General features: G+C 48.6%; 3 protein-coding genes across 3 annotated transcripts; 1 reads left to right on the plus strand and 2 right to left on the minus strand.

The window, feature by feature from the left end:
- The first annotated feature begins 5,205 nt into the window (after positions 1-5,205).
- cd44b (CD44 molecule (IN blood group) b) lies at positions 5,206-99,917 on the plus strand. The gene is made up of 9 exons (XM_067994308.1): positions 5,206-5,212; positions 8,665-8,830; positions 11,025-11,164; positions 29,525-29,656; positions 33,513-34,340; positions 34,680-35,471; positions 89,431-89,544; positions 94,850-94,928; positions 99,562-99,917. The coding sequence occupies exons 1-9, from the start codon at positions 5,206-5,208 to the stop codon at positions 99,848-99,850; spliced, it is 2,547 nt and encodes an 848-aa protein (XP_067850409.1). The 3' UTR covers positions 99,851-99,917.
- A 786-nt stretch (positions 99,918-100,703) lies between these two features.
- Positions 100,704-101,258, minus strand: LOC137328130 (golgin subfamily A member 6-like protein 22). Its single transcript, XM_067994310.1, has one exon. The coding sequence runs from the start codon at positions 101,256-101,258 to the stop codon at positions 100,704-100,706; it is 555 nt and encodes a 184-aa protein (XP_067850411.1).
- A 1,667-nt stretch (positions 101,259-102,925) lies between these two features.
- LOC137328131 (golgin subfamily A member 6-like protein 22) lies at positions 102,926-103,648 on the minus strand. The gene has a single exon (XM_067994311.1). It carries the CDS (start codon positions 103,646-103,648, stop codon positions 102,926-102,928), a length of 723 nt encoding a protein of 240 aa, XP_067850412.1.
- Positions 103,649-138,889: the final 35,241 nt, after the last annotated feature.

The raw sequence follows: 138,889 nt of genomic DNA on the forward strand, positions 1-138,889 counted from the left end.
CATTCAGTTAATAGACCGACACACTCCATTCAGTTAATAGACCGACACACTCCATTCAGTTAATAGACCGACACACTCCATTCAGTTAATAGACCGACACACTCCATTCAGTTAATAGACCGACACACTCCATTCAGTGAATAGACCGACACACTCCATTCAGTTAATAGACCGACACACTCCATTCAGTTAATAGACCGACACACTCCATTCAGTTAATAGACCGACACACTCCATTCAGTTAATAGACCGACACACTCCAATCACTTAATAGACCGACACACTCCATTCAGTGAATAGACCGACACACTCCAATCACTTAATAGACCGACACACTCCATTCAGTTAATAGACCTGCACACTCCAATCACTTAATAGACCGACACACTCCATTCAGTTAATAGACCGACACACTCCATTCAGTTAATAGACCGACACACTCCATTCAGTTAATAGACCGACACACTCCATTCAGTTAATAGACCGACACACTCCATTCAGTTAATAGACCGACACACTCCATTCAGTTAATGGACCAGCACACTCCATTCAGTTAATAGACCGGCACACTCCATTCAGTTCATGGACCGACACACTCCAATCAGTTAATAGACCGACACACTCCATTCAGTTAATAGACCGACACACTCCATTCAGTTAATAGACCGACACACTCCATTCAGTTAATAGACCGACACACTCCATTCAGTTAATAGACCAGCACACTCCATTCAGTTAATAGACCGACACACTCCATTCAGTTAATAGACCGACACACTCCATTCAGTTAATAGACCGACACACTCCATTCAGTTAATAGACCAGCACACTCCATTCAGTTAATAGACCGACACACTCCATTCAGTTAATAGACCGACACACTCCATTCAGTTAATAGACCGGCACACTCCATTCAGTTAATGGACCGACACACTCCATTAAGTTAATAGACCGACACAATCCATTCAGTTCATAGAATAGCACACTCCATTCAGTTAATAGACCGGCACACTCCATTCAGTTCATAGAATAGCACACTCCATTCAGTTAATAGACCGACACACTCCAATCAGTTAATAGACCGACACACTCCAATCAGTTAATAGACCAGCACACTCCATTCAGTTAATAGACCAGCACACTCCATTTAGTTAATAGACCGACACACTCCATTCAGTGAATAGACCAGCACACTCCATTTAGTTAATAGACCGACACACTCCATTCAGTTAATAGACCAGCACACTCCATTCAGTTAATAGACCGACACACTCCATTCAGTTAATAGACCTGCACACTCCATTCAGTGAATAGACCGACACACTCCATTCAGTTAATAGACCGACACACTCCATTCAGTTAATAGACCGACACACTCCATTCAGTTAATAGACCGACACACTCCATTCAGTTAATAGACCGACACACTCCATTCAGTTAATAGACCGACACACTCCATTCAGTGAATAGACCGACACACTCCATTCAGTTAATAGACCGACACACTCCATTCAGTTAATAGACCGACACACTCCATTCAGTTAATGGACCGACACACTCCAATCACTTAATAGACCGACACACTCCATTCAGTTAATAGACCGACACACTCCATTCAGTGAATAGACCGACACACTCCATTCAGTTAATAGACCGACACACTCCATTCAGGTAATAGACCGACACACTCCATTCAGTTAATAGACCGACACACTCCAATCACTTAATAGACCGACACACTCCATTCAGTTAATAGACCTGCTCACTCCAATCACTTAATAGACCGACACACTCCATTCAGTTAATAGACCGACACACTCCATTCAGTTAATAGACCGACAGACTCCATTCAGTTAATAGACCGACACACTCCATTCAGTTAATAGACCGACACACTCCATTCAGTTAATAGACCGACACACTCCATTCAGTTAATAGACCGACACACTCCATTCAGTTAATGGACCGACACACTCCATTCAATTATTGGACCAGCACACTCCATTCAGTTAATGGACCAGCACACTCCATTCAGTTAATAGACCGACACACTCCATTCAGTTAATAGACCGACACACTCCATTCAGTTAATAGACCGACACACTCCATTCAGTTAATAGACCGACACACTCCATTCAGTTAATAGACCGACACACTCCATTCAGTTAATAGACCAGCACACTCCATTCAGTTAATAGACCGGCACACTCCATTCAGTTAATAGACCGACACACTCCATTCAGTTAATAAACCAGCACACTCCATTCAGTTAATAGACCGACACACTCCAATCAGTTCATAGACCGGCACACTCCATTCAGTTAATAGACCGACACACTCCATTCAGTTAATAGACCGACACACTCCATTCAGTTAATAGACCAGCACACACCATTCAGTTAATAGACCGACACACTCCATTCAGTTAATAGACCGACACACTCCATTCAGTTAATAGACCTGCACACTCCATTCAGTTAATAGACCTGCACACTCCATTCAGTTAATAGACCGACACACTCCATTCAGTTAATATACCGACACACTCCATTCAGTTAATAGACCAGCACACTCCATTCAGTTAATAGACCGACGCACTCCATTCAGTTAATAGACCAGCACACTCCATTCAGTTCATAGACCGACACACTCCATTCATTTAATAGACCGACACACTCCATTCAGTTAATAGACCGACACACTCCATTCAGTTAATAGACCGACACACTCCATTCAGTTAATAGACCGACACACTCCATTCAGTTAATAGACCAGCACACTCCATTCAGTTAATAGACCAGCACACTCCATTCAGTTTATAGACCGACACACTCCATTCAGTTAATAGACCGACACACTCAATTCAGTTAATAGACCGACACACTCCATTCAGTTAATAGACCGACACACTCCATTCAGTTAATAGACCTGCACACTCCATTCAGTTAATAGACCGACACACTCCATTCAGTTAATGGACCGACACACTCCATTCAGTTAATAGACCGACACACTCCATTCAGTTAATAGACCGACACACTCCATTCAGTTAATAGACCGACACACTCCATTCAGTTAATAGACCTGCACACTCCATTCAGTTAATAGACCGACACACTCCATTCAGTTAATAGACCTGCACACTCCATTCAGTTAATAGACCGACACACTCCATTCAGTTAATAGACCGACACACTCCATTCAGTTAATAGACCAGCACACTACATTCAGTTAATAGACCATCACACTCCATTCAGTTAATAGACCGACACACTCCATTCAGTTAATAGACCGACACACTCCATTCTGTTAATAGACCAGCACACTACATTCAGTTAATAGACCGACACACTCCATTCAGTTAATAGACCAGCACACTCCATTCAGTTAATAGACCAACCAGCACACTCCATTCAGTTGGTAGTTTGACGATATCATCACAGCAAGGTTATATTTGTGACGTAATCATTGCAAAACGTCTGGCATTTGACCTGCGACTGATTCCTGGGACGGTGCACTGCTCTGTATTTTTTCGAAAATCCCATGTAACATTTCTTTGAAAGAAATGACTTGCATTTATTTAGCACCTTTCATGACCTCAGGACACCCCAAAGCGCTTTACAAGCAATGAAGTACTTTTGAAGAGTAGTCACTGTTGTAATGTAGGAAACACGGCAGCCAATTTGCGAACATCAAGGTTCCACAAACAGCGATGAGATATTGACCAGATAATCTGTTTTCGTGATGTTGGTTGAGGGATAAATGATAATTATTGGCCAGGACACCGGGGAGAACTCTCCTGCTCTTCTTTGAATGGTGCCATGGGATTTATTACGTCCACCTGAGAGGGCAGATAGAGCCTCTGTTTAACATCTTATCCGAAACATGGCACCTCTGTCAGTGCAGCACTCCCTCAGTACTGCACTGGAGCGTCAGCTTAGATGTTGTGCTCAAGTATGTGGAGTGAGGCTTGAAACCACAACCTTCTGACTCAGACGAGAGTTTAACCAACCGAGCCACGGCTGACACCAAGTGGGTTGGGCAGAAGGTACATCTGCCCTACTGGGTTGGAATTTGTGAGGCAAATTAGATGGGGTAAAAATCCAGCAGCTCCATTTCCGCTGCTGATTCTGACCTCCCCTCGCCACTAGATCCGAATTCCACCCTCCCAAAGGGCCTGGAATTTCTCGGTTGATATTCTTGCCCATGGCCGTGACTGTTAACTGAAGGCAAATGCTGCAGTCTGAATATGGGGAGTGCGCACATTATCCTCCACTGTATCAGTCGCACTTTTCCAGTCCAACTGGAAAACTACTTCTCTTCAGCCTCCAACAATATCAGTTTGTTTTTCAAAATTAATTGAAGCAAATCTGTAGGACAAATTTCAAATGATTTATGGAGGTAAAGTTTCTTTTTTTTTTAAACAGAGAGGCTATGTTGGTGTGTATGTGTGAAAGTGTGAGAGAGGGAAAGAAGCAGACCCATTTCAATCATTTTAACCTAACCCGACGGGCAGGAAACGGACAGGTTTGGATCAAACACTCCTTTTACACTGTGTCCCATTTTACTCTCCGTTGAAGTTAGTGGAGTGTAAATTAGTTGAGGTGTAAGTCAGAGTCTGACCCAAAATCACCCTGTTTTCTCCCCAGCAGGTTATATAAGAAATATAAGAAATAGGAGCAGGAGTAGGCCACACAGCGCCTCGAACCTGCTCCGCCATTCAATCAGATCATGGCTGATCTTCGACCTCAACTCCACTTTCCCGCCCAATCCCCATATCCCTTGATTCTCTTAGAGTCCAAAAATCTATCGATCTCAGCCTTGAATATACTCAACGACTGAGCATCCACAGCCCTCTGGGGTAGAGAATTCCAAAGATTCACAACCCTCTGAGTGAAGAAATTTCTCCTCATCTCAATCTTAAATGGCCGACCCCTTATCCTGCGACTATGTCCTCTAGTTCTAGACTCTCCAGCCAGGGGGAACAACCTCTCAGCCTCCACCCTATCAAGCCCCCTAGAATCTTATATATTTCAACAGGTTAAATGACCCACTAATACGACAGTGCTCATTATACATCCATGGCACTTTTCTGTAAAGTAAAATTTTGAACAATCTGTTATTGACCCCTCACAATGTGAAAGTCAGGTTGTCTCTCAGTCCAGAGGCAGTCCAGTCCCCATCGCGATTTGCCCGCTATACGAGATGGACGGTATAACAGCTGAACAGAAGCAAGAACTGCCTCCCCAATAATACAAGTCAACTCCATATCACAATCATCACCGAACTTTACCAAAGTCCTTTCAATTCATTTCTTGTCAAAGGCATCCGCCCAAAAAATGAACAAAAACAGCAGACAGTAACATTATCAAAACATGTTCCCGTATTCAGATCACATTTCAAATATGCCCTCAGAGCATTTAATATTTAATTTTAAAACGGAGCCAGAAAGTATCCAGCTCAACAAGCCAACAAGAAGGGCTCGCAGCAATGGCAGGAATTCTAGAGACATTTTAAAGTAATTTTCTCTTGTTAAACTTCAAGAAACATTGCTCATACTGAGCCAGCACCAAGGGGACATCTATAATTGCTCATACCATACCATTACAATCCCAGTATCAAGGGGACATCTATAATTGCTCATACCATACCATTACAATCCCAGTATCAAGGGGACATCTATAATTGCTCATACCATACCATTACAATCCCAGTATCAAGGGGACATCTATAATTGCTCATACCATACCATTACAATCCCAGTATCAAGGGGACATCTATAATTGCTCATACCATACCATTACAATCCCAGTATCAAGGGGACATCTATAATTGCTCATACCATACCATTACAATCCCAGTACCAAGGGGACATCTATAATTGCTCATACCATACCATTACAATCCCAGTACCAAGGGGACATCTATAATTGCTCATACCGTATCATTACAATCCCAGTACCAAGGGAATGTCAATAGTTGCTCATACTGTACCATTACAATCCCAAAACTAATAGAATGTCTATAATTGTTTATACTGTACCATTATAATCCCAGTACTAAGGGAATATCTATAATTGTTTATATTGTACCATTACAATCCCAGTACTAAGGGAACATCTATAATTGTTTATACTATACCATTACAATCCCAATACTAAAGGAATCCCAGTACTCAAGGGCAATTAGGGATGGGCAATAAATGCCGGCCTCGCCAGCGACGCCCACATCCCATGAACGAATAAAAAAAATTGTTTATACTGTACCATTACAATCCCAATACTAAGGGAACATCTATAAATGTTTATACTGTACCATTACAATCCCAGTACTAAGGGAACATCTATAATCGTTTATACTGTACCATCACAATTGCAATACTAAGGGAACATCTATAATTGTTCATATTGTACTATTATAATTCCAGAACCAAGGGAACATTTTTTTTATTCATTCATGGGATGTGGGCGTCGCTGGCAAGGTATGAGCAATTATAGATGTCCCCTTGGTACTGGGATTGTAATGGTATGGTATGAGCAATTATAGATGTCCCCTTGATACTGGGATTGTAATGGTATGGTATGAGCAATTATAGATGTCCCCTTGGTACTGGGATTGTAATGGTATGGTATGAGCAATTATAGATGTCCCCATGATACTGGGATTGTAATGGTATGGTATGAGCAATTATAGATGTCCCCTTGGTACTGGGATTGTAATGGTATGGTATGAGCAATTATAGATGTCCCCTTGGTACTGGGATTGTAATGGTATGGTATGAGCAATTATAGATGTCCCCTTGATACTGGGATTGTAATGGTATGGTATGAGCAATTATAGATGTCCCCTTGGTGCTGGCTCAGTATGAGCAATGTTTCTTGAAGTTTAACAAGAGAAAATTACTTTAAAAAGTCTCTAGAATTCCTGACACTGCTGCGAGCCCTTCCATCACTCCCTCCACCTTCGATGAGGGCTGCTTTGTCCTGGATGGTGTTGAGCTTCTTCAGTGTTGTTGGAGCTGCACTCATCCAGGCAATTGGAGAGTATTCTATCACACTCCTGACTTGTGCCTTGTAGCTAGTGGAAAGGCTTTGGGGAGTCAGGAGGTGAGTCACTCGCCACAGAATACCCAGCCTCTGACATGATCTTGTAGCCACAGTATTTATATGACTGGTCCAGTTAAGTTTCTGGTCAATGGTGACCCCCAGGATGTTGATGGTGGGGGATTCGGTGATGGTAATGCTGTTGAATGTCAAGGGGAGGTGGTCATTGCCTGGCACTTATCTGGCGCGAATGTTACTTGCCACTTATCAGCCCAAGCCTGGATATTGTCCAGGTCTTGCTGCATGCCGGCACGGACTGCTTCATTATTTGAGGGGTTGTGAAAGGAACTGAACACTGTGCAATCATCAGCGAACATCCCCATTTCTGACCTTATGATGGAGGGAAGGTCATTGATGAAGCAGCTGAAGATGGTTGGGCCTCGGACACTGCCCTGAGGAACTCCTGCAGCAATGTCCTGGGGCTGAGATGATTGGCCTCCAACAACCACTACCATCTTCCTTTGTGCTAGGTATGACTCCAGCCACTGGAGAGATTTCCCCCTGATTCCCATTGACTTCAATTTTACTAGGGCTCCTTGGTGCCACACTCGGTCAAATGCTGCCTTGATGTCAAGGGCAGTCACTCTCACCTCACCTCTGGAATTCAGCTCTTTTGTCCATGTTTGGACCAAGGCTGTAATGAGGTCTGGAGCCGAGTGGTCCTGGCGGAACCCAAACTGAGTATCGGTGAGCAGGTTATTGGTGAGTAAGTGCCGCTTGATAGCACTGTCGACGACACCGTCCATCACTTTGCTGATGATTGAGAGTAGACTGATGGGGCGGTAATTGGTCGGATTGGATTTGTCCTGCTTTTCGTGAACAGGACGTACCTGGGCAATTTTCCACTATAATTGTTTTTACTGTACCATTACAATCCCAGTACTAAGGGAACATCTATAATTGTTTTTACCGTACCATTACAATCCCAGTACTAAGGGAAATCTATAATTTCTCATACTGTATCACTGCAATCGCAGTACCCAACTTTGATACTCTACATATTGACGTCATCTTGCTGCATATCGTGAGCTTTTGAAAAGGTGATCTAGATACTGAGTACATCAATAAGGGAAAATGTACGAAGTGCAGAAACTTGGAATCATACAAGAGGGAAAGGAGAGAGAGAGAGAAGGAATGAGAAAAAGTAGTGGATACAGAGAAATACAGAAACCGTAATAAGGAAAGTGTTTAAAAGCCATATCGCGTGGAAAAGATAGGAATACAAACAAAAATATAGAGAGAGGGATACAGAGAGAATTAAAGGGAGGGAAAGAAACAGTGAAATGGTTACAGGAAGGGGGAGACAATTTCCTTTTATCTATGAGCTGTATTACAGGCGATGCACTGGTATACAAAAACAGCAGCCTGGATTGCATTAAACAATACGTATCTGACATAGTGTTCAGCAAGAACACAGTCTGAAAGCAGAGCACAGAGAGCCTGAATAACAAGACCCTAGAGAACGGTATGCCTCAGTTGCCTACGTTAAGAGCGAGTGTAGGTGTGACATGAGAGTGATCAGAAGCAGTAAGGCTGTGGGGGTTCCACTTTGTGTTCCCAGATGTGAAGACTGAGTGCGGGCACCATGGAGTCTTTCAGAGGGAGTCAGGTGGGCGCTACCAACTGGACTTCCGGGCTGCAGCAGATCTGTGCCAGTCCCTTGGGACCACCCTAGCAACCCTGGGACAATTGGAGCGGGCCCAGGCAGCAGGCTATGAAACCTGCAGGTAAGGACATTTTAAAATGAAAGCCCATCACAGTTGGACACAGCTTCAGGGAGGAAGTGGGATGGCCTTTATTCGGGACAGCGGAATGCCCTGTGGTGGTGGAGAAAGGCACTGTTACCAACTGGATATCTTCCCATTGCATAAGCACCAGGGCCCATCAGACTGAGCCAATGACTTGATGACTGGAGTTGCCAACTCCGGTTAGGTGTAATCCTGGAGGTTTCATCACATGACCTCCTGCCTCGAACTGTCCCCCCCCCCCACACTCTCCCCATTGGTCCATCCTCTGGGCACACTGCCTTCCCATGGCCAATTGGAAAGCAAACATACTCTGTGTTACCCACTTCGATGAATCTTAACTGGTGGTCAAACAGCCTTTTTTCCCCCATCTCCAATATTTTCAACAACTAATAAATAAAATGTTCAAAGAAGATGATAAAAACATTTTTTTTTGAATGCCCCTATGATTTTTCTCCCGGACTGCTCGCAGCAGTGCCTTGGAGATTAATCTTCAATTCCTGGAGACTTCCTGGAGGGTTGGCAACCCTATTGACGACGTATGCAGCACACGGCCTCTGAGGGGAAGCAGAAATGTGAGCGTCAGGCAAGGCAAGGATTCAAACCCAAGCTTCCTAACTGCAACCCTTATGGCTATATTTAATTGAAATAATCAGGATACCTGGCTCACTACACCGCACTATAAGAATTTGAGGCAGCTTCATGCAAGAATCCCAAATTCAAATGATGCAGGAACAGGTCAGATATCAAGTAAAAGAGAAAATGGGTTTTATTTACAAAAGTACAACTTCTCCTCAACCTACACTATCAGAAGCCCCCCTCTCCCCCCTCTCGTTGGCCTAGCCTGCCTCTATACCAGCGACACCCTCATACATGGGAAGATTTCCTCTGAGCATTATGTGCAACAAAACCGTCAGCCTGTTCTTCGTAAATGGTTTACCATTCACTACGCACAGTGCACAGAGGGAACCTTCTCTCAGTGGAGCCTTCGGCCTAACCTCCAGGCTTTGACCTTTAGCCCTTTGGTGCTGCAAAAAAACAACCTCAGGCCAGTGGAAAGTCCCAGCTGACTTCCTGCATCCCACCGCACTTGGAGGGAACTCTGAGGCCTGCCTGGAGCCCCGCTCTGCCCCCCCCGAGAGTCCACTCTGTCTCGGATTGAGCTTGCCTGTTGGGTCCGAGCCTCATCGATGTCTTCAATGCATTACTCTCGCCCTCATTACAGCTCCTGTCTTTTGAGAATTCCTTTTGGAGAAATACATCCCGATACAAAAAAAACGAAGGCACTCCCTCACCCTCCAGAACAGCGCAACAGGCTTCTGAACTGCAGTAACCCAACTGTGTACAAGTCAGGGGATGGTGCACAAACCTCATGTGGAAGGGATAATCAGCAGAATAGTTCGAAAGGTTACAAAATCATAGAAAGGTTACAGCACGGAAGGAGGCCATTCGGCCCGTTGAGTCCGTGCTGAGATGCTGCTTTTTATATCCCTCCATGCGATCCCCCGCTGCGGCTTTCTCCAGCTGTGAAAGATCTCAATGGCCTTCCCACGACTGGTAGATTCATCCAATCAAACAAATGCAAACTACTTTTTGTCAGGAGCCCTTTATAATGGTGGAGTCTCCTCATCCAGACCCGTTAGAAAAGAGGAAAGTTCCCACCGGGACCCTTTTAAAAAGGGAGTCTTCCATCGGGACCCTTTGAAGTCACTTCCCTCAGCAGAAGGGGGGAATTATTTTGCTGCTATCCCTTTGGTTTAGAGCTATGTATGCACATAATACACCTTAAAGTAACAGGAATTCCAAAGTCTGAGTGGAATGCTGGGACCCCTTGCATTGCTTGGGAGGAGTAAAAGATAGGAGCACTAAAAGGAGAGAGAGACAGAGAGAGAGTGAGAGAGACTTCAGACTGGTTCTGGGTGAAAGCAGACGGTTCACAGATGTGTCCCCTCAGAGCAAGGGTCAAACTACCTCAAACTCATTTCACTTATAGTCAACAGACAGAGGAGACGTTTACCACATCTGGGACAAGCTTATTTCTCCTCAGACCCTCAGCCGTCACAGAGAGTAGGCTTTTACCACATCTGTTTAGGTTTCACTAATCTGAATATTTGAGGACTGACCTGCTGCCCTCATTCATGCTTTCCTCTTTGCTCTGCTTTGCCTTGCTCCACAGATATGGGTGGATCCAGGATGGTCAGATTGCCATTCCTCGAGTGCACCATCACCCCGTTTGTGGAAATAATTTCATAGGCGTCTACATAATTCAAAAGCCATTGACCAAAAAGTCTGATGTGTTCTGCTTCAATGTGACAGGTATGTGACATTGCCTTCTCCCATTCCTCTATATCCAATTCACACCCCTTCTACCATTCCTCTATATCCAATTCACACCCCTTCTACCATTCCTCTATATCCAGCTCACTCCCCTTCTACCATTCCTCTATATCCAGCTCACTCCCCTTCTACCATTCCTCTATATCCAGCTCACACCCCTTCTACCATTCCTCTATATCCAGCTCACTCCCCTTCTACCATTCCTCTATATCCAGCTCACTCCCCTTCTCCCATTCCTCTATATCCAGCACACTCCCCTTCTACCATTCCTCTATATCCAGCTCACACCCCTTCTACCATTCCTCTATATCCAACACACACCCCTTCTACCATTCCTCTATATCCAGCTCACTCCCCTTCTACCATTCCTCTATATCCAGCTCACTCCCCTTCTCCCATTCCTCTATATCCAGCTCACTCCCCTTCTACCATTCCTCTATATCCAGCTCACTCCCCTTCTCCCACTCCTCTATATCCAACACACTCCCCTTCTCCCATTCCTCTATATCCAGCTCACACCCCTTCTACCATTCCTCTATATCCAACACACTCCCCTTCTCCCATTCCTCTATATCCAGCTCACTCCCCTTCTCCCATTCCTCTATATCCAGCTCACTCCCCTTCTACCATTCCTCTATATCCAATTCACACCCCTTCTACCATTCCTCTATATCCAGCTCACACCCCTTCTACCATTCCTCTATATCCAATTCACACCCCTTCTACCATTCCTCTATATCCAGCTCACACCCCTTCTCCCATTCCTCTATATCCAGCTCACACCCCTTCTCCCATTCCTCTATATCCAGCTCACACCCCTTCTACCATTCCTCTATATCCAGCTCACTCCCCTTCTACCATTCCTCTATATCCAGCTCACACCCCTTCTACCATTCCTCTATATCCAGCTCACACCCCTTCTACCATTCCTCTATATCCAGCTCACTCCCCTTCTACCATTCCTCTATATCCAGCTCACACCCCTTCTACCATTCCTCTATATCCAGCTCACACCCCTTCTACCATTCCTCTATATCCAATTCACACCCCTTCTACCATTCCTCTATATCCAGCTCACACCCCTTCTACCATTCCTCTATATCCAGCTCACTCCCCTTCTACCATTCCTCTATATCCAAATCACTCCCCTTCTACCATTCCTCGATATCCAGCTCACACCCCTTCTACCATTCCTCTATATCCAATTCACACCCCTTCTACCATTCCTCTATATCCAGCTCACACCCCTTCTACCATTCCTCTATATCCAGCTCACACCCCTTCTACCATTCCTCTATATCCAACTCACACCCCTTCTACCATTCCTCTATATCCAACTCACACCCCTTCTACCATTCCTCTATATCCAACTCACACCCCTTCTACCATTCCTCTATATCCAACTCACACCCCTTCTACCATTCCTCTATATCCAACTCACACCCCTTCTACCATTCCTCTATATCCAACTCACACCCCTTCTACCATTCCTCTATATCAAACTCACACCCCTTCTACCATTCCTCTATATCCAGCTCACACCCCTTCTACCATTCCTCGATATCCAGCTCACTCCCCTTCTACCATTCCTCTATATCCAATTCACACCCCTTCTACCATTCCTCTATATCCAGCTCACTCCCCTTCTCCCATTCCTCTATATCCAACTCACTCCCCTTCTACCATTCCTCTATATCCAACTCACACCCCTTCTACCATTCCTCTATATCCAGCAAACACCCCTTCTACCATTCCTCTATATCCAGCTCACTCCCCTTCTACCATTCCTCTATATCCAGCTCACACCCCTTCTACCATTCCTCTATATCCAGCTCACACCCCTTCTACCATTCCTCTATATCCAGCTCACACCCCTTCTCCCATTCCTCTATATCCAGCTCACACCCCTTCTACCATTCCTCTATATCCAGCTCACACCCCTTCTCCCATTCCTCTATATCCAGCTCACACCCCTTCTACCATTCCTCTATATCCAGCTCACTCCCCTTCTACCATTCCTCTATATCCAGCTCACTCCCCTTCTACCATTCCTCTATATCCAGCTCACACCCCTTCTACCATTCCTCTATATCCAGCTCACACCCCTTCTACCATTCCTCTATATCCAACTCACACCCCTTCTACCATTCCTCTATATCCAGCAAACACCCCTTCTACCATTCCTCTATATCCAGCTCACTCCCCTTCTACCATTCCTCTATATCCAACACTCACTCCCCTTCTACCATTCCTCTATATCCAACACTCACTCCCCTTCTACCATTCCTCTATATCCAGCTCACACCCCTTCTACCATTCCTCTATATCCAGCTCACACCCCTTCTACCATTCCTCTATATCCAACTCACTCCCCTTCTACCATTCCTCTATATCCAGCTCACACCCCTTCTACCATTCCTCTATATCCAGCTCACACCCCTTCTACCATTCCTCTATATCCAGCTCACACCCCTTCTACCATTCCTCTATATCCAACTCACACCCCTTCTACCATTCCTCTATATCCAACTCACACCCCTTCTACCATTCCTCTATATCCAGCTCACACCCCTTCTACCATTCCTCTATATCCAACTCACACCCCTTCTACCATTCCTCTATATCCAGCTCACTCCCCTTCTACCATTCCTCTATATCCAGCTCACTCCCCTTCTACCATTCCTCTATATCCAGCTCACTCCCCTTCTACCATTCCTCTATATCCAGCTCACACCCCTTCTACCATTCCTCGATATCCAGCTCACACCCCTTCTCCCATTCCTCTATATCCAGCTCACACCCCTTCTACCATTCCTCTATATCCAGCTCACACCCCTTCTCCCATTCCTCTATATCCAGCTCACACCCCTTCTACCATTCCTCTATATCCAGCTCACTCCCCTTCTACCATTCCTCTATATCCAGCTCACACCCCTTCTACCATTCCTCTATATCCAACTCACACCCCTTCTACCATTCCTCTATATCCAGCTCACACCCCTTCTACCATTCCTCTATATCCAGCTCACACCCCTTCTCCCATTCCTCTATATCCAGCTCACACCCCTTCTACCATTCCTCTATATCCAGCTCACTCCCCTTCTACCATTCCTCTATATCCAGCTCACTCCCCTTCTACCATTCCTCTATATCCAACTCACTCCCCTTCTACCATTCCTCCATATCCAGCTCACTCCCCTTCTACCATTCCTCTATATCCAGCTCACTCCCCTTCTACCATTCCTCTATATCCAATTCACACCCCTTCTCCCATTCCTCTATATCCAGCTCACACCCCTTCTACCATTCCTCTATATCCAACTCACACCCCTTCTACCATTCCTCTATATCCAGCTCACTCCCCTTCTACCATTCCTCTATATCCAGCAAACACCCCTTCTACCATTCCTCTATATCCAGCTCACACCCCTTCTAACATTCCTCTATATCCAACTCACACCCCTTCTACCATTCCTCTATATCCAGCAAACACCCCTTCTACCATTCCTCTATATCCAGCTCACTCCCCTTCTACCATTCCTCTATATCCAACTCACACCCCTTCTACCATTCCTCTATATCCAACTCACACCCCTTCTACCATTCCTCTATATCCAGCTCACTCCCCTTCTACCATTCCTCTATATCCAGCAAACACCCCTTCTACCATTCCTCTATATCCAGCTCACACCCCTTCTACCATTCCTCTATATCCAACTCACACCCCTTCTACCATTCCTCTATATCCAGCAAACACCCCTTCTACCATTCCTCTATATCCAGCTCACACCCCTTCTACCATTCCTCTATATCCAGCAAACACCCCTTCTACCATTCCTCTATATCCAGCTCACTCCCCTTCTACCATTCCTCTATATCCAACACTCACTCCCCTTCTACCATTCCTCTATATCCAGCTCACACCCCTTCTACCATTCCTCTATATCCAACTCACACCCCTTCTACCATTCCTCTATATCCAGCAAACACCCCTTCTACCATTCCTCTATATCCAGCTCACTCCCCTTCTACCATTCCTCTATATCCAACACTCACTCCCCTTCTACCATTCCTCTATATCCAACACTCACTCCCCTTCTACCATTCCTCGATATCCAACTCACACCCCTTCTACCATTCCTCTATATCCAGCTCACACCCCTTCTACCATTCCTCTATATCCAGCTCACTCCCCTTCTACCATTCCTCTATATCCAACTCACTCCCCTTCTACCATTCCTCTATATCCAGCTCACACCCCTTCTACCATTCCTCTATATCCAACTCACACCCCTTCTACCATTCCTCTGTATCCAGCTCACTCCCCTTCTACCATTCCTCTATATCCAACTCACACCCCTTCTACCATTCCTCTATATCCAGCTCACTCCCCTTCTACCATTCCTCTATATCCAACTCACACCCCTTCTACCATTCCTCTATATCCAGCAAACACCCCTTCTACCATTCCTCTATATCCAGCTCACACCCCTTCTACCATTCCTCTATATCCAACTCACACCCCTTCTACCATTCCTCTATATCCAGCAAACACCCCTTCTACCATTCCTCTATATCCAGCTCACTCCCCTTCTACCATTCCTCTATATCCAACACTCACTCCCCTTCTACCATTCCTCTATATCCAACACTCACTCCCCTTCTACCATTCCTCTATATCCAGCTCACACCCCTTCTACCATTCCTCTATATCCAGCTCACACCCCTTCTACCATTCCTCTATATCCAACTCACTCCCCTTCTACCATTCCTCTATATCCAGCTCACACCCCTTCTACCATTCCTCTATATCCAGCACACACCCCTTCTACCATTCCTCTATATCCAGCTCACACCCCTTCTACCATTCCTCTATATCCAACTCACTCCCCTTCTCCCATTCCTCTATATCCAGCTCACTCCCCTTCTACCATTCCTCTATATCCAGCTCACACCCCTTCTACCATTCCTCTATATCCAGCTCACTCCCCTTCTACCATTCCTCTATATCCAGCTCACTCCCCTTCTACCATTCCTCTATATCCAGCTCACACCCCTTCTACCATTCCTCGATATCCAGCTCACACCCCTTCTCCCATTCCTCTATATCCAGCTCACACCCCTTCTACCATTCCTCTATATCCAGCTCACACCCCTTCTACCATTCCTCTATATCCAGCTCACTCCCCTTCTACCATTCCTCTATATCCAGCTCACTCCCCTTCCACCATTCCTCTATATCCAGCTCACTCCCCTTCTACCATTCCTCTATATCCAGCTCACACCCCTTCTACCATTCCTCGATATCCAGCTCACACCCCTTCTCCCATTCCTCTATATCCAGCTCACACCCCTTCTACCATTCCTCTATATCCAGCTCACACCCCTTCTCCCATTCCTCTATATCCAGCTCACACCCCTTCTACCATTCCTCTATATCCAGCTCACTCCCCTTCTACCATTCCTCTATATCCAGCTCACACCCCTTCTACCATTCCTCGATATCCAGCTCACACCCCTTCTCCCATTCCTCTATATCCAGCTCACACCCCTTCTACCATTCCTCTATATCCAGCTCACACCCCTTCTACCATTCCTCTATATCCAGCTCACACCCCTTCTCCCATTCCTCTATATCCAGCTCACACCCCTTCTACCATTCCTCTATATCCAGCTCACTCCCCTTCTACCATTCCTCTCTATCCAGCTCACTCCCCTTCTACCATTCCTCTATATCCAACTCACTCCCCTTCTACCATTCCTCTATATCCAGCTCACTCCCCTTCTACCATTCCTCTATATCCAGCTCACTCCCCTTCTACCATTCCTCTATATCCAATTCACACCCCTTCTCCCATTCCTCTATATCCAGCTCACACCCCTTCTACCATTCCTCTCTATCCAACTCACACCCCTTCTACCATTCCTCTATATCCAGCTCACTCCCCTTCTACCATTCCTCTATATCCAGCAAACACCCCTTCTACCATTCCTCTATATCCAGCTCACACCCCTTCTACCATTCCTCTATATCCAACTCACACCCCTTCTACCATTCCTCTATATCCAGCAAACACCCCTTCTACCATTCCTCTATATCCAGCTCACTCCCCTTCTACCATTCCTCTATATCCAACTCACACCCCTTCTACCATTCCTCTATATCCAACTCACACCCCTTCTACCATTCCTCTATATCCAGCTCACTCCCCTTCTACCATTCCTCTATATCCAGCAAACACCCCTTCTACCATTCCTCTATATCCAGCTCACACCCCTTCTACCATTCCTCTATATCCAACTCACACCCCTTCTACCATTCCTCTATATCCAGCAAACACCCCTTCTACCATTCCTCTATATCCAGCTCACACCCCTTCTACCATTCCTCTATATCCAGCAAACACCCCTTCTACCATTCCTCTATATCCAGCTCACTCCCCTTCTACCATTCCTCTATATCCAACACTCACTCCCCTTCTACCATTCCTCTATATCCAGCTCACACCCCTTCTACCATTCCTCTATATCCAACTCACACCCCTTCTACCATTCCTCTATATCCAGCAAACACCCCTTCTACCATTCCTCTATATCCAGCTCACTCCCCTTCTACCATTCCTCTATATCCAACACTCACTCCCCTTCTACCATTCCTCTATATCCAACACTCACTCCCCTTCTACCATTCCTCTATATCCAGCTCACACCCCTTCTACCATTCCTCTATATCCAACACTCACACCCCTTCTACCATTCCTCTATATCCAACTCACACCCCTTCTACCATTCCTCGATATCCAACTCACACCCCTTCTACCATTCCTCTATATCCAACTCACACCCCTTCTACCATTCCTCTATATCCAGCTCACACCCCTTCTACCATTCCTCTATATCCAGCTCACTCCCCTTCTACCATTCCTCTATATCCAGCTCACACCCCTTCTACCATTCCTCTATATCCAGCTCACTCCCCTTCTACCATTCCTCTATATCCAGCTCACTCCCCTTCTACCATTCCTCTATATCCAGCTCACTCCCCTTCTACCATTCCTCTATATCCAACTCACACCCCTTCTACCATTCCTCTATATCCAACTCACACCCCTTCTACCATTCCTCTATATCCAGCTCACTCCCCTTCTACCATTCCTCTATATCCAGCTCACTCCCCTTCTACCATTCCTCTATATCCAGCTCACACCCCTTCTCCCATTCCTCTATATCCAGCTCACTCCCCTTCTACCATTCCTCTATATCCAGCTCACTCCCCTTCTACCATTCCTCTATATCCAGATCACACCCCTTCTACCATTCCTCGATATCCAGCTCACACCCCTTCTACCATTCCTCTATATCCAGCTCACACCCCTTCTACCATTCCTCTATATCCAGCTCACACCCCTTCTACCATTCCTCGATATCCAGCTCACACCCCTTCTACCATTCCTCTATATCCAGCTCACTCCCCTTCTACCATTCCTCTATATCCAGCTCACACCCCTTCTACCATTCCTCGATATCCAGCTCACACCCCTTCTACCATTCCTCTATATCCAGCTCACACCCCTTCTACCATTCCTCTATATCCAGCTCACACCCCTTCTACCATTCCTCTATATCCAGCTCACTCCCCTTCTCCCATTCCTCTATATCCAGCTCACACCCCTTCTACCATTCCTCTATATCCAGCTCACTCCCCTTCTACCATTCCTCTATATCCAGCTCACTCCCCTTCTACCATTCCTCTATATCCAGCTCACTCCCCTTCTACCATTCCTCTATATCCAGCTCACTCCCCTTCTACCATTCCTCTATATCCAGCTCACTCCCCTTCTACCATTCCTCTATATCCAACTCACTCCCCTTCTACCATTCCTCTATATCCAGCTCACACCCCTTCTACCATTCCTCTATATCCAACTCACACCCCTTCTACCATTCCTCTATATCCAACTCACTCCCCTTCTACCATTCCTCTATATCCAACTCACACCCCTTCTACCATTCCTCTATATCCAACTCACTCCCCTTCTACCATTCCTCTATATCCAACTCACACCCCTTCTACCATTCCTCTATATCCAGCTCACACCCCTTCTACCATTCCTCTATATCCAGCACACACCCCTTCTACCATTCCTCTATATCCAGCTCACACCCCTTCTACCATTCCTCTATATCCAATTCACACCCCTTCTCCCATTCCTCTATATCCAGCACACACCCCTTCTACCATTCCTCTTTCCCTCTTTAAAGGGGATCTTGATGGAACACTGTTCCTTTACAAAAGGGTCCTGGTGGGAACTTGTCTCCTTATAAAGGGTCTTAATGGGGACTCTCCCTCTTTAAATGGAATCCTGGTGGGGAGCCTCCCTCTTTAAAAGGATTTCCAATGGGAAACTCCCTTGTTATAAAGGGATCTGATGGGGATACTCCCTTTTTTTAAAGGGGTCCTAACTTGGTGCCATCTGCTGGAGTTCACGGTGCCATGTCATGGAGTGGTGGGACGATATTCTCACCTGTGATTTCCCATGCGTGAATTTCCTGATGTGTGGTGCTATCACAGGTACACCAGGTACTTGCCCAGAGGGAGGAGGGAAAATCACAGCAACGGCCTGTTTACTCAGAGACTGGTTGGAATGTGGAACTTGCTGCCACAAGGAGTAGTTGAGGCAACTAGCATAGATGAATTTAAGGGGAAGCTGGATCAGCGCATGAGGGAGAAAGGAATAGAAGGATTTTGCTGATCGTGTTCGATGAAGTAGGGAGGGAGGAGGCTCGTGTGGAGCATAAACACCAGCATGAACCTGTTGGGCCGAATGGCCTGTTTCTCTGCTTTACATTCTATGTAATATGTCAATCTTCGGCATTCCTTAGATAGAGCAGCACCGGCAGAAGCGTAGGAGCTGGTCCAACAGCTGCCCCCTGATAGGTGGCACAGACTGACCAAAAGAGGAAGGGGGAAGGAAATTTCCAATGTGTTCAGGGTAACCATGGTGTACACGGTTTGCTGAAAAGTGCTATCTGTGTAAAATTAAAACCGAAGTCTCAATTCACTCACATGTAGGAATGTTGTTTCTATTTGTCATTTGGATTAATAATATTAAAAAAAAATTCAGATGGTTAGAATTCTGTGGGTGATGGCAGTTGGTGGGGAGTCGTATCTGCTCGGAATAAGATTAAATCTGCCCAACCACACTTCACATGGGGCCTTTATAACCAACAGATAGAGGAGACTCTCATCAGTCTGAACTGGGTCATGCTCATTCCCACAGAAACTATTCAACCAACAGACAGAGAAGAGTTTCACTAATCTTCCCACCATCTCATCACATGGGCTAGAAAAAGTGTGTGTGTGCATATGTGTGCACGAGTGTGTGTGCTCATATGTGTGCACGAGTGTGTGTGCTCATATGTGTGCACGAGTGTGTGTGCTCGTATGTGTGCACGAGTGTGTGTGTGCTCATATGTGTGCATGAGTGTGTGTGCACGAGTGTGTGTGTGCTCATATGTGTGCACGGATATGTGTGTCTGCACGTATGTCTGCGCATGTGTGTGATGCACGAGTGTATGAACGTGTGTGTGTGCGCATGTGAGAATGTGTGTATGCGTGTGTGATGCACGCATGTGTCAGCGTGATGTATGTTTGCGGGTGCGTGTGTATGTGCATATGTGTGTGTGTGTGTGTGTGTGAAACATAAGAAATAGGAGCAGGAGTAGGCCATACGGCCCCTCGAGCCTGCTCCACCATTCAGTAAGATCATGGCTGATCTTCGACCTTAACTCCATTTTCCCGCCCAATCCCCATATCCCTTGATTCCCATAATGTTCGAATATCCATCGATTTCAGTCTTGAATATACTCAATGACTGAGCATCCACAGCCCTCTGTGGTAGAGAATTCCAAACATTCACAACCCTCTGAGTGAAGAAATTTTTTCATCTATACCCAAATGGCTGACCTCTTATCCTAAGACTACGACCATTAGTTCTAGACTCTCCAGCCAGGGGAAACAGCCTCTCAGCATCTAACCTGTAAAGCTCTAAGGATTTTATATATTTCAATGAGATCACCTCTCATTTTTCTCAACTCCAGAGAATATAAGCCCATTCTACTCAATCTTTCCTCATAGGACAACCCTCTCATTGAAACATAGAAAATAAGAGCAAGAGTAGGCCATTCGGCCCTTCGGGCCTGCTCCTCCATTCAAAATGATCATGGCTGATTGTCTAACTCAGTACCCTGTTCCCGCTTTTTCCCCAAATCCCTCGATCTCTTTAGCATTAAGAAATATATCTATCTCCTTCTTGAATACATCTAATGACTTGGCCTCCACTGCCTTCTGTGGTAGGGAATTCCACAGGTTCACCACCCTCTGAGTGAAGAAATTTCTCCTCATCTCGGTTCTAAATGGCATACCCCGTATCCTGAGACTGTGACCCCTGGTTCTGGACTCCCCAGCCATCGGGAACATCCTCCCTGCATCTAGTCTGTCTTGTCCTGTTAGAATTTTATATGTTTCGATGAGATCACCTCTCATTCTTCTAAACTCTAGTGAATATAGGCCTAGTCGACCCAATCTCTCCTCATACGTCAGTCCTGCCATCCCAGGAATCAGTCTGGTAAACCTTTGTTGCACTCCCTCCATGGCAAGGGCATCCTTCCTCAGATAAGGAGATCAAAACTGCACACAATACTCCAGATGTGGTCTCACCAAGGCCCTGTATAACTGCAGTAAGACATCCCTGTTCCTGTACTCAAATCCTCTTGCAATGAAGGCCAACATACCATTCGCCTTCCTAACTGCTTGCTGCACCTGAATGCTCGCTTTCAGCGACTGGTGTACAAGGACACCCAGGTCTCGTTGCGCCTCCCCTTTTCCCAATCTATCACCATTCAGATAATAATCTGCCTTTCTGTTTTTATAACCAAAGTGGATAACCTCACATTTATCCACGTTATACTGCATCTGCCATGTTCTTGCCCACTCACCCAACTTGTCTAAATCACATTGGAGCCTCTTTGCATCCTCCTCACAGCTCACATTCCACCCCAGCTTTGTGTCATCTGCAAACTTGGAAATGTTACATTCCGTTCCCTCATCCAAATCATTGATATATATTGTGAATAGCTGGGGCCCAAGCACTGATCCCTGCGGTACCCCACTAGTCACTGCCTGCCACCTGGAAAAAGACACGTTTATTCCTACTCTCTGTTTCCTGTCTGTTTACCAATTCTCAATCCATGCCAGTATATTCCCCCCAATCCCATGTGCTTTAATTTTGCACACTAACCTCTTGTGTGGGACCTTATCAAAAGCCTTCTGAAAATCCAAGTACACCACATCCACTGGTTCTCCCCTATCTATTCTACTAGTTACATCCTCAAAAAACTCCAGTAGATTTGTTAAGCATGATTTCCCTTTCATAAACCCATGCTGACTTTGTCCAATCCCATTAATGCCTTCCAAGTGTTCTGTTATCACATCTTTTATAATAGACTCTAGCATTTTCCCCACTACTGATGTTAGGCTAACTGGTCTGTAATTCCCTGTTTTTTCCCTCCCTCCTTTTTTAAATAGTGGGGTTACATTTGCCACTCTCCAATCTGTAGGAACTGTTCCAGAGTCTATAGAGTTTTGGAAGATGATCACCAATGCATCCATTATTTCCAGGGCCACTTCCTTTAGTACTCTGGGATGTAGATTATCAGGCCCTTGGGATTTGTCAGCCTTTAGCCCCATTAATTTCCCTAGCACTATTCTTTTTACTAATACTGGTTTCCTTCAGTTCCTCCCTCTCACTAGACCCTTGGTTCCCTAACATTTCTGGCAGGTTATTTGTGTCCTCCTTTGTGAAGACAGAACCAAAGTATGTGTTTAATTGTTCTCCCATTTCTTTGTTCCCCATTATAATTTCCCCCATCTCTGACTGTAAGGGACCTACATTTGTCTTCACTAATCTTTTTCTCTTGACATATTTATAGAAGCTTTTACAGTCAGTTTTTTATGTTCCCTGCTGGTTTACTCTCATACTCTATTTTTCCCCTCTTAATCAATCTCTTTGTCCTCCTTTGCTGAATTATAAACTGTTCCCAATCCTCAGGCTTGTCGCTTTTTCTGGCAATAACGGACACAAAACAGAGAGTAGGAATAAACGGGACATTATCAGGTTGGCAGGCTGTAACTAGTGGAGCGCCGCAAGGATCAGTGCTTGGGCCTCAGCTATTTACAATGACTTTGGTGAGGGAACCGAGTGTAATGTATCCAAGTTTGCTGATGATACAAAGCTAGGTGGGAAAGTAAGCTGTGAGGAGGACACAAAGAGCCTGCAAAGGGATATAAACAGGTTGAGTGAATGGGCAGACGGTGGCAGATGGAGTATAATGTGGGGAAATATGAAATTATCCACTTTGGTAGGAAGAATAGACAAGCAGAATATTTTTTAAAAGGTGAGAGACTAAGAAATGTTGATATTCAGAGGGATTTGGGTGTCCCGGTACATGAATCACAGAAAGCTAACATGCAGATACAGCAAGCAATTAGGAAGGCAAATGATATGTTAGCCTTTATTCCAAGGGGGTTGGAGTATAAGACTAAGGAGATCTTGCTGCAATTGTACAGGGCTTTGGTGAGGTCACACCTGGAGTACTGTGTACAGTTTTGGTCTCCTTACCTAAGGAAGGATATACTTGCCTTAGAGACGGTGCAATGAAGGTTCACTAGATTGACTCCTGGGATGAAATTACGAAGGAAATAAAGGAAATTACGAAAGTATGAGGTGTGAGTTGGCTAGGATAGATTGGGGAACTTTACTAAAAGGGATGACGGTGGATAGGCAATGGCTAATATTTAAAGAATATGTGCAGGAATTACAACAATTATTCATCCCTGTCTGGCACAAAAATTAAACAGGAAAGGTGGCTCAACCATGGCTTACAAAAGAAATTAGGGATAGTATCAGATCCAAAGAGGAGACATATAAAATTGCCAGAAAAAACGGCAAGCCTGAGGATTGGGAGCAGTTTATAATTCAGCAAAGGAGGACAAAGAGATTGATTAAGAGAGGAACAATAGAGTATGAGAGTAAACGAGCAGGGAACATAAAAACTAACTGTAAAAGCTTCTATAAATATGTCAAGGGAAAAAGATTAGTGAAGACAAATGTAGGTCCCTTACAGTCAGAAATGGGGGAAATTATAATGGGGAACAAAGAAATGGGAGAACAATTAAACACATACTTTGGTTCTGTCTTCACAAAGGAGGACACAAATAACCTGCCAGAAATGTTAAGGAACCAAGGGTCTAGTGAGAGGGAGGAACTGAAGGAAATCAGTATTAGTAAAAAGAATAGTGCTAGGGAAATTAATGGGGCTAAAGGCTGACAAATCCCAAGGGCCTGATAATCTACATCCCAGAGTACTAAAGGAAGTGGCCCTGGAAATAATGGATGCATTGGTGATCATCTTCCAAAATTCTATAGACTCTGGAACAGTTCCTACAGATTGGAGGGTGGCAAATGTAACCCCACTATTTAAAAAAGGAGGGAGGGAAAAAACGGATAAAAGACCAGTTAGCCTAACATCAGTAGTGGGGAAAATGCTAGAGTCTATTATAAAAGATGTGATAACAGAACACTTGGAGGGCATTAACGGGATTGGACAAAGTCAGCATGGGTTTATGAAAGGGAAATCATGCTTAACAAATCTACTGGAGTTTTTTGAGGATGTAACTAGTAGAATAGATAGGGGAGAACCAGTGGATGTGGTGTATTTGGATTTTCAGAAGGCTTTTGATAAGGTCCCGCACAAGAGGTTAGTGTGCAAAATTAAAACACATGGAATTGGGGGGAATATACTGGCATGGATTGAAAATTGGTTAACAGACAGGAAACAGAGTAGGATAAACGGATCTTTTTCCGGGTGGCAGGCAGTGACTAGTGGGGTACCGCAGGGATCAGTGCTTGGGCCCCAGCTATTCACAATATATATCAATGATTTGGATGAGAGAACGGAATGTAACATTTCCAAGTTTGCAGACAATACAAAACTGGGGTGGAATGTGAGCTGTGAGGAGGATGCAAAGAGGCTCCAATGTGATTTAGACAAGTTGGGTGAGTGGGCAAGAACATGACAGATGCAGTATAACGTGGATAAATGTGAGGTTATCCACTTTGGTTATAAAAACAGAAAGGCAGATTATTATCTGAATGGTGATAGATTGGGAAAAGGGGAGGTGCAACGAGACCTGGGTGTCCTTGTACACCAGTCGCTGAAAGCGAGCATTCAGGTGCAGCAAGCAGTTCGGAAGGCGAATGGTATGTTGGTCTTCATTGCAAGAGGATTTCAGTACAGGAGCAGCTATGTCTGACTGCAGTTATACAGGGCCTTGGTGAGACCACATCTGGAGTATTGTGTGCAGTTTTGGTCTCCTTATCTGAGGAAGAATGTCCTTGCCATGGAGGGAGTGCAACGAAAGTTTACCAGACTGATTCCTGGGATGGCAGGACTGACGTATGAGGAGAGATTGGGTCGACTAGGCCTATATTCACTAGAGTTTAGAAGAATGAGAGGTGATCTCATCGAAACATATAAAATTCTAACAGGACTAGACAGACTAGATGCAGGGAGGATGTTCCCGATGACTGGGGAGTCCAGAACCAGGGGTCACAGTCTCAGGATATGGGGTATGCCATTTAGAACCGAGATGAGGAGAAATTTCTTCACTCAGAGGAGGGTGAACCTGTGGAATTCTCTACCACAGAAGGCAGTGGAGGCCAAGTCATTAGAAGTATTCAAGAAGGTGATAGATATATTTCTTAATGCTAAAGGGATCATGGGATATGGGGAAAAAGCGGGCACAGGGTACTGAGTTAGACAATCAGCCATGATCATTTTGAATGGAGGAGCAGGCCCGAAGGGCCGAATGGCCTACTCTTGCTCCTGTTTTCTATGTTTCTATGTTTCTATGTTAAATAATCCTCAATCCATGCTAATATATTACTCCCAATCCCATGAGCCTACAACCTCTTGTGCAGCACCTCATCGAATGCCTTTTTAAAATCCAAATATACTTCATCCACTAGTTCCCCTTTATCTACCCTGCTAGTTGCACCCTCAAAAAATTCTAATAGATTTGTCAAACACAATTTTCCTTCCATTAAACCGTGTTGACTCTGCATAATTATATGATTTTCTAAGTGTCCTGTTACTATGTCCTTAATAATAGATTCTAGCATTTTCCCGACAACTGATGTCAGGCTACTTGGACTTTAGTTCCCTGTTTTCTCTCTCCCTCCTTTCTTGAATAGCGGGGTCACATTTGCTACCTTCCAATCCACGGGGACGGTTCTAGAATCTAAGGAATTCTAGAAGATCAAAACCAATGCCTCCACTATCTCTGCAGCCACCTCTTTTAGAACCTTGGGATATAGGCCATCAGGTCCAGGGGATTTGTTGGCTTTTAGTCCCATTAATTTCTCCAATACTTTTTCTTTACTAATCTTAATTACTTTAAGTTCCTCACTCCCATTAGACCCTTGGTTCCCCACTATTTCCAGTATGTTTTTTGTGTCTTCATCTGTGAAGACAGATACAAAATATTTAATGTCTCTGCCATTTCCTTATTCCCGATTATAATTTCTCCTGTCTCTGTCTCTAAGGGACCCACGTTTACTTTCGCTAATCTCTTCCTTTTTACATACTTTGTAAAGGCTCTTGCAATCTGTTTTTATATTTCTTGCTAATTTATTCTCATATTCAATTTTCTCCCCCTTTATCAATTTCTTGGTCATCCTTTGCTGATTTCTAAAACTCTCCCAATCCTCAGGCTTACTACTCTTTTTGGCAACATTGTGAGCCTCTACTTTTAATCTAACACTATCCTTAACCTCTCTAGTTAGCCACGGTTGGATCATTTTTCCCGTGGAGTTTTTATTCTTCAAGGGAATGTATATTCGTTGAGAATTATGATTTATTTCTTTAAATATTTGCTATTGCTTATCGACCATCATATCTTTTAATCTAATTTCCCAGTCTACCTTAGTCAACTCGTCCCTCATACCTATGTAATTGGCATTGTTTAAATTTAAGACCCTAGTTTCGGACTTAACTACATCACTCTCAAACTCAATATGAAATTCTATCATATTATGATCACTCTGCCCAAGAGGATCCTTAACCATAAGATTACTAATTAACCCAGTCTCATTACACAATACTAGATCTAAAATAATCTGTTCCCTAGTTGGTTCCTCGACATATTGTTCTAGGAAACTGCCTCAAATCCATTCCATGAACTCGTCCTCCAAACTACTTTTGCCAATTTGGTTTGCCCAGTCTATATGAAGAGTAAAATCCCCCACGATTATTGCATTACCCTTGTTACCTGCTCCTCTAATTTCCTGATTAATACTCTGTCCAACACTATAACTACTATTAAGGGGTCTATAAACTACTCCCACCAATGTTTTCTGCCCCTTGTTATTTCTTAACTCCACCCAGACTGATTCGACATCCTGATTTTCTGATCTAAGATCCTTTCTCACTACTGCCTTTATCTCATCCTTTATTATCAGGGCTACAACCACCATCCCCACCCCCACCCTCCTCTTTTTCCATTCTGCCTATTTTGTTCCCAACTTTGGTCACCCTGCAACCACATTTCAGTAATGGCGACTGGATCAGACCCATTTATCTCTATTTATGCCATTAATTCATCGATCATGTTACGAATGTTTCGTACATTCAGATAAAGCGCCTTTAATTTTAACTTTTTACTATTTTTCCCTGATGTGACCTTAGTCACTAATGCCCTATTACCTTTGTTAAACTCTCTGTCCCTTCCTGACACACTCTGCTTGTTTTTACCCAAATCACTACTCTGCTCTACAGCCTTAACTTTTCTCTTTAGACTTATAAATTTACCCCTACCTGAACCCTCTTATTAGTTTAAATCCCTATCTACTGCCCTAGTTATTCGATTCACCAGGACACTGGTCCCAGCCTGGTTTAAGTGGAGCCCGTCCCAATGGAACAGCTCCCTCTTTCCCCAGTACTGGGGCCAGTGCCCCATGAATGGAAACCCCTGTCTCCCACACCACTCTTTCAGCCACATATCTGACCATCTGATCTGTTTGTCCCAATGCCAATTTACACATGGCTCAGGTAGTAATCCAGAGATTATTACCTTGGAGGTTCTGCTTTTGAATTTAGACCCTGGCTCCTCAAACTCCCTCAGCAGAACCTCATTCCTAGTTCTACCAATGTCATTGGTTCCTGCATGGATCACGACAACTGGATCCTCCCCTTCCTGCTTCAAGTTCTTCTCCAACTGCGAGGAGATGTCCTTAACCCTGGCACTGGGCAGGCAACATGGCCGTCAGGACCCCCGTTCGCAGAGAACAGTATCTATCCCCCTGACTATACCATCCCCGAACACCACCACCTTCCTTTTTACTCCCCCCACTTGAATGGCCTCCTGTACCATGGTGCCATGGTCAGTTTGCCCATCCTCCCTGCAGTCTTTGTTCTCATCCACACAGGTATCAAGTACCTCGTACCTGTTGGACACGGTCAAAGGCTGAGTCTCCTCCATCACTGCATCTGGGGTCCCCTTACCTCCCTGACTCTCAGTCACATCCTCCTGTCCCTGATCACTAACCAAATCTAAACCACTACCTATTCTAAGGGGTGTGACTGCCTCCTGGCTCAAAGTCTCCAGATAACTCTCCCCTCCCTGATGCATTGCAATGTCTACAGCTCGGACTCCAGCTCAACAGCTCTGAGCCGAAGTTCCTCGAGTTACAGACACTTACTGCAGATGTGGTTACCTGGGATCACTCTGCTCTCCACAAACTCCCACATGCTGCAGTTACCGCACACTACCTCCACTGCCATCTCTATCTAACCTTGTTTTATTTATTTACTTAATTAAAAATTTTATGTAATTAATTAATTTGGTTTATTTTTAGATAGTTTTAAATTAATTTATCTGGTTGAAGTTATTGTGTGTGGAAGTGTTGAGTGAGGATAAGATGAGGTTGAACCATGGTGCCCCCTTGGTCTAAAGACCTATCAAACCCACTATCCAGGTTCACATGAAGAATGGCCATTGGGTGAGGCCCAGGAAGATCCCCAAGGAGTCAACACCTTCGGAAAAAGAGGGCAGAAAACTAACGGGGTTTGGCGGGGGAGGGGGGGGGGACACCGGCTGCCCTCCACTGTGAGCACAGCGACCCTGAGCTACAGCTTATACTGAGCAGCTCTTTTTGCTACAGTTGATAGGTGGTCACCTGAGAGGTTATTTTTATTGGTTGGTTCTTTTCTATCATTCAGAATATGAAAATTGTAGCTCTGAGAGACGGCAGATTTCAACACCGTATGATGCTGATCCAGGAATATCCAGAATCAACAACATTCCCACCATCTCAGGGGAAAGCATAGCCAGCAGCTTACGGATTACTACAGGTACCTCTAGAGTTCGCACTTTCTCTCTCAACTATTCCTGGATTCCTTGTACCTGTACCTGTAACTGTGTCTTTTTATACTACTACTACTACTACTAGCATTTATATAGCACCTTTAATGCACTAAAATGTCCCAAGGTGCTTCGCAGGAGCATTATCAAACAAATGTGACACCGAGCCACATAAGGAAATATTAGGACGAGTGACCAAAAGCTTGGTCAAAGAGCTAGTTTTAAAGGAGCGTCTTAAAAGAGGAGAGAGAGGCGGAGAGGTTTAGGGAGGGGAATTCCGGAGCTTAGGCCCTAGGCAGCTGAAGGCACGGCCGCTAATGGCGGAACAATTAAAATCAGGGATGCCCAAGAGGCCAGAATTGGAGCAGTGCTGAGATCCCGGAGGGTTGTTGGGCTGGAGGAGGTTACAGAGATAGGGAGGGGCGAGGCCATGGAGGGAATGGAAAACAAGGAAGAACAGCACATCCTTCTACATTGAGAACAGCTAATCAGAAAATTGGAATTTTGCTTTTGATTACACGATTGGCTACACTTTCCTAAAACATTATAATCATTGAACACAGTTTCCCAGTATGCCAAAAAGTTAAATTGTACCAGCGTAGAACTGCCAACATTATAGATGTAGTGATCTGCTGTGTGTATAATGGATATTATTGGTCATTATAGACCAACATCGATCTACTATGTGACTGTGACTGTGGTAAACTATCCCTCCTGATCCTTCTCGACCTGTCTGCAACCTTTGACACAGTTGACCACACCATCCTCCTCCAACACCTCTCCTCCATCGTCCAGCTGGGTGGGACTGCCCTCGCCTGGTTCCATTCTTATCTATCCAGTTATAGCCAGAGAATCACCTGCAATGGCTTCTCTTCCTGTTCCCGCATCGTTACCTTTGAAGTCCCCCAAGGATCTATCCTTGGCCCCCTCCTATTTCACATCTACATGCTGCCCCTCGCGACATCATCCGAAAACACATCAGGTTCCACATATCTGCTGACGACACCCAGCTCTACCTCACCACCACCACTCTCAACTCCTCCACTGCCTCTGATTTGTCACGCTGCAGTATTGGATGAGCTGAAATTTCCTCCAACTAAATATTGGGAAGACTGAAGCCATTGTCTTCGGTCCCCACCACAAACTCCGTTCCCTAGCCATCGACTCCATCTCTGTCCCTGGCCACTGTGTGAGGCTGAACCAGACTGTTTGCCAATTTTGTGTAGTGCTTACCTTGGTGTCCTATTTGATCCTGAGCTGAGCTTCCGTCCACATATCCTCTACATCATCAAACTGCCTACTTCCACCTCCATAACATCGCCCGTCTCCGTCCCAGCCTCAGCTCACCTGCTGCTGAAACCCGCATCCATGCCTTTGTTACCTCTAGCCTCGACTATTCTAATACTCTCCTGGCTGGCCTCCCACCTTGCACCTTCTGTAAACTTGAGCTCATCCAAAACTCTGCTGCCCGTATCCTAACTCGCACCAAGTCCCGTTCACCCATCACCCCTGTGCTCGCTGACCTACATTGGCTCGGTAACCTTTTCCGGCCCTACAATCCTCCAAGGTCTCTGCGCTCCTCCAATTCTGGCCTCTTATGCATCCCCGAATTTCATCACTCCAACATTGCCGGCCGTGCCTTCATCTGCCCAGGCCTTAAGCTCTGGAATTCCCTCCCTAAATCTCTTTGCTTCTCTACCTCTCTCTCCTCCTTTAAAACCTACCTTTTCGATCAAACTTTTGGTCACCTGTCCGAATATCTCTTTGTGGTTCGGTGTCAAATTTTGTTTGAGAACGCTCCTGTGAAGTGCCTTGAGGTGTTTTACTACGCTGAAGGTACGATGTAAATGTAAGTTGTTGTTATCGTTAATGGGCTCTAATGGGCACTATAGACTCATGGTGATCTGTGTGTGTAATGGGAACTAATGGTCACTATAGACTCAAGGTGATCTGTGTGTGTAATGGGAACTAATGGGCACTATAGACTCATGGTGATCTGCTGTGTGTGTAATGGGAACTAATGGTCACTATAGACTCATGGTGATCTGTGTGTGTAATGGGAACTAATGGTCACTATAGACTCATGGTGATCTGTGTGTGTAATGGGAACTAATGGTCACTATAGACTCATGGTGATCTGTGTGTGTAATGGGAACTAATGGGCACTATAGACTCATGGTGATCTGTGTGTGTAATGGGAACTAATGGTCACTATAGACTCATGGTGATCTGTGTGTGTAATGGGAACTAATGGTCACTATAGACTCAAGGTGATCTGCTGTGTGTGTAATGGGAACTAATGGGCACTATAGACTCAAGGTGATCTGTGTGTGTAATGGGCACTATAGACTCATGGTGATCTGCTGTGTGTGTAATGGGAACTAATGGTCACTATAGACTCATGGTGATCTGTGTGTGTAATGGGAACTAATGGGCACTATAGACTCATGGTGATCTGCTGTGTGTGTAATGGGAACTAATGGTCACTATAGACTCAAGGTGATCTGCTGTGTGTGTAATGGGAACTAATGGTCACTATAGACTCAAGGTGATCTGTGTGTGTAATGGGCACTATAGACTCATGGTGATCTGCTGTGTGTGTAATGGGCACTAATGGTCACTCTCGACTCAAGGTGATCTGCTGTATGTGTAATGGGAACTAATGGTCACTATAGACTCACGGTGATCTGCTGTGTGTGTAATGGGCACTAATGGTCACTATAGACTCATGGTGATCTGCTGTGTGTGTAATAGGCACTAATGGTTACTATAGACTCACGGTGATCAGCTGTGTGTGTAATGGGCACGAATGGTCACTATAGACTCACGGTGATCCTGCTGTGTGTGTAATGGGCACTAATAGTCACTATAGACTCACGGTGATCCTGCTGTGTGTGTAATGGGCACTAATAGTCACTATAGACTCACGGTGATCCTGCTGTGTGTGTAATGGGCACTAATAGTCACTATAGACTCACGGTGATCCTGCTGTGTGTCCTGGGCCAATATTTTTCCCTCGACCAACATCACTAAAACAGATTATCACATTGCTGTTTGTGGGACCTGCTTTGTGCAAATTGGCTGCTGCGTTTCCTACATTACAACAGTGACTGCACTTCAGAAGTACTTCATTGGCTGTAAAGCACTTTGGGACATCCTGAGGTCATGAAAGGCGCTATATAAATGCAAGTCTTTCTTTATTTCTTTCTAAACATTGACATTCAAATATATCGACTTCCTTACGATTGGTAGAAGGTCCCCTGGGACTCTGGAACCTGCTCCACTTCACCAGTGTTTCATGCTTTCCTTTCTACCTGCCTCAACCCCACTGCTTTAAGCTAGTCACATATATATATATACATATATATGTCTCATAAATGTCTTTTATTTCTGTGATTTCTCTCATGATGCCTCCTATTGTCTTGTGCTAATATCATGTCTGCCATTTAAACCATCTCCTGTTTTCCACTTAAACACGTTACAAGACATTAGTCTTGTTTGCTTTCCTACTTCCAGACTTTGGTCTGACAGAAGCATTTTTTCTCGCAAAGGGTAGTGGAAATCTGGAACTCTCTCCCCCAAAAGGCTGTGGACACTGGGTAAATTGAGAATTTCCAAGGCAGAGATCGCTAGATTGGGTAAGATAGATGTTGGGTAAGTGTATCAAGGGATATGGAGCTAAAGTGGGTTAAAGGAGTTGAGGGACAGATCAGCCATGATCTATTTGAATGGTGGATCAGGCTCGAGGGATGGAATGGCCGATTCCTGGTCCTATGAGATGGATGTGAGCAACATACTGATAAATGGAAATTAAATATTGTTTTTCTTTTTTTTTAATATATGTAGAAGGCCCAATGGTGACATCAGAAAAAAGCCACGTCATTGTTACTGGTCACACGATGGCAACAGAAAGGCCATCATCATCCTCCGCATCAGTACCTCGGTCATCACAGTCAGTCATCCACTCAATGCCATCACCCTCAGCAGCTGCCATTTTCAGAGAATCGGCACTTCCTGAAGACCAGCCAACTAGACCTGCATCCAGTGCGACTCCGGGCTTCACCACAAAGCTTGACACATTACCCACAAGGCCAGGACACGTAGCAAGCAGCCACAATAAAACAACACCGCCAAGTTTGAAAAAGAATACCAGGGTGGTAACAGATGGCTCAGGGTTTGCCAGTGATATAGAACTAGTCACTGAGAGAATGAGAGGAATGTCATTAAACACAGAGAGCCAAGATACAAAGATCAAAATGGAGCGCCGTTCAGGTACAGATTTGACTACTATGGGCAATGTTGCTGACCCTTCCCCTTCTGCAGTGCTTTCTGACAACACCCTAGGAGTTAATGCAACAGAAGGCAGCACCAAGGACAACGCAAATAGATCGGACTTTCAGCCCACCCTGGAAGGTTCGTCAATGTTGCAAATAAATACTGAAAGTGAACAAGAGAGCATTTCTGCTGTAACCTCCTCGCAGCCTTCTGAAACCACACACAATCTCACAAAGTTTGGAACCGTACGTAGAGGCGGGACATCCTCAATCTCAACAACTCCAAATCCAGCTGACCTACCTGAGGAAATTGCCAATAGCACTGGATTGTTCAGTTCAGAACTCCTCTTGGACAAAAGAACGCCTGGCAGAAAAGAAACATTCTCCATCTCACCATCTCCAGCTGACCTACCTGAGGAAATTGCCAATAGCACTGGATTGTTCAGTTCAGAACTCCTCTTGGACAAAAGAACGCCTGGCAGAAAAGAAACATTCTCCATCTCACCATCTCCAGCTGACCTACCTGAGGAAATTGCCAATGGCACTGGATTGTTCAGTTCAGAACGCCTCTTGGACCAGAGATCGCCTGGCAGAAAAGAAACATTCTCCATCTCACCATCTCCAGCTGACCTACCTGAGGAAATTGCCAATAGCACTGGATTGTTCAGTTCAGAACGCCTCTTGGACCAGAGACCGCCTGGCAGAAAAGAAACATTCTCCATCTCACCATCTCCAGCTGACCTACCTGTGGAAAGTGGGAGTGCTCCTGAAACACTGAGTTCAGAACCTGCCAAAGTTCTCGTGGATCTTTTGGCGGTCACAGTATTAGATGAAAAATGGATATCATCTAATTCACCATCTCCTGACCCAAGTGACCTACCTGTGGAAAGTGGGAGTGCTCCTGAAATATTGAGCTCGGAACCTACGGAAGCTCTCTCAGACTACAGCACAGTCGGTGTGTTAGTTAATAATAGAAGGATCTCTATCTCGGCATCTGCAGACCCAGCGCTCCTGTTTGTAGAAGGTGGGAGTACTCCTGAAATATTGAGTTCGGAGCTGCCAGGTTCTGATGTAGGTTTTATCCCAGACTTTACGGTAACAACGGATGTTGCAGGAGTACCGGGTACCAGCCAACAAACTGCCGCAGGTTCAGGAAGAGAGAGCGATCTTCCAGTCAGGTCAACTCTGCAGAGTGTTGAGGTCGACCAGACCCCACCCGAAAGGCTCTCTGGCTACTTATCTACTGCCGCCATGCCTTCATCCGCACCAGACCCGCTGACCTCTTCTTTGCTTCATTCACCTGAAGCGTCCTCAGCGGTGTTCCCAATGGATGCCAACAACAAGCGTGGAATGGAACCCGCCATTGCTTCCTCCCAGCAGACCACGGTTCATACAAAGTTAATCACTCCTGGACTGACAGACACCGCAAAAATCTACTCCACTCCTGGGTTTGGACTGGCTGCTTCTTCTCTTACAACGACCAACCGGGCCACCCAAATGTCAGCAATCACAGTAGGCACACAACAGAAAGGTACGTTTGACTTGTAGTATCACAAAGCATTGTGACTGCCTTTGTGCCTGTTTTGTATGTAGCCCTGTACAATCTGTTCATCATTGTCTTTCAGTTACTGTGGCTAAACTGTTAGTTTGATTGATACCTTGTGCTACCATTGCCAAGGTCTTTGTTCCCTCTGTAGGGTTGTATTGCTGAAAGAGTTAACCTTCTCATGTGTTATATGTCTGAGCTAAGTATCTTTCAGTATGGAATGGCATGTCTTTAATCAAGCCTCTAATTACTTCATCCTGAAACAACAACAGCTTGCATTTATATAGCATCTTTAACGTAAAAGTCCAAAGGCACTTCACAGGAGCGTTATCAAACAAAATTTGACAACAGTTTACAGCATACACTCTTCACCATTATTACACAGGTAGTGCTCACACCCAGTCTACAGCACACACTCTTCACCATTATTACACAGGTAGTGCTCACACCCAGTCTACAGCACACACTCTTCACCATTATTACACAGGTAGAGCTCACACCCAGTCTACAGCACACACTCTTCACCATTATTACACAGGTAGTGCTCACACCCAGTCTACAGCACACACTCTTCACCATTATTACACAGGTAGAGCTCACACCCAGTCTACAGCACACACTCTTCACCATTATTACACAGGTAGAGCTCACACCCAGTCTACAGCACACACTCTTCACCATTATTACACAGGTAGTGCTCACACCCAGTCTACAGCACACACTCCTCACCATCATTACACAGGTAGTGCTCACACGCAGTCTACAGCACACACTCTTCACCATTATTACACAGGTAGTGCTCACACCCAGTCTACAGCACACACTCTTCACCATTATTACACAGGTAGTGCTCACACCCAGTCCACTGCACACACTCTTCACCATTATGACACAGGTAGTGCTCACACCCAGTCTACAGCACACACTCTTCACCATTATTACACAGGTAGTGCTCACACCCAGTCTACAGCACACGCTCTTCACCATTATTACACAGGTAGTGCTCACACCCAGTCTACAGCACACACTCTTCACCATTATTACACAGGTAGAGCTCACAACCAGTCTACAGCACACACTCTTCACCATCATTACACAGGTAGTGCTCACACGCAGTCTACAGCACACACTCTTCACCATTATTACACAGGTAGTGCTCACACCCAGTCTACAGCACACACTCTTCACCATTATTACACAGGTAGTGCTCACACCCAGTCCACTGCACACACTCTTCACCATTATGACACAGGTAGTGCTCACACCCAGTCTACAGCACACACTCTTCACCATTATTACACAGGTAGTGCTCACACCCAGTCTACAGCACACGCTCTTCACCATTATTACACAGGTAGTGCTCACACCCAGTCTACAGCACACACTCTTCACCATTATTACACAGGTAGAGCTCACAACCAGTCTACAGCACACACTCTTCACCATTATTACACAGGTAGTGCTCACACCCAGTCTACAGCACACACTCTTCACCATTATTATACAGGTAGTGCTCACACCCAGTCTACAGCACACACTCTTCACCATTATTACACAGGTAGAGCTCACACCCAGTCTACAGCACACACTCTTCACCATTATTACACAGGTAGTGCTCACACCCAGTCTACAGCACACACTCTTCACCATTATTACACAGGTAGTGCTCACACCCAGTCCACTGCACACACTCTTCACCATTATGACACAGGTAGTGCTCACACCCAGTCTACAGCACACACTCTTCACCATTATTACACAGGTAGTGCTCACACCCAGTCTACAGCACACACTCTTCACCATTATTACACAGGTAGTGCTCACACCCAGTCCACTGCACACACTCTTCACCATTATTACACAGGTAGTGCTCACACCCAGTCTACAGCACACACTCTTCACCATTATTACACAGGTAGTGCTCACACCCAGTCTACAGCACACACTCTTCACCATTATTACACAGGTAGAGCTCACACCCAGTCTACAGCACACACTCTTCACCATTATTACACAGGTAGAGCTCACACCCAGTCTACAGCACACACTCTTCACCATTATTACACAGGTAGAGCTCACACCCAGTCTACAGCACACACTCTTCACCATTATTACACAGGTGGAGCTCACACCCAGTCTACAGCACACACTCTTCACCATTATTACACAGGTAGAGCTCACACCCAGTCTACAGCACACACTCTTCACCATTATTACACAGGTAGAGCTCACACCCAGTCTACAGCACACACTCTTCACCATTATTACACAGGTAGTGCTCACACCCAGTCTACAGCACACACTCTTCACCATTATTACACAGGTAGTGCTCACACCCAGTCTACAGCACACACAGGGATCAGTGCTTGGGTCTCAACTATTTACAATCTATATCAATGAATTGGATGAAGGGACCGAATGTATGGTTGCTAAATTTGCTGATGACACAAAAGCTGTTGGAAAGTAAGTTGTGAGGAGGACATAAGGAGTCTGCGAAGAGATATCGGAAGATCAAATGAGTGGAAAAAACTTTGGCAGATGGGGTATAATGTGAGAAAATGCGAACTTGTCCACTTTGGCAGGAGGAATAGAAAAGCAGTATGTTATTTAAATGGAGAGAGATTGCAGAACTCTGAGGTACAGAGGATCTGGGTGTCCTGGGACATGAATCACAAAAAGTTAGTATACAGGTACAGCAAGTGATTAGGAAGGCAAATGGAATGTTGTCATTTATTGCAAGGGGAATGGAATATAAAAGTAGAGATGTTTTGCTACAGGTGTCCAGGGCACTGGTGAGACCACATCTAGAATAATGTGTGCAGTTTTGGTCTCCTCATTTAAGAAAGGACATAATTGCTCTGGAGGCAGTTCAGAGAAGGTTCACTCGACTGATTCCTGGGATGAGGGGGTTATCTTATGAGGAAAGGTTGGACAAGTTGGGCCTGTATACACTGGAGTTTAGAAGAATGAGAGGTGATCTTATTGAAACGTATAAGATCCTGAGGGGATAGAAGGGGGAGATGCTGAGAGGATGTTTCCCCCTGTGGGAGAGACTAGAATTAGGGGCTATAGTTTAAAAATAAGGGGTCTCCCATTTAAGACGAAGAGGAGGAAAATTTTTTGCTCTCCTCCCTCCCTTCACTCTCCGTTAATCCTGACACTCTCCTCCCTCACTTCACTCTCCGTTAATACTGACACTCTCCTCCCTCCCTTCACTCTCCGTTAATACTGACACTCTCCTCCCTCACTTCACCCTCAGTTAATACTGACACTCTCCTCCCTCCCTTCACTCTCCGTTAATACTGACACTCTCCTCCCTCCCTTCACTCTCCGTTAATACTGACACTCTCCTCCCTCCCTTCACTCTTCGTTAATACTGACACTCTCCTCCCTCCCTTCACTCTCCGTTAATACTGACACTCTCCTCCCTCACTTCACCCTCAGTTAATACTGACACTCTCCTCCCTCCCTTCACTCTCCGTTAATACTGACACTCTCCTCCCTCCCTTCACTCTCCGTTAATACTGACACTCTCCTCCCTCCCTTCAATCTCCGTTAATACTGACACTCTCCTCCCTCCCTTCACTCTCCGTTAATCCTGACACTCTCCTCCCTCCCTTCAATCTCCGTTAATCCTGACACTCTCCTCCCTCACTTCACCCTCAGTTAATACTGACACTCTCCTCCCTCCCTTCACTCTCCGTTAATACTGACACTCTCCTCCCTCCCTTCACTCTCCGTTAATACTGACACTCTCCTCCCTCCCTTCAATCTCCGTTAATACTGACACTCTCCTCCCTCCCTTCACTCTCCGTTAATCCTGACACTCTCCTCCCTCCCTTCAATCTCCGTTAATCCTGACACTCTCCTCCCTCACTTCACCCTCAGTTAATACTGACACTCCCCTCCCTCCCTTCACTCTCAGTTAATCCTGACACTCTCCTCCCTCCCTTCACTCTCCGTTAATACTGACACTCTCCTCCCTCCCTTCACTCTCAGTTAATCCTGACACTCTCGTCCCTCCCTTCACTCTCAGTTAATCCTGACACTCTCCTCCCTCCCTTCACTCTCCGTTAATACTGACACTCTCCTCCCTCCCTTCACTCTCAGTTAATCCTGACACTCTCGTCCCTCCCTTCACTCTCAGTTAATCCTGACACTCTCCTCCCTCCCTTCACTCTCCGTTAATACTGACACTCTCCTCCCTCCCTTCACTCTCAGTTAATACTGACACTCTCCTCCCTCCCTTCACTCTCCATTAATACTGACACTCTCCTCCCTCCCTTCACTCTCAGTTAATCCTGACACTCTCCTCCCTCCCTTCACTCTCCGTTAATACTGACACTCTCCTCCCTCCCTTCACTCTCCGTTAATACTGACACTCTCCTCCCTCCCTTCACTCTCCGCTAATACTGACACTCTCCTCCCTCCCTTCACTCTCCGTTAATACTGACACTGTCCTCCCTCCCTTCACTCTCAGTTAATCCTGACACTCTCCTCCCTCCCTTCACTCTCAGTTAATACTGACACTCTCCTCCCTCCCTTCACTCTCCGCTAATACTGACACTCTCCTCCCTCCCTTCACTCTCCGTTAATACTGACACTGTCCTCCCTCCCTTCACTCTCAGTTAATCCTGACACTCTCCTCCCTCCCTTCACTCTCAGTTAATACTGACACTCCCCTCCCTCCCTTCACTCTCAGTTAATACTGACACTCCCCTCCCTCCCTTCACTCTCAGTTAATACTGACACTCCCCTCCCTCCCTTCACTCTCAGTTAATACTGACACTCCCCTCCCTCCCTTCACTCTCAGTTAATACTGACACTCTCCTCCCTCCCTTCACTCTCAGTTAATCCTGACACTCTCCTCCCTCCCTTCACTCTCAGTTAATACTGACACTCTCCTCCCTCCCTTCACTCTCCGTTAATACTGACACTCTCCTCCCTCCCTTCACTCTCCGTTAATACTGACACTCTCCTCCCTCCCTTCACTCTCAGTTAATACTGACACTCTCCTCCCTCCCTTCACTCTCCGTTAATACTGACACTCTCCTCCCTCCCTTCACTCTCCGTTAATCCTGACACTCTCCTCCCTCCCTTCACTCTCAGTTAATACTGACACTCTCCTCCCTCCCTTCACTCTCCGTTAATACTGACACTCTCCTCCCTCCCTTCACTCTCCGTTAATACTGACACTCTCCTCCCTCCCTTCACTCTCCGTTAATACTGACACTCTCCTCCCTCCCTTCACTCTCAGTTAATACTGACACTCTCCTCCCTCCCTTCACTCTCCGTTAATACTGACACTCTCCTCCCTCCCTTCACTCTCAGTTAATACTGACACTCTCCTCCCTCCCTTCACTCTCCGTTAATACTGACACTCTCCTCCCTCCCTTCACTCTCCGTTAATACTGACACTCTCCTTCCCCCTTCACTCTCCGTTAATCCTGACACTCTCCTCCCTCCCTTCACTCTCAGTTAATCCTGACACTCTCCTCCCTCCCTTCACTCTCCATTAATCCTGACACTCTCCTCCCTCCCTTCACTCTCAGTTAATACTGACACTCTCCTCCCTCCCTTCACTCTCCATTAATCCTGACACTCTCCTCCCTCCCTTCACTCTCAGTTAATCCTGACACTCTCCTCCCTCCCTTCACTCTCCATTAATACTGACACTCTCCTCCCTAGCTTCACTCTCCGTTAATACTGACACTCTCCTCCCTCCCTTCACTCTCAGTTAATCCTGACACTCTCCTCCCTCCCTTCACTCTCCGTTAATACTGACACTCTCCTCCCTCCCTTCACTCTCCGTTAATACTGACACTCTCCTCCCTCCCTTCACTCTCCGTTAATACTGACACTCTCCTCACTCCCTTCACTCTCCGTTAATACTGACACTCTCCTCCCTCCCTTCACTCTCCGTTAATACTGACACTCTCCTCCCTCCCTTCACTCTCCGTTAATACTGACACTCTCCTCCCTCCCTTCACTCTCCGTTAATCCTGACACTCTCCTCCCTCCCTTCACTCTCCGTTAATACTGACACTCTCCTCCCTCCCTTCACTCTCAGTTAATACTGACACTCTCATCCCTCCCTTCACTCTCCGTTAATACTGACACTCTCCTCCCTCCCTTCGATCTCAGTTAATCCTGACACTGTCCTCCCTCCCTTCACTCTCCGTTAATCCTGACACTGTCCTCCCTCCCTTCACTCTCAGTTAATCCTGACACTCTCCTCCCTCCCTTCACTCTCCGTTAATACTGACACTCTCCTCCCTCCCTTCACTCTCCGTTAATCCTGACACTCTCCTCCCTCCCTTCACTCTCCGTTAATACTGACACTCTCCTCCCTCCCTTCACTCTCCGTTAATCCTGACACTCTCCTCCCTCCCTTCACTCTCCGTTAATACTGACACTCTCCTCCCTCCCTTCACTCTCAGTTAATACTGACACTCTCCTCCCTCCCTTCACTCTCCGTTAATCCTGACACTCTCGTCCCTCCCTTCACTCTCCGTTAATACTGACACTCTCCTCCCTCCCTTCACTCTCAGTTAATACTGACACTCTCCTCCCTCCCTTCACTCTCCGTTAATACTGACACTCTCCTCCCTCCCTTCACTCTCCGTTAATCCTGACACTCTCCTCCCTCCCTTCACTCTCCGTTAATACTGACACTCTCCTCCCTCCCTTCACTCTCAGTTAATACTGACACTCTCCTCCCTCCCTTCACTCTCCGTTAATCCTGACACTCTCGTCCCTCCCTTCACTCTCCGTTAATACTGACACTCTCCTCCCTCCCTTCACTCTCAGTTAATACTGACACTCTCCTCCCTCCCTTCACTCTCCGTTAATACTGACACTCTCCTCCCTCCCTTCACTCTCCGTTAATCCTGACACTCTCCTCCCTCCCTTCACTCTCCGTTAATACTGACACTCTCCTCCCTCCCTTCACTCTCCGTTAATACTGACACTCTCCTCACTCCCTTCACTCTCCGTTAATACTGACACTCTCCTCCCTCCCTTCACTCTCCGTTAATACTGACACTCTCCTCCCTCCCTTCACTCTCCGTTAATACTGACACTCTCCTCCCTCCCTTCACTCTCCGTTAATACTGACACTCTCCTCCCTCCCTTCACTCTCCGTTAATCCTGACACTCTCCTCACTCCCTTCACTCTCAGTTAATACTGACACTCTCCTCCCTCCCTTCACTCTCCGTTAATACTGACACTCTCCTCCCTCCCTTCACTCTCCGTTAATACTGACACTCTCCTCCCTCCCTTCACTCTCCGTTAATACTGACACTCTCCTCCCTCCCTTCACTCTCCGTTAATCCTGACACTCTCCTCCCTCCCTTCACTCTCCGTTAATACTGACACTCTCCTCCCTCCCTTCACTCTCCGTTAATCCTGACACTCTCCTCCCTCCCTTCACTCTCAGTTAATCCTGACACTCTCCTCCCTCCCTTCACTCTCCGTTAATACTGACACTCTCCTCCCTCCCTTCACTCTCCGTTAATACTGACACTCTCCTCCCTCCCTTCACTCTCCGTTAATACTGACACTCTCCTCCCTCCCTTCACTCTCAGTTAATACTGACACTCTCCTCCCTCCCTTCACTCTCAGTTAATCCTGAGACTCTCCTCCCTCCCTTCACTCTCAGTTAATCCTGACACTCTCCTCCCTCCCTTCACTCTCCGTTAATACTGACACTCTCCTCCCTCCCTTCACTCTCAGTTAATACTGACACTCTCCTCCCTCCCTTCACTCTCCGTTAATACTGACACTCTCGTCACTCCCTTCACTCTCCGTGAATACTGACACTCTCCTCCCTCCCTTCACTCTCAGTTAATACTGACACTCTCCTCCCTCCCTTCACTCTCCGTTAATCCTGACACTCTCCTCCCTCCCTTCACTCTCAGTTAATCCTGACACTCTCCTCCCTCCCTTCACTCTCCGTTAATACTGACACTCTCCTCCCTCCCTTCACTCTCCGTTAATACTGACACTCTCCTCCCTCCCTTCACTCTCCGTTAATACTGACACTCTCCTCCCTCCCTTCACTCTCAGTTAATACTGACACTCTCCTCCCTCCCTTCACTCTCCGTTAATCCTGACACTCTCGTCCCTCCCTTCAATCTCCGTTAATACTGACACTCTCCTCCCTCCCTTCACTCTCCGTTAATACTGACACTCTCCTCCCTCCCTTCACTCTCAGTTAATACTGACACTCTCCTCCCTCCCTTCACTCTCCGTTAATACTGACACTCTCCTCCCTCCCTTCACTCTCAGTTAATCCTGACACTCTCGTCCCTCCCTTCAATCTCCGTTAATACTGACACTCTCCTCCCTCCCTTCACTCTCCGTTAATACTGACACTCTCCTCCCTCCCTTCACTCTCCGTTAATACTGACACTCTCCTCCCTCCCTTCACTCTCAGTTAATACTGACACTCTCCTCCCTCCCTTCACTCTCCGTTAATACTGACACTCTCCTCCCTCCCTTCACTCTCCGTTAATCCTGACACTCTCCTCCCTCCCTTCACTCTCCGTTAATACTGACACTCTCCTCCCTCCCTTCACTCTCCGTTAATACTGACACTCTCCTCCCTCCCTTCACTCTCCGTTAATACTGACACTCTCCTCACTCCCTTCACTCTCCGTTAATACTGACACTCTCCTCCCTCCCTTCACTCTCCATTAATACTGACACTCTCCTCCCTCCCTTCACTCTCCGTTAATCCTGACACTCTCCTCCCTCCCTTCACTCTCAGTTAATACTGACACTCTCCTCCCTCCCTTCACTCTCCGTTAATACTGACACTCTCCTCACTCCCTTCACTCTCCGTTAATACTGACACTCTCCTCCCTCCCTTCACTCTCCATTAATACTGACACTCTCCTCCCTCCCTTCACTCTCCGTTAATCCTGACACTCTCCTCCCTCCCTTCACTCTCAGTTAATACTGACACTCTCCTCCCTCCCTTCACTCTCCGTTAATCCTGACACTCTCCTCCCTCCCTTCACTCTCCGTTAATACTGACACTCTCCTCCCTCCCTTCACTCTCCGTTAATCCTGACACTCTCCTCCCTCCCTTCACTCTCCGTTAATACTGACACTCTCCTCCCTCCCTTCACTCTCCGTTAATACTGACACTCTCCTCCCTCCCTTCACTCTCCGTTAATACTGACACTCTCCTCACTCCCTTCACTCTCCGTTAATACTGACACTCTCCTCCCTCCCTTCACTCTCAGTTAATCCTGACACTCTCCTCCCTCCCTTCACTCTCCGTTAATAATGACACTCTCCTCACTCCCTTCACTCTCCGTTAATACTGACACTCTCCTCCCTCCCTTCACTCTCCGTTAATCCTGACACTCCCGTCCCTCCCTTCACTCTCAGTTAATACTGACACTCTCCTCCCTCCCTTCACTCTCCGTTAATACTGACACTCTCCTCCCTCCCTTCACTCTCCGTTAATCCTGACACTCTCCTCCCTCCCTTCACTCTCCGTTAATACTGACACTCTCCTCCCTCCCTTCACTCTCAGTTAATACTGACACTCTCCTCCCTCCCTTCACTCTCCGTTAATCCTGACACTCTCGTCCCTCCCTTCACTCTCCGTTAATACTGACACTCTCCTCCCTCCCTTCACTCTCAGTTAATACTGACACTCTCCTCCCTCCCTTCACTCTCCGTTAATACTGACACTCTCCTCCCTCCCTTCACTCTCCGTTAATCCTGACACTCTCCTCCCTCCCTTCACTCTCCGTTAATACTGACACTCTCCTCCCTCCCTTCACTCTCCGTTAATACTGACACTCTCCTCACTCCCTTCACTCTCCGTTAATACTGATACTCTCCTCCCTCCCTTCACTCTCCGTTAATACTGACACTCTCCTCCCTCCCTTCACTCTCCGTTAATACTGACACTCTCCTCCCTCCCTTCACTCTCCGTTAATCCTGACACTCTCCTCCCTCCCTTCACTCTCCGTTAATCCTGACACTCTCCTCCCTCCCTTCACTCTCCGTTAATCCTGACACTCTCCTCACTCCCTTCACTCTCAGTTAATACTGACACTCTCCTCCCTCCCTTCACTCTCCGTTAATACTGACACTCTCCTCCCTCCCTTCACTCTCCGTTAATACTGACACTCTCCTCCCTCCCTTCACTCTCCGTTAATACTGACACTCTCCTCCCTCCCTTCACTCTCCGTTAATCCTGACACTCTCCTCCCTCCCTTCACTCTCCGTTAATACTGACACTCTCCTCCCTCCCTTCACTCTCCGTTAATCCTGACACTCTCCTCCCTCCCTTCACTCTCAGTTAATCCTGACACTCTCCTCCCTCCCTTCACTCTCCGTTAATACTGACACTCTCCTCCCTCCCTTCACTCTCCGTTAATACTGACACTCTCCTCCCTCCCTTCACTCTCCGTTAATACTGACACTCTCCTCCCTCCCTTCACTCTCAGTTAATACTGACACTCTCCTCCCTCCCTTCACTCTCAGTTAATCCTGAGACTCTCCTCCCTCCCTTCACTCTCAGTTAATCCTGACACTCTCCTCCCTCCCTTCACTCTCCGTTAATACTGACACTCTCCTCCCTCCCTTCACTCTCAGTTAATACTGACACTCTCCTCCCTCCCTTCACTCTCCGTTAATACTGACACTCTCGTCCCTCCCTTCACTCTCCGTGAATACTGACACTCTCCTCCCTCCCTTCACTCTCAGTTAATACTGACACTCTCCTCCCTCCCTTCACTCTCCGTTAATCCTGACACTCTCCTCCCTCCCTTCACTCTCAGTTAATCCTGACACTCTCCTCCCTCCCTTCACTCTCCGTTAATACTGACACTCTCCTCCCTCCCTTCACTCTCCGTTAATACTGACACTCTCCTCCCTCCCTTCACTCTCCGTTAATACTGACACTCTCCTCCCTCCCTTCACTCTCAGTTAATACTGACACTCTCCTCCCTCCCTTCACTCTCCGTTAATCCTGACACTCTCGTCCCTCCCTTCAATCTCCGTTAATACTGACACTCTCCTCCCTCCCTTCACTCTCCGTTAATACTGACACTCTCCTCCCTCCCTTCACTCTCAGTTAATACTGACACTCTCCTCCCTCCCTTCACTCTCCGTTAATACTGACACTCTCCTCCCTCCCTTCACTCTCCGTTAATACTGACACTCTCCTCCCTCCCTTCACTCTCAGTTAATCCTGACACTCTCGTCCCTCCCTTCAATCTCCGTTAATACTGACACTCTCCTCCCTCCCTTCACTCTCCGTTAATACTGACACTCTCCTCCCTCCCTTCACTCTCCGTTAATACTGACACTCTCCTCCCTCCCTTCACTCTCAGTTAATACTGACACTCTCCTCCCTCCCTTCACTCTCCGTTAATACTGACACTCTCCTCCCTCCCTTCACTCTCCGTTAATCCTGACACTCTCCTCCCTCCCTTCACTCTCCGTTAATACTGACACTCTCCTCCCTCCCTTCACTCTCCGTTAATACTGACACTCTCCTCCCTCCCTTCACTCTCCGTTAATACTGACACTCTCCTCCCTCCCTTCACTCTCCGTTAATACTGACACTCTCCTCACTCCCTTCACTCTCCGTTAATACTGACACTCTCCTCCCTCCCTTCACTCTCCGTTAATACTGACACTCTCCTCACTCCCTTCACTCTCCGTTAATACTGACACTCTCCTCCCTCCCTTCACTCTCCGTTAATCCTGACACTCCCGTCCCTCCCTTCACTCTCCGTTAATACTGACACTCTCCTCCCTCCCTTCACTCTCCGTTAATACTGACACTCTCCTCCCTCCCTTCACTCTCCGTTAATACTGACACTCTCCAACCTCCCTTCACTCTCAGTTAATACTGACACTCTCCTCCCTCCCTTCACTCTCAGTTAATACTGACACTCTCCTCCCTCCCTTCACTCTCCGTTAATCCTGACACTCTCGTCCCTCCCTTCACTCTCAGTTAATACTGAGACTCTCCTCCCTCCCTTCACTCTCAGTTAATCCTGACACTCTCGTCCCTCCCTTCACTCTCCGTTAATCCTGACACTCTCCTCCCTCCCTTCACTCTCAGTTAATCCTGACACTCTCGTCCCTCCCTTCACTCTCAGTTAATACTGACACTCTCCTCCCTCCCTTCACTCTCAGTTAATACTGACACTCTCCTCCCTCCCTTCACTCTCAGTTAATACTGACACTCTCCTTCCTCCCTTCACTCTCCGTTAATACTGACACTCTCCTCCCTCCCTTCACTCTCCGTTAATACTGACACTCTCCTCCCTCCCTTCACTCTCCGTTAATCCTGACACTCTCCTCCCTCCCTTCACTCTCCGTTAATCCTGACACTCCCCTCCCTCCCTTCACTCTCCATTAATCCTGACACTCTCCTCCCTCCCTTCACTCTCCGTTAATCCTGACACTCTCCTCCCTCCCTTCACTCTCAGTTAATACTGACACTCTCCTCCCTCCCTTCACTCTCCGTTAATCCTGACACTCTCCTCCCTCCCTTCACTCTCCGTTAATCCTGACACTCTCGTCCCTCCCTTCACTCTCAGTTAATACTGACACTCTCCTCCCTCCCTTCACTCTCAGTTAATACTGACACGCTCGTCCCTCCCTTCACTCTCCGTTAATCCTGACACTCTCCTCCCTCCCTTCACTCTCAGTTAATCCTGACACTCTCGTCCCTCCCTTCACTCTCCGTTAATCCTGACACTCCCCTCCCTCCCTTCACTCTCCATTAATCCTGACACTCTCCTCCCTCCCTTCACTCTCAGTTAATACTGACACTCTCCTCCCTCCCTTCACTCTCCGTTAATCCTGACACTCTCGTCCCTCCCTTCACTCTCAGTTAATACTGACACTCTCCTCCCTCCCTTCACTCTCCGTTAATACTGACACTCTCCTCCCTCCCTTCACTCTCAGTTAATCCTGACACTCACCTCCCTCCCTTCACTCTCCGTTAATACTGACACTCTCCTCCCTCCCTTCACTCTCCGTTAATACTGACACTCTCCTCCCTCCCTTCACTCTCCGTTAATACTGACACTCTCCTCCCTCCCTTCACTCTCCGTTAATCCTGACACTCTCCTCCCTCCCTTCACTCTCCGTTAATACTGACACTCTCCTCCCTCCCTTCACTCTCCGTTAATCCTGACACTCTCCTCCCTCCCTTCACTCTCAGTTAATCCTGACACTCTCCTCCCTCCCTTCACTCTCCGTTAATCCTGACACTCTCCTCCCTCCCTTCACTCTCAGTTAATCCTGACACTCTCGTCCCTCCCTTCACTCTCCGTTAATCCTGACACTCCCCTCCCTCCCTTCACTCTCCATTAATCCTGACACTCTCCTCCCTCCCTTCACTCTCAGTTAATACTGACACTCTCCTCCCTCCCTTCACTCTCCGTTAATCCTGACACTCTCGTCCCTCCCTTCACTCTCAGTTAATACTGACACTCTCCTCCCTCCCTTCACTCTCCGTTAATACTGACACTCTCCTCCCTCCCTTCACTCTCAGTTAATCCTGACACTCTCGTCCCTCCCTTCACTCTCCGTTAATCCTGACACTCTCCTCCCTCCCTTCACTCTCAGTTAATCCTGACACTCTCGTCCCTCCCTTCACTCTCCGTTAATCCTGACACTCCCCTCCCTCCCTTCACTCTCCATTAATCCTGACACTCTCCTCCCTCCCTTCACTCTCCGTTAATACTGACACTCTCGTCCCTCCCTTCACTCTCCGTTAATCCTGACACTCTCCTCCCTCCCTTCACTCTCAGTTAATCCTGACACTCTCGTCCCTCCCTTCACTCTCCGTTAATCCTGACACTCCCCTCCCTCCCTTCACTCTCCATTAATACTGACACTCTCCTCCCTCCCTTCACTCTCCGTTAATACTGACACTCTCCTCCCTCCCTTCACTCTCCGTTAATACTGACACTCTCCTCCCTCCCTTCACTCTCAGTTAATCCTGACACTCTCGTCCCTCCCTTCACTCTCCGTTAATCCTGACACTCCCCTCACTCCCTTCACTCTCCGTTAATACTGACACTCTCCTCCCTACCTTCACTCTCCGTTAATACTGACACTCTCCTCCCTCCCTTCACTCTCCGTTAATACTGACACTCTCCTCCCTCCCTTCACTCTCCGTTAATACTGACACTCTCCTCCCTCCCTTCACTCTCAGTTAATCCTGACACTCTCCTCCCTCTCTTCACTCTCAGTTAATACTGACACTCTCCTCCCTCCCTTCACTCTCAGTTAATACTGACACTCTCCTCCCTCCCTTCACTCTCAGTTAATCCTGACACTCTCCTCCCTCCCTTCACTCTCCATTAATACTGACACTCTCCTCCCTCCCTTCACTCTCCGTTAATACTGACACTCTCCTCACTCCCTTCACTCTCAGTTAATACTGACACTCTCCTCCCTCCCTTCACTCTCAGTTAATACTGACACTCTCCTCCCTCCCTTCACTCTCCGTTAATCCTGACACTCTCCTCCCTCCCTTCACTCTCCGTTAATACTGACACTCTCCTCCCTCCCTTCACTCTCCGTTAATACTGACACTCTCCTCCCTCCCTTCACTCTCAGTTAATCCTGACACTCTCCTCCCTCCCTTCACTCTCAGTTAATACTGACACTCTCCTCCCTCCCTTCACTCCCCGTTAATACTGACACTCTCCTCCCTCCCTTCACTCTCCGTTAATACTGACACTCTCCTCCCTCCCTTCACTCTCCATTAATACTGACACTCTCCTCCCTCCCTTCACTCTCAGTTAATCCTGACACTCTCCTCCCTCCCTTCACTCTCCGTTAATACTGACACTCTCCTCCCTCCCTTCACTCTCCGTTAATACTGACACTCTCCTCCCTCCCTTCACTCTCCGTTAATACTGACACTCTCCTCCCTCCCTTCACTCTCCGTTAATACTGACACTCTCCTCCCTCCCTTCACTCTCCGTTAATCCTGACACTCTCCTCCCTCCCTTCACTCTCAGTTAATACTGACACTCTCCTCCCTCCCTTCACTCTCAGTTAATCCTGACACTCTCCTCCCTCCCTTCACTCTCAGTTAATACTGACACTCTCCTCCCTCCCTTCACTCTCCGTTAATACTGACACTCTCCTCCCTCCCTTCACTCTCCATTAATCCTGACACTCTCCTCCCTCCCTTCCCTCTCAGTTAATCCTGACACTCTACTCCCTCCCTTCACTCTCCGTTAATACTGACACTCTCCTCCCTCCCTTCACTCTCCGTTAATACTGACACTCTCCTCCCTCCCTTCACTCTCCGTTAATCCTGACACTCTCCTTCTCCCTTCACTCTCAGTTAATACTGACACTCTACTCCCTCCCTTCACTCTCCGTTAATACTGACACTCTCCTCCCTCCCTTCACTCTCCGTTAATACTGACACTCTCCTCCCTCCCTTCACTCTCCGTTAATACTGACACTCTCCTCCCTCCCTTCACTCTCAGTTAATCCTGACACTCTCGTCCCTCCCTTCACTCTCCGTTAATCCTGACACTCTCCTCCCTCCCTTCACTCTCTGTTAATACTGACACTCTCCTCCCTCCCTTCACTCTCAGTTAATACTGACACTCTCCTCACTCCCTTCACTCTCCGTTAATACTGACACTCTCCTCCCTCCCTTCACTCTCCATTAATACTGACACTCTCCTCCCTCCCTTCACTCTCAGTTAATACTGACACTCTCCTCCCTCCCTTCACTCTCCGTTAATCCTGACACTCTCCTCCCTCCCTTCACTCTCAGTTAATCCTGACACTCTCCTCCCTCCCTTCACTCTCAGTTAATACTGACACTCTCCTCCCTCCCTTCACTCTCTGTTAATACTGACACTCTCCTCCCTCCCTTCACTCTCCATTAATACTGACACTCTCCTCCCTCCCTTCACTCTCAGTTAATACTGACACTCTCCTCCCTCCCTTCACTCTCTGTTAATACTGACACTCTCCTCCCTCCCTTCACTCTCCGTTAATACTGACACTCTCCTCCCTCCCTTCACTCTCCGTTAATACTGACACTCTCCTCCCTCCCTTCACTCTCAGTTAATACTGACACTCTCCTCACTCCCTTCCCTCTCCGTTAATACTGACACTCTCCTCCCTCCCTTCACTCTCCGTTAATCGTGACACTCTCCTCCCTCCCTTCACTCTCCGTTAATCCTGACACTCTCCTCCCTCCCTTCACTCTCCGTTAATACTGACACTCTCCTCCCTCCCTTCACTCTCCGTTAATCCTGACACTCTCATCCCTCCCTTCACTCTCAGTTAATACTGACACTCTCCTCCCTCCCTTCACTCTCCATTAATACTGACACTCTCCTCCCTCCCTTCACTCTCCGTTAATCCTGACACTCTCATCCCTCCCTTCACTCTCAGTTAATCCTGACACTCTCCTCCCTCCCTTCACTCTCCGTTAATACTGACACTCTCCTCCCTCCCTTCACTCTCCGTTAATACTGACACTCTCCTCCCTCCCTTCACTCTCCGTTAATACTGACACTCTCCTCCCTCCCTTCACTCTCCATTAATACTGACACTCTCCTCCCTCCCTTCACTCTCAGTTAATACTGACACTCTCCTCCCTCCCTTCACTCTCCGTTAATCCTGACACTCTCATCCCTCCCTTCACTCTCAGTTAATCCTGACACTCTCCTCCCTCCCTTCACTCTCCGTTAATACTGACACTCCCCTCCCTCCCTTCACTCTCCGTTAATACTGACACTCTCCTCCCTCCCTTCCCTCTCAGTTAATACTGACACTCTCCTCCCTCCCTTCACTCTCAGTTAATACTGACACTCTCCTCCCTCCCTTCACTCTCCGTTAATACTGACACTCTCCTCCCTCCCTTCACTCTCCGTTAATACTGACACTCTCCTCCCTCCCTTCACTCTCCGTTAATCCTGACACTCTCATCCCTCCCTTCACTCTCAGTTAATACTGACACTCTCCTCCCTCCCTTCACTCTCAGTTAATACTGACACTCTCCTCCCTCCCTTCACTCTCAGTTAATACTGACACTCTCCTCCCTCCCTTCACTCTCAGTTAATACTGACACTCTCCTCCCTCCCTTCACTCTCCGTTAATACTGACACTCTCCTCCCTCCCTTCACTCTCCGTTAATACTGACACTCTCCTCCCTCCCTTCACTCTCCGTTAATACTGACACTCTCCTCCCTCCCTTCACTCTCCATTAATACTGACACTCTCATCCCTCCCTTCACTCTCCGTTAATACTGACACTCTCCTCCCTCCCTTCACTCTCCATTAATACTGACACTCTCATCCCTCCCTTCACTCTCCGTTAATACTGACACTCTCCTCCCTCCCTTCACTCTCCGTTAATACTGACACTCTCCTCCCTCCCTTCACTCTCCGTTAATACTGACACTCTCCTCCCTCCCTTCACTCTCCATTAATACTGACACTCTCATCCCTCCCTTCACTCTCCGTTAATCCTGACACTCTCCTCCCTCCCTTCACTCTCCGTTAATACTGACACTCTCCTCCCTCCCTTCCCTCTCAGTTAATACTGACACTCTCCTCCCTCCCTTCACTCTCAGTTAATACTGACACTCTCCTCCCTCCCTTCACTCTCCGTTAATACTGACACTCTCCTCCCTCCCTTCACTCTCCGTTAATCCTGACACTCTCCTCCCTCCCTTCACTCTCCGTTAATACTGACACTCTCCTCCCTCCCTTCACTCTCCGTTAATCCTGACACTCTCCTCCCTCCCTTCACTCTCCGTTAATACTGACACTCTCCTCCCTCCCTTCCCTCTCAGTTTATCCTGACACTCTCCTCCCTCCCTTCACTCTCCGTTAATACTGACACTCTCCTCCCTCCCTTCACTCTCAGTTAATCCTGACACTCTCCTCCCTCCCTTCACTCTCCATTAATACTGACACTCTCCTCCCTCCCTTCACTCTCCGTTAATACTGACACTCTCCTCACTCCCTTCACTCTCCGTTAATACTGACACTCTCCTCCCTCCCTTCACTCTCCGTTAATACTGACACTCACCTCCCTCCCTTCACTCTCCGTTAATACTGACACTCTCCTCCCTCCCTTCACTCTCAGTTAATACTGACACTCTCCTCCCTCCCTTCACTCTCCGTTAATCCTGACACTCTCCTCCCTCCCTTCCCTCTCCGTTAATACTGACACTCTCCTCCCTCCCTTCACTCTCAGTTAATCCTGACACTCACCTCCCTCCCTTCACTCTCAGTTAATCCTGACACTCTCCTCCCTCCCTTCACTCTCAGTTAATACTGACACTCTCGTCCCTCCCTTCACTCTCCGTTAATACTGACACTCTCCTCCCTCCCTTCACTCTCCGTTAATCCTGACACTCTCCTTCTCCCTTCACTCTCAGTTAATACTGACACTCTACTCCCTCCCTTCACTCTCCGTTAATACTGACACTCTCCTCCCTCCCTTCACTCTCCGTTAATCCTGACACTCTCCTCCCTCCCTTCACTCTCAGTTAATCCTGACACTCTCCTCCCTCCCTTCACTCTCCGTTAATACTGACACTCTCCTCCCTCCCTTCACTCTCCGTTAATCCTGACACTCTCCTCCCTCCCTTCACTCTCCGTTAATACTGACACTCTCCTCCCTCCCTTCACTCTCCGTTAATCCTGACACTCTCCTCCCTCCCTTCACTCTCCGTTAATACTGACACTCTCCTCCCTCCCTTCACTCTCAGTTAATCCTGACACTCTCCTCCCTCCCTTCACTCTCCGTTAATACTGACACTCTCCTCCCACCCTTCACTCTCCATTAATACTGACACTCTCCTCCCTCCCTTCACTCTCCGTTAATCCTGACACTCTCCTCCCTCCCTTCACTCTCCATTAATACTGACACTCTCCTCCCTCCCTTCACTCTCAGTTAATCCTGACACTCTCGTCCCTCCCTTCACTCTCCGTTATTCTGATACTGTCCTCCCTCCCTTCACTCTCAGTTAATCCTGACACTCTCGTCCCTCCCTTCACTCTCAGTTAATACTGACACTCTCCTCCCTCCCTTCACTCTCCGTTAATACTGACACTCATCTCCCTCCCTTCACTCTCCGTTAATACTGACACTCTCCTCCCTCCCTTCACTCTCCGTTAATACTGACACTCTCCTCCCTCCCTTCACTCTCAGTTAATCCTGACACTCTCCTCCCTCCCTTCACTCTCAGTTAATCCTGACACTCTCCTCCCTCCCTTCACTCTCAGTTAATCCTGACACTCTCCTCCCTCCCTTCACTCTCCGTTAATACTGACACTCTCCTCCCTCCCTTCACTCTCCGTTAATACTGACACTCTCCTCCCTTCCTTCACTCTCCGTTAAGACTGACACTCTCCTCCCTCCCTTCAATCTCCGTTAATACTGACACTCTCCTCCCTCCCTTCACTCTCCGTTAATACTGACACTCTCCTCCCTCCCTTCACTCTCCGTTAATACTGACACTCTCCTCCCTCCCTTCACTCTCCGTTAATACTGACACTCTCCTCACTCCCTTCACTCTCCGTTAATACTGACACTCTCCTCCCTCCCTTCACTCTCCGTTAATACTGACACTCACCTCCCTCCCTTCACTCTCCGTTAATACTGACACTCTCCTCCCTCCCTTCACTCTCAGTTAATACTGACACTCTCCTCCCTCCCTTCACTCTCCGTTAATCCTGACACTCTCCTCCCTCCCTTCCCTCTCCGTTAATACTGACACTCTCCTCCCTCCCTTCACTCTCAGTTAATCCTGACACTCACCTCCCTCCCTTCACTCTCAGTTAATCCTGACACTCTCCTCCCTCCCTTCACTCTCAGTTAATACTGACACTCTCGTCCCTCCCTTCACTCTCCGTTAATACTGACACTCTCCTCCCTCCCTTCACTCTCCGTTAATCCTGACACTCTCCTTCTCCCTTCACTCTCAGTTAATACTGACACTCTACTCCCTCCCTTCACTCTCCGTTAATACTGACACTCTCCTCCCTCCCTTCACTCTCCGTTAATCCTGACACTCTCCTCCCTCCCTTCACTCTCAGTTAATCCTGACACTCTCCTCCCTCCCTTCACTCTCCGTTAATACTGACACTCTCCTCCCTCCCTTCACTCTCCGTTAATCCTGACACTCTCCTCCCTCCCTTCACTCTCCGTTAATACTGACACTCTCCTCCCTCCCTTCACTCTCCGTTAATCCTGACACTCTCCTCCCTCCCTTCACTCTCCGTTAATACTGACACTCTCCTCCCTCCCTTCACTCTCAGTTAATCCTGACACTCTCCTCCCTCCCTTCACTCTCCGTTAATACTGACACTCTCCTCCCACCCTTCACTCTCCATTAATACTGACACTCTCCTCCCTCCCTTCACTCTCCGTTAATCCTGACACTCTCCTCCCTCCCTTCACTCTCCATTAATACTGACACTCTCCTCCCTCCCTTCACTCTCAGTTAATCCTGACACTCTCGTCCCTCCCTTCACTCTCCGTTATTCTGATACTGTCCTCCCTCCCTTCACTCTCAGTTAATCCTGACACTCTCGTCCCTCCCTTCACTCTCAGTTAATACTGACACTCTCCTCCCTCCCTTCACTCTCCGTTAATACTGACACTCATCTCCCTCCCTTCACTCTCCGTTAATACTGACACTCTCCTCCCTCCCTTCACTCTCCGTTAATACTGACACTCTCCTCCCTCCCTTCACTCTCAGTTAATCCTGACACTCTCCTCCCTCCCTTCACTCTCAGTTAATCCTGACACTCTCCTCCCTCCCTTCACTCTCAGTTAATCCTGACACTCTCCTCCCTCCCTTCACTCTCCGTTAATACTGACACTCTCCTCCCTCCCTTCACTCTCCGTTAATACTGACACTCTCCTCCCTTCCTTCACTCTCCGTTAATACTGACACTCTCCTCCCTCCCTTCAATCTCCGTTAATACTGACACTCTCCTCCCTCCCTTCACTCTCCGTTAATACTGACACTCTCCTCCCTCCCTTCACTCTCCGTTAATACTGACACTCTCCTCCCTCCCTTCACTCTCCGTTAATACTGACACTCTCCTCCCTCCCTTCACTCTCAGTTAATCCTGACACTCTCCTCCCTCCCTTCACTCTCAGTTAATACTGACACTCTCCTCCCTCCCTTCACTCTCCGTTAATCCTGACACTCTCCTCCCTCCCTTCACTCTCAGTTAATCCTGACACTCTCCTCCCTCCCTTCACTCTCAGTTAATCCTGACACTCTCCTCCCTCCCTTCACTCTCAGTTAATCCTGACACTCTCCTCCCTCCCTTCACTCTCCATTAATACTGACACTCTCCTCCCTCCCTTCACTCTCCGTTCATACTGACACTCTCCTCCCTCCCTTCACTCTCCGTTAATACTGACACTCTCCTCCCTCCCTTCACTCTCAGTTAATACAGACACTCTCCTCCCTCCCTTCACTCTCCGTTAATACTGACACTCTCCTCCCTCCCTTCACTCTCAGTTAATACTGTCACTCTCCTCCCTCCCTTCACTCTCAGTTAATCCTGACACTCTCCTCCCTCCCTTCACTCTCCGTTAATACTGACACTCTCCTCCCGCCCTTCACTCTCCGTTAATCCTGACACTCTCCTCCCTCCCTTCACTCTCAGTTAATCCTGACACTCTCCTCCCTCCCTTCACTCTCAGTTAATACTGACACTCTCCTCCCTCCCTTCACTCTCAGTTAATACTGACACTCTCCTCCCTCCCTTCACTCTCAGTTAATACTGACACTCTCCTCCCTCCCTTCACTCTCAGTTAATCCTGACACTCTCCTCCCTCCCTTCACTCTCAGTTAATCCTGACACTCTCCTCCCTCCCTTCACTCTCCGTTAATACTGACACTCTCCGCCCTCCCTTCACTCTCAGTTAATACTGACACTCTCCTCCCTCCCTTCACTCTCAGTTAATACTGACACTCACCTCCCTCCCTTCACTCTCCATTAATACTGACACTCTCCTCCCTCCCTTCACTCTCCGTTAATACTGACACTCTCCTCCCTCCCTTCACTCTCAGTTAATACTGACACTCTCCTCCCTCCCTTCACTCTCCGTTAATACTGACACTCTCCTCCCTCCCTTCACTCTCCGTTAATACTGACACTCTCCTCCCTCACTTCACCCTCAGTTAATCCTGACACTCTCCTCCCTCCCTTCACTCTCAGTTAATACTGACACTCTCCTCCCTCCCTTCACTCTCAGTTAATCCTGACACTCTCCTCCCTCCCTTCACTCTCCGTTAATCCTGACACTCTCCTCCCTCCCTTCACTCTCAGTTAATACTGACACTCTCCTCCCTCCTTTCACTCTCCGTTAATACTGACACTCTCCTCCCTCCCTTCACTCTCAGTTAATACTGACACTCTCCTCCCTCCCTTCACTCTCAGTTAATACTGACACTCTCCTCCCTCCCTTCACTCTCCGTTAATACTGACACTCTCCTCCCTCCCTTCACTCTCCGTTAATACTGACACTCTCCTCCCTCCCTTCACTCTCCGTTAATACTGACACTCTCCTCCCTCCCTTCACTCTCAGTTAATACTGACACTCTCCTCCCTCCCTTCACTCTCCGTTAATACTGACACTCTCCTCCCTCCCTTCACTCTCCGTTAATACTGACACTCTCCTCCCTCCCTTCACTCTCAGTTAATCCTGACACTCTCCTCCCTCCCTTCACTCTCAGTTAATACTGACACTCTCCTCCCTCCCTTCACTCTCAGTTAATACTGACACTCTCGTCCCTCCCTTCACTCTCCGTTAATACTTACACTCTCCTCCCTCCCTTCACTCTCCGTTAATCCTGACACTCTCCTTCTCCCTTCACTCTCAGTTAATACTGACACTCTACTCCCTCCCTTCACTCTCCGTTAATACTGACACTCTCCTCCCTCCCTTCACTCTCCGTTAATACTGACACTCTCCTCCCTCCCTTCACTCTCAGTTAATACTGACACTCTCCTCCCTCCCTTCACTCTCAGTTAATACTGACACTCTCCTCCCTCCCTTCACTCTCCGTTAATCCTGACACTCTCCTCCCTCCCTTCACTCTCAGTTAATCCTGACACTCTCGTCCCTCCCTTCACTCTCCGTTAATCCTGACACTCTCCTCCCTCCCTTCACTCTCCGTTAATACTGACACTCTCCTCCCTCCCTTCACTCTCCATTAATACTGACACTCTCCTCCCTCCCTTCACTCTCAGTTAATACTGACACTCTCCTCCCTCCCTTCACTCTCCGTTAATCCTGACACTCTCCTCCCTCCCTTCACTCTCTGTTAATACTGACACTCTCCTCCCTCCCTTCACTCTCCATTAATACTGACACTCTCCTCCCTCCCTTCACTCTCAGTTAATACTGACACTCTCCTCCCTCCCTTCACTCTCCGTTAATACTGACACTCTCCTCCCTCCCTTCACTCTCCGTTAATACTGACACTCTCCTCCCTACCTTCACTCTCCGTTAATACTGACACTCTCCTCCCTCCCTTCACTCTCAGTTAATACTGACACTCTCCTCCCTCCCTTCACTCTCCGTTAATACTGACACTCTCCTCCCTCCCTTCACTCTCCGTTAATCCTGACACTCTCCTCCCTCCCTTCACTCTCCGTTAATACTGACACTCTCCTCCCTCCCTTCACTCTCCGTTAATCGTGACACTCTCCTCCCTCCCTTCACTCTCCGTTAATCCTGACACTCTCCTCCCTCCCTTCACTCTCCGTTAATACTGACACTCTCCTCCCTCCCTTCACTCTCCGTTAATACTGACACTCTCATCCCTCCCTTCACTCTCCGTTAATACTGACACTCTCCTCCCTCCCTTCACTCTCCATTAATACTGACACTCTCCTCCCTCCCTTCACTCTCCGTTAATACTGACACTCTCGTCCCTCCCTTCACTCTCAGTTAATACTGACACTCTCCTCCCTCCCTTCACTCTCAGTTAATCCTGACACTCTCGTCCCTCCCTTCACTCTCCGTTAATCCTGACACTCTCCTCCCTCCCTTCACTCTCCGTTAATCCTGACACTCTCCTCCCTCCCTTCACTCTCAGTTAATACTGACACTCCCCTCCCTCCCTTCACTCTCCGTTAATACTGACACTCTCCTCCCTACCTTCACTCTCCGTTAATACTGACACTCTCCTCCCTCCCTTCACTCTCCGTTAATACTGACACTCTCCTCCCTCCCTTCACTCTCCGTTAATACTGACACTCTCCTCCCTCCCTTCACTCTCCGTTAATACTGACACTCTCCTCCCTCCCTTCACTCTCCGTTAATCCTGACACTCTCCTCCCTCCCTTCACTCTCAGTTAATACTGACACTCTCCTCCCTCCCTTCACTCTCCGTTAATACTGGCACTCTCCTCCCTCCCTTCACTCTCAGTTAATACTGACACTCTCCTCCCTCCCTTCACTCTCCGTTAATCCTGACACTCTCCTCCCTCCCTTCACTCTCCGTTAATACTGACACTCTCCTCCCTCCCTTCACTCTCCGTTAATACTGACACTCTCCTCCCTCCCTTCACTCTCAGTTAATCCTGACCCTCTCCTCCCTCCCTTCACTCTCAGTTAATCCTGACACTTTCCTCCCTCCCTTCACTCTCCGTTAATCCTGACACTCTCCTCCCTCCCTTCACTCTCCGTTAATACTGACACTCTCCTCCCTCCCTTCACTCTCCGTTAATACTGACACTCTCCTCCCTCCCTTCACTCTCCGTTAATACTGACACTCTCCTCCCTCCCTTCACTCTCAGTTAATCCTGACACTCTCCTCCCTCCCTTCACTCTCCGTTAATACTGACACTCTCCTCCCTCCCTTCACTCTCAGTTAATCCTGACACTCTCCTCCCTCCCTTCACTCTCAGTTAATACTGACACTCTCCTCCCTCCCTTCACTCTCAGTTAATACTGACACTCTCCTCCCTCCCTTCACTCTCAGTTAATCCTGACACTCTCCTCCCTCCCTTCACTCTCCATTAATACTGACACTCTCCTCCCTCCCTTCACTCTCCGTTAATACTGACACTCTCCTCCCTCCCTTCACTCTCCGTTAATACTGACACTCTCCTCCCTCCCTTCACTCTCCGTTAATACTGACACTCACCTCCCTCCCTTCACTCTCCGTTAATACTGACACTCTCCTCCCTCCCTTCACTCTCCATTAATACTGACACTCTCCTCACTCCCTTCACTCTCCGTTAATACTGACACTCTCCTCCCTCCCTTCACTCTCCGTTAATACTGACACTCACCTCCCTCCCTTCACTCTCCGTTAATACTGACACTCTCCTCCCTCCCTTCACTCTCCGTTAATACTGACACTCTCCTCCCTCCCTTCACTCTCCGTTAATCCTGACACTCTCCTCCCTCCCTTCCCTCTCCGTTAAAACTGACACTCTCCTCCCTCCCTTCACTCTCAGTTAATCCTGACACTCACCTCCCTCCCTTCACTCTCAGTTAATCCTGACACTCTCCTCCCTCCCTTCACTCTCAGTTAATACTGACACTCTCGTCCCTCCCTTCACTCTCCGTTAATACTGACACTCTCCTCCCTCCCTTCACTCTCCGTTAATCCTGACACTCTCCTTCTCCCTTCACTCTCAGTTAATACTGACACTCTACTCCCTCCCTTCACTCTCCGTTAATACTGACACTCTCCTCCCTCCCTTCACTCTCCGTTAATCCTGACACTCTCCTCCCTCCCTTCACTCTCAGTTAATCCTGACACTTTCCTCCCTCCCTTCACTCTCCGTTAATACTGACACTCTCCTCCCTCCCTTCACTCTCCGTTAATCCTGACACTCTCCTCCCTCCCTTCACTCTCCGTTAATACTGACACTCTCCTCCCTCCCTTCACTCTCCGTTAATACTGACACTCTCCTCCCTCCCTTCACTCTCCGTTAATCCTGACACTCTCCTCCCTCCCTTCACTCTCCGTTAATACTGACACTCTCCTCCCTCCCTTCACTCTCCGTTAATCCTGACACTCTCCTCCCTCCCTTCACTCTCCGTTAATACTGACACTCTCCTCCCTCCCTTCACTCTCAGTTAATCCTGACACTCTCCTCCCTCCCTTCACTCTCCGTTAATACTGACACTCTCCTCCCACCCTTCACTCTCCATTAATACTGACACTCTCCTCCCTCCCTTCACTCTCCGTTAATCCTGACACTCTCCTCCCTCCCTTCACTCTCCATTAATACTGACACTCTCCTCCCTCCCTTCACTCTCAGTTAATCCTGACACTCTCGTCCCTCCCTTCACTCTCCGTTATTCTGATACTGTCCTCCCTCCCTTCACTCTCAGTTAATCCTGACACTCTCGTCCCTCCCTTCACTCTCAGTTAATACTGACACTCTCCTCCCTCCCTTCACTCTCCGTTAATACTGACACTCATCTCCCTCCCTTCACTCTCCGTTAATACTGACACTCTCCTCCCTCCCTTCACTCTCCGTTAATACTGACACTCTCCTCCCTCCCTTCACTCTCAGTTAATCCTGACACTCTCCTCCCTCCCTTCACTCTCAGTTAATCCTGACACTCTCCTCCCTCCCTTCACTCTCAGTTAATCCTGACACTCTCCTCCCTCCCTTCACTCTCCGTTAATACTGACACTCTCCTCCCTCCCTTCACTCTCCGTTAATACTGACACTCTCCTCCCTTCCTTCACTCTCCGTTAATACTGACACTCTCCTCCCTCCCTTCAATCTCCGTTAATACTGACACTCTCCTCCCTCCCTTCACTCTCCGTTAATACTGACACTCTCCTCCCTCCCTTCACTCTCCGTTAATACTGACACTCTCCTCCCTCCCTTCACTCTCCGTTAATACTGACACTCTCCTCCCTCCCTTCACTCTCAGTTAATCCTGACACTCTCCTCCCTCCCTTCACTCTCAGTTAATACTGACACTCTCCTCCCTCCCTTCACTCTCCGTTAATCCTGACACTCTCCTCCCTCCCTTCACTCTCAGTTAATCCTGACACTCTCCTCCCTCCCTTCACTCTCAGTTAATCCTGACACTCTCCTCCCTCCCTTCACTCTCAGTTAATCCTGACACTCTCCTCCCTCCCTTCACTCTCCATTAATACTGACACTCTCCTCCCTCCCTTCACTCTCCGTTAATACTGACACTCTCCTCCCTCCCTTCACTCTCCGTTAATACTGACACTCTCCTCCCTCCCTTCACTCTCAGTTAATACAGACACTCTCCTCCCTCCCTTCACTCTCCGTTAATACTGACACTCTCCTCCCTCCCTTCACTCTCAGTTAATACTGTCACTCTCCTCCCTCCCTTCACTCTCAGTTAATCCTGACACTCTCCTCCCTCCCTTCACTCTCCGTTAATACTGACACTCTCCTCCCGCCCTTCACTCTCCGTTAATCCTGACACTCTCCTCCCTCCCTTCACTCTCAGTTAATCCTGACACTCTCCTCCCTCCCTTCACTCTCAGTTAATACTGACACTCTCCTCCCTCCCTTCACTCTCAGTTAATACTGACACTCTCCTCCCTCCCTTCACTCTCAGTTAATACTGACACTCTCCTCCCTCCCTTCACTCTCAGTTAATCCTGACACTCTCCTCCCTCCCTTCACTCTCAGTTAATCCTGACACTCTCCTCCCTCCCTTCACTCTCCGTTAATACTGACACTCTCCGCCCTCCCTTCACTCTCAGTTAATACTGACACTCTCCTCCCTCCCTTCACTCTCAGTTAATACTGACACTCACCTCCCTCCCTTCACTCTCCATTAATACTGACACTCTCCTCCCTCCCTTCACTCTCCGTTAATACTGACACTCTCCTCCCTCCCTTCACTCTCAGTTAATACTGACACTCTCCTCCCTCCCTTCACTCTCCGTTAATACTGACACTCTCCTCCCTCCCTTCACTCTCCGTTAATACTGACACTCTCCTCCCTCACTTCACCCTCAGTTAATCCTGACACTCTCCTCCCTCCCTTCACTCTCAGTTAATACTGACACTCTCCTCCCTCCCTTCACTCTCAGTTAATCCTGACACTCTCCTCCCTCCCTTCACTCTCCGTTAATCCTGACACTCTCCTCCCTCCCTTCACTCTCAGTTAATACTGACACTCTCCTCCCTCCTTTCACTCTCCGTTAATACTGACACTCTCCTCCCTCCCTTCACTCTCAGTTAATACTGACACTCTCCTCCCTCCCTTCACTCTCAGTTAATACTGACACTCTCCTCCCTCCCTTCACTCTCCGTTAATACTGACACTCTCCTCCCTCCCTTCACTCTCCGTTAATACTGACACTCTCCTCCCTCCCTTCACTCTCCATTAATACTGACACTCTCCTCCCTCCCTTCACTCTCAGTTAATACTGACACTCTCCTCCCTCCCTTCACTCTCCGTTAATACTGACACTCTCCTCCCTCCCTTCACTCTCCGTTAATACTGACACTCTCCTCCCTCCCTTCACTCTCAGTTAATCCTGACACTCTCCTCCCTCCCTTCACTCTCAGTTAATACTGACACTCTCCTCCCTCCCTTCACTCTCAGTTAATACTGACACTCTCGTCCCTCCCTTCACTCTCCGTTAATACTTACACTCTCCTCCCTCCCTTCACTCTCCGTTAATCCTGACACTCTCCTTCTCCCTTCACTCTCAGTTAATACTGACACTCTACTCCCTCCCTTCACTCTCCGTTAATACTGACACTCTCCTCCCTCCCTTCACTCTCCGTTAATACTGACACTCTCCTCCCTCCCTTCACTCTCAGTTAATACTGACACTCTCCTCCCTCCCTTCACTCTCAGTTAATACTGACACTCTCCTCCCTCCCTTCACTCTCCGTTAATCCTGACACTCTCCTCCCTCCCTTCACTCTCAGTTAATCCTGACACTCTCGTCCCTCCCTTCACTCTCCGTTAATCCTGACACTCTCCTCCCTCCCTTCACTCTCCGTTAATACTGACACTCTCCTCCCTCCCTTCACTCTCCATTAATACTGACACTCTCCTCCCTCCCTTCACTCTCAGTTAATACTGACACTCTCCTCCCTCCCTTCACTCTCCGTTAATCCTGACACTCTCCTCCCTCCCTTCACTCTCTGTTAATACTGACACTCTCCTCCCTCCCTTCACTCTCCATTAATACTGACACTCTCCTCCCTCCCTTCACTCTCAGTTAATACTGACACTCTCCTCCCTCCCTTCACTCTCCGTTAATACTGACACTCTCCTCCCTCCCTTCACTCTCCGTTAATACTGACACTCTCCTCCCTACCTTCACTCTCCGTTAATACTGACACTCTCCTCCCTCCCTTCACTCTCAGTTAATACTGACACTCTCCTCCCTCCCTTCACTCTCCGTTAATACTGACACTCTCCTCCCTCCCTTCACTCTCCGTTAATCCTGACACTCTCCTCCCTCCCTTCACTCTCCGTTAATACTGACACTCTCCTCCCTCCCTTCACTCTCCGTTAATCGTGACACTCTCCTCCCTCCCTTCACTCTCCGTTAATCCTGACACTCTCCTCCCTCCCTTCACTCTCCGTTAATACTGACACTCTCCTCCCTCCCTTCACTCTCCGTTAATACTGACACTCTCATCCCTCCCTTCACTCTCCGTTAATACTGACACTCTCCTCCCTCCCTTCACTCTCCATTAATACTGACACTCTCCTCCCTCCCTTCACTCTCCGTTAATACTGACACTCTCGTCCCTCCCTTCACTCTCAGTTAATACTGACACTCTCCTCCCTCCCTTCACTCTCAGTTAATCCTGACACTCTCGTCCCTCCCTTCACTCTCCGTTAATCCTGACACTCTCCTCCCTCCCTTCACTCTCCGTTAATCCTGACACTCTCCTCCCTCCCTTCACTCTCAGTTAATACTGACACTCCCCTCCCTCCCTTCACTCTCCGTTAATACTGACACTCTCCTCCCTACCTTCACTCTCCGTTAATACTGACACTCTCCTCCCTCCCTTCACTCTCCGTTAATACTGACACTCTCCTCCCTCCCTTCACTCTCCGTTAATACTGACACTCTCCTCCCTCCCTTCACTCTCCGTTAATACTGACACTCTCCTCCCTCCCTTCACTCTCCGTTAATCCTGACACTCTCCTCCCTCCCTTCACTCTCAGTTAATACTGACACTCTCCTCCCTCCCTTCACTCTCCGTTAATACTGGCACTCTCCTCCCTCCCTTCACTCTCAGTTAATACTGACACTCTCCTCCCTCCCTTCACTCTCCGTTAATCCTGACACTCTCCTCCCTCCCTTCACTCTCCGTTAATACTGACACTCTCCTCCCTCCCTTCACTCTCCGTTAATACTGACACTCTCCTCCCTCCCTTCACTCTCAGTTAATCCTGACCCTCTCCTCCCTCCCTTCACTCTCAGTTAATCCTGACACTTTCCTCCCTCCCTTCACTCTCCGTTAATCCTGACACTCTCCTCCCTCCCTTCACTCTCCGTTAATACTGACACTCTCCTCCCTCCCTTCACTCTCCGTTAATACTGACACTCTCCTCCCTCCCTTCACTCTCCGTTAATACTGACACTCTCCTCCCTCCCTTCACTCTCAGTTAATCCTGACACTCTCCTCCCTCCCTTCACTCTCCGTTAATACTGACACTCTCCTCCCTCCCTTCACTCTCAGTTAATCCTGACACTCTCCTCCCTCCCTTCACTCTCAGTTAATACTGACACTCTCCTCCCTCCCTTCACTCTCAGTTAATACTGACACTCTCCTCCCTCCCTTCACTCTCAGTTAATCCTGACACTCTCCTCCCTCCCTTCACTCTCCATTAATACTGACACTCTCCTCCCTCCCTTCACTCTCCGTTAATACTGACACTCTCCTCCCTCCCTTCACTCTCCGTTAATACTGACACTCTCCTCCCTCCCTTCACTCTCCGTTAATACTGACACTCACCTCCCTCCCTTCACTCTCCGTTAATACTGACACTCTCCTCCCTCCCTTCACTCTCCATTAATACTGACACTCTCCTCACTCCCTTCACTCTCCGTTAATACTGACACTCTCCTCCCTCCCTTCACTCTCCGTTAATACTGACACTCACCTCCCTCCCTTCACTCTCCGTTAATACTGACACTCTCCTCCCTCCCTTCACTCTCCGTTAATACTGACACTCTCCTCCCTCCCTTCACTCTCCGTTAATCCTGACACTCTCCTCCCTCCCTTCCCTCTCCGTTAAAACTGACACTCTCCTCCCTCCCTTCACTCTCAGTTAATCCTGACACTCACCTCCCTCCCTTCACTCTCAGTTAATCCTGACACTCTCCTCCCTCCCTTCACTCTCAGTTAATACTGACACTCTCGTCCCTCCCTTCACTCTCCGTTAATACTGACACTCTCCTCCCTCCCTTCACTCTCCGTTAATCCTGACACTCTCCTTCTCCCTTCACTCTCAGTTAATACTGACACTCTACTCCCTCCCTTCACTCTCCGTTAATACTGACACTCTCCTCCCTCCCTTCACTCTCCGTTAATCCTGACACTCTCCTCCCTCCCTTCACTCTCAGTTAATCCTGACACTTTCCTCCCTCCCTTCACTCTCCGTTAATACTGACACTCTCCTCCCTCCCTTCACTCTCCGTTAATCCTGACACTCTCCTCCCTCCCTTCACTCTCCGTTAATACTGACACTCTCCTCCCTCCCTTCACTCTCCGTTAATCCTGACACTCTCCTCCCTCCCTTCACTCTCCGTTAATCCTGACACTCTCCTCCCTCCCTTCACTCTCAGTTAATCCTGACACTCTCCTCCCTCCCTTCACTCTCCGTTAATCCTGACACTCTCCTCCCACCCTTCACTCTCCATTAATACTGACACTCTCCTCCCTCCCTTCACTCTCCGTTAATCCTGACACTCTCCTCCCTCCCTTCACTCTCCGTTAATACTGACACTCTCCTCCCTCCCTTCACTCTCCATTAATACTGACACTCTCCTCCCACCCTTCACTCTCCATTAATACTGACACTCTCGTCCCTCCCTTCACTCTCCGTTAATTCTGATACTCTCCTCCCTCCCTTCACTCTCAGTTAATCCTGACACTCTCGTCCCTCCCTTCACTCTCAGTTAATACTGACACTCTCCTCCCTCCCTTCACTCTCCGTTAATACTGACACTCTCCTCCCTCCCTTCACTCTCCGTTAATACTGACACTCACCTCCCTCCCTTCACTCTCCGTTAATACTGACACTCTCCTCCCTCCCTTCACTCTCCGTTAATACTGACACTCTCCTCCCTCCCTTCACTCTCAGTTAATCCTGACACTCTCCTCCCTCCCTTCACTCTCAGTTAATCCTGACACTCTCCTCCCTCCCTTCACTCTCAGTTAATCCTGACACTCTCCTCCCTCCCTTCACTCTCCGTTAATACTGACACTCTCCTCCCTCCCTTCACTCTCCGTTAATACTGACACTCTCCTCCCTCCCTTCACTCTCCGTTAATCCTGACACTCTCCTCCCTCCCTTCACTCTCAGTTAATCCTGACACTCTCCTCCCTCCCTTCACTCTCCGTTAATCCTGACACTCTCCTCCCTCCCTTCAATCTCCGTTAATACTGACATTCTCCTCCCTCCCTTCACTCTCCGTTAATACTGACACTCTCCTCCCTCCCTTCACTCTCCGCTAATACTGACACTCTCCTCCCTCCCTTCACTCTCCGTTAATCCTGACACTCTCCTCCCTCCCTTCACTCTCCGTTAATACTGACACTCTCCTCCCTCCCTTCACTCTCAGTTAATACTGACACTCTCCTCCCTCCCTTCACTCTCAGTTAATACTGACACTCTCCTCCCTCCCTTCACTCTCAGTTAATACTGACACTCTCCTCCCTCCCTTCACTCTCAGTTAATACTGACACTCTCCTCCCTCCCTTCACTCTCAGTTAATCCTGACACTCTCATCCCTCCCTTCACTCTCCGTTAATACTGACACTCTACTCCCTCCCTTCACTCTCAGTTAATACTGACACTCTCCTCCCTCCCTTCACTCTCAGTTAATACTGACACTCTCCTCCCTCCCTTCACTCTCAGTTAATACTGACACTCTCCTCCCTCCCTTCACTCTCAGTTAATACTGACACTCTCCTCCCTCCCTTCACTCTCCGTTAATACTGACACTCTCCTCCCTCCCTTCACTCTCAGTTAATACTGACACTCTCCTCCCTCCCTTCACTCTCAGTTAATACTGACACTCTCCTCCCTCCCTTCACTCTCAGTTAATACTGACACTCTCCTCCCTCCCTTCACTCTCAGTTAATACTGACACTCTCCTCCCTCCCTTCACTCTCAGTTAATCCTGACACTCTCCTCCCTCCCTTCACTCTCCGTTAATACTGACACTCTCCTCCCTCCCTTCACTCTCCGTTAATCCTGACACTCTCCTCCCTCCCTTCACTCTCCGTTAATACTGGCACTCTCCTCCCTCCCTTCACTCTCAGTTAATACTGACACTCTCCTCCCTCCCTTCACTCTCCGTTAATCCTGACACTCTCCTCCCTCCCTTCACTCTCCGTTAATACTGACACTCTCCTCCCTCCCTTCACTCTCCGTTAATACTGACACTCTCCTCCCTCCCTTCACTCTCCGTTAATCCTGACACTCTCCTCCCTCCCTTCACTCTCCGTTAATACTGACACTCTCCTCCCTCCCTTCACTCTCCGTTAATACTGACACTCTCCTCCCTCCCTTCACTCTCCGTTAATACTGACACTCTCCTCCCTCCCTTCACTCTCAGTTAATACTGACACTCTCCTCCCTCCCTTCACTCTCAGTTAATCCTGACACTCTCCTCCCTCCCTTCACTCTCCGTTAATACTGACACTCTCCTCCCTCCCTTCACTCTCAGTTAATCCTGACACTCTCCTCCGTCCCTTCACTCTCAGTTAATACTGACACTCTCCTCCCTCCCTTCACTCTCCATTAATACTGACACTCTCCTCCCTCCCTTCACTCTCCGTTAATACTGACACTCTCCTCACTCCCTTCACTCTCCGTTAATACTGACACTCTCCTCCCTCCCTTCACTCTCCGTTAATACTGACACTCACCTCCCTCCCTTCACTCTCCGTTAATACTGACACTCTCCTCCCTCCCTTCACTCTCAGTTAATACTGACACTCTCCTCCCTCCCTTCACTCTCAGTTAATACTGACACTCTCCTCCCTCCCTTCACTCTCAGTTAATACTGACACTCTCCTCCCTCCCTTCACTCTCAGTTAATACTGACACTCTCCTCCCTCCCTTCACTCTCAGTTAATACTGACACTCTCCTCCCTCCCTTCACTCTCCGTTAATACTGACACTCTCCTCCCTCCCTTCACTCTCAGTTAATACTGACACTCTCCTCCCTCCCTTCACTCTCAGTTAATACTGACACTCTCCTCCCTCCCTTCACTCTCAGTTAATACTGACACTCTCCTCCCTCCCTTCACTCTCAGTTAATACTGACACTCTCCTCCCTCCCTTCACTCTCAGTTAATCCTGACACTCTCCTCCCTCCCTTCACTCTCCGTTAATACTGACACTCTCCTCCCTCCCTTCACTCTCCGTTAATCCTGACACTCTCCTCCCTCCCTTCACTCTCCGTTAATACTGGCACTCTCCTCCCTCCCTTCACTCTCAGTTAATACTGACACTCTCCTCCCTCCCTTCACTCTCCGTTAATCCTGACACTCTCCTCCCTCCCTTCACTCTCCGTTAATACTGACACTCTCCTCCCTCCCTTCACTCTCCGTTAATCCTGACACTCTCCTCCCTCCCTTCACTCTCCGTTAATACTGGCACTCTCCTCCCTCCCTTCACTCTCAGTTAATACTGACACTCTCCTCCCTCCCTTCACTCTCCGTTAATCCTGACACTCTCCTCCCTCCCTTCACTCTCCGTTAATACTGACACTCTCCTCCCTCCCTTCACTCTCCGTTAATACTGACACTCTCCTCCCTCCCTTCACTCTCCGTTAATCCTGACACTCTCCTCCCTCCCTTCACTCTCCGTTAATACTGACACTCTCCTCCCTCCCTTCACTCTCCGTTAATACTGACACTCTCCTCCCTCCCTTCACTCTCCGTTAATACTGACACTCTCCTCCCTCCCTTCACTCTCAGTTAATACTGACACTCTCCTCCCTCCCTTCACTCTCAGTTAATCCTGACACTCTCCTCCCTCCCTTCACTCTCCGTTAATACTGACACTCTCCTCCCTCCCTTCACTCTCAGTTAATCCTGACACTCTCCTCCGTCCCTTCACTCTCAGTTAATACTGACACTCTCCTCCCTCCCTTCACTCTCCATTAATACTGACACTCTCCTCCCTCCCTTCACTCTCCGTTAATACTGACACTCTCCTCACTCCCTTCACTCTCCGTTAATACTGACACTCTCCTCCCTCCCTTCACTCTCCGTTAATACTGACACTCACCTCCCTCCCTTCACTCTCCGTTAATACTGACACTCTCCTCCCTCCCTTCACTCTCAGTTAATACTGACACTCTCCTCCCTCCCTTCACTCTCAGTTAATACTGACACTCTCCTCCCTCCCTTCACTCTCAGTTAATACTGACACTCTCCTCCCTCCCTTCACTCTCAGTTAATACTGACACTCTCCTCCCTCCCTTCACTCTCAGTTAATACTGACACTCTCCTCCCTCCCTTCACTCTCCGTTAATACTGACACTCTCCTCCCTCCCTTCACTCTCAGTTAATACTGACACTCTCCTCCCTCCCTTCACTCTCAGTTAATACTGACACTCTCCTCCCTCCCTTCACTCTCAGTTAATACTGACACTCTCCTCCCTCCCTTCACTCTCAGTTAATACTGACACTCTCCTCCCTCCCTTCACTCTCAGTTAATCCTGACACTCTCCTCCCTCCCTTCACTCTCCGTTAATACTGACACTCTCCTCCCTCCCTTCACTCTCCGTTAATCCTGACACTCTCCTCCCTCCCTTCACTCTCCGTTAATACTGGCACTCTCCTCCCTCCCTTCACTCTCAGTTAATACTGACACTCTCCTCCCTCCCTTCACTCTCCGTTAATCCTGACACTCTCCTCCCTCCCTTCACTCTCCGTTAATACTGACACTCTCCTCCCTCCCTTCACTCTCCGTTAATACTGACACTCTCCTCCCTCCCTTCACTCTCCGTTAATCCTGACACTCTCCTCCCTCCCTTCACTCTCCGTTAATACTGACACTCTCCTCCCTCCCTTCACTCTCCGTTAATACTGACACTCTCCTCCCTCCCTTCACTCTCCGTTAATACTGACACTCTCCTCCCTCCCTTCACTCTCAGTTAATACTGACACTCTCCTCCCTCCCTTCACTCTCAGTTAATCCTGACACTCTCCTCCCTCCCTTCACTCTCCGTTAATACTGACACTCTCCTCCCTCCCTTCACTCTCAGTTAATCCTGACACTCTCCTCCCTCCCTTCACTCTCAGTTAATACTGACACTCTCCTCCCTCCCTTCACTCTCCATGAATACTGACACTCTCCTCCCTCCCTTCACTCTCCGTTAATACTGACACTCTCCTCACTCCCTTCACTCTCCGTTAATACTGACACTCTCCTCCCTCCCTTCACTCTCCGTTAATACTGACACTCACCTCCCTCCCTTCACTCTCCGTTAATACTGACACTCTCCTCCCTCCCTTCACTCTCAGTTAATACTGACACTCTCCTCCCTCCCTTCACTCTCCGTTAATCCTGACACTCTCCTCCCTCCCTTCACTCTCAGTTAATCCTGACACTCACCTCCCTCCCTTCACTCTCAGTTAATCCTGACACTCACCTCCCTCCCTTCACTCTCAGTTAATCCTGACACTCTCCTCCCTCCCTTCACTCTCAGTTAATACTGACACTCTCCTCCCTCCCTTCACTCTCCGTTAATCCTGACACTCTCCTTCTCCCTTCACTCTCCGTTAATCCTGACACTCTCCTTCTCCCTTCACTCTCAGTTAATACTGACACTCTACTCCCTCCCTTCACTCTCCGTTAATACTGACACTCTCCTCCCTCCCTTCACTCTCCGTTAATCCTGACCCTCTCCTCCCTCCCTTCACTCTCAGTTAATCCTGACACTTTCCTCCCTCCCTTCACTCTCCGTTAATACTGACACTCTCCTCCCTCCCTTCACTCTCCGTTAATCCTGACACTCTCCTCCCTCCCTTCACTCTCCGTTAATACTGACACTCTCCTCCCTCCCTTCACTCTCCGTTAATCCTGACACTCTCCTCCCTCCCTTCACTCTCCGTTAATCCTGACACTCTCCTCCCTCCCTTCACTCTCAGTTAATCCTGACACTCTCCTCCCTCCCTTCACTCTCCGTTAATCCTGACACTCTCCTCCCACCCTTCACTCTCCATTAATACTGACACTCTCCTCCCTCCCTTCACTCTCCGTTAATCCTGACACTCTCCTCCTTCCCTTCCCTCTCCGTTAATACTGACACTCTCCTCCCTCCCTTCACTCTCAGTTAATCCTGACACTCTCCTCCCTCCCTTCACTCTCCGTTAATCCTGACACTCTCCTCCCTCCCTTCACTCTCCGTTAATACTGACACTCTCCTCCCTCCCTTCACTCTCCATTAATACTGACACTCTCCTCCCTCCCTTCACTCTCCATTAATACTGACACTCTCCTCCCACCCTTCACTCTCCGTTAATCCTGACACTCTCCTCCCACCCTTCACTCTCCGTTAATCCTGACACTCACCTCCCTCCCTTCACTCTCCGTTAATACTGACACTCTCCTCCCTCCCTTCACTCTCCGTTAATACTGACACTCTCCTCCCTCCCTTCACTCTCAGTTAATCCTGACACTCTCCTCCCTCCCTTCACTCTCAGTTAATCCTGACACTCTCCTCCCTCCCTTCACTCTCAGTTAATCCTGACACTCTCCTCCCTCCCTTCACTCTCCGTTAATACTGACACTCTCCTCCCTCCCTTCACTCTCCGTTAATCCTGACACTCTCCTCCCTCCCTTCACTCTCAGTTAATCCTGACACTCTCCTCCCTCCCTTCACTCTCCGTTAATCCTGACACTCTCCTCCCTCCCTTCAATCTCCGTTAATACTGACACTCTCCTCCCTCCCTTCACTCTCCGTTAATACTGACACTCTCCTCCCTCACTTCACCCTCCGTTAATACTGACACTCTCCTCCCTCCCTTCACTCTCAGTTAATACTGACACTCTCCTCCCTCCCTTCACTCTCAGTTAATACTGACACTCTCCTCCCTCCCTTCACTCTCAGTTAATACTGACACTCTCCTCCCTCCCTTCACTCTCAGTTAATACTGACACTCTCCTCCCTCCCTTCACTCTCAGTTAATCCTGACACTCTCCTCCCTCCCTTCACTCTCCGTTAATACTGACACTCTACTCCCTCCCTTCACTCTCAGTTAATACTGACACTCTCCTCCCTCCCTTCACTCTCAGTTAATACTGACACTCTCCTCCCTCCCTTCACTCTCAGTTAATCCTGACACTCTCCTCCCTCCCTTCACTCTCCGTTAATACTGACACTCTCCTCCCTCCCTTCACTCTCCGTTAATACTGACACTCTCCTCCCTCCCTTCACTCTCCGTTAATCCTGACACTCTCCTCCCTCCCTTCACTCTCCGTTAATACTGACACTCTCCTCCCTCCCTTCACTCTCCGTTAATACTGACACTCTCCTCCCTCCCTTCACTCTCCGTTAATCCTGACACTCTCCTCCCTCCCTTCACTCTCAGTTAATCCTGACACTCTCCTCCCTCCCTTCACTCTCAGTTAATACTGACACTCTCCTCCCTCCCTTCACTCTCCGTTAATCCTGACACTCTCCTCCCTCCCTTCACTCTCCGTTAATCCTGACACTCTCCTCCCTCCCTTCACTCTCAGTTAATCCTGACACTCTCCTCCCTCCCTTCACTCTCAGTTAATACTGACACTCTCCTCCCTCCCTTCACTCTCAGTTAATCCTGACACTCTCCTCCCTCCCTTCACTCTCAGTTAATACTGACACTCTCCTCCCTCCCTTCACTCTCAGTTAATCCTGACACTCTCCTCCCTCCCTTCACTCTCAGTTAATCCTGACACTCTCCTCCCTCCCTTCACTCTCAGTTAATACTGACACTCTCCTCCCTCCCTTCACTCTCAGTTAATCCTGACACTCTCCTCCCTCCCTTCACTCTCAGTTAATCCTGACACTCTCCTCTCTCCCTTCACTCTCCATTAATACTGACACTCTCCTCCCTCCCTTCACTCTCAGTTAATACTGACACTCTCCTCCCTCCCTTCACTCTCCGTTAATACTGACACTCTCCTCCCTCCCTTCACTCTCAGTTAATCCTGACACTCTCCTCCCTCCCTTCACTCTCCGTTAATACTGACACTCTCCTCCCTCCCTTCACTCTCCGTTAATACTGACACTCTCCTCCCTCCCTTCACTCTCAGTTAATCCTGACACTCTCCTCCCTCCCTTCACTCTCAGTTAATACTGACACTCTCCTCCCTCCCTTCACTCTCAGTTAATACTGACACTCTCCTCCCTCCCTTCACTCTCCGTTAATACTGACACTCTCCTCCCTCCCTTCACTCTCAGTTAATACTGACACTCTCCTCCCTCCCTTCACTCTCCGTTAATACTGACACTCTCCTCCCTCCATTCACTCTCAGTTAATCCTGACACTCTCCTCCCTCCCTTCACTCTCCGTTAATACTGACACTCTCCTCCCTCCCTTCACTCTCCGTTAATACTGACACTCTCCTCCCTCCCTTCACTCTCAGTTAATCCTGACACTCTCCTCCCTCCCTTCACTCTCAGTTAATACTGACACTCTCCTCCCTCCCTTCACTCTCAGTTAATACTGACACTCTCCTCCCTCCCTTCACTCTCCGTTAATACTGACACTCTCCTCCCTCCCTTCACTCTCAGTTAATACTGACACTCTCCTCCCTCCCTTCACTCTCCGTTAATACTGACACTCTCCTCCCTCCCTTCACTCTCCGTTAATACAGACACTCTCCTCCCTCCCTTCACTCTCAGTTAATACTGACACTCTCCTCCCTCCCTTCACTCTCAGTTAATACTGACACTCTCCTCCCTCCCTTCACTCTCCGTTAATCCTGACACTCTCCTCCCTCCCTTCACTCTCCGTTAATCCTGACACTCTCCTCCCTCCCTTCACTCTCAGTTAATCCTGACACTCTCCTCCCTCCCTTCGCTCTCCGTTAATACTGACACTCTCCTCCCTCCCTTCACTCTCAGTTAATCCTGACACTCTCCTCCCTCCCTTCACTCTCCGCTAATACTGACACTCTCCTCCCTCCCTTCACTCTCAGTTAATCCTGACACTCTCGTCCCTCCCTTCACTCTCCGTTAATACTGACACTCTCCTCCCTCCCTTCACTCTCCGTTAATCCTGACACTCTCCTCCCTCCCTTCACTCTCAGTTAATACTGACACTCTCCTCCCTCCCTTCACTCTCAGTTAATCCTGACACTCTCCTCCCTCCCTTCACTCTCAGTTAATCCTGACACTCTCCTCCCTCCCTTCACTCTCCATTAATACTGACACTCTCCTCCCTCCCTTCACTCTCCGTTAATCCTGACACTCTCCTCCCTCCCTTCACTCTCAGTTAATACTGACACTCTCCTCCCTCCCTTCACTCTCCGTTAATACTGACACTCTCCTCCCTCCCTTCACTCTCAGTTAATCCTGACACTCTCCTCCCTCCCTTCACTCTCAGTTAATACTGACACTCTCCTCCCTCCCTTCACTCTCCGTTAATCCTGACACTCTCCTCCCTCCCTTCACTCTCCGTTAATACTGACACTCTCCTCCCTCCCTTCACTCTCAGTTAATCCTGACACTCTCCTCCCTCCCTTCACTCTCCGTTAATACTGACACTCTCCTCCCTCCCTTCACTCTCCGTTAATACTGACACTCTCCTCCCTCCCTTCACTCTCCGTTAATACTGACACTCTCCTCCCTCCCTTCACTCTCAGTTAATCCTGACACTCACCTCCCTCCCTTCACTCTCAGTTAATCCTGACACTCTCGTCCCTCCCTTCACTCTCCGTTAATACTGACACTCTCCTCCCTCCCTTCACTCTCAGTTAATCCTGACACTCACCTCCCTCCCTTCACTCTCAGTTAATCCTGACACTCTCCTCCCTCCCTTCACTCTCCGTTAATACTGACACTCTCCTCCCTCCCTTCACTCTCCGTTAATACTGACACTCTCCTCCCTCCCTTCACTCTCAGTTAATACTGACACTCTAATCCCTCCCTTCACTCTCCGTTAATACTGACACTCTCCTCCCTCCCTTCACTCTCCATTAATACTGACACTCTCCTCCCTCCCTTCACTCTCCGTTAATACTGACACTCTCCTCCCTCCCTTCACTCTCCATTAATACTGACACTCTCCTCCCTCCCTTCACTCTCCGTTAATACTGACACTCTCCTCCCTCCCTTCACTCTCAGTTAATACTGACACTCTCCTCCCTCCCTTCACTCTCCGTTAATCCTGACACTCTCCTCCCTCCCTTCACTCTCAGTTAATACTGACACTCTCCTCCCTCCCTTCACTCTCCGTTAATACTGACACTCTCCTCCCTCCCTTCACTCTCAGTTAATACTGACACTCTCCTCCCTCCCTTCACTCTCCGTTAATCCTGACACTCTCCTCCCTCCCTTCACTCTCAGTTAATCCTGACACTCTCCTCCCTCCCTTCACTCTCAGTTAATACTGACACTCTCCTCCCTCCCTTCACTCTCCGTTAATACTGACACTCCCCTCCCTCCCTTCACTCTCAGTTAATACTGACACTCTCCTCCCTCCCTTCACTCTCCATTAATACTGACACTCTCCTCCCTCCCTTCACTCTCAGTTAATACTGACACTCTCCTCCCTCCCTTCACTCTCCATTAATACTGACACTCTCCTCCCTCCCTTCACTCTCCGTTAATCCTGACACTCTCCTCCCTCCCTTCACTCTCAGTTAATACTGACACTCTCCTCCCTCCCTTCACTCTCAGTTAATCCTGACACTCTCCTCCCTCCCTTCACTCTCCGTTAATCCTGACACTCTCCTCCCTCCCTTCACTCTCAGTTAATACTGACACTCTCCTCCCTCCCTTCACTCTCCGTTAATCCTGACACTCTCCTCCCTCCCTTCACTCTCCGTTAATACTGACACTCTCCTCCCTCCCTTCACTCTCAGTTAATACTGACACTCTCCTCCCTCCCTTCACTCTCCGTTAATCCTGACACTCTCCTCCCTCCCTTCACTCTCCGTTAATACTGACACTCTCCTCCCTCCCTTCACTCTCCATTAATACTGACACTCTCCTCCCTCCCTTCACTCTCCGTTAATACTGACACTCTCCTCCCTCCCTTCACTCTCCATTAATACTGACACTCTCCTCCCTCCCTTCACTCTCCATTAATACTGACACTATCCTCCCTCCCTTCAATCTCAGTTAATACTGACACTCTCCTCCCTCCCTTCACTCTCCATTAATACTGACACTATCCTCCCTCCCTTCAATCTCAGTTAATACTGACACTCTCCTCCCTCCCTTCACTCTCCGTTAATACTGACACTCTCATCCCTCCCTTCACTCTCCGTTAATTCTGACTCTCTCCTCCCTCCCTTCACTCTCAGTTAATTCTGACTCTCTCCTCCCTCCCTTCACTCTCAGTTAATACTGACACTCTCATCCCTCCCTTCACTCTCCGTTAATTCTGACTCTCTCCTCCCTCCCTTCACTCTCCGTTAATACTGACACTCTACTCCCTCCCTTCACTATCAGTTAATCCTGACACTCTCCTCCCTCCCTTCACTCTCAGTTAATACTGACACTCTCCTCCCTCCCTTCACTCTCAGTTAATCCTGACACTCTCCTCCCTCCCTTCACTCTCCGTTAATTCTGACACTCTCCTCCCTCCCTTCACTCTCAGTTAATACTGACACTCTCCTCCCTCCCTTCACTCTCAGTTAATACTGACACTCTCCTCCCTCCCTTCACTCTCAGTTAATACTGACACTCTCCTCCCTCCCTTCACTCTCAGTTAATCCTGACACTCTCCTCCCTCCCTTCACTCTCCATTAATACTGACACTCTCCTCCCACCCTTCACTCTCCATTAATACTGACACTCTCCTCACTCCCTTCACTCTCCGTTAATACTGACACTCTCCTCCCTCCCTTCACTCTCCATTAATACTGACACTCTCCTCCCTCCCTTCACTCTCAGTTAATCCTGACACTCTCCTCCCTCCCTTCACTCTCAGTTAATCCTGACACTCTCCTCCCTCCCTTCACTCTCAGTTAATCCTGACACTCTCCTCCCTCCCTTCACTCTCCGTTAATACTGACACTCTCCTCCCTCCCTTCACTCTCCGTTAATACTGACACTCTCCTCCCTCCCTTCACTCTCAGTTAATACTGACACTCTCCTCCCTCCCTTCACTCTCAGTTAATCCTGACACTCTCCTCCCTCCCTTCACTCTCCGTTAATCCTGACACTCTCCTCCCTCCCTTCAATCTCCGTTAATACTGACACTCTCCTCCCTCCCTTCACTCTCCGTTAATACTGACACTCTCCTCCCTCACTTCACTCTCCGTTAATACTGACACTCTCCTCCCTCCCTTCACTCTCAGTTAATACTGACACTCTCCTCCCTCCCTTCACTCTCAGTTAATACTGACACTCTCCTCCCTCCCTTCACTCTCTGTTAATACTGACACTCTCCTCCCTCCCTTCACTCTCCGTTAATACTGACACTCTCCTCCCTCCCTTCACTCTCAGTTAATACTGACACTCTCCTCCCTCCCTTCACTCTCAGTTAATACTGACACTCTCCTCCCTCCCTTCACTCTCAGTTAATCCTGACACTCTCCTCCCTCCCTTCACTCTCCGTTAATACTGACACTCTCCTCCCTCCCTTCACTCTCAGTTAATCCTGACACTCTCCTCCCTCCCTTCACTCTCCGTTAATACTGACACTCTCCTCCCTCCCTTCACTCTCAGTTAATACTGACACTCTCCTCCCTCCCTTCACTCTCCGTTAATACTGACACTCTCCTCCCTCCCTTCACTCTCAGTTAATCCTGACACTCTCCTCCCTCCCTTCACTCTCCGTTAATACTGACACTCTACTCCCTCCCTTCACTCTCAGTTAATACTGACACTCTCCTCCCTCCCTTCACTCTCAGTTAATACTGACACTCTCCTCCCTCCCTTCACTCTCAGTTAATCCTGACACTCTCCTCCCTCCCTTCACTCTCCGTTAATACTGACACTCTCCTCCCTCCCTTCACTCTCCGTTAATACTGACACTCTCCTCCCTCCCTTCACTCTCCGTTAATCCTGACACTCTCCTCCCTCCCTTCACTCTCCGTTAATACTGACACTCTCCTCCCTCCCTTCACTCTCCGTTAATACTGACACTCTCCTCCCTCCCTTCACTCTCCGTTAATCCTGACACTCTCCTCCCTCCCTTCACTCTCAGTTAATCCTGACACTCTCCTCCCTCCCTTCACTCTCAGTTAATACTGACACTCTCCTCCCTCCCTTCACTCTTCGTTAATCCTGACACTCTCCTCCCTCCCTTCACTCTCCGTTAATCCTGACACTCTCCTCCCTCCCTTCACTCTCAGTTAATTCTGACACTCTCCTCCCTCCCTTCACTCTCAGTTAATCCTGACACTCTCCTCCCTCCCTTCACTCTCAGTTAATCCTGACACTCTCCTCCCTCCCTTCACTCTCAGTTAATCCTGACACTCTCCTCCCTCCCTTCACTCTCCATTAATACTGACACTCTCCTCCCTCCCTTCACTCTCAGTTAATACTGACACTCTCCTCCCTCCCTTCACTCTCCGTTAATCCTGACACTCTCCTCCCTCCCTTCACTCTCAGTTAATCCTGACACTCTCCTCCCTCCCTTCACTCTCCATTAATACTGACACTCTCCTCCCTCCCTTCACTCTCAGTTAATCCTGACACTCTCCTCCCTCCCTTCACTCTCCGTTAATACTGACACTCTCCTCCCTCCCTTCACTCTCCGTTAATACTGACACTCTCCTCCCTCCCTTCACTCTCCGTTAATACTGACACTCTCCTCCCTCCCTTCACTCTCCGTTAATACTGACACTCTCCTCCCTCCCTTCACTCTCAGTTAATCCTGACACTCTCCTCCCTCCCTTCACTCTCAGTTAATCCTGACACTCTCCTCCCTCCCTTCACTCTCAGTTAATACTGACACTCTCCTCCCTCCCTTCACTCTCAGTTAATACTGACACTCTCCTCCCTCCCTTCACTCTCCGTTAATACTGACACTCTCCTCCCTCCCTTCACTCTCAGTTAATCCTGACACTCTCCTCCCTCCCTTCACTCTCCGTTAATACTGACACTCTCCTCCCTCCCTTCACTCTCCGTTAATACTGACACTCTCCTCCCTCCCTTCACTCTCCGTTAATACTGACACTCTCCTCCCTCCCTTCACTCTCAGTTAATACTGACACTCTCCTCCCTCCCTTCACTCTCAGTTAATACTGACACTCTCCTCCCTCCCTTCACTCTCAGTTAATCCTGACACTCTCCTCCCTCCCTTCACTCTCAGTTAATACTGACACTCTCCTCCCTCCCTTCACTCTCAGTTAATACTGACACTCTCCTCCCTCCCTTCACTCTCCGTTAATACTGACACTCTCCTCCCTCCCTTCACTCTCAGTTAATACTGACACTCTCCTCCCTCCCTTCACTCTCCGTTAATACTGACACTCTCCTCCCTCCCTTCACTCTCCGTTAATACTGACACTCTCCTCCCTCCCTTCACTCTCAGTTAATACTGACACTCTCCTCACTCCCTTCACTCTCCGTTAATACTGACACTCTCCTCCCTCCCTTCACTCTCCGTTAATACAGACACTCTCCTCCCTCCCTTCACTCTCAGTTAATACTGACACTCTCCTCCCTCCCTTCACTCTCAGTTAATACTGACACTCTCCTCCCTCCCTTCACTCTCCGTTAATACTAACACTCTCCTCCCTCCCTTCACTCTCAGTTAATCCTGACACTCTCCTCCCTCCCTTCACTCTCAGTTAATACTGACACTCTACTCCCTCCCTTCACTCTCCGTTAATACTGACACTCTCCTCCCTCACTTCACTCTCAGTTAATCCTGACACTCTCCTCCCTCCCTTCACTCTCCGTTAATACTGACACTCTCCTCCCTCCCTTCACTCTCCGTTAATACTGACACTCTCCTCCCTCCCTTCACTCTCCGTTAATCCTGACACTCTCCTCCCTCCCTTCACTCTCCGTTAATCCTGACACTCTCCTCCCTCCCTTCACTCTCAGTTAATCCTGACACTCTCCTCCCTCCCTTCGCTCTCCGTTAATACTGACACTCTCCTCCCTCCCTTCACTCTCAGTTAATCCTGACACTCTCCTCCCTCCCTTCACTCTCAGTTAATCCTGACACTCTCGTCCCTCCCTTCACTCTCCGTTAATACTGACACTCTCCTCCCTCCCTTCACTCTCCGTTAATCCTGACACTCTCCTCCCTCCCTTCACTCTCAGTTAATACTGACACTCTCCTCCCTCCCTTCACTCTCAGTTAATCCTGACACTCTCCTCCCTCCCTTCACTCTCAGTTAATCCTGACACTCTCCTCCCTCCCTTCACTCTCCATTAATACTGACACTCTCCTCCCTCCCTTCACTCTCCGTTAATCCTGACACTCTCCTCCCTCCCTTCACTCTCAGTTAATACTGACACTCTCCTCCCTCCTTCACTCTCCGTTAATACTGACACTCTCCTCCCTCCCTTCACTCTCAGTTAATCCTGACACTCTCCTCCCTCCCTTCACTCTCAGTTAATACTGACACTCTCCTCCCTCCCTTCACTCTCCGTTAATCCTGACACTCTCCTCCCTCCCTTCACTCTCCGTTAATACTGACACTCTCCTCCCTCCCTTCACTCTCAGTTAATCCTGACACTCTCCTCCCTCCCTTCACTCTCCGTTAATACTGACACTCTCCTCCCTCCCTTCACTCTCCGTTAATACTGACACTCTCCTCCCTCCCTTCACTCTCCGTTAATACTGACACTCTCCTCCCTCCCTTCACTCTCAGTTAATCCTGACACTCACCTCCCTCCCTTCATTCTCAGTTAATCCTGACACTCTCGTCCCTCCCTTCACTCTCCGTTAATACTGACACTCTCCTCCCTCCCTTCACTCTCAGTTAATACTGACACTCTACTCCCTCCCTTCACTCTCCGTTAATACTGACACTCTCCTCCCTCCCTTCACTCTCCATTAATACTGACACTCTCCTCCCTCCCTTCACTCTCCGTTAATACTGACACTCTCCTCCCTCCCTTCACTCTCCATTAATACTGACACTCTCCTCCCTCCCTTCACTCTCCGTTAATACTGACACTCTCCTCCCTCCCTTCACTCTCAGTTAATACTGACACTCTCCTCCCTCCCTTCACTCTCCGTTAATCCTGACACTCTCCTCCCTCCCTTCACTCTCAGTTAATACTGACACTCTCCTCCCTCCCTTCACTCTCCATTAATACTGACACTCTCCTCTCTCCCTTCACTCTCCGTTAATCCTGACACTCTCCTCCCTCCCTTCACTCTCAGTTAATACTGACACTCTCCTCCCTCCCTTCACTCTCCGTTAATACTGACACTCTCCTCCCTCCCTTCACTCTCCGTTAATACTGACACTCTCCTCCCTCCCTTCACTCTCCGTTAATCCTGACACTCTCCTCCCTCCCTTCACTCTCCGTTAATACTGACACTCTCCTCCCTCCCTTCACTCTCAGTTAATACTGACACTCTCCTCCCTCCCTTCACTCTCCGTTAATCCTGACACTCTCCTCCCTCCCTTCACTCTCCGTTAATACTGACACTCTCCTCCCTCCCTTCACTCTCCATTAATACTGACACTCTCCTCCCTCCCTTCACTCTCCATTAATACTGACACTATCCTCCCTCCCTTCACTCTCCATTAATACTGACACTATCCTCCCTCCCTTCACTCTCAGTTAATCCTGACACTCTCCTCCCTCCCTTCACTCTCCGTTAATACTGACACTCTCCTCCCTCCCTTCACTCTCAGTTAATACTGACACTCTCCTCCCTCCCTTCACTCTCCGTTAATCCTGACACTCTCCTCCCTCCCTTCACTCTCAGTTAATACTGACACTCTCCTCCCTCCCTTCACTCTCCATTAATACTGACACTCTCCTCCCTCCCTTCACTCTCAGTTAATACTGACACTCTCCTCCCTCCCTTCACTCTCAGTTAATACTGACACTCTCCTCCCTCCCTTCACTCTCCGTTAATCCTGACACTCTCCTCCCTCCCTTCACTCTCAGTTAATACTGACACTCTCCTCCCTCCCTTCACTCTCAGTTAATCCTGACACTCTCCTCCCTCCCTTCACTCTCCGTTAATCCTGACACTCTCCTCCCTCCCTTCACTCTCCGTTAATACTGACACTCTCCTCCCTCCCTTCACTCTCCGTTAATCCTGACACTCTCCTCCCTCCCTTCACTCTCCGTTAATACTGACACTCTCCTCCCTCCCTTCACTCTCAGTTAATACTGACACTCTCCTCCCTCCCTTCACTCTCCGTTAATCCTGACACTCTCCTCCCTCCCTTCACTCTCCGTTAATACTGACACTCTCCTCCCTCCCTTCACTCTCCATTAATACTGACACTCTCCTCCCTCCCTTCACTCTCCGTTAATACTGACACTCTCCTCCCTCCCTTCACTCTCCATTAATACTGAAACTCTCCTCCCTCCCTTCACTCTCCATTAATACTGACACTATCCTCCCTCCCTTCACTCTCCATTAATACTGACACTATCCTCCCTCCCTTCACTCTCAGTTAATCCTGACACTCTCCTCCCTCCCTTCACTCTCCGTTAATTCTGACACTCTCCTCCCTCCCTTCACTCTCAGTTAATACTGACACTCTACTCCCTCCCTTCACTCTCAGTTAATCCTGACACTCTCCTCCCTCCCTTCACTCTCAGTTAATACTGACACTCTACTCCCTCCCTTCACTCTCAGTTAATCCTGACACTCTCCTCCCTCCCTTCACTCTCCGTTAATTCTGACACTCTCCTCCCTCCCTTCACTCTCAGTTAATACTGACACTCTCCTCCCTCCCTTCACTCTCAGTTAATACTGACACTCTACTCCCTCCCTTCACTCTCAGTTAATCCTGACACTCTCCTCCCTCCCTTCACTCTCCGTTAATTCTGACACTCTCCTCCCTCCCTTCACTCTCCGTTAATACTGACACTCTACTCCCTCCCTTCACTCTCAGTTAATCCTGACACTCTCCTCCCTCCCTTCACTCTCCGTTAATACTGACACTCTCCTCCCTCCCTTCACTCTCAGTTAATACTGACACTCTCCTCCCTCCCTTCACTCTCCGTTAATACTGACACTCTCCTCCCTCCCTTCACTCTCCATTAATACTGACACTCTCCTCCCTCCCTTCACTCTCAGTTAATACTGACACTCTCCTCCCTCCCTTCACTCTCCGTTAATCCTGACACTCTCCTCCCTCCCTTCACTCTCAGTTAATCCTGACACTCTCCTCCCTCCCTTCACTCTCCGTTAATACTGACACTCTCCTCCCTCCCTTCACTCTCCGTTAATACTGACACTCTACTCCCTCCCTTCACTCTCCGTTAATACTGACACTCTCCTCCCTCCCTTCACTCTCAGTTAATACTGACACTCTCCTCCCTCCCTTCACTCTCAGTTAATACTGACACTCTCCTCCCTCCCTTCACTCTCCGTTAATCCTGACACTCTCCTCCCTCCCTTCACTCTCAGTTAATACTGACACTCTACTCCCTCCCTTCACTCTCAGTTAATCCTGACACTCTCCTCCCTCCCTTCACTCTCCGTTAATACTGACACTCTCCTCCCTCCCTTCACTCTCAGTTAGTACTGACACTCTCCTCCCTCCCTTCACTCTCAGTTAATACTGACACTCTCCTCACTCCCTTCACTCTCAGTTAATACTGACACTCTCCTCACTCCCTTCACTCTCAGTTAATACTGACACTCTCCTCCCTCCCTTCACTCTCAGTTAATACTGACACTCTACTCCCTCCCTTCACTCTCAGTTAATCCTGACACTCTCCTCCCTCCCTTCACTCTCCGTTAATACTGACACTCTCCTCCCTCCCTTCACTCTCCGTTAATACTGACACTCTCCTCCCTCCCTTCACTCTCCGTTAATACTGACACTCTCCTCCCTCCCTTCACTCTCAGTTAATCCTGACACTCTCCTCCCTCCCTTCACTCTCAGTTAATACTGACACTCTCCTCCCTCCCTTCACTCTCCGTTAATACTGACACTCTCCTCCCTCCCTTCACTCTCCGTTAATACTGACACTCTCCTCCCTCCCTTCACTCTCCGTTAATACTGACACTCTCCTCCCTCCCTTCACTCTCCGTTAATACTGACACTCTCCTCCCTCCCTTCACTCTCAGTTAATCCTGACACTCTCCTCCCTCCCTTCACTCTCAGTTAATCCTGACACTCTCCTCCCTCCCTTCACTCTCAGTTAATACTGACACTCTCCTCCCTCCCTTCACTCTCCGTTAATACTGACACTCTCCTCCCTCCCTTCACTCTCCATTAATACTGACACTCTCCTCCCTCCCTTCACTCTCCGTTAATACTGACACTCTCCTCCCTCCCTTCACTCTCCGTTAATACTGACACTCTCCTCCCTCCCTTCACTCTCAGTTAATACTGACACTCTACTCCCTCCCTTCACTCTCAGTTAATCCTGACACTCTCCTCCCTCCCTTCACTCTCCGTTAATACTGACACTCTCCTCCCTCCCTTCACTCTCCGTTAATACTGACACTCTCCTCCCTCCCTTCACTCTCCGTTAATCCTGACACTCTCCTCCCTCCCTTCACTCTCAGTTAATACTGACACTCTCCTCCCTCCCTTCACTCTCAGTTAATACTGACACTCTCCTCCCTCCCTTCACTCTCAGTTAATCCTGACACTCTCCTCCCTCCCTTCACTCTCAGTTAATACTGACACTCTCCTCCCTCCCTTCACTCTCCGTTAATCCTGACACTCTCCTCCCTCCCTTCACTCTCCGTTAATACTGACACTCTCCTCCCTCCCTTCACTCTCCGTTAATACTGACACTCTCCTCCCTCCCTTCACTCTCCTTTAATACTGACACTCTCCTCCCTCCCTTCACTCTCCGTTAATACTGACACTCTCCTCCCTCCCTTCACTCTCAGTTAATACTGACACTCTCCTCCCTCCCTTCACTCTCCGTTAATCCTGACACTCTCCTCCCTCCCTTCACTCTCCGTTAATACTGACACTCTCCTCCCTCCCTTCACTCTCAGTTAATACTGACACTCTCCTCCCTCCCTTCACTCTCCGTTAATACTGACACTCTCCTCCCTCCCTTCACTCTCAGTTAATACTGACACTCTCCTCCCTCCCTTCACTCTCCGTTAATACTGACACTCTCCTCCCTCCCTTCACTCTCAGTTAATACTGACACTCTCCTCCCTCCCTTCACTCTCAGTTAATACTGACACTCTCCTCCCTCCCTTCACTCTCAGTTAATACTGACACTCTCCTCCCTCCCTTCACTCTCCGTTAATACTGACACTGTCCTCCCTCCCTTCACTCTCAGTTAATACTGACACTCTCCTCCCTCCCTTCACTCTCCGTTAATACTGACACTCTCCTCCCTCCCTTCACTCTCAGTTAATACTGACACTCTCCTCCCTCCCTTCACTCTCAGTTAATACTGACACTCTCCTCCCTCCCTTCCCTCTCAGTTAATACTGACACTCTCCTCCCTCCCTTCACTCTCCGTTAATACTGACACTCTCCTCCCTCCCTTCACTCTCCGTTAATACTGACACTCTCCTCCCTCCCTTCACTCTCAGTTAATACTGACACTCTCCTCCCTCCCTTCACTCTCCGTTAATACTGACACTCTCCTCCCTCCCTTCACTCTCAGTTAATCCTGACACTCTCCTCCCTCCCTTCACTCTCAGTTAATACTGACACTCTCGTCCCTCCCTTCACTCTCCATTAATACTGACACTCTCCTCCCTTTCTTCACTCTCAGTTAATCCTGACACTCTCCTCCCTCCCTTCCCTCTCCGTTAATACTGACACTCTCCTCCCTCCCTTCACTCTCAGTTAATACTGACACTCTCCTCCCTCCCTTCACTCTCCGTTAATCCTGACACTCTCCTCCCTCCCTTCACTCTCCGTTAATACTGACACTCTCCTCCCTCCCTTCACTCTCAGTTAATCCTGACACTCTCCTCCCTCCCTTCACTCTCCGTTAATACTGACACTCTCCTCCCTCCCTTCACTCTCAGTTAATACTGACACTCTCCTCCCTCCCTTCACTCTCAGTTAATCCTGTCACTCTCCTCCCTCCCTTCGCTCTCCGTTAATACTGACACTCTCCTCCCTCCCTTCACTCTCAGTTAATACTGACACTCTCCTCCCTCCCTTCACTCTCCGTTAATCCTGACACTCTCCTCCCTCCCTTCACTCTCAGTTAATACTGACACTCTCCTCCCTCCCTTCACTCTCAGTTAATCCTGACACTCTCCTCCCTCCCTTCACTCTCCGTTAATACTGACACTCTCCTCACTCCCTTCACTCTCAGTTAATCCTGACACTCTCCTCCCTCCCTTCACTCTCCATTAATACTGACACTCTCCTCCCTCCCTTCACTCTCAGTTAATCCTGACACTCTCCTCCCTCCCTTCACTCTCCATTAATACTGACACTCTCCTCCCTCCCTTCACTCTCCGTTAATACTGACACTCTCCTCCCTCCCTTCACTCTCCGTTAATCCTGACACTCTCCTCCCTCCCTTCACTCTCCGTTAATCCTGACACTCTCCTCCCTCCCATCCCACAATGTTTGGAAATCCCAATCACTTGCAGCAGTCGCACTGTAGTCGGAGCTCAGGTGGGGCTCTCATGTGGAGGGACTTGGCTTGTTCTGATTTTTGTTTGGAAACACAGTCACGCAGACTGCCCCCAAAATCGCTGACTGGGCATCGCGTGTGGATATTTGGCACATATGAGTCGTTAAAGCAAGTGGCTCCAGGCCTTTGCTGATGGAGATGTGTATCCTGCAGGAGGAGGCGTACTGACCACCCCTGCTGATCTTTTCTCTGTCCCTCTGCAGTCGAGCACAATGCTTCTCTCTGATGGTCCTTAATGGGAAGGTTTGAATCTGCCTGAGAAACACACCGACTCTCGTCTTGTCACTGTCAGAAGGTCTCAGCCGTGCTTTGCTGACCGTTGGGCTGTCAAATGAAACACTCCTCAGTGGCAGGAGGAGGAGGCCAGAGATCTTCCCTATTCCCACAGAGTGCAGCATTGACGGTTGCCAGGGAGATGCCTTAGGCCCCAGACTGGCCTGCACGCCTCGCTGAAACAGGACCTCCTTGAAGGGCAGAGAAATAAGATTTTAAAAAAAATTTTGATTAAAATTCGAATAAATAAATGGATTTAAAAACAAAGGGGGAGGAAAGTTTGGGGAAGTACATTTTTTTCAAGAAATATATGCTGTGTAAAAATTATTCAGGAGATTTCATCAAATGCCAAATTTCTATTTGCGAAAGAGGCCTGCGAGGTTGGTCCTCTTCCTTACGATAGGTCATTCCACGACCTCACTGACTTCACGCTGCTGTCGCTGGATTGGTTGTGTTGGAAGTTGGAGCGTTTTGCCTTTGAATAAAAGGTGCACTCTGATTCTTGCCCTTCCCTTTAAACCTGGGATTCACTGCTCTTTATTTCTGTTATCTCAAGCTAAACCAACCAGCACCAAAACATCAGGTCTGATTATCCTGAATGATGATCCCCATCTAAAGTTGCAGCCATCAACAACATCTGTGGGAGCGATGCCCTCGGAAGCCAGCTTGGGTAGGATTTGTGTTCCTTCTTAAACCCTCTCCTTCGTTCTTTCCTCATGCTCGTCAGGCAGTGTGAAACCTTTTCAAACCGTAAACCTTCAAGCTGCTGAATTCTCGTGGGGGCTGAGATCAGAACTCGAGACTGTCATGTGCCGTTTGTCAGATGATCTGCTCAGTATCGAGTGAGTGACAACACCTCCCTCCACCGCCTGTCGGAGATGACAGCAATCACTGACCTTGTGTGAATCTGGTCAGATTGGCCTGGTGTGGAGGGGCTTGTGTTTGTGTGGTCTACTCCTGGGAATTCAACGTAAGGGTTTTTTTGTGCTCAAAGATTTGAATTATCCAATCATTTAAATTGAGCAATGTAAATAGCAGAGCAAAATAGGAATTTAGTGCAAAAATGAATGATCAGATAATTTGAATTAAGTGATTTTGAATTAAGAGTAGTTTGTATTTCGATGAATTATCCAACCAACAAACCCATACCTCACAGTTTGTTGTAATTTATTATTTCAAATGTAGGGAAAAAATGTTCATTTCTGTGATCATTGGCTGACTGAGGAATGGGATACTTTTCCATTTTTGGCACTCTTTGTTTGGCATCTAGTTTTCCCAGGCTGGATATCACACGACTTAAAAACAGGATAAAGCTTTGCCCGGCTGGTCCACCTCAGAAGAGCTCCTTATTGGACCAGCTTGGCACGTCCATGTCCCACCCCAGCTGCCCATCTGGCCTGTCACAGACTCCCTGACTCAGACCTCGGCCGACCGGAGACTCATTTCACGTGGCTCCATTGTGGCTGGTGGAGGGAGGGAGGCTCTCACTTCATTAGCCTGGGTCGCAAATCCAACCCGTGTCCCAGAGATAAAAGGCCGACATGTGCTCACCCAGCCATCGTTCTGCCTCACTGGAGAGAAGGGACCGTTAACCCATCAGTCTGGGGTGGATTTCAACCCAGGCCTGAGAGCTGAAAGAGCAGTGTGCTGCCATGTTGTGTGGTTCAGTCCCTGAGGTGAAAGGACAGTGTGCTGCCATGTTGTGTGGGTCAGTCCCTGAGGTGAAAGGACAGTGTGCTGCCATGTTGTGTGGTTCAGTCCCTGAGGTGAAAGGACAGGGTGCTGCCATGTTGTGTGGGTCAGTCCCTGAGGTGAAAGGACAGTGTGCTGCCATGTTGTGTGGTTCAGTCCCTGAGGTGAAAGGACAGGGTGCTGCCATGTTGTGTGGGTCAGTCCCTGAGGTGAAAGGACAGTGTGCTGCCATGTTGTGTGGGTCAGTCCCTGAGGTGAAAGGACAGTGTGCTGCCATGTTGTGTGGTTCAGTCCCTGAGGTGAAAGGACAGTGTGCTGCCATGTTGTGTGGGTCAGTCCCTGAGGTGAAAGGACAGTGTGCTGCCATGTTGTGTGGGTCAGTCCCTGAGGTGAAAGGACAGTGTGCTGCCATGTTGTGTGGGTCAGTCCCTGAGGTGAAAGGACAGTGTGCTGCCATGTTGTGTGGGTCAGTCCCTGAGGTGAAAGGACAGTGTGCTGCCACACTGCACTCTGGAATGACCCATCCTGCTATATATTATATTACAATGCACTATTACTGGGGTTCAGCACACACACACATATACGTGTAAGGAAGACCTCATGTAACAGAGTATAATGCTCTTGCATCTAGCTTTATATTTAAAAGCCTTACATCCATCATGCAAAAAATTACCAGCAACCAATCAAAAAAATGGTTCTGCATTTACTTCACTCCCTCTGAGCACGAGGCCGACAGCAGCGCCCCCTGTAACCGGTTACAACAAATGCTGCCTTTTGTCCCATCCTTTCACCAGCTCCGATGGTTCCTCCTTCGATTTACACCTTTCCTTTTATCTTTCCTTGCCTCTTTCGAACTTTGGCTGCTCCTCTTTGCTTATTTCTGCTGGGGTCTATTTTTTATCGAGCTGCTCCATTCTCACTGTATTAATTTATCTCCAGCCTGGCCTCACCGTCCGTGCCCACGGGATAACACCCTAATCCTTTCAGCTCTGTCACCGACTTGTCCAACGCTCTCCTAGACAGCCTCCTCCTTCCATCTTGCAAAAACCTCTGACCCACCCAGACCTCGACCACTCGCATCCTGTTCTGCAGTAAGGTCCTGCTGCTGGTACTAAGTTCCACACTAGGGTCGCCAACCCTCCAGGGACTAAAGATTAATCTCCTGGACACTGCTGCGAGCAACCCAGGAGAAAAATCATAGGGGCATTAAAAAAAACTTGTGCTTTCTTCAATTTCGTTGAACATTTTCGTTTATTAGTTATAAAAATACTGGAGATGGGGGAAAAAAGGCTGTTTGACCGGGTGGGGCATAAGAACAGAAGAACTAGGAGCAGGAGTAGGCCAGACGGCTCCTCGAGCCTGCTCCGTCATTCAATCAGATCATAGAATCATAGAGGGTTACAGCATGGAAGGAGGCCATTCGGCCCATCGAATCTGAGCCAGCTCTATGCAAGAGCAATCCAGCTAGTCCCACTCCCCTGTCCTATCCCCGTAGCCCTGCACATTTTTTTGTTTCAAGTACTTATCCAGTTCCCTTTTGAAGATCATGATTGAATCTGCCTCCACCACCCCCTCAGGCAGTGCATTCCAGATCCTAACCACTCGCTGTGTAAAAAAGTTTTTCCTCATGTCACGTTTGGTTCTTTTGCCAATCACCTTAAATCTATGTCCTTCGGTCCTTGGCCCTTCCACCAATGGGAACAGTTTCTCTCGATCTACTCTGTCTAGACCCTTCATGATTTTGAATACCTCTATCAAATCTCCTCTCAACCCTCTCTGTTCCAAGGAGAACAACCCCAGCTTCTCCAATCTATCCACGTCACTGAAGTCCCTCATCCCTGGAATCATTCTCGTAAATTTCTTCTGCACCCTCTCTAAGGCTGCACATCTTTCCTAAAGTTCGGTGCCCAGAACTGGACACAATACTCCAGTTGTGGTCGAACCAGTGTTTTATAAAGGTTCGTCATGACTTCCTTGCTTTTGTACTCTATGCCTCTATTTATAAAGCCCAGGATCCCGTATGCTTTTTTAACTGCTTTCTCAACCTTCCCTGCCACCTTCAACGATTTGTGTACATATACCCCCAAATCGCTCTGTTCCTGTACCCCTTTCAGAATTGTGCCCTCTAGTTTATATTGCCTCGCCTCATTTTTCCTATCGAAATGCATCACCTCGCATTTTTCCGTGTTAAATTTCATCTGCCACGTGTCCGCCCACGCCATCAGCCTGTCTATATGCTCTTGAAGTCTATCACTATCCTCCTCATTGTTTACTACCCTTCCAAGTTTTGTGTCATCTGCAAATTTGGAAATTGTGCCCTGTACACCCAAGTCCAAGTCATTCATATATATCAAGAAAAGCAGTGGTCCCAGCACCGACCCCTGGGGAACACCACTGTACACCTCCCTCCAGTCCGAAAAACAACCGTTCACCACTACTCTCTGTTTCCTGTCACTTAGCTAATTCTGTATCCATGTTGCTACTGTCCCCTTTATTCCATGGGCCGCAATCTTAATAGCAAGCCTATCATGTGGCACTTTATCAAACGCTTTTTGAAAGTCCATATACACCACATCAACTGCACTGCCCTCATCAACCCTCTCTGTTACCTCATCAAAAAACTCTTTCAAGTTGGTTAAACACGATTTGCCGTTAACAAATCTGTGCTGGCTTTCCTTAATCAATCCACACTCATCCAAGTGATTATTAATCCTGTCCCGGATTATTGTTTCCAAAAGTTTCCGCACCACTGAGGTTAAACTGACTGGCCTATAGTTGTTGGGTTTATCCTTACACCATTTTTTGAACAAGGGTGTAACCCTTCATGGCTGATCTTCGACCTCAAGTCCACTTTCCCACCCGATCCCCATGTACCTTGATTCTCTTAGAGTCCATCTCCTGATCTATCGATCTCAGCCTTGAATATATTCAATGACTCAGCATCCACAGCCCTCTGAGGTAGAGAATTCCAAAGATTCACAACCCTCTGAATGAAGAAATTCCTCCTCATCTCAGTCCTAAATGACCGATCCCTTATCCTGCGACTATGACCCCTAGTTCTAGACTCTCTAACCAGAGCAAACAATCTCTCAGCATCTACCCTGTCAAGCCTCCTCATAATCTTATATGTTTTAATGAGATCACCTCTCATTCTTCTAAACTCCAGACAGTCTAGGTCCATTCTGCTCAAGTAGAAGGGCAGTTGGAGGTCATGTGATAGAACCTCCAGGAATACATCCGACCAGAGTTGGGATCCCTCACCTTCACGACACTGATTTTGAAATCCTCGTTTACAAATATTTCCCTGGTCCCCGCAACAACCTCTGTCACCAGACTAATCCCCACTTTCTGAGTCTGAGTCTGGACTTCTGTGTCCCACCCCCTCCCCCCCCCCCACCCTGAGCTATCCAGTGGGACAATGGGCAGCCTGGAATCTCCCGATCACCAGCCGTAACGTTGGTGGGAAAACCCCAGAGAAGTGGTGCTAAAATAAAATGGCCGCTTCTCCGAGGGTTCCCGCCAAAGTTAGGCAGGAGATCAGGTGGAGCCCACCGCAAGTCTTTGAAGTTGGAACACACGAACGCCTAACATCTTGGTCCGAGACCCCTCCCTCGACCGTCCTAGAGGATGGGGTGGTGGCCGACACATTGTTCAAAGTAGCTAGTGAAAAGGATTTCAGACACCGAGGTGGGCTGAGCCAGTGAAACTCATTTATATCGTGCCTTTCACCACCTCAGGACGTCCCAAAGTGCTCCACAGCCAATTAAGTACTTTTGAAGTGTAGTCACTGTTGTAATGTACGAAATGAGGCTTCCAATTTGTATACAGTAAGGTCCCACAAAGAACAATGAGATAATGACCAGATAATCTGTTTTAGTGATGTTGGTTGAGGGATAAATATTGGCCAGGACACCGGGGAGAACTGCCCTGCTCTTCTTCCATTAGTGTCATGGAATCTTTTACGTGCATCTGAGAGGGTAGATGGGGCCTCGGTTTAACATCTCACCTGAAAGACGGCACCTCCGACAGTGCAGCACTCCCTCAGTACTGCACTGGAGAGTCAGCCTGGATTATGTGCTCAAGTCACTGGAGCAGAGCTTGAACCCAGAACCTGCTGGCTCAGAGGTGAGCATGCTACCAACTGAGCCATGGCTGACACCTTGAGAGGCAAATCCACCCTGATATTTCCATAGATTGCCATTGATTTACAAGTTTAAATTGTTCTTGATGACGCCTTTTCTCGGCTGCGATTGCCAGGCGGTGATTTTCTCTGTTTCTTTCAGACTGGCTAATTGTGGTGGCGATCATCGTGTCACTTCTCATCATTCTGATTGGTGGAGCCGTGATCATATACAGCAAAAGGTAGGCACGTCCCAACTCTGCAAAACCAGCCACTCGGGTTAAGCAGGGTCTGCCCGACAAGGCAGCAGAGGCACAATGTGCCACCGACACTGGCATGTACGTCCTGGGTCTGGGTCAGTGGTGGAGGGGGGGGGGGAAGAGAGGGAGGGAGGGAGGGAGGGAGGGAGCTACATCTTCCTCATCAATCTAATGAAAGCAGTGAACCTGATTGTGAGATCGAGTTTTGTGAAGAGGGCTGGTTGGCTCAATTCTCAGGGACATTAGGGTTGATGAGTGTACTGCGGTTGATGTTGTGTATATGGACTTTCAAAAGGCATTTGATAAAGTACTGCGTAATAGACTGGTTAGCAAAATTCAAGCTCATGGGAATAAAGGGACAGTGGCAGCGTAAATGCAAACATAAGAACATAAGAAATAGGAGCAGGAGTAGGCTACATGGCCCCTCGAGCCTGCTCCACCATTCAATCAGATCATGGCTGATCTTCGCCCTCAACTCCTCTTTCCCACCCAATCCCCATATCCCTTGATTTCCTTAGAGTCCAAAAATCTATTGATCTCAGCCTTGAATATACTCAACGACTGAGCATCCACAGCCCTCTGGGGTAGAGAATTCCAAAGATTCACAGCCCTCTGGGGTAGAGAATTCCAAATATACACGACCCTCCTGAGTGAAGAAATTCCTTCTCATCTCAGTCCTAAATGAACAACCCCTTATCCTGAGATTATGTCCACTAGTTCTAGACTCTCCAGCCAGCGGAACAGGGGAAACATCCTCTCAGCATCTACCCTGTCGAGCCCTCTTAGAATCGTATATGTTTCAACGAGATCACCTCTCATTTTTCTAAACTCCAGAGATTCTACTCAATCTCTGATCATAGGACAACCCTCTCGTCCCAGGAATCGATCTAGTGAACCTTCATTGCACCACCTCTAAGGCAAGTATATCCTTCATTTGGTTAGGAGACCAAAATTGCACACAGTACTCCAGGTGTGGTCTCACCAATGCCCTGTACGAAATTGGCTGAGGGACAGAAAGCAGAGAGTAGTGGTGAACGGTTGGTTGTCAGACTGGAGGGAATTATACAGTGATCGGTATCAGGACCACTGCTCTTTTTGATATATATTAATGATCTGGACTTGGGTATACAGGGTACAATTTCAAAGTTTACAGATGACATGATATTCAGAAAAGTAGTAAACAGTGAGGAGGATAGTGATAGACCTCAATGGGATGTAGACAGACTGGTGAAATGGGCAGACACATGGCAGATGAATTGTAATACAGAGAAGTGTGAAGTGATACATTTTGGTAGGAAGAATGAGGAGAGGCAATATAAATTAAATGGTACAATTCTAAAGGGGGTTCAGGACCTGAGAGATCTCGGGTGTACGTACACAAATCTTTGAAGACAGCAGGACAAGTTGAGAAGGCTGTTAAAAAGCATGCGGGATTCTTGGCTTTATAAATAGAGGCATAGAGTACAAAAGCAAGGAAGTTATGCTCAACCTTTATAAAACACTGGTTAGGCCTCAGCTGGTGTACTTTGTCCAATTTTTGGCACCACACTTTAGGAAGGATGTCATCCTTGGAGAGGATGCAGAGGAGATTTACTAGAATGGTACCAGGGATGAGGGACTTCAGTTATGTGGAGAGACTGGAGAAGCTGGGACTGTTCTCCTTAGAACAGAGACGGTTAAGGGGAGATTTAATAGAGGTGTTCAAAATCATGAGGGGTTTTGATAGAGTGAATAAGGAGAAACTGTTTCCAGTGGCAGATGGGTGAGTAACCAGAGCACACAGATTTAAGGTAATTGGCAAAAGAGGCAGAGGTGAAATGTAGAGAAATTTTTTTACGCAGCTAGTAGTTATGATCGGGAATGCACTGCCTGAAAGGGTGGTGGAAGCAGATTCAATAATAACTTTCAAAAGAGAATTAAATAAATACTTGAAAAATTGGCAGGGCTATTGAGAAAGGGCAGGGGAGTGGGACTGAATGGATAGCTCTTTCAAAGAGCCAACACAGGCACGATGGGCCAAATGGCCTCCTAATTGTTGAGCACCAGTTGGGGGGTATCCTGCTTAGGTTCACTCTTGACAATCTGGACCTGTTTCTTTGCTCCTTTCACGGTGCCATTTTTTCCTTTTTTACATTTTAGTTTCCTTTCATGAGTCGGACACTTTGATTTTCACATTTTCATCCCTGCCCAAATATCCCGTGTATTTTGATTGTGGTGCGTGTCTGTATTGTTCCCCCTTCCCCCATATCCTGTGTATTTTGATTGTGGTGCGTGTCTGTATTGTTCCCCCTTCCCCCATATCCTGTGTATTTTGATTGTGGTGCGTGTCTGTATTGTTCCTCTTCCCCCATATCCTGTGTATTTTGATTGTGGTGCATGTCTGTATTGTTCCCCTCCCCCCATATCCCGTGTATTTTGATTGTGACATTTATCTCGCTTGTTTATCACATGGAAGATTTAGTTGCTCCTGCCAGTACTCAAGTTTTGATGGATTCTTCCTTGCTCTGCACCCTTTTACCTCCCTCTCCCCTTTCACATCCTCTAAAATACCCTTTTTGATGCTCGGTGAGTACCCTGGGCTGCGTGGCCTTGTCTGGGCTCTCTATGGTGTCTGGGCACTCTATGGTGTCTGGGCTCTCTATGATGTCTGGGCACTCTATGGTGCCTGGGCTCTCTATGGGGTCTGGGCTCTCTATGGGGTCTGGACTCTCTATGGTGTCTGGGCACTCTATGGTGTCTGGGCTCTCTATGGGGTCTGGGCTCTCTATGGTGTCTGGGCTCTCTATGGTGCCTGGGCTCTCTATGGGGTCTGGGCTCTCTATGGGGTCTGGGCTCTCTATGGTGTCTGGGCTCCCTATGGGGTCTGGGCTCCCTATGATGTCTGGGCACTCTATGGTGTCTGGGCACTCTATGGTGTCTGGGCTCTCTATGATGTCTGGGCTCTCTATGGTGTCTGGGTTCTCTATGGTGTCTGGGCACTCTATGAGTTCTGGGCACTCTATGAGTTCTGGGCTCTCTATGGTGTCTGGGCACTCTATGGTGTCTGGGTTCTCTATGGTGTCTGGGTTCTCTATGGTGTCTGGACACTCTATGAGTTCTGGGCACTCTATGGTGTCTGGGCACTCTATGTTGTCTGAGCTCGCTATGTTGTCTGGGCTCTCTATGGTGTCTGGGCTCTCTATGGTTTCTGGGCTCTCTATGGTGTCTGGGCTCCCTATGGGGTCTGGGCTCCCTATGATGTCTGGGCACTCTATGGTGTCTGGGCACTCTATGGTGTCTGGGCTCTCTATGAAGTCTGGGCGCTCTATGAGTTCTGGGCACTCTATGAGTTCTGGGCTCTCTATGGTGTCTGGGCACTCTATGGTGTCTGGGCTCTCTATGGTGTCTGGGTTCTCTATGGTGTCTGGACACTCTGAGTTCTGGGCACTCTATGGTGTCTGGGCTCTCTATGGTGTCTGGGCTCTCTATGGTGTCTGGGCTCTCTATGGTGTCTGGGCTCTCTATGATGTCTGGGCTCTCTATGGTGTCTGGGCCACTCTATGGTGTCTGGGCTCTCTATGGTGTCTGGGCTCTCTATGATGTCTGGGCTCTCTATGGTGTCTGGGCTCTCTATGGTGTCTGGGCACTCTATGAGTTCTGGGCTCTCTATGGTGTCTGGGCTCTCTATGGTGTCTGGGCACTCTATGAGTTCTGGGCACTCTATGAGTTCTGGGCTCTCTATGATGTCTGGGCACTCTATGAGTTCTGGGCTCTCTATGGTGCCTGGGCTCTCTATGGGGTCTGGGCTCTCTATGGTGTCTGGGCCACTCTCTGGTGTCTGGGCCACTCTCTGGTGTCTGGGCCACTCTCTGGTGTCTGGGCCACTCTCTGGTGTCTGGGCCACTCTATTGTGCCTGGGCCACTCTATGGTGTCTGGGCCACTCTATGGTTTCTGGGCCACTCTCTGGTGTCTGGGCCACTCTCTGGTGTCTGGGCCACTCTATGGTGTCTGGGCCACTCTATGGTGTCTGGGCCACTCTATGGTTTCTGGGCCACTCTCTGGTGTCTGGGCCACTCTCTGGTGTCTGGGCCACTCTATGGTGTCTGGGCCACTCTATGGTGTCTGGGCCACTCTATGGTGCCTGGGCCACTCTCTGGTATCTGGGCCACTCTATGGTGTCTGGGCCACTCTATGGTGTCTGGGCCACTCTCTGGTGTCTGGGCCACTCTATGGTGCCTGGGCCACTCTCTGGTGTCTGGGCCACTCTCTGGTGTCTGGGCCACTCTATGGTGTCTGGGCCACTCTATGGTGTCTGGGCTCTCTATGGTGCCTGGGCCACTCTATGGTGTCTGGGCCACTCTATGGTGTCTGGGCTCTCTATGGTGTCTGGGCTCACTATGGTGCCTGGGCTCTCTATGGTGTCTGGGCTCTCTATGGTGTCTGGACACTCTTTGGTGTCTGGACACTCTTTGGTGTCCGTTGTTACAGTGACTAATCCTTGTTCGCTGTGGACTTGTCTTATTTTCTGATTAATTGTGGACTTTTCTCACTCGTTGACTTGGCCGTTATAATAAATGTTTGTTTAAAATGACTTAAAATAACTGAATTGCAGTAATCCGACATATTTCTTGTCAGATTATGTGGAAGGAAGAAAAGCCTGGTGATAACCAGGAGGAGGGAGGATGGTGCGGCCATCATGGAGAAAGGAGCTGCCAATGGGAATCGGGCAGATTTGTTGGAGGAAGATGACCTGAAAGCCGACATAAAGAGATCAGGTGAATGGATCCAGCTGATGAATAAAGATAATGCGGAGGTTGTGTCCGAACCGGCAGAAGCTGCCAAATTAATGAAAGGGAATGAATCAGGAGAACCGTCCAATAGAGAGATGGAGGCTGCCACACAAGAGGAAGAGGAGAAGAGCTAGGTGAAGAATGAGATGGTACTGAGGCACTGCTCCCCTCGTCTCCGTACTCTTTATATGTCACTGACTCGATGCAAACCTACTAAATGTGTCTGTCAGCCCTTTGATAAGCTCTGTGTAACATCCTCTAAAGTTCTTCAAATGCCGGTGTTTACGATGCCTGCTTGAGGCACCATCGTATAATCATAAGAGGCCATCTCACTCTCGTGTCGGACTTTTCACTCTCGTGTCGGAACTTTCACTCTCGTGTCGCACCATCTCACTCTCGTGTCGGACATTTCACTCTCGTGTCGGACCCTTTCACTCTCGTGTCTGACCATCTCACTCTCGTGTCGGACCCTTTCACTCTCGTGTCGCACAATCTCACTCTCGTGTCGGACCTTTCACTCTCGTGTCGGACCCTTTCACTCTCGTGTCTGACCATCTCACTCTCGTGTCGGACCCTTTCACTCTCGTGTCGCACCATCTCACTCTCGTGTCGGACCCTTTCACTCTCGTGTCGGACCATCTCACTCTCGTGTCGGACCCTTTCACTCGCGTGTCGGACCCTTTCACTCTCGTGTCGGACCATCTCACTCTCGTGTCGGACCCTTTCACTCTCGTGTCGGACCATCTCACTCGCGTGTCGGACCCTTTCACTCTCATGTCGGACCATCTCACGCTCTTGTCGGACCATCTCACTCGTGTGTCGCACCATCTCACTCTCATGTCGGACCATCTCACTCGCGTGTCGCACCATCTCACTCTCGTGTCGCACCATCTCACTCGCGTGTCGCACCATCTCACTCTCGTGTCGGACCATCTCACTCTCGTGTCGGACCCTTTCACTCTCTTGTCGGACCATCTCACTCTCGTGTCAGACCATCTCACTCACGTGTCGGACCATCTCACTCTCGTGTCGGACCCTTTCACTCTCGTGTCGGACCATCTCACTCTCGTGTCGGACCCTTTCACTCTCGTGTCGGACCATCTCACTCTCGTGTCGGACCCTTTCACTCTCGTGTCGGACCCTTTCACTCTCGTGTCGGACCATCTCACTCGCGTGTCGGACCCTTTCACTCTCGTGTCGGACCATCTCACTCTCTTGTCGGACCATCTCACTCGTGTGTCGCACCATCTCACTCTCGTGTCGGACCCTTTCACTCTCGTGTCGGACCATCTCACTCTCGTGTCGGACCCTTTCACTCTCGTGTCGGACCATCTCACTCTCGTGTCGGACCCTTTCACTCTCGTGTCGGACCCTTTCACTCTCGTGTCGGACCATCTCACTCGCGTGTCGGACCCTTTCACTCTCGTGTCGGACCATCTCACTCTCTTGTCGGACCATCTCACTCGCGTGTCGCACCATCTCACTCTCGTGTCGGACCATCTCACTCTCGTGTCGGACCCTTTCACTCTCTTGTCGGACCATCTCACTCTCGTGTCAGACCATCTCACTCACGTGTCGGACCATCTCACTCTCGTGTCGGACCCTTTCAGTCTCGTGTCGGACCATCTCACTCTCGTGTCGGACCCTTTCACTCTCGTGTCGGACCATCTCACTCGCGTGTCGGACCATCTCACTCTCGTGTCGGACCCTTTCACTCTCGTGTCGGACCATCTCACTCTCGTGTCGGACCCTTTCACTCTCGTGTCGGACCATCTCACTCTGGTGTCGGACCCTTTCACTCTCGTGTCGGACCATCTCACTCTCGTGTCGGACCCTTTCACTCTCGTGTCGGACCATCTCACTCTCGTGTCGGAACCTTTCACTCTCGTGTCGGACCATCTCACTCTCCTGTCGGACCATCTCACTCTCGTGTCGGACCATCTCACTCTCGTGTCGGACCATCTCACTCTTGTGTCAGACCATCTCACTCTCCTGTCGGACCATCTCACTCTCGTGTCGGACCCTTTCACTCTCGTGTCGGACCATCTCACTCTCATGTCGGACCATCTCACTCTCGTGTCGGACCCTTTCACTCTCGTGTCGGACCATCTCACTCGCGTGTCGGACCCTTTCACTCACGTGTCGGACCATCTCACTCTCCTGTCGGACCATCTCACTCTCTTGTCGGACCATCTCACTCGCGTGTCGGACCCTTTCACTCTCATGTCGGACCATCTCACTCTCGTGTCGCACCATCTCTCTTGTTGGACCATCTCACTCTCGTGTCGGACCCTTTCACTCTCGTGTCAGACTATCTCACTCTCGTGTCGGACCATCTCACTCGCGTGTCGCACCATCTCACTCACGTGTTGGACCATCTCACTCGCGTGTTGGACCATCTCACTCTCATGTCGGACCATCTCACTCACGTGTCGCACCATCTCACTCACGTGTTGGACCATCTCACTCTCGTGTCGGACCATCTCACTCTCGTGTCGGACCATCTCACTCGCGTGTCGGACCCTTTCACTCTCGTGTCGGACCATCTCACTCGCGTGTCGCACCATCTCACTCTCGTGTCGGACCATCTCACTCTCGTGTCGGACCATCTCACTCTCATGTCAGACCATCTCACTCACGTGTCGGACCATCTCACTCTCGTGTCGGACCATCTCACTCACGTGTCGGACCATCTCACTCACGTGTCGGACCCTTTCACTCTCATGTCGGACCATCTCACTCTCGTGTCGGACCATCTCACTCACGTGTCGGACCATCTCACTCTCGTGTCGGACCATCTCACTCACGTGTCGGACCCTTTCACTCTCTTGTCGGACCATCTCACTCTCGTGTCGGACCATCTCACTCTCGTGTCGGACCCTTTCACTCTCTTGTCGGACCATCTCACTCTCTTGTCGCACCATCTCACTCACGTGTCGGACCCTTTCACTCTCATGTCGGACCATCTCACTCACGTGTCGGACCCTTTCACTCTCGTGTCGGACCCTTTCACTCTCGTGTCGGACCCTTTCACTTTCTTATCGGACCATCTCACTCTCGTGTCGCACCATCTCACTCTCATGTCGGACCATCTCACTCTCGTGTCGGACCCTTTCACTCTCGTGTCGGACCCTTTCACTCTCGTGTCAGACCATCTCACTCACGTGTTGGACCCTTTCACTCGCGTGTCGCACCATCTCACTCACGTGTCAGACCATCTCACTCTCGTGTCGGACCCTTTCACTCTCGTGTCGGACCCTTTCACTCTCGTGTCGGACCCTTTCACTCTCGTGTTGGACCATCTCACTCGTGTGTCGCACCATCTCACTCTCGTGTCGGACCATCTCACTCTCGTGTCGGACCCTTTCACTCTCGTGTCGGACCCTTTCACTCTCATGTGGGACCATCTCACTCGCGTGTCGCACCATCTCACTCTCATGTCGGACCATCTCACTCTCGTGTCGGACCCTTTCACTCTCGTGTCGGACCATCTCACTCTCGTGTCGGACCATCTCACTCTCGTGTCGCACCATCTCACTCTCATGTCGGACCATCTCACTCACGTGTCGGACCATCTCACTGTCATGTCGGGCCCTTTCACTCTCATGTCGGACCATCTCACTCGCGTGTCGGACCATCTCACTCTCATGTCGGACCATCTCACTCACGTGTCGCACCATCTCACTCTCATGTCGGACCATCTCACTCACGTGTCGGACCATCTCACTCTCGTGTCGGACCCTTTCACTCTCGTGTCGGACCATCTCACTCTGGTGTCGGGCCCTTTCACTCTCATGTCGGGCCCTTTCACTCTCATGCCGGACCATCTCACTCTCGTGTCGGACCATCTCTCTCGCGTGTCGGACCATCTCACTCTCGTGTCGGACCCTTTCACTCTCGTGTCGGACCATCTCACTCTGGTGTCGGATCATCTCACTCTCGTGTCGGAGAATCTCACTCGTGTCGGAGAATCTCACTCTCGTGTCGGACCCTTTCACTCTCGTGTCGGAGAATCTCACTCTCGTGTCGGACCATCTCACTCTCGTGTCGGAGAATCTCACTCTCGTGTCGGACCATCTCACTCTCGTGTCGGAGAATCTCACTCGCGTGTCGGACCATCTCACTCTCGTGTCGGAGAATCTCACTCTCGTGTCGGACCATCTCACTCTCGTGCCAGGTTATCTCACTCGTGTCGTGCCGTTGCACATTTGGATTTCTCAGAGAATGCTTGTACCCCTTGTTGTCCTGGTACGATGTTTTAATGTGATGTGCTTCTCCTTCTCTATCTTCTCCCCTTGCTTCAGCTTTCCTCCTAAACAGGATTCATCACTCCCTGACTGAGAGGACGAGCAGACAAATGCCTCTTCCCAGGTTTTTGCTAATGCTGGCCTGTTAAACCAGTCGCTGAGAGTGATGGGAAAGGGATGTGGGACATTGGCCTCGACTGAGCTCTCCTCGAATTGTTCCCTCCCTCCTTCAGATGGCAGAATGAGATGCTCTGAGATGTGAGTGACAGGCGACATGCTTGTACTGGGGGAGGGGAGGGTGCAGGTCACCTTCCCGTCTACAAAGGTCTGTGAAGAGATCCAATAGCTCAACGGCAGACTGCAGTAAGAGCCAGGCATGGGACTCGGCCCTCACACCTGACTCACAACTGGGATCTCAGCTTTTAACCACACCCATCTCACCACATCCCAGACATCATGTCTACAGCAGTACCTTCTCCTCATTTCGAAATGATGCTTGACATATCCATATCCATATCCATTATAATAAGGGCTTGCAAGAGTGATAAAACAAGCATCCTCACTAGGGACAGGAAGGCACTGTGAGTGACAACACTGACTATTCACCTCCGGGTTCGAATCCAGCTTAAAGTGATGGATTGAAAGTCTCTTCTCTATGTTGGCTGCAAAGACGCTGTGAAATGGGTCCAGTAAACTTTAATCAAGCTTTGGCTGTGAGTCCACAGCACAAAAGTCTTCATGTGTTGACACAAATTGCCAATCTCATCAGAAAGACAGTGAAGATGGCAGTGTGGGTCTGATCAAATCCAGCTATGAGGAGAGCATTACAGAACATTGTTTGGACGGTGTACTGGAAGTTTTAGTCAACACTTAACCCGTGCTACAGCAAAACTGAGTGTTTGGTGGCCACCGTAGAGGGAACTTTACTCAGGAGCTCACATCTGCTTTACCTGACCGAGAATACTGATGCTAGGTGTCTGAAATGGGAGTGTCCCATTCCTACAGCCGATTGATAAAATGTCCCATTCCCACAGTCCGATCGATAAAATGTCCCATTCCCACAGCCGATCGATAAAATGTCTCATTCCCACAGTCCGATCGATAAAATGTCTCATTCCCACAGTCCGATCGATAAAATGTCCCATTCCCACAGTCCGATCGATAAATTGTCCCATTCCCACAGTCCGATCGATAAAATGTCCCATTCCCACAGTCCGATCGATAAATTGTCCCATTCCCACAGCCGATCGATAAAATGTCCCATTCCCACAGTCCGATCGATAAAATGTCCCATTCCCACAGCCGATCGATAAAATGTCCCATTCCCACAGTCCGATCGATAAAATGTCCCATTCCCACAGCCGATCGATAAAATGTCTCATTCCCACAGTCCGATCGATAAAATGTCTCATTCCCACAGTCCGATCGATAAAATGTCTCATTCCCACAGTCCGATCGATAAAATGTCCCATTCCCACAGTCCGATTGATAAAGTGTCTCATTCCCACAGTCCGATCGATAAAATGTCCCATTCCCACAGTCCGATTGATAAAATGTCCCATTCCCACAGCCGATCGATAAAGTGTCTCATTCCCACAGTCCGATCGATAAAATGTCCCATTCCCACAGCCGATCGATAAAATGTCTCATTCCCACAGCTGATCGATAAAATGTCCCATTCCCACAGTCCGATCGATAAAATGTCTCATTCCCACAGTCCGATCGATAAAATGTCTCATTCCCACAGTCCGATCGATAAAATGTCCCATTCCCACAGTCCGATCGATAAAATGTCCCATTCCCACAGTCCGATCGATAAAATGTCCCATTCCCACAGTCCGATTGATAAAATGTCCCATTCCCACAGCCGATCGATAAAGTGTCTCATTCCCACAGTCCGATCGATAAAATGTCCCATTCCCACAGCCGATCGATAAAATGTCTCATTCCCACAGCTGATCGATAAAATGTCCCATTCCCACAGTCCGATCGATAAAATGTCCCATTCCCACAGCCGATCGATAAAATGTCCCATTCCCACAGTCCGATCGATAAATTGTCCCATTCCCACAGCCGATCGATAAAATGTCCCATTCCCACAGTCCGATCGATAAAATGTCCCATTCCCACAGCCGATAGATAAAATGTCCCATTCCCACAGCCGATCGATAAAATGTCTCATTCCCACAGCCGATCGATAAATTGTCCCATTCCCACAGTCCGATTGATAAATTGTCCCATTCCCACAGTCCGATCGATAAAATGTCCAATTCCCACAGCCGATCGATAAAATGTCTCATTCCCACAGCCAATCGATAAAATGTCCCATTCCTAAAGCCGATCGATAAAATGTCCCATTCCCACAGCCGATCGATAAAATGTCCCATTCCCACAGCCGATCGATAAAATGTCCCATTCCCACAGCCGATCGATAAAATGTCCCATTCCCACAGCCGATCGATAAAATGTCCCATTCCCACAGCCCGATCGAAAATTGTCCCATTCCCACAGTCCGATCGATAAAGTGTCCCATTCCCACAGTCCGATCGATAAAGTGTCTCATTCCCACAGTCCGATCGATAAAATGTCTCATTCCCACAGCCGATCGATAAAATGTCTCATTCCCACAGCCGATCGATAAAATGTCTCATTCCCACAGCCGATCGATAAAGTGTCTCATTCCTACAGCCGATCGATAAAATGTCTCATTCCCACAGCCGATCGATAAAGTGTCTCATTCCCACAGTCCGATCGATAAAATGTCTCATTCCCACAGCCGATCGATAAAGTGTCTCATTCCTACAGCCGATCGATAAAATGTCCGATTCCCACAGTCCGATCGATAAAATGCCCCATTCCCACAGCCGATCGATAAAGTGTCTCATTCCCACAGTCTGATCGATAAAATGTCTCATTCCCACAGCCGATCGATGAAGTGTCTCATTCCCACAGCCGATCGATAAAATGTCTCATTCCCACAGCCAATCGATAAAGTGTCTCATTCCTACAGCCGATCGATAAAATGTCCCATTCCCACAGTCCGATCGATAAAATGTCTCATTCCCACAGTCCGATCGATAAAATGTCTCATTCCCACAGTCCGATCGATAAAATTTCCCATTCCCACAGCCGATCGATAAAGTGTCTCATTCCCAAAGTCCGATCGATAAAATGTCCCATTCCCACAGTCCGATCGATAAAATGTCCCATTCCCACAGTCCGATCGATAAAATGTCCCATTCCCACAGCCGATCGATAAAATGTCCCATTCCCACAGTCCGATCGATAAAATGTCCCATTCCCACAGTCCGATCGATAAATTGTCCCATTCCCACAGCCGATCGATAAAGTGTCTCATTCCCACAGTCCGATCGATAAATTGTCCCATTCCCACAGTCCGATCGATAAAATGTCTCATTCCCACAGTCCGATCGATAAAATGTCACATTCCCACAGTCCGATCGATAAAATGTCTCATTCCCACAGTCCGATCGATAAAATGTCTCATTCCCACAGTCCGATCGATAAAATGTCTCATTCCCACAGTCCGATCGATAAAATGTCCCATTCCCACAGTCCGATTGATAAAGTGTCTCATTCCCACAGTCCGATCGATAAAATGTCCCATTCCCACAGTCCGATCGATAAAATGTCCCATTCCCACAGCCGATCGATAAAGTGTCTCATTCCCACAGTCCGATCGATAAAATGTCCCATTCCCACAGTCCGATCGATAAAATGTCCCATTCCCACAGCCGATCGATAAAGTGTCTCATTCCCACAGTCCGATCGATAAAATGTCCCATTCCCACAGCCGATCGATAAAATGTCTCATTCCCACAGCTGATCGATAAAATGTCCCATTCCCACAGTCCGATCGATAAAATGTCCCATTCCCACAGCCGATCGATAAAATGTCCCATTCCCACAGTCCGATCGATAAATTGTCCCATTCCCACAGTCCGATTGATAAATTGTCCCATTCCCACAGTCCGATCGATAAAATGTCTCATTCCCACAGTCCGATCGATAAAATGTCTCATTCCCACAGTCCGATCGATAAAATGTCCCATTCCCACAGTCCGATTGATAAAGTGTCTCATTCCCACAGTCCGATCGATAAAATGTCCCATTCCCACAGCCGATCGATAAAATGTCCCATTCCCACAGTCCGATCGATAAAATGTCCCATTCCCACAGCCGATAGATAAAATGTCCCATTCCCACAGTCCGATCGATAAATTGTCCCATTCCCACAGTCCGATTGATAAATTGTCCCATTCCCACAGTCCGATCGATAAAATGTCCCATTCCCACAGCCGATCGATAAAATGTCCCATTCCCACAGTCCGATCGATAAAATGTCCCATTCCCACGGCCGATTGATAAATTGTCCCATTCCCACAGCCGATCGATAAAATGTCCCATTCCCACAGTCCGATTGATAAATTGTCCCATTCCCACAGTCCGATCGATAAAATGTCCCATTCCCACAGCCGATCGATAAAGTGTCTCATTCCCAAAGTCCGATCGATAAAGTGTCTCATTCCCACATTCCGATCGATAAAATGTCTCATTCCCACAGCTGATCGATAAAATGTCCCATTCCCACAGTCCGATCGATAAAATGCCCCATTCCCACATTCCGATCGATAAAATGTCTCATTCCCACAGTCCGATCGATAAAATGTCCCATTCCCACAGTCCGATCGATAAAATGTCCCATTCCCACAGCCGATCGATAAAATGTCCCATTCCCACAGTCCGATCGATAAAATGTCCCATTCCCACAGCCGATCGATAAAATGTCCCATTCCCACAGTCCGATCGATAAAATGTCCCATTCCCACAGTCCGATCGATAAAATGCCCCATTCCCACAGTCCGATCGATAAAATGCCCCATTCCCACAGTCCGATCGATAAAATGTCCCATTCCTACAGTCCGATCGGTAAAATGTCTCATTCCCACAGCTGATCGATAAAATGCCCCATTCCCACAGTCCGATCGATAAAATGCCCCATTCCCACAGTCCGATCGATAAAATGTCCCATTCCCACAGTCCGATCGATAAAATGTCTCATTCCCACAGCCGATCGATAAAATGTCCCATTCCCACAGTCCGATCGATAAAGTGTCCCATTCCCACAGTCCGATCGATAAAATGTCCCATTCCCACAGTCCGATCGATAAAGTGTCTCATTCCCTCAGCCGATCGATAAAGTGTCTCATTCCCACAGCCGATCGATAAAATGTCCCATTCCCACAGTCCGATCGATAAAATGTCCCATTCCCACAGTCCGATCGATAAAATGTCTCATTCCCACAGTCCGATCGATAAAATGTCCCATTCCCACAGTCCGATCGATAAAATGTCTCATTCCCACAGTCCGATCGATAAAATGTCCCATTCCCACAGCCGATCGATAAAGTGTCTCATTCCCACAGCCGATCGATAAAGTGTCTCATTCCCACAGCCGATCGATAAAATGTCCCATTCCCACAGTCCGATCGATAAAATGTCCCATTCCCACAGTCCGATCGATAAAGTGTCCCATTCCCACAGCCCGATCGATAAAATGTCCCATTCCCACAGTCCGATCGATAAAATGTCCCACTCCCACAGCCGATCGGTAAAATGTCCCATTCCCACAGTCCGATTGATAAAGTGTCTCATTCCCACAGTCCGATCGATAAAATGTCCCATTCCCACAGTCCGATCGATAAAATGTCTCATTCCCACAGCCGATCGATAAAGTGTCTCATTCCCACAGCCGATCGATAAAATGTCTCATTCCCACAGTCCGATCGATAAAATGTCTCATTCCCACAGTCCGATCGATAAAATGTCTCATTCCCACAGCCGATCGATAAAATGTCTCATTCCCACAGTCCGATCGATAAAGTGTCTCATTCCCACAGCCGATCGATAAAATGTCTCATTCCCACAGTCCGATCGATAAAGTGTCTCATTCCCATAGCCGATCGATAAAATGTCTCATTCCCACAGTCCGATCGATAAAATGTCCCATTCCCACAGCCGATCGATAAAATGTCTCATTCCCACAGCCGATCGATAAAATGTCTCATTCCCACAGTCCGATCGATAAAGTGTCCCATTCCCACAGTCCGATCGATAAAATGTCCCATTCCCACAGTCCGATCGATAAAGTGTCCCATTCCCACAGTCCGATCGATAAAGTGTCCCATTCCCACAGCCGATCGATAAAATGTCCCATTCCCACAGCCGATCGATAAAATGTCCCATTCCCACAGTCCGATCGATAAAATGTTCCATTCCCACAACCGATCGATAAAATTTCCCATTCCCACAGCCCGATCGATAAATTGTCCCATTCCCACAACCGATCGATAAAGTGTCTCATTCCCACAGTCCGATCGATAAAATGCCCCATTCCCACAGCCGATCGATAAAGTGTCTCATTCCCACAGTCTGATCGATAAAATGTCTCATTCCCACAGTCCGATTGATAAAGTGTCTCATTCCCACAGTCTGATCGATAAAGTGTCTCATTCCCACAGCCGATCGATAAAGTGTCTCATTCCCACAGCCGATCGATAAAATGTCTCATTCCCACAGCCGATCGATAAAGTGTCTCATTCCCACAGTCTGATCGATAAAGTGTCTCATTCCCACAGCCGATCGATAAAATGTCTCATTCCCACAGCCGATCGATAAAATGTCTCATTCCCACAGCCGATCGATAAAGTGTCTCATTCCTACAGCCGATCGATAAAGTGTCTCATTCCCACAGCCGATCGATAAAATGTCTCATTCCCACAGCCGATCGATAAAATGTCTCATTCCCACAGCCGATCGATAAAGTGTCTCATTCCTACAGCCGATCGATAAAATGTCTCATTCCCACAGCCGATCGATAAAGTGTCTCATTCCCACAGCCGATCGATAAAATGTCCCATTCCCACAGTCCGATCGATAAAGTGTCTCATTCCTACAGCCGATCGATAAAATGTCTCATTCCCACAGCCGATCGATAAAGTGTCTCATTCCCACAGTCCGATCGATAAAGTGTCTCATTCCCACAGCCGATCGATAAAATGTCGCATTCCCACAGCCGATCGATAAAATGTCTCATTCCCACAGTCCGATCGATAAAATGTCCCATTCCTACAGCCCGATCGATAAAATGTCCCATTCCCACAGTCCGATCGATAAAATGTCTCATTCCCAAGTTCGATCAATAAAATGTCCCATTCCCACAGTCCGATCGATAAAATGTCTCATTCCCAAGTTCGATCGATAAAATGTCCCATTCCCACAGTCCGATCGATAAAATGCCCCATTCCCACAGTCCGATCGATAAAATGTCCCATTCCCACAGCCGATCGATAAAATGCCCCATTCCCACAGTCCGATCGATAAAATGTCTCATTCCCACAGTCCGATCGATAAAATGTCCCATTCCCACAGTCCGATCGATAAAATGTCCCATTCCCACAGTCCGATCGATAAAATGTCCCATTCCCACAGTCCGATCGATAAAATGTCCCATTCCCACAGCCGATCGATAAAGTGTCTCATTCCCACAGTCCGATCGATAAATTGTCCCATTCCCACAGTCCGATCGATAAAATGTCCCATTCCCAGAGCCGATCGATAAAATGTCTCATTCCCACAGCGGATCGATAAAATGTCTCATTCCCACAGCCGATCGATAAAATGTCACATTTCCACAGTCCGATCGATAAAATGTCCCATTCCCACAGTCCGATCGATAAATTGTCCCATTCCCACAGTCCGATCGATAAAATGTCCCATTCCCACAGTCCGATCGATAAAATGTCTCATTCCCACAGTCCGATCGATAAAATGTCCCATTCCCACAGCCGATCGATAAAATGTCCCATTCCCACAGTCCGATCGATAAAATGTCCCATTCCCACAGTCCGATCGATAAAATGTCCCATTCCCACAGTCCGATCGATAAAATGTCTCATTCCCACAGTCCGATCGATAAAATGTCCCATTCCCACAGTCCGATCGATAAAATGTCCCATTCCCACAGCCGATCGATAAAATGTCCCATTCCCACAGTCCGATCGATAAAATGTCCCATTCCCACAGTCCGATCGATAAAATGTCTCATTCCCACAGTCCGATCGATAAAATGTCTCATTCCCACAGTCCGATTGATAAAGTGTCTCATTCCCACAGCCGATCGATAAAATGTCTCATTCCCACAGCCGATCGATAAAATGTCTCATTCCCACAGCCGATCGATAAAGTGTCTCATTCCCACAGCCGATCGATAAAATGTCCCATTCCCACAGTCCGATCGATAAAGTGTCTCATTCCTACAGCCGATCGATAAAATGTCTCATTCCCACAGCCGATCGATAAAGTGTCTCATTCCCACAGTCCGATCGATAAAGTGTCTCATTCCCACAGCCGATCGATAAAATGTCGCATTCCCACAGCCGATCGATAAAATGTCTCATTCCCACAGTCCGATCGATAAAATGTCCCATTCCTACAGCCCGATCGATAAAATGTCCCATTCCCACAGTCCGATCGATAAAATGTCTCATTCCCAAGTTCGATCAATAAAATGTCCCATTCCTACAGCCCGATCGATAAAATGTCCCATTCCCACAGTCCGATCGATAAAATGTCCCATTCCTACAGCCCGATCGATAAAATGTCCCATTCCCACAGCCCGATCGATAAAATGTCCCATTCCCACAGTCCGATCGATAAATTGTCCATTCCCACAGTCCGATCGATAAAATGTCCCATTCCCAGAGCCGATCGATAAAATGTCTCATTCCCACAGCGGATCGATAAAATGTCTCATTCCCACAGCCGATCGATAAAATGTCACATTTCCACAGTCCGATCGATAAAATGTCACATTTCCCACAGTCCGATCGATAAAATGTCCCATTCCCACAGTCCGATCGATAAATTGTCCCATTCCCACAGTCCGATCGATAAAATGTCCCATTCCCACAGTCCGATCGATAAAATGTCTCATTCCCACAGCCGATCGATAAAATGTCCCATTCCCACAGTCCGATCGATAAAATGTCCCATTCCCACAGTCCGATCGATAAAATGTCTCATTCCCACAGTCCGATCGATAAAATGTCCCATTCCCACAGCCGATCGATAAAATGTCCCATTCCCACAGTCCGATCGATAAAATGTCCCATTCCCACAGCCGATCGATAAAATGTCCCATTCCCACAGTCCGATCGATAAAATGTCTCATTCCCACAGCCGATCGATAAAATGTCTCATTCCCACAGCCGATCGATAAAATGTCCCATTCCCACAGTCCGATCGATAAAATGTCCCATTCCCACAGTCCGATCGATAAAATGTCTCATTCCCACAGTCCGATCGATAAAGTGTCTCATTCCCACAGTCCGATCGATAAAATGTCCCATTCCCACAGTCCGATCGATAAAATGTCCCATTCCCACAGTCCGATCGATAAAATGTCTCATTCCCACAGCCGATCGATAAAATGTCTCATTCCCACAGTCCCGATCGATAAAATGTCCCATTCCCACAGTCCGATCGATAAAATGTCCCATTCCCACAGTCCGATCGATAAAATGCCCCATTCCCACAGTCCCGATCGATAAAATGTCCCATTCCCACAGTCCGATCGATAAAATGTCCCATTCCCACAGTCCGATCGATAAAATGTCCCATTCCCACAGTCCGATCGATAAAATGTCCCATTCCCACAGTCCGATCGATAAAATGTCCCATTCCCACAGTCCGATCGATAAAATGTCCCATTCCCACAGTCCGATCGATAAAATGTCCCATTCCCACAGTCCGATCGATAAAATGTCCCATTCCCACAGCCGATCGATAAAATGTCCCATTCCCACAGCCGATCGATAAAATGTCCCATTCCCACAGTCCGATCGATAAAGTGTCTCATTCCCACAGTCCGATCGATAAAATGTCTCATTCCCACAGCCGATCGATAAAATGTCTCATTCCTACAGCCGATCGATAAAGTGTCTCATTCCCACAGCCGATCGATAAAATGTCCCATTCCCACAGTCCGATCGATAAAATGTCCCATTCCCAGAGCCGATCGATAAAATGTCCCATTCCCACAGTCCGATCGATAAAATGTCCCATTCCCACAGTCCGATCGATAAAATGTCCCATTCCCACAGTCCGATCGATAAAGTGTCCCATTCCCACAGTCCGATCGATAAAGTGTCCCATTCCCACAGTCCTATTGATAAAATGTCCCATTCCCACAGTCCGATCGATAAAATGTCCCATTCCCACAGTCCGATCGATAAAGTGTCCCATTCCCACAGTCCGATCGATAAAGTGTCTCATTCCCACAGTCCGATTGATAAAATGTCCCATTCCCACAGCCGATCGATAAAATGTCCCATTCCCACAGTCCGATCGATAAAGTGTCCCATTCCCACAGTCCGATCGATAAAGTGTCTCATTCCCACAGTCCGATTGATAAAATGTCCCATTCCCACAGTCCGATCGATAAAATGTCTCATTCCCACAGTCCGATCGATAAATTGTCCCATTCCCACAGTCCGATCGATAAAATGTCCCATTCCTACAGCCGATCGATAAAATATCCCTTGGCATCATCATATTAATGAACACAAAACCTACCCATAAATTTAATACAATAGAAAAGTGCAGTTTGTGTGAAGCAATTGTCCATTGTTAATTTTTTTTAACACTTTTAGTTTTAAATAACCGCATGTAATGTTGTGAACTGCCAGTCTCGGCCACCGTGTGTTGGAACATCCTGCACTGCACCATCAGAGCCAGCTGGAGAATGACCAGTTAATCCTGCGGCCTCATGGCCGTGTCCTGCAGGAGGGTGTGACTCGTGCTGTTTGCTGTTACCCTGAGCCACAGGGGCAGGAACATCTAATCCACAGGCTGCCTATAGCCACCATTAACACTGCTCCGTGATGGGCTCGCAGGAGGCATGATTTGGGCAGGATGGGCTAGGTGACGCCAGTCTCCCCCCACTCCACCAAGGTACCCACACTCCACTGACAGTCTTCCGACCCTCCCCCTCCCCCACTGACAGTCTTCCCATCCTCCCCTCCCCCTCCGACAGTCTTCCCACCCACCCCCTCCCCCACTGACAGTCTTCCCATCCTCCCCCTCCCCCTCCGACAGTCTTCCCGCCCTCCCCCCTCCCCCTCCGACAGTCTTCCCACCCTCCCCCTCCCCCACTGACAGTCTTCCACCCTCCCCCTCCCCCACTGACAGTCTTCCCATCCTCCCCCTCCCCCCTCCGACAGTCTTCCCGCCCTCCCCCCTCCCCCACTGACAGTCTTCCTGCCCTCCCCCTCCCCCTCCCCCTCCGACAGTCTTCCCATCCTCCCCCTCCCCCCTCCGACAGTCTTCCCATCCTCCCCCTCCCCCCTCCGACAGTCTTCCCATCCTCCCCCTCCCCCTCCGACAGTCTTCCCATCCTCCCCCTCCCCCACTGAGAGTCTTCCCATCCTCCCCCTCCCCCACTGAGAGTCTTCCCATCCTCCCCCCTTCCCCTCCGACAGTCTTCCCACCCTCCCCCCTCCCCCACTGACAGTCTTCCCACCCTCCCCCTCCCCCACTGACAGTCTTCCCATCCTCCTCCCCCTCCCCCTCCGACAGTCTTCCCATCCTCCCCCTTCCCCTCCGACAGTCTTCCCGCCCTCCCCCCTCCCCCTCCGACAGTCTTCCCACCCTCCCCCCTCCCCCACTGACAGTCTTCCCATCCTCCCCCCTCCCCCTCCGACAGTCTTCCCGCCCTCCCCCCCTCCCCCACTGACAGTCTTCCTGCCCTCCCCCTCCCCCTCCCCCTCCGACAGTCTTCCCATCCTCCCCCTCCCCCTCCGACAGTCTTCCCATCCTCCCCCTCCCCCACTGAGAGTCTTCCCATCCTCCCCCTCCCCCACTGAGAGTCTTCCTGCCCTCCCCCTCCCCCACTGACAGTCTTCCCATCCTCCCCCTGCCCCACTGACAGTCTTCCTGCCCTCCCCCTCCCCCTCCGACAGTCTTCCCATCCTCCCCCTCCCCCTCCGACAGTCTTCCCATCCTCCCCCTCCCCCACTGAGAGTCTTCCTGCCCTCCCCCCTCCCCCACTGACAGTCCTCCCACCCTCCCCCTCCCCCTCCGACAGTCTTCCCATCCTCCCCCTCCCCCACGGACAGTCTTCCTGCCCTCCCCCTCCCCCTCTGACAGTCTTCCCGCCCTCCCCCTCCCCCTCCGACAGTCTTCCTGCCCTCCCCCTCCCCCTCTGACAGTCTTCCCGCCTCCCCCTCCCCCTCCGACAGTCTTCCTGCCCTCCCCCCTCCCCCTCTGACAGTCTTCCCGCCCTCCCCCTCCGACAGTCTTCCCATCATCCCCCTCCCCCACTGACAGTCCCTCCCCACCCTCCCCCTCCCCCACTGAGAGTCTTCCCATCCTCCCCCTCCCCCACTGAGAGTCTTCCTGCCCTCCCCCTCCCCCACTGACAGTCTTCCCATCCTCCCCCTCCCCCACTGACAGTCCTCCCACCCTCCCCCTCCCCCAATGACAGTCTTCCCACCCTCCCCCTCCCCCTCTGACAGTCTTCCTGCCTGCTCCCCCTCCCCCTCCGACAGTCTTCCCGCCTCCCCTCCCCCTCTGACAATCTTCCCGCCCTCCCCCCTCCCCCTCCGACAGTCTTCCCGCCCTCCCCCTCCCCCACTGACAGTCTTCCCATCCTCCCCCTCCCCCAATGACAGTCTTCCCATCCTCCCCTCCCCCACTGACAGTCTTCCCATCCTCCCCCTCCCCCACTGACGGTGTTCCATCCTCCCCCCTCCCCCACTGACAGTCTTCCCATCCCTCCCCCCTCCCCCAATGACAGTCTTCCCACCCTCCCCCACTGACAGTCTTCCCATCCTCCCCCTCCCCCACTGACAGTCCTCCCACCCTCCCCCTCCCCCACTGACAGTCTTCCCATCCTCCCCCTCCCCCACTGAGAGTCTTCCCACCCTCCCCCTCCCCCAATGACAGTCTTCCCACCCTCCCCCTCCCCCACTGACAGTCTTCCTGCCCTCCCCCTCCCCCTCTGACAGTCTTCCCGCCCTCCCCCTCCCACACTGACAGTCTTCCCATCCTCCCCGACCCCCACTGACAGTCTTCCCACCTCCCCCCTCCCCCACTGACAGTCTTGCCATCCACCCCCTCCCCCACTGACAGTCTTCCCATCCTCCCCCTCCCCCACTGACGGTGTTCCCATCCACCCCCTCCCCCACTGACAGTCTTCCCATCCTCCCCCTCCCCCAATGACAGTCTTCCCACCCTCCCCCACTGACAGTCTTCCCATCCTCCCCCTCCCCCACTGACAGTCCTCCCACCCTCCCCCTCCCCCACTGACAGTCTTCCCATCCTCCCCCTCCCCCACTGAGCGTCTTCTCCACCCTCCCCCTCCCCCAATGACAGTCTTCCCACCCTCCCCCTCCCCCACTGACAGTCTTCCTGCCCTCCCCCTCCCCCTCTGACAGTCTTCCCCCCCTCCCCCTCCCACACTGACAGTCTTCCCATCCTCCCCGACCCCCACTGACAGTCTTCCCATCCTCCCCCTCCCCCACTGACGGTGTTCCCATCCTCCCCCTCCCCCACTGACAGTCTTCCCATCCTCCCCCTCCCCCACTGACAGTCTTCCCATCCTCCCCCTCCCCCACTGACAGTCTTCCCATCCTCCCCCCTCCCCCACTGACAGTCTTCCCATCCTCCCCCTCCCCCACTGACAGTCCTCCCACTGACAGTCTTCCCATCCTCCCCCTCCCCCACTGACAGTCCTCCCACTGACAGTCTTTCCCCCTCCCCCTCCCCCACTGACAGTCTGCCCATCCTCCCCCTCCCCCACTGACAGTCTTTCCCCCTCCCCCTCCCCCACTGACAGTCTTCCCCCCTCCCCCTCCCCCACTGACAGTCCTCCCCCCTCCCCCTCCCCCACTGGTCGATGGTGCCTTTCTGTCAGTTTGAATGTGACCCTCCAGTTGAACTATTGAACACTGGTCTTCCTCGTGACCCACTGGTTCACAGAACTTCCTCTTGCTCAGATCTCCTTGCTCTGTGGGAAAAGTGACAACTGTGAGGACAGATTACAAGCACTAGTGTGATGATCGCAGGCCCAAGATTATTGATGATGTGACTGGTCGGAGAGTGTTGTGATAAGTTACTCCTTACAGGGAGATGCCCACCTGCGGGCTGCATTGTATATATTATTTAGCTCATCCCAGTTACAGGTTTAAACGGCATATTTACTCAGGACCAATTGATGCCCTGTACAGTATTTGATTGATAGAAATAGTTGGATAAAAGGGAGCAATTCCCCCCTCCCCTCCCACCATTGGGGCGTTTCATTCACCCCTTTCTCCTGGTGATCCTGGGAGATTGAGCCTTGGTAAGTTGGTCCTCTTTTTGCCCTCTCTGGTCTTGGGAAATATTTGGTCACATCGGAGAGGGGAAGGGAGGTCACTGAGCAGCAACTCGATACACAGTGTATGTGTGTGAATGAACCAACTCAATGCTTCACTCCTTCACAAGTGTGCCTCCTCAGCCCGTACAAAACAAAACATGATGGAGTGCTCGTTCACTGGTCCAAACATGTGTGTGTCCTGAGGACCCTCCACCTCCCTGCAAACCCCCCCGCCCCCCACACCCACTAGAATTCCCCCTCTGGTCACATCAGCGCCAAGCTCAGAGCGAAGAGTCACACATGAACGGGGCTGAAATGAGGAAATGACTTGTGTTGTTTAAATCCCTGACGAAACTTGTGAACATCTTCCATTGGCACTGGTGCAGGTGTGAGTTTAATGACGAGCCCTTAGCACTTGCTGCCTGTTTGGTACATTGTATGGAGCAGCACCCTCTGGGATGGTCCTGGAGTCTGCAGGAATTAAAGATTAATCTCCTGGACACTGCTGCGAGCAACCCAGGGAGGGGAATCATAAGGGGTGTTCAAAAGAAATGGTGTCGTTTTCTTTTTCCATTTTCTTGGAACACTTTTGTTTATTAGTTCTAAAATTACTGGAAAGGGGGGGAAAATGGCCATTTGATGACAGTCAAGAATCATCCACGAAGAGTCTGTTGACTTTCACTTGTAAACAATTTTACAACACCAAGTTATAGTCCAGCAATTTTATTTTAAATTCACAAGCTTTCGGAGGCTACCTCCTTCCTCAGATGAGGAAGGAGGAAGCCTCCGAAAGCTTGTGAATTTCAAATAAAATTGTTGGACTATAACTTGGTGTTGTAAAATTGTTTACAATTGTCAACCCCAGTCCATCACCGGCATCTCCACATCATGACTTTCACTTGGTGTGGGAAGGCGGATCGTGGTGAAGACGGACGTGTCGGGCCACCAATGGCTGGAGCACCGGGCCGGGGCTGGCCGAGGTCTGGAGGTTCATCGGTAAAACCTCCCGGACTACCTCCAACCAGATCCGGCAACCCCGATCAGAAGCGTGGTGACCGGGGGCAACGCACACATGGGTGGGTCAGGAGAGCACCTGCCCGTGTTCAATGGAGCCTGAGGTCCAACCCTCCAATGGACTAACACCATTCCAATTACAAGGGTGCAATACAAACAGAAAGGTCAACATCTGGAAGGAGGGACGGGCAGATTATCGTCTCATCTGGAATTCTTCAAGGCTGCAAGTGGTCCGAGGTGCTCAGCCCATAGGGAACGCTTGGTGTAGTGTGCTTGTTCTATTCCTGTATGTCTGCAGCACTCAGTGGATACTTTCCCAGGTCTCATCACATGTGTATAGTGTGCTACTGATGTACAGCAAGCTAACATCGTTACTACACCAACTTTACTCGACTTAAATCCAATAGTAGACTGCCAGAAATTACAAACGTAAGTCTGAAGAGACTCTTGAGTTTTGGAAAGTCCAGTTGCAGACTTCCTCACAGGGGTGGATTAACTCTGAGCCCCCAGCCAAATATAGATAGTGCTTAGTACATTGTGATGTGATTTCCTTTCCTATTAATGCAGTGGGTAAACATTGTGTGCGTCTATCTTCTCATGCATTTGACCACATTTTGTTTTAATGGGCCCTGAATGTTTATGGGGTCCAGGGTCTGAAGGATTCTGAATCCAGCTCCGTCCCCCTGTGTCCTTGAGATCTCCGGATCCAGCAGCGGTGTGAGTTGTTCAGTTTTTGCAGTGAGACCCCCACCTGTCGCAGTGTCTCGCCATCCCGCGGTGGGGGGGGGAGGAGGACTGGACTAGTGCAGCACAGGCTGGAGCCTGGCAGTTTTCCAGCCCGGCTTCCTAACTCCAGACGATGTGTGTGTTACGGTTTTAAGTGAAGAACGGGGCCTGTCGCCGGTGTTATTGTGCGGACCATCAATGAGCTCGGATCAAACTCCTCTCTCCGCTCGCTTCACAGGGGCGCGGAGCCAGTTTTTTTAAAAAAAGTAAATGGTTCAGCGCCCCGCTGAAAGAGTGGGGAGAGGAGGTGGTGCAGATGTGTCGGAGCATCCGGACGACCATTGGCAACAGTTACTGCCAGGCGTTAGTTACTAAAACTACTACTTTTATTTGGAAATAGGTAAGCCGAGAGATAATGTAAAGTTTGCGGTTGCGAGATACAAAGATATTTATTTTGGGTTGCTGTGTATTCTGATTGGATGCTGTAAAGGACCTTGATACACCTCTGCATCATGTGGCTATTAACATGTATTTCACAACTCCAATGGAGTGAATAGTGTTCTGTATTTATATTAAAAACACTTATTGTAAAAACTCGCTGCTTTCATCCATCTGTTTCTTGGTGAGGCCTGACTGGATTCATTGCTGTAACGTTTGTGTGTTTCTTTCTGTGTGTGTGTTTGTGTGTGTGTGTGTTTGTTTCTGTGTCTGTGTGTGTTTGTGTGTGTGTTTGTTTCTGTGTGTGTGTTTCTGTGTGTATGTGTTTGTTTCTGTGTGTGTGTTTGTGTGTGTGTGCGTTTCTGTGTGTGTGTGTTTGTTTCTGTGTGTGTGTTTCTGTGTGTATGTGTTTGTTTCTGTGTTTGTATTTCTGTGTGTGTGTGTTTCTCTGTGTGTATGTGTTTGTTTCTGTGTGTATGTGTTTGTTTCTGTGTTTGTATTTGTGTGTGTGTGTTTGTGTGTGTTTCTGTGTGTGTGTGTTTCTGTCTGTGTGTGTGTGTGTTTGTTTCTGTCTGTGTGTGTTTCTGTGTGTGTGTGTTTCTCTGTGTGTATGTGTGTGTTTCTGTGATTGACCCTAATACCAGCTGGAATATCTATCTCACGAGAATGAGAGCTGATGAAGATCAATCCAAATAAACAATGTGGAAGATGTTTGAATTTCCAAGAATTCTGTATCTGAGAACAGTCAATAGCTGTACTGGGCCTGCCCCAGTATCGCAGGTACCAGCCTGATGTAGAGCTGTTCGGAGCCAAGGATGGGAGCGAAGGTCTGTTAATAATTTGATTTGGATCTTGTGCAGTCGGACTCCCGTGTCCTTTAATAAATATACAGTTACGAGGCATCAGGGGAGTAAGGGAGGCAATGAAAGAGGCCACCAGATATTGTGAGGCTTTTGGTGTGGACTGTGGGTCATCAAATTATCCAATTTCAAATTAATTTCAAATCCTAATAAAGCAAAGCACCTGATGCTCCTCAAGAGGGGTTCCTGGTTGGACCTTTTAATTAGATGCTCGATGCTCTGATCTAGCAAGTAATTAACATTCACAATCTTCCCTCTGCTTCTAATCGTGACTCCTTCCCCCATAGTTTGCTTTTGCCATTTGTCTGCATCAAGCTGCTGCTTGTTTTGTGCCTGGTTCAGTGAGTTTGGCCCCTGGGCCGTGATCCTGGGATCATGCCCTAACCCTGACTCCGCCAGAGTTTGCAGGGTCAGTGGGAGGGGACATCGTTGCATGGGGCAGGGAGCTGCATTTAGGGGCGGGCGGGAGAGCATCTTCGGCATCTGCCTGCCCTGTGCCAGCAGAAGCTTAGCTAGCTGCCCACCTGCCTGTATGGAGTTGACGGTGACCAATGGTGGGACGAAGGGAAGGGTTGGTGCACGTAAGAGGATTGGAGAGTTCAGAGGGGAGGGAGTGTTTTAGCACTAGAGGAGGTCACAGGGATAAGGAGGACATGGCCCTGGAGAATGAGAATTTTAAATTTGAGGCACTGGGGGTCAGGAGCCAATCTAAGTCTGCGCAGACAGGGGTAATAAATGAGTGGGATCAGATACGTGTAGTTTTAGATGAGGGACAAATATTGGCCAGGACACCGGGGAGAACTTCCCTGCTTTTCTTCAAGATAGTGCCATGGGATCTGTTACATGCAACTGAAAGGACAGACGGGGCCTCGGCTTAATGTCTCATCCGAAAGTCAGCACCTCCGACAGTGCAACACTCCTTCACAACTGCATTGGAATGTCGGCCTCGACTATGTGCTCAAGTCTCTGGAATGGGACTTGAACCCACAACTTTCTGACCCTGAAGTGAAAGTGCTACCCACTAATCCACAGCAGGCACCTTGAGAGAAGTTGTGTGGTCAGCGGTTTACTGGGAATGGGGTCAAGGGAGCAGGAGGTCGGTGTCATGGACGAGATGTGCTTGGAAATACCATAAGGGAAATGGGGGGAAAACGAGAGAGATGGGGGTTCAGGGCTAGAGCAGGAGGGAGCGTGGAGGGAGGTTTGGCTTGGAGAGCAAGGGGAAGCTGGGGAAGCAGCAAAGGCAGCTGAACGGATGGTCTCAATCTTAGTGACAAAGAAATTCATGAGGTCCTCGCACTTGTTGGAGGTGAGGATTGATGAGACGGGGAGAGTGGTTCAAAAAGACAGTTTGTAGTGGAGGAAAAGAAGCCATGTGTTATCTTTGCTCTCTTTGCAGGATGATCCTGGAGTAGTGGGTAGTTTTGGCAGAGGAGAGTGAGGCCCAGTAGAGCTTGATATCGCCCAGCCAGATCTGACGATGAATGGCTAAACCAGATGTGCACCAAATATGCTCAAGTCTGTGCCCCCTTGGACTTAAGGCCCCTATCTTCCCTCCCTAATTGGGGGGAATGACTGCGATAGGGAGTCACAATACAGACCCCTGGGGAACACCACTGTATACTTCCCTTCAGTCTGAAAAATCATAGCGCTTTGGGCAGGACAGATGGTGGAAAGTATAGCCAGACAGGGAGGCTTCGGTAAGCAGTAAAGTGTCACTACTGATGAGCCAAGTTTCAGAAAAAAATAGAATGTCAGTAAATCATGCACAATTAGATTGTGGATGACAAGGACCTTGTTCCCAAGTGAACGGACATTCTGGAGGGAAATGCAGAGGGGTGGTGATTGTTATTTGTTGGCAGAGTCCAAGGGATTAGTGGTGGATGGGGTGAGCAGGATGGGAAGGGAAGTTGACTAGGTTATGCCCGAGCAAGCATACTGGGTGAGAAAGTCGGTGAGAGGGAAGGATGGGTCAGCTGGGGTTGCTGTTCGTAAAGAGGCATTGGGTGACTCGAGCCCTTTAGAAAATTCCAAGAGAGGCACAAAGGGTAGCCGTAGGCTTACTCAAGGAGACTTCAAACCTGGAATGGTGGCAGGAGAGTGGGAAGGCAGTGGGGTTGGCATAGGGTTGGGGGGAAAAGTATCTGAGAGGGCCCAGGACCAGATGGTTTCCATCCCAGGGTTTTAAAGGAAGTAGGTGAGCACATTGCAGATGCCCTAACTATAATCTTTCAAAGTTCTCTAGATTCAGGAACTGTCACTCTAGATTGGAAAACTGCACATATTACTCCATTTTTTAAGAAAGGAGAGAGAGGGAAACCAGGGAATTATAGACCAGTTAGCCTAACATCTGTTGTGGGGAAAATGCTGGAGTCTATAATTAAGGATAGGGTGACTGAACACCTCGAGAATTTTCAGTTAATCAGAGAGAGCCAGCATGGATTTGTGAAAGGTAGGTCGTGCCTGACAAACCTGACTGAAGTTTTTGAAGAGGTGACTAAAGTAGTCGACAGGGGAATGTCAATGGATGTTATTTATAGGGACTTCCAGAAGGCATTTGATAAGGTCCCACATAAGAGACTGTTAGCTAAGATAGAAGCCCATGGAATCGAGGGAAAAGTACGGACTTGGTTAGGAAGTTGGCTGAGCGAAAGGCGACAGAGAGTAGGGATAATGGGTAGGTACTCACATTGGCAGGATGTGACTAGTGGAGTCCCGCAGGGATCTGTCTTGGGGCCTCGATTATTCACAATATTTATTAACGACTTAGATGAAGGCAGAGAAAGTCTCACATCTAAGTTTGCCGATGACACAAAGATTGGTGGCATTGTAAGCAGTGTAGATGAAAACATAAAATTACAAAGAGATATTGATAGATTAGGTGAATGGGCAAAACTGTGGCAAATGGAATTCAATGTAGACAAATGTGAGATCATCCACTTTGGATCAAAAAAGGATAGAACAGGGTACTTTCTAAATGGTAAAAAGTTAAAAATAGTGGATGTCCAAAGGGACTTAGGGGTTCAGGTACATAGATCATTGAAGTGTCATAAACAGGTGCAGAAGATAATCAATAAGGCTAATGGAATGCTGGCCTTTATATCTAGAGGACTGGAATACAAGGGGGCAGAAGATATACTGCAGCGATACAAAACCCTGGTTAGACCGCACCTGGAGTACTGTGAGCAGTTCTGGGCACCGCACCTTCGGAAGGACATATTGGCCTTGGAGGGAGTGCAGCGTAGATTTACTAGAATGATACCCAGACTTCAAGGGTTAAGTTACGAGGAGAGATTACACAAATTGGGGTTGTATTCTCTAGAGTTTCGAAGGTTAAGGGGTGATCTGATCGAAGTTTATAAGATATTAAGGGGAACGGATAGGGTGGATAGAGAGAAACTATTTCCGCTGGTTGGGGATTCTAGGAGTAGGGGGCACAGTCTAAAAATTAGAGCCAGACCTTTCAGGAGTGAGATTAGAAAACATTTCTACACACAAAGGGTGGTAGAAGTTTGGAACTCTCTTCCGCAAATGGCAATTGATACTAACTCAATTGCTAAATTTAAATCTGAGATAGATAGCTTTTTGGCAACCAAAGGTATTAAGGGATATGGGCCAAAGGCAGGTATATGGAGTTAGATCACAGATCAGCCATGATCTTATCAAATAGCGGAGCAGGCACGAGGGGCTGAATGGCCTACTCCTGTTCCTATGTTCCTCGAGCTGAAAGGTAGAATGGCTGGTTGAGCGAAAGAGGAGGAGAGAGGATACAAGAGCCTGACAGGGGCTGAAAGAAAAAAAAGGAGCTAGATTTAATGGGCTCGGGTCTGGAGTGGCAGCAAGGAAGATGCACATGTGATTGGACTCACATGGAATACAGGTTAGAGGGGCAGGCCAGAGATTAGGAGAGGCATGTCCTTGTCTTAGTTCAGTTTGTTACTCTGCTTCATTCTTACTCATCTCAGTTCAGTTCGTTACTCTGCTTCATTCTTACTAATCTCAGTTCAGTTTGTTACTCTGCTTCGCTCTTACTAATCTTAGTTCAGTTTGTTACTCTGCTTCATTCTTACTGATCTCAGTTCGTTACTCTGCTTCATTCTTACTAATCTTAGTTCAGTTTGTTACTCTGCTTCATTCTTACTAATTTCAGTTCAGTTTGTTACTCTGCTTCATTCTTACTAATCTCAGTTCAGTTTGTTACTCTGCTTCGCTCTTACTAATCTTAGTTCAGTTTGTTACTCTGCTTCATTCTTACTGATCTCAGTTCGTTACTCTGCTTCATTCTTACTGATCTCAGTTTGTTACTCTGCTTCATTCTTACTAATCTTAGTTCAGTTTGTTACTCTGCTTCATTCTTACTAATCTCAGTTCAGTTTGTTACTCTGCTTCACTCTTACTAATCTTAGTTCAGTTTGTTACTCTGCTTCATTCTTACTGATCTCAGTTCGTTACTCTGCTTCATTCTTACTAATCTCAGTTCAGTTTGTTACTCTGCTTCATTCTTACTGATCTCAGTTCATTACTCTGCTTCATTCTTACTAATCTTAGTTCAGTTTGTTACTCTGCTTCATTCTTACTGATCTCAGTTCGTTACTCTGCTTCATTCTTACTAATCTTAGTTCAGTTTGTTACTCTGCTTCATTCTTACTGATCTCAGTTCGTTACTCTGCTTCATTCTTACTAATCTCAGTTCCGTTTGTTACTCTGCTTCACTCTTACTAATCTTAGTTTAGTTTGTTGCTCTGCTTCATTCTTACTAATCTTAGTTCAGTTTGTTACTCTGCTTCATTCTTACTGATCTCAGTTCGTTACTCTGCTTCATTCTTACTAATCTTAGTTCAGTTTGTTACTCTGCTTCATTCTTACTAATTTCAGTTTGTTATTCTGCTTCACTCTTATTAATCTCAATTCAGTTTGTTACTCTCTGCTTCATTTTCACTAATCTCAATTAAGTTTGTTACTCTGCTGTTCTCAGAGCCTGCCCTGAGAGAAGTGAGTGTGAACAATGTAGGAAGTGACCTATCCTGAGAGGAGTGAGTGTGAACAATGTAGGAAGTGACCTATCCTGAGAGGAGTGAGTGTGAACAATGTAGGAAGTGACCTATCCTGAGAGGAGTGAGTGTGAACAATGTAGGAAGTGACCTATCCTGAGAGGAGTGAGTGTGAACAATGTAGGAAGTGACCTATCCTGAGAGGAGTGAGTGTGAACAATGTAGGAAGTGACCTATCCTGAGAGGAGTGAGTGTGAACAATGAAGGTAGGGACCAATGCTGAGAGAAGTGAGTGTGAACAAATGGAATAAGACCCTAACACCAAAGAATTGAGTGTGTAAGGCATAGGAAAGCAATGCTCCCTTAGAGAAGTGAGTTTGAGCAATAGAGAATGGGAAACTCACCTCCAGTCCAAGCTCCGACCAGTTTATTTCCCTCCCTCCTCAGATGAGCTGACTGTTTCCCCAGAAATGGAATACAACAACTGAGCGACGTGCAATTTGAGAAATAATAACTGAGAAAGAACAGATAAAGAACCACGTGCTTCAAACTGAGGTACCAATAAACATTTATTAGATTTTTCTGTAAACTTATATAACACCAAAAATACAGCACAGAGTGAAATAATCCAATTGTGTCACTTCCCTTCAATATACAAAGGATGCAGGTTTGTGCATGAGAATCTCAACAGCAATACCACAAAATACGACAGTATCCAAAAGATCAGAAAATCTTCCATGTAAAACAATGAAGTGATGCTTATCTGCATGTGGGACTTGACAGAGGAAGTCAGCTCTAACCGTGCATGTACCTCGCAGATCCCGTTCACTGCACCCCATCGTTCCATCAATTCAGTAGGCAGGGAGTGGGCTGTAAACCCCTCTGACCATTGCAGTCAGGCAACACCGAGACACAGCTGTCACAGGAAATGGGATTCCACTAATTGGTAATGAGGAAACTGGGAGAAGGGAGATGGAAGGGGGAGAGGAGGCGAAGGGATAGGGGGAGCAGGTGAAGGGGAAGTGGAGAAGATGCAATGGAATGGGGGAAGAGGTGAAGAGACAAAGGGATGGGGAGCAGGTGAAAGGGAAGTGGAGAGAAGGCGAAGGGATGGGGAGCAGGTGAAGGGGAAGAGGAAGAGGAGAGGAGGTGAAGTGATGGGGAGAGGGTGAAGGGGAAGAGGAGAGGAGGTGAAGTGAAGGGGGAGAGGGTGAAGGGGAAGAGGAGAGGAGGTGAAGTGATGGGGAGAGGGTGAAGGGGAAGAGGAGAGGAGGTGAAGTGAAGGGGGAGAGGGTGAAGGGGAAGAGGAGAGGAGGTGAAGTGATGGTGAGAGGGTGAAGGGGAAGAGGAGAGGAGGTGAAGTGATGGGGAGAGGGTGAAGGGGAAGAGGAGAGGAGGTGAAGTGATCGGGGAGAGGGTGAAGGGGAAGAGGAGAGGAGGTGAAGTGATGGGGGAGAGGGTGAAGGGGAAGAGGAGAGGAGGTGAAGTGATGGGGGGAGGGTGAAGGGGAAGAGGAGAGGAGAAGTGATGGGGAGAGGGTGAAGGAGAAGAGGAGAGGAGGTGAAGTGATGGGGGGAGGGTGAAGGGGAAGAGGAGAGGAGGTGAAGTGATGGGGAGAGGGTGAAGGGGAAGAGGAGAGGAGAAGTGATGGGGAGAGGGTGAAGGAGAAGAGGAGAGGAGGTGAAGTGATGGGGAGAGGGTGAAGGGGAAGAGGAGAGGAGAAGTGATGGGGAGAGGGTGAAGGAGAAGAGGAGAGGAGGTGAAGTGATGGGGAGAGGGTGAAGGGGAAGAGGAGAGGAGAAGTGATGGGGGAGAGGGTGAAGGGGAAGAGGAGAGGAGGTGAAGTGATGGGGAGAGGGTGAAGGAGAAGAGGAGAGGAGGTGAAGTGATGGGGAGAGGGTGAAGGGGAAGAGGAGAGGAGGTGAAGTGATGGGGGAGAGGGTGAAGGGGAAGAGGAGAGGAGGTGAAGTGATGGGGGAGAGGGTGAAGGGGAAGAGGAGAGGAGGTGAAGTGATGGGGAGAGGGTGAAGGGGAAGAGGAGAGGAGGTGAAGTGATGGGGAGAGGGTGAAGGGGAAGAGGAGAGGAGAAGTGATGGGGAGAGGGTGAAGGAGAAGAGGAGAGGAGGTGAAGTGATGGGGAGAGGGTGAAGGGGAAGAGGAGAGGAGGTGAAGTGATGGGGGAGAGGGTGAAGGGGAAGAGGAGAGGAGGTGAAGTGATGGGGAGAGGGTGAAGGGGAAGAGGAGAGGAGGTGAAGTGATGGGGAGAGGGTGAAGGGGAAGAGGAGAGGAGGTGAAGTGATGGGGGAGAGGGTGAAGGGGAAGAGGAGAGGAGGTGAAGTGATGGGGAGAGGGTGAAGGGGAAGAGGAGAGGAGGTGAAGTGATGGGGGAGAGGGTGAAGGGGAAGAGGAGAGGAGGTGAAGTGATGGGGAGAGGGTGAAGGAGAAGAGGAGAGGAGGTGAAGTGATGGGGGAGAGGGTGAAGGGGAAGAGGAGAGGAGGTGAAGTGATGGGGGAGAGGGTGAAGGGGAAGAGGAGAGGAGGTGAAGTGATGGGGAGGGTGAAGGAGAAGAGGAGAGGAGGTGAAGTGATGGGGAGAGGGTGAAGGGGAAGAGGAGAGGAGGTGAAGTGATGGGGGAGAGGGTGAAGGGGAAGAGGAGAGGAGGTGAAGTGATGGGGAGGGTGAAGGAGAAGAGGAGAGGAGGTGAAGTGATGGGGAGAGGGTGAAGGGGAAGAGGAGAGGAGGTGAAGTGATGGGGGAGAGGGTGAAGGGGAAGAGGAGAGGAGGTGAAGTGATGGGGGAGAGGGTGAAGGGGAAGAGGAGAGGTGAAAGGCTGGGTGGAGAGAAGGTGGAGGCAGAGGGGAAGGGGGAAAGGGTGAGGATGGGAGAGATAAGGGTAGCCCTGAGATTCCATGGGGTTCTCCCGATGTACTGCTGTAACTGGTGGAATCCATGGGCAGACGACATAATTAAGTTACAGCAGGAAATTTGTACTGAATTTACCCCTCAGAGAGTAGATTATCTGTATGCTGTTTTTTTTTACTGAATTTACCCCTCAGACGGTGTTTACTGTAAAATTGATTTTTCCTGTATTTAATACCAAGCGGGTAGATTACTCTCACCCTGATTTGTTTAATTGCCCCGGGAGGGTAGATTACTGTAATCCTGGTTTTCACTGCATTAACCCACCCACTGTATTTGCCCCTCAAAGGGTGGATTGCTTTATCCTGATTATTACTGTATTTACTACTCAGATTTATTCTATCACTGATTATTACTGTATTTACTCCTCAGGATACTCTATCACTGATTATTACTGTATTTACTACTCAGGATTACTCTATCACTGATTATTACTGTATTTACTCCTCAGGATTACTCTATCACTGATTATTACTGTATTTACTACTCAGGATTACTCTATCACTGATTATTACTGTATTTACTACTCAGGATTACTCTATCACTGATTATTACTGTATTTACTACTCAGGATTACTCTATCACTGATTATTACTGTATTTATTCCTCAGGATTACTCTATCACTGATTATTACTGTATTTACTCCTCAGGATAACTCTATCACTGATTATTACTGTATTTACCCCTCAGAATTACTCTATCACTGATTATTACTGTATTTACCCATCAGGATTACTCTATCACTGATTATTACTGTATTTACTCCTTGGGATTACTCTATCACTGATTATTACTGTATTTACTCCTCGGGATTACTCTATCACTGATTAATACTGTATTTACTCCTCAGGATTACTCTATCCCTAATTATTACTGTATTTACCCCTCCCCCCCGTAGATCACTCTCACTGATTATTACTGTATGTATCCCTCAGAGGATGGATTACTCATCCTGATTTTGATTTGAGAGTGGAGTACTTTGAAGCTCATTTTGACTGCATTTACCCCTCAGTGCGTGGATTACTCTCACCCTGATTTTGAAGTATTTACCCCTGGGTTGGAGGAATAAGTCGAACCTTTATTTTTCTGTTCAGTCTGGGCACTGTTTGTATGTGGGCACACGCTCACCTCCACATCTGTGTTGCTCTTTGTTGGACTTGTTCTTCGTACTTTTAGGTACACGGAAGGATTCCCACTGCCTCCTATGGGCTGTGCTCAGCTCTGGGCAGGATTGGCAGCCTGGGTAGCTTGGCACGTCCATTACTGGCTGTACCCTATCACACAGCAATCCATCTACAGGCCGAAGTTACATGAGGGAGAGTGGTACATACATGGTTACAACCTGAAATTAGCTGCCCAAAACCAGCACTGACTTTACTGCTGGCATAATACCAATTTTCAAATAAAACTGTTGTGGACTATCACCTGGTGTTGTAAGATTCCTTACATTTGTCCACCCCAGTCCATCACCGGCATCTCCACATCATGGCATAATACCAGCCATTGGGACTGATCCACTGGCGAGCTACAGGCATTAAAAGGCCAGTTCCTTTAACGCGTCAGGCTTAGGGCTGGCTTCCTCCGCGAGCATCGAGCTCACTGTTTGCGGGTGTTACCATTTTACTAACATGCACAACACCGACCATGGTCAAGTACCGACTGTAAATTTACAAATCGCCCGGCAGTCCCACATAACCAGGCTGGCTGCAGACAAACACACACACCAACATTCGGGTCTGATTTGCAAACGAAACAGAAAATATTTACACTGCAATAGGTGCACAGAGAGAATGTGACAGTCGCAAGGAACAGAGAACCGCCTCCTTCCCCCCCCCGCCCCCCCCCCCCCTTCTCCCAAACACCTCAGTCAGGACAGTTGCAAACAATTTTACAACACCAAGTTATAGTCCAGCAAATTTTATTTTAAATTCACAAGCTTTCGGAGGCTTCCTCCTTCCTCAGGTGAACGATGTGAAAATGAGGAAGGAGGAAGCCTCCGAAAGCTTGTGAATTTAAAATAAAATTGCTGGACTATAACTTGGTGTTGTAAAATTGTTTACAATTGTCAACCCCAGTCCATCACCGGCATCTCCACATCAGGACAGTTGCAGAGGACGACGGAAAGAAAATTCATCAGGACCAGCCACTGCGCTTCGCCAGTTAATTCCTGCCCATTTTCTATCCGTTCACTGACGCTGCATTTATACCGTGGCTCCTGGTCTGAGGCAGGACCCTGTTTACACTGCCTGGTTACACACTGGTGCCCAGCCCGTCTCCCAGCGCTTTACAGGTAAACCTTTCCGGAGCGCGGGGTGCGAGCTGACTCGGGTTACCAAACCTTCCAGGATTGTCCTGGAGTCTCCAGGAATTGAAAAATAATCTCCAGGAAGCGACCGGGAGACCAATAATAGGGTTACTGAAAAAAAATGGTGTTTTTAAAATTCATTTTCTGTGAACAGTTGAATTTATTCGGTATCAAAATATCGGCGATGGAGGGAGAAAAGTCAGTTTGACCAAGAGGCAAGGGTCATCTAGTCTGATAACAAAGACTCGATTCGCTTTCCAGTTACAGTGGGAAGGCAGTGTGCCCCCAGGATGGGTGTGTCGGGGACCAATGGCTGGAGTGTAGGGGCGGGCGGTGGAGGGTGAGGTGATGAAACCTCCAGGAATACCTCCAACCACAGTTGGCAATCCTAATGTTGCAACATTTAAATAAACTTCGGGTAAGTTTAGAGGGTGCCTTAAAAACCCACCCCAAGCAATTTTAATCCCAGTCTGACACCACACTCTGTGCAGTGTCAAACTGAAGCAGTGTGAGACTCCCTCCTCCAGCCAATCCCACGCTGCTACTCTCCAGAGTCAGTTGGGGCCCAGACTACGGATTTATACGACGACTTTGGTGATTTCCGCACTGTAGCATCCCATAAAGTTGCCACACAAGCGCCCTTTTGGGGGAAGGGTTCGGATATGGCAGTGCGGCTATTGAATAGGAGGGTGGCTCTCCACTAATTATCAGGGTTGCTGACTGTGTCTAAAAGTTAAGTTTATTTTGAAACATAGAGCTACACACCAGCACCTACCAGTACTGTAGACACAGACGGTACACCAGCACCTACCAGTATTGTAGACACAGACTGTACACCAGCACCTACCAGTACTGTAGACACAGACTGTACATCAGCACCTACCAGTACTGTAGACACAGACTGTACATCAGCACCTACCAGTACTGTAGACACAGACGGTACACCAGCACCTACCAGTACTGTAGACACAGACTGTACATCAGCACCTACCAGTACTGTAGACACAGACTGTACATCAGGATCTACCAGTACTGTAGACACAGACTGTACACCAGCACCTACCAGTACTGTAGACACAAACTGTACACCAGGATCTACCAGTACTGTAGACACAGACTGTACACCAGCACCTACCAGTACTGTAGACACAGACTGTACACCAGGATCTACCAGTACTGTAGACACAGACTGTACACCAGGATCTACCAGTACTGTAGACACAGACTGTACATCAGGATCTACCAGTACTGTAGACACAGACTGTACATCAGGATCTACCAGTACTGTAGACACAGACTGTACATCAGCACCTACCAGTACTGTGGACACAGACTGTACATCAGCACCTACCAGTACTGTGGACACAGACTGTACATCAGCATCTACCAGTACTGTGGACACAGACTGTACATCAGCACCTACCAGTACTGTGGACACAGACTGTACATCAGCACCTACCAGTACTGTGGACACGGACTGTACACCAGCACCTACCAGTACTGTAGACACAGACTGTACATCAGCACCTACCAGTACTGTGGACACAGACTGTACATCAGCACCTACCAGTACTGTAGACACAGACTGTACATCAGCATCTACCAGTACTGTGGACACAGACTGTACACCAGGATCTACCAGTACCGTAGACACAGACTGTACATCAGGATCTACCAGTACTGTAGACACAGACTGTACATCAGCATCTACCAGTACTGTCGACACAGACTGTACACCAGGATCTACCAGTACTGTAGACACAGACTGTACATCAGGATCTACCAGTACTGTGGACACAGACTGTACATCAGCATCTACCAGTACTGTAGACACAGACTGTACACCAGGATCTACCAGTACTGTAGACACAGACTGTACATCAGGATCTACCAGTACTGTAGACACAGACTGTACATCAGCATCTATCAGTACTGTGGACACAGACTGTACACCAGGATCTACCAGTACTGTAGACACAGACTGTACACCAGCACCTACCAGTACTGTGGACACAGACTGTACATCAGCACCTACCAGTACTGTGGACACAGACTGTACACCAGGATCTACCAGTACTGTAGACACAGACTGTACAAGAGGATCTACCAGTACTGTGGACACAGACTGTACAAGAGGATCTACCAGTACTGTAGACACAGACTGTACAAGAGGATCTACCAGTACTGTGGACACAGACTGTACAAGAGGATCTACCAGTACTGTAGACACAGACTGTACACCAGGATCTACCAGTACTGTAGACACAGACTGTACATCAGCACCTACTAGTACTGTAGACACAGACTGTACAAGAGGATCTACCAGTACTGTGGACACAGACTGTACAAGAGGATCTACCAGTACTGTAGACACAGACTGTACACCAGGATCTACCAGTACTGTAGACACAGACTGTACATCAGCACCTACCAGTACTGTAGACACAGACTGTACATCAGCACCTACCAGTACTGTAGACACAGACTGTACATCAGCATCTACCAGTACTGTAGACACAGACTGTACATCAGGATCTACCAGTACTGTAGACACAGACTGTACATCAGCACCTACCAGCACTGTAGACACAGACTGTACATCAGCATCTACCAGTACTGTAGACACAGACTGTACACCAGCACCTACCAGTACTGTAGACACAGACTGTACACCAGGATCTACCAGTACTGTGGACACAGACTGTACACCAGGATCTACCAGTACTGTGGACACAGACTGTACACCAGCAACTACCGGTACTGTGGACACAGACTGTACACCAGGATCTACCAGTACTGTGGACACAGACTGTACACCAGGATCTACCAGTACTGTAGACACAGACTGTACAAGAGGATCTACCAGTACTGTGGACACAGACTGTACAAGAGGATCTACCAGTACTGTGGACACAGACTGTACAAGAGGATCTACCAGTACTGTAGACACAGACTGTACACCAGGATCTACCAGTACTGTAGACACAGACTGTACATCAGCACCTACCAGTACTGTAGACACAGACTGTACATCAGCACCTACCAGTACTGTAGACACAGACTGTACATCAGCACCTACCAGTACTGTGGACACAGACTGTACAAGAGGATCTACCAGTACTGTAGACACAGACTGTACACCAGGATCTACCAGTACTGTAGACACAGACTGTGCATCAGCATCTACCAGTACTGTAGACACAGACTGTACATCAGCATCTACCAGTACTGTAGACACAGACTGTACACCAGGATCTACCAGTACTGTAGACACAGACTGTACATCAGCATCTACCAGTACTGTAGACACAGACTGTACATCAGGATCTACCATTACTGTAGACACAGACTGTACATCAGCACCTACCAGCACTGTAGACACAGACTGTACATCAGCATCTACCAGTACTGTAGACACAGACTGTACACCAGCACCTACCAGTACTGTAGACACAGACTGTACACCAGGATCTACCAGTACTGTGGACACAGACTGTACACCAGGATCTACCAGTACTGTGGACACAGACTGTACACCAGCAACTACCAGTACTGTGGACACAGACTGTACACCAGGATCTACCAGTACTGTGGACACAGACTGTACACCAGCAACTACCAGTACTGTAGACACAGACTGTACACCAGGATCTACCAGTACTGTAGACACAGACTGTACACCAGCACCTACCAGTACTGTAGACACAGACTGTACACCAGCACCTACCAGTACTGTAGACACAGACTGTCCATCAGCACCTACCAGTACTGTAGACACAGACTGTACACCAGCACCTACCAGTACTGTAGACACAGACTGTACACCAGGATCTACCAGTACTGTAGACACAGACTGTACACCAGCACCTATCAGTCCATTGCCATATTTACCTAGACACAGCACTTGAGGTATCTGAACTTTATCACTGTTACACACTGTACGAAGAAAACCCCTTGCCGTTAGAACTTTGTTAAACCACTCGCAACAATTATCAGTCCGTGGTTTGTATGACAAAGAAAAGACGGAAATAACAACATGCTCCGCACTCCCTGAAGAACACTGAAGACCAGGTTACCAAGGAAACTGAGCCAGCGGTGGGTGTCCTGCTGGTCCAAGCGCCTTGCTGCAGATCTGATTCTCCGGGTGGACACTCAGATCTTCTGTTCTTTGTGTGTGTTAACGAGGGCAAAGCCAAGCCTGCAAGCTGCTTTACCAAGGGGCGAAGGGGAAGGATCCGCAATTAGGGGGTGAGGGGGGCCTGCGGCTCTGGGCTGAGATCTCTATGACCACCTGAGTCAAACTAACAAGAACCAGATCAGCATTCCAATTATTTACATGCAATCTTTTCAAACTTGTACCTCTTTAAAAGACAGTGGGATATCGGGGAGGGGGGGGCTCTCTGTAAGGTTTGTGCCTCAGAATGGAAGGTCCCATCTTCACTGGATAATGTTGCCCTCCTGCTATTTATTCCCCAATACTCTCCACCCTGCCGCGAAGATATTAACATATCAGCTTATTCCTGGCCGAATCGCCACCCGACACCTCGCCCAAGTGCATCACATTCTTCATTGCAGGAGCCCAGCTGGCGGCTGGCGCCCGTCTATTCGGCCGTGGGGTGCGTGGCAGCCGAGTCTCGGCCACACAGACGCCGCTTTTCAGTCGCTGGACCGCGATCGGGAGTGGGAATATAACCCCCGGCATGAGCTGATGGCCGTTTCTTCCTCCGTCCTCTCGAGTCCCGACCAGCCAGCCACTCGAATCACTTCACAACCTGCAAGCTCGGCTCCCCTTATCTCCCCAATGCACTGCATTTCTCAATCAGTTAGCAGATTTTAATCACGCAAAAAAAAAAACTCTACACCAACAAAGTTTAGCTATGAAAAGGCATATAAAGTTCTTTTAAAGGGTTTGGAAAGCCGATGTTAAGAGGTTACATGAGCATATAAAAAAATATGCCAAAAAACTAAGAACACTTTAACACCCAATGTCGCCCGATTGTTTCAAAGTAATATGTGCACTAAATATCATGCAAGATTTACGTTAGACACAACAGTACAAGATTTAATAACAGTCCACAGTAATACAACAGCTCAAGGAGACACTCCGAGAAAATAGAAAACCAGTTAACACCAAACAACAAAAAACCAACTGTATCGTTAAATCAAAAATCCATTTGCTTCAAGGAATGATACCTGGGAACTTATTCCAATGACTCGTTTCATCTGTGAAATCTTCCAGCAGATGGTTTTAAAGTCTAATTGCACAGATTCTAATATATTCTTACCTGTCACACAAGTTGAACGATACTTTAAAAAAAAATCCCAGCCCACCCCAGCACATGAGGTACCTTTCAGTTAACCAGGACGGTGTGTGTCGGCTAATGGGATCCTTGTATTTGCCAAAGATACCAGGGGAAGACACTTCAGAGACATACACCCTCTCTCACCGTTTCACATTCTGAACAGGCCCCCGGGACATGGCCATCGTACGGCACTGTTGTGAATGTTGTTTCACAAAACTAAAATGTTTCACTTGGTATAGAGAAAATGTTGATATAGGATTTGTGCTCGTCCGTTGTGCTGAAGTCAAAGAGAGTGTCTGGAGAATGGATTGTGCAGAGACAACATTTATTTAATGCTCTCCTACCCACTAACAGATGAACCTGACCAATTGACTCAGACTGAATACACTCGCAGTTAGAAACTGACATCTCGACCATCTTTTGGATCAAGTGCCAGATTTGATCACATCGTCTGCCCTGTCTTAACAAGGGGCGAGGGGTCGAATCGAACCGGGTCTCTCCCAACAGATATGGTTCCCGTGTAACTCGTTCCTTACCTGAACTGGATCACAGCTCATTCAGTGCCTGATATATTTAATTCTGTTCCTGCAGCAACTGCCTGTGCTGATTCTAGTCAGGCTCTATGATAATATGAATTATCCATGTGTAGGTGTGTAAATAATATCGGCTCAGTATGGGCCTGGCACCAAAAACATCTTCAATCCTCCGGGAGCACTGTTTTATCAAAGGACTACCGGGCTCACCTGAGAGTATCCATCTCATTGGACAGGTCATGTTTAATATGTCGGGTGATGCCACTGATACTAAACCTGCCAGCTGACCAGACACTTGGGGGTCACTTTCGACCTCACCGCCCGGGCAGTGACCTGCCACCCGTCGTAGAAGCTGCCTGATTTTCATCCCCTTTGAAATCCATGGGCAGGCGATCCCTGGCTCTGCCAACTTACCGCCCCGGGTGGTGAGGTTGAAAATGACCCCCACTTAGGATGGCAGCTAATTTGGCAGGTTAAGCTGGTAGCAGGGTATGTGGAGCTAGAGGGGTTTTGGGAAGACCACCGGTAATGGTCGGTGACCTTCTACTGTACAAGTCCATTCTCCGCACAATCAGCGTCAGCAGCTTGGGGCCTGGGCTCTGGATCACCCAGGAGGTGATGGAGCATGGGAAGGATAACTGGGTCGTCATAGTAGCTGACAATAAAGGCCTGGTGCAGAGGAAGGCTTTTGAAATAGCTTGCTCCCTTACTGCTTGAATGTTCAACTGAAGGGAGCCATGCTGGTGTAGAATTTTCAAAAGGTTTGTCCACAACCTCCTAACTCGCTGGATTTGAAATGGTAAGAGGCTATCTCCCATTCAAGGAGGAGTCAGGTGGAACTGGGCTGGTATTGGACTAGCACCGTAAGTTATTCCCCCACCTCCCCACGGACAAGCAGTGCGATGCGGGAATTGTTTGGTGTTAATGAGGCCGTGGTCTGTGAGGAACCTCCTCCACCTCCGCCTTGGATTACGGCACATCTCCCAGAACGTACTGCGTGATTTGAGCAGTAATGGGGCTTTCGACACTACCCACCACACCGTGTGGCAGTTCCCACTCGGAGGCTGCTTTTGATTCAATGGACGAGGGAGGGGGGTGAGGGGAAATACACGACATCATCGCTGGACTAGTTCACTTGTGGATTTTACTGATGGCAGTAATGTGCATAAAACCAGATCACTTCCCTGAGAATGGCCAGTCCCAACTAGTTAGGCCAAAAACATGTGCTTAATAGTAATACTAACAGTAGGACTCAGCAAAATCCAACATGGCAGATAGAAGAGGTCAAAGTCCTGGATGTACATTAAAGGTGATACAATTAGCCTGGCTCGCAAAGAGTATGGAACTGAACGATCCACACAATTCTCAAATCATCTCATAGGGTGGGGGGAGGGGGGG

The sequence above is a fragment of the Heptranchias perlo genome, chromosome 12, assembly GCF_035084215.1.
Source record: "Heptranchias perlo isolate sHepPer1 chromosome 12, sHepPer1.hap1, whole genome shotgun sequence".
Lineage (NCBI taxonomy): Eukaryota > Metazoa > Chordata > Chondrichthyes > Hexanchiformes > Hexanchidae > Heptranchias > Heptranchias perlo.

What these genes read in the sequence shown, in the direction of transcription:
- cd44b (XM_067994308.1), top strand. An exon ending in GTTCTGCTTCAATGTGACAG is followed by an intron (nt 11,165 to 29,524) that starts GTATGTGACATT and finishes TCTATCATTCAG; the next exon opens with AATATGAAAATTGTAGCTCT. An exon ending in CAGCTTACGGATTACTACAG is followed by an intron (nt 29,657 to 33,512) that starts GTACCTCTAGAG and finishes TAATATATGTAG; the next exon opens with AAGGCCCAATGGTGACATCA.
- LOC137328130 (XM_067994310.1), bottom strand. Translation starts at nt 101,258, where the DNA reads ATGGTCCGACAAGAGAGTGAAAGGGTCCGACACGAGAGTGAGATGGTC.
- LOC137328131 (XM_067994311.1), bottom strand. Translation starts at nt 103,648, where the DNA reads ATGATCCGACACCAGAGTGAGATGGTCCGACACGAGAGTGAAAGGGTC.